At 37.6% G+C, this 144,179-nt stretch overlaps 1 protein-coding gene across 1 annotated transcript; it reads left to right on the forward strand.

The window, feature by feature from the left end:
• The first annotated feature begins 37,408 nt into the window (after positions 1–37,408).
• On the forward strand, positions 37,409–96,741 carry LRRC63 (leucine rich repeat containing 63). Its single transcript, XM_063101537.1, has 10 exons — positions 37,409–37,813; positions 38,688–38,814; positions 55,562–56,251; positions 56,715–56,783; positions 59,580–59,737; positions 68,596–68,694; positions 71,213–71,349; positions 85,620–85,703; positions 89,270–89,509; positions 96,531–96,741. The coding sequence occupies exons 1-10, from the start codon at positions 37,409–37,411 to the stop codon at positions 96,739–96,741; spliced, it is 2,220 nt and encodes a 739-aa protein (XP_062957607.1).
• Positions 96,742–144,179: the final 47,438 nt, after the last annotated feature.

Raw genomic sequence — 144,179 nt, forward strand, 5'->3', positions numbered from 1 at the left:
TATGGGATTATTAATCCATAGTCTCTCTATAGAAAGCCCATCTGTTTGGGTCAGAGAAAACTACAGCTAAAGGACAAATGAGAAGACCAGCTGGGCAATAATAATAGCAGCTAATGTTTACTGAGGGTGACTCAGTGCTAAATGTTCTACATGCATTATCACATTTAATCTTTGCCACGATCCTATGGAGTATCATCACAATTCCCACATTATACATGAGGGAGCTGAGGTTTAACTAAACAGCCCTGGGTCACATAGCTGTGAACAGGGGCAGCCTCCTGGCTTTCCTGGCACCTCTGGTCATTGGATTCCACTATCTTAAGGTTCTCTGCCCTCCTTTGGGGTTACTTAAAAGGAAAACCCAAAAGGTCAAAGCTCTGAACTCATATTGGTTAAGGGTACACGCATTTCTGCAGGATTTTACTCAGGACTAGGACCCTTCCTGGGCGCTTCTGGAAAGTTCTAAACGTCTCTTCTCTTCAGTTCCTCGGCATCTTAAAGTGTCAAGAAGGGTAAGAACACCATCAGCCTTGGTCCTTCCTGCCTGTGTCCCCCTGCCTTGGGTGGAGAAAGCGGTCCTCTCCACCGGCAGCCTCCACACCTCCCAGAGAGAGATTTTACTCTTGAGGGACACACAGTCTAATGAAGGAACACGGTCACGGTCACGCAAAAGAAAGATTACGCTAATATGAACACTTTAAAGACACTATCACGGTGCTACGGGAGCAGAGAGGGAAGCACTTAGCTCTGCCAAGAAGGGAAAGAATGGTTTTTAGAGAAGGAGATATTGACCACTGAGCTAAGTCTTGGCAACCAGTAGGAGTTTTACAAATAGACAAAATGAGACAGGGCGTCCCAAGCAGAGAAAACAGCCCTGCAAAGTGAGGAGAAAATCAAAGACATACGGAGGGAGCTGTTACAGGTTTGGTGGGTCTGAAGCTGGGGATGCAGGAGGCGGCCCCAGGAGCAGAGGCTGGGGAGGCGCCGGCCTGGGTCTCTTCCTTGCTAGCTCTTGTTCCTGGGAGGAAAAACTCAGTGATCTAGGCTGTACTTCTGGCTATCTCCAGTCCCAATGCTGACTGTACCCATTGCAGCAGTAAGAATGCAAGCGGAGTGATTCTGCCTAGAAGCCGTTTTGGCTGTATGGACATAGCTCCCTCTTTGCATCACCATCTCCCAGCAGGAAAATACTGCAAAGATAGGAGGGAACTGGCAATGTTAGAAATGCAAAAATAGGGGCCCTGGAGTGTAAAGCTACTACCCAAAGTCTCAAACAGAGATAGTGACAAGTCTGAAAAGAGAAGTAGAACCTCTGAAATCTTAGTTTGGTCTAGCCAAGGTATGGGAAAAACGTAAGTCGATTAGCATTTTAAGAACATAAAGTTAAAAAAACCCTTGAGACGCACAGTCCAGGAAATGTATTTTACATCTTGGACGCATGGGTCTAAAATGTAAATCTGAGCTACCCATGCTAGAACACAACCTGCCTCCCTCCCAGCCTCCCTCCCAGTCTAAACCAGCACAAAGGCATATCAGGCATCCCACAAAACTCATCCAAAAGCTAATGATCCTGTCTTCCTTTATGAGATTAGGATCACTACGCATTAAAAAACGAATGAGCTAGGAAACAAGGAATGGCGAAAAGATGCTGTATTTTCCGACTCCACTACTTCTTGCTGTGTCTTTGTACATATTACTTAAATTTTCAGAGCCTCAATTTCTTCATCTGCAAAGACGAGGTATTAATAATGCAACCACAGTGCTCACTTCATAGGGTTGCGTTAGGATTAAATGAGACAAAGTATTTAAAGTGTATACAACAGTGCCTGGCAAAGGTAGAAAGGAAGGGGAGCAGGGAAGGAAGGAAGGAAGTTAGAAGAACTAGAACTTTTATAAAATTATCTTGTAGAGCAAAGCCTAATTTCCACTACAAATTGCTTGAAATATTATATAGTCACCAAATCTGTCTGTACATTTGCTCCACTTTCTTTATACCATGTCTGCCTCATTTGCGCACAGAACTGCAGACGCATATATAATATTGGAGAATTAATAATAATTATAATTAATAATAATTAATATAATAAATAATAATTATAATAATTCTGCATATATAATATTGTAGAAAACTGAGGCACTAAGAGTACAGAGAACAGCAAGGTAGGTGTGGGCTGAGAAGAAAGCTGTGTGATCATCACTAGACACATGAAGCATCACAACTGTCATTCTCAGTGGTCATGGGTAAGAAACAGAGAATTAGTGATATTTTGATATTAAGCATCAACCTGAAAGATAATGAGGGAAGAGAAAAATCCAAAAAGGTCCTTCAAGGTACCAACCATATTCCATCTTTCCAAAGGGGAAACTTTTAAGATGTTCATAAAGCATTAGAAATGGCAGGAAAAGTTCAATTCACATTTTTAAGATGAAGAAAGGGTGCTCAATAATGCAAAACTACATACATGTTCTGCATTTTTTATTTTCTTACACTCACTTTGCACCTATTACCTAGCTTTCTCCAGTAGGACCTTCTATCCCAGTCTTCTTCAAGCTGGCCCTTCTGGTGATGGTAATATGAGCTGATGACATCAAGGAGGTAAAAAGGACTTAAATTTTAAAATGTTCCACCTGAAGTTAACAAAGATGCACTTCTAATTTTAAATTATGCCTGAGGAATGGCGAACAGGGAAAATATGCAAATTTTATACAAATACATTTGTGTACTTCTTTACTTCATACATTTGGATACATAGTTGGATGAATTTTAGTGACTATCAGACTGAGGAATCAAAATGCAGGGTATTATTTAAATGCAAGGTAATTATTCCATTAATTCACTTCCCTCTTGAAACTGCAACCAGAGAAAAAAGGAAAACAAATTATCTGGGAGACTGTAATTCACATGCATAATTAATTTGTCTGCAGAATTTGGTGTCTTGGCTTTTCTGCTGTGGAGAACATACTCTCTTTTCCACTTTAGCTCAGCAGTCAAGATGTGTGTGTGTGTGTGTGTGTGTGTGTGTGTGTGTGTGCGCGTGTGTGAGAGAGAGAGAGAGAGAGAGAGAGAGCGCGAGAGCGAGAGAGACAGATAGACTCTACCCATCTGTCCATGTAACTGGTGCTGGACTAAAACAAGAATCAATGCTGCAACCACAGAACTGTGGCTTTGTTAGTTCCTCAATTTAACATCTTAGCTTTTCCTTCCGCTAGAAAAAACAACTGTCCATATTTGAGAAACAGCCTCCTTGTAATTTGTAAGTGGGGCTGACACAGCCTCAGCTCTGAAGTTGAGCAAAACTTACTTTAACTCAGTAAGTGGGTCACTTTTACCTTTATTCTTCCACTCACAATTAAAGAAATTTGTCATTCTTTCACAGTTTTTAGGACACCTATATTTGGCCATTACTACACAATTATAGACATGTGTGCTTGGGTATAAACACTGAATTGTTTAATTTATTTGTGTCTATCAGTCCCAACAGACTAGAAAATATGAATGCCACTTGACTAAAATTATTCTAAACTTCTAAGACTAAGAATATTTTAAAGATTTTGAGGGAGGAGCTCCTATTTTGTGACCCATGCGGAGGTCTGTAAGTTGATAAGAACCAAATACTCAGTCAAGTCTAGAGATACTGATGTTGATGATGATGACACAGAATAGTCTATTTAATAAAACCAGTTACACTGTAGATGCATTTATTTGGGGGGAAATGTGATTACTGGAGCTCAACTGGAGGGCTTATGTACAAATAAGCATCATAGTTTGCTACCTATTTATTCCAGGAGGTTGCCCTGGAATATGATAGTTAATACAAAATTGATCCAATTGTAGAAAATAAAAAAAAATACATAAATGAATAAACCCATCTTCAAATATGAAGATGACACCCATAACTACCTCACATGTTTGTTGCGATGACTAAATGCTTTAATATGGTTAAAGCACTTAGCAAAACACTCAATTCAGAGTAAGTAGTATCAAGTATTAGCTGTTAGTGTTAGGCTAATAAATTACAGCTCTTTCCCCTGCCCCTGCTGCTTGAAATATCTTTACAAGCTGGAGTGGTTATGCAACTGCTGGGAAGACTGATGTAATGACAGAAATTGACAAATCAAAACAACGGGAACAATCAATAGGATAAGACAGGAAGCTGAATCAGAAGGGTACTGAGGGGAACACCAGGGAGATGCCATCTGGGGAGCACCGTGACTACAGTTGTTGGGAGATGCCCCCTAGGAGACCGACGTCTAATCAGGAGGTAACTCAGAACTTCAAAATGAAAACAATGTGAAACATGAACCCTTTTGATTTAAGAAGTACCTTGCCATCTGGGAAAATAAGGACACTTGAAACTCTTCAAATCTGCTGACACTGATTAGCTTCATATTTTGACGGGCTCTAAGTCTAATTATTATTTCTGCGGTGTTCAACATGCAGATGGAACGGTATCATTTCATTTGATACCTGTGAGTTGAGAAACTAGCAGACAAAAAAACCTGAGGAAGAAAGTTACATTAATCTAAATAATGTTGCTCTGCTATAAAACGTGCTATTAGTCATAAAGTACAATGCCTTTATCATCCTACTTTATAACATTTTTACTCTTCACAAATATACTCTTAGGAGCAAATTTCTTAATTTTATTTTACATAACCTGATTTAAAATTTTATTTGTGATCTCTCCTGTACACCCAGAGGTGCCTGTATTCTTTAGTTAAGAAGAAAAAGTTGACTGAAGAATCTTCTGAGAATAATCCAAAGCGACTAAGTAAAAGTTAATGATATTTGTTCTTGTGCTCTTCGTCATCAAAGAAGTCCATTATCAGGTACATAGTTCTAGTAAGGGTAGCTAAGTTTTAGCTCAACAAATATAGTTAGATTAAAATAATGGGATTATAATTTTGTCTGTTTGTTAAGGTCACTGTACAATGTCTTAAATTCCTTGAGGTTAATGTCCATATGGTGCTTTGAGGCTAAATGAAGAACAAGGCTTTGGCAAAGATGAAGCATGGCAGACTACAAAATTTTATATTATTATTGTATATTCCTTCATAGCAATCACTGTGGGAACTCAGTAAATAGTAAGTTAATAAGTGACATCAAATACTTCCATGCATATGTAGGAGACTGAGAAAAAATACATGTAACAAATTTCCAAATCAATAAATATCATTAGCACCTACTATGTGACAGGAGAGAGGCGGAGCTGAGGTCTGCCAGCAAATAAGGACTTGACACTAAAACAGCATGATCAATGCTATACTTACTGTAGGGTCGGTCAAAGCATTAAGCAAATACACACATTGGAAACAGTCAGTGGGGCAGGACAAGTAGGGAAGGCCTCTGAAAAAGCATGTTTCTTGAAGTGAACCTTGAAAAACGATCAGAAGTTTGACAAAGAAAAAAGCAATTAAAGAAACAGTTGGAGTGAAAAGGAGTGAAAGAGCATGGAACTTTCTGGTGGCTTGTGGTCTGGTGCACACAGAATGTGGGTAAGCAACGTTGGGGGGAGGGGGAGGCTGGAGGAGAAGGAAGTGACAAGAAATAAGGTTGGGGAAGTGGGTTGAAGCAAGTTTGTGAAGGCATAAAATTCTTTCGTAAAATTACTCATCAAAATACTTCTTCATTCTATTATTATATAAAACCTGCAATGATATCTCTTAGTTATAAAAAAACAAAATTTTTCTGGATTTATTGCAAATTTCTTTCTTCTCTCTCTCTCTTTTAATACTGTGAGTGCCAAGATCTCTTTTTACTCAGCTTCAGTAATAAAAAGCCTGCACCACCTACATCTGAGAGAAGCATGGCACAGAAGTGAGGATCTGGTGACAGACATAGGCAGGAGGGAGCCTGAAGTCCTGGCTACATACTGTCCCCTATCCAACTGCCCAGTGACCTTGGGCCAGCTCCTTCAAAGGTCTAAGCCCACTCCTCATCTCTAAAGGTAGCTGAGAGAATTAAATGAGGTAATGCAGCAGGAGTGGCTACACATACTAAGTGCTTATAAATCCTAAGCGTTATTACTGCTTTTCCTGTCCTCTCTAATTTAAATGAGTATGTTTGAATGAGACTACTTGCTGGCCTTCCCTCCCCCAAAGGGTTCGGAGATAAAATTATAAATGAAGTTAAAACACTGAATTTGTTTCCCAAATTGCCAATTGTTTCAAGGCATAATTTACAAAAGAGACAAAATTTTAAATGCTACAAAAAAACAAAAGCATCCCACTCCATGTCACCACCACAGTACTTGGACAGAGGGCGAGACCCAGAAGATTCTTCTCGGATGTTACTGGCGGTGAGCTAGAATGAAGAAGAATACTGACATTTCTTCACCTCCTAATTTATTTTGTTCTCATTAATGTTTTTTCTTAAACAAAGACAGCATATTTTTTAGTCTGTTCTTTTCTAGGGTTCAAGCCTTTCCTTCCCTGAGTCCACATTTTTTCTGCTAATTTAAAGCTATTCAGGGGAGATGTGCAAAACAATTTTTATGATCATATTTTGCAGCTTCCAGAAATTCACATTTATAGGTAAATGGTTAATTTCACTCAAATTTGCCTACACAGATGTTCTTTAAACAATTTTATTTAATAGAAACCAATTATGATAAACTTATGTAAATTGAAATTCAACATGTCTGTGGATAAGCCACCTTTATTTGTTTACTGATAGTTTTTTAAAAAGTTGTCCTGAGGGAATAACTTTAGAAAACAAATTGCTATTCTTGATTAAGAAAAAGTAGGTTTTGTTAAGTATGCTGATTAATGTACCCATAGCCAGTCTAAATGGCTTTTATATTTATCATCTCTCCATAGTTCTTAGTATTGTTTGACAGTGATAAATAAAAGCTGACACTACAAGATTCAAAGTTTCAATGTTTTGGCAAAGTTTCTGGAACAAATATCCCATATCAACTTTATAAGAATTTCCATTGTAGACAGAAGCCTGTCCCCCGGAATTTAACTGAGTATTCATTTGTACGGTCATAAACATAACAAATAATTCAGACAATCCTACAAAAGCAGTACGATTAAGCAACAGAAATTGCTTTTATTTTTAGAGCATAGATGGAGAAGAGGAGTCTTCTAATTCCATGTGGTTATTAAGCACACCCATTAAAAACCCTTGGCGCCAAAAAAATCACTCAAAAATCCAGTACCACATTGAGTAACATATGACTCAAGATGTTAATATATCCACTAAAGTACGGTAAAGAAGATTTTCAGAAAAACAGAACGACACGAGCTAAAATTAAACTACCCCATTAGGCCAATGAGCAGAACAATCTAAATGATCAATATGCACTTTCCTGAACACATTTTAAAGCAGATAAAATCACAGTAAATAGCCTTCTGGAAATAAAGCAATAGAAATAAATCAGAACATGGTTTGATTCAAAAAGGGAAAAAATCATAGCTTTCAGCGGGTGATAACTGGAGATAACTTAAGAAGAACCCATCCCAGAGAGCAGAGGGGCTCCATCCAGGAAGCCACACAAGGTGGCTGCAGCTTTCCTGGGCAGTTAGATGGTGGCAGGGCTCACAGAAGGCTCAGGTGGCATTTGCTCAGATCTCAGTCTCCTGAAGGCAAGCAAAAATCCACAGTCCACAGAAAGAGCCAAACAGCATCCCAAGCACTTAGAAACAACAAAAAGACATGAAGAGAATTTACCTTGTAGAGAAATGGTCCTTGGTAGTACTGGTGTGTGACCAGAATCCCCTTCTTTCTGATCTGCAGAACAGCTTTGTCAAGCCCGGGTCTGTGGTCACAAGGCAGGAAGTGACTAGAATGACAAATCATCAGCCAGGAAAGAAATAGATTTTGTCTTTATAAGGACATTTTACTTAACTTTTTTTCCTTGTCCCCTCCCCTTCAAAAATCACCTGACAGAACAGGTCACACTGAAATTCAGTCGCCTCTTACCGCTTCCTCTTTATAAGCATTTTTCTTTCTCCTTCCCTTTCTTTCTCCTTCAGGGGTGTTCAAGTAGGCCCTGGGCTACTTAAATCTTTCTGATTGCAGATAGCAAGGCAAGGTCAGCCTGCTACCTTGACCTCTTTGTCTGACCCTACTAGCAAAAACAAGGCCCGGGTGCCTACCTACTTACAGCAAAGATAAACAAATTACTCATTTTTAGTGAAAGAGGCAAGGAAAAAGGTAGCAATACATCTGAAACAAACTAAAAGGGACTTACTTGGGAAAGCCCCGCCCTGCTGAAACCCAGCCTCTCTTGAGTCCCCTAACAGTAATCTCATTGGTGCAAACAAAACAAAATGATCTCTTTAAGAGAAGGCCGTGAAAAGGAAGGTGACTATATTATTTACTCATTCTTTTATTTATAGAACACCTATGTGTTAAGGATCTCCTTAACCCAATTAAAGATTTCAATTATTTAAATGTTTCCTATAAAAAGCAGTAGATCACACAGGCAGCTGCTATAGTTAAAGTGGTTAGCTTAATCTCTCTTCATATAAACCAGATTTTTGTTTTGCATGCACATTTTATAATATTAATGGTGTGGGGGGGGGGGGGGGCAGGGGTTCTATTCTATGCCCAAACCCCAGATGCTTGTCTTGAGGGCAAATTCCTGTTTCCAAAAGGAACATCCTCAAGTACTCAGAACGGTTGTGAAGAATGTGTAGAATCCTGAGCCATGTTGATGAAATATCCAGCAAAGTTTACATGTTGCCCAAAGACTGTGTGTGGCTCCAGGAGTTAATCTGCTGTTTAGGAACAAGGACATATCGCTGTGCCCCCAGGTCAGAAGGTGAGTTGGAGATGTCTGGTTATTCTATATGCATCTGAGTTTGCAAGGAGCCACAGACCCTGTCGGGGGTAGCAGTATTCTGAACAGTTGGGGGCTGCCCTTATACTTCTTTTGCTTCTTTGATTTGTTGGTTCCACTTCAGATGTTAAACCACACTGTTTTTGTTTATCTGCTCCATTAGACAGTAGGTGTGGTGACTTAGTCAGATGCCCACAGGGGGCAACTTGGGGAAGACTGTGGGCAGAAGAGTGGTAGGGATTCAGTCCATTCTAGAAATAGTGCACCTCACAGGGAGCTGTCAGACTTCTTGTGATTCCCCAGCAAACTCTGAGGGGGTGAATGGGATCCTTTTTTCTCCATTGCATAATTGCTTCCAATTAATAAGTTGCAGAGAAACACCTAAATTCTTTCAGGACGCCGTGGGAATATCCATGCATTGCTGTAAGAGTACTGATCACGCTACAAAGCAGCAGAATATGGTGATTTCCACCCTGATGTAAAGAGTCATTGTTTGGGTCCCTGCAGCAGGACTCTACAGATAATATCTTGATGGTATCACAGATGAAATGTACGGTGACTGTAGACCTCCCTAATCTGCTTCCACATCCTAGTGGTTTCAGGATGGAATGAAGGTCCAACAATAATGCTTCATAAAGGGGAACAGATACTCATTGCATGTACCTGGGAGAAGGAAAGCAGCAGCATTCTGTGTCTACTGGTGCCTGGTCATCTGAGACTTGAGGAATCTATAAAGAAGATCAAAATCTGTTTGTGCATTGGTTCAACAAGTGTTTCAGTGCCTGTCTGAACTGGCAATTCAGAGATAAAAAGACATAATCAGTGTTCTCAAGGAGTACAAAGTCTAGAGGGGAGAAAAACATGGAAGTAAATAAATGCCATCTACAACAGAGGGTGAAAAAGGCAGTGTGATATCAAAGCAGATGCAGATTTGAGCAGATGTTTGAAGGCAGCGAAACATGAGTAGTTACGACTATAGCAGTTGGCTCAAGTCAGAAAGGTGTTGTTAGCATAGCAGACAACGTCTAGATTATAGAAGATGAAAACTATTGCACTGGGTGCTGCTTACAACCACCCAATTGGCAGAGTCCTCTTGTACCCCTGAACCAACTCGGCTCTGCCTCCACGTAAGCCACCCACCACCCCTCAGCCACATCCTGGACTTCACCATTTCAAGCCCTGCCTTCCTTCCTCTGTCTTAATCTCTCGATCTGCCTCTCGGTGGCCTAAATCTACCCAGGTGTAGGCAACTGTTGAGGTATTAGACCAAGACTTTTTCGGAGCGTAGTATTTTATCACTGTCACTGTTTGCAATTGCTTGTGCATCGTGATAATAACCAGAAGACTGACTTTGGTTTTATTACTGTTTTTACTTTCTTACAGACGTGCACCCCTGTGTCCTGCACCCAGACTGGATCTCTCCCACTCCCTCCTCCCCACGCCCCTACCGCATCTCTCTCACTTCTTCACTGGCCTGTGCCTTGTCTGCCCTCCAGCCCTGCTGCCTTTCTGGCTTCTTGCCATCTCTGGGTTTGCTCTGAGGCCCACAGCCTTGGTCCCTAATACCAGATCACTTGCCACTCCTGGGTCTCTGAGTGCTGCTGAGGAAAGTCAGAAACACAGACCTGGAACGTTATAAATTCAAGCTTCTTGACTTCAAATTATTTCTCAGAAATACTTATATTCAATTTCATTAATTCCCAAGAGAGGGCATTCTCAATCTGAAGTCCATAGTCCACTAAAATTATATGCATGGTTTTGTGTATATGTAGTTTTTTTCTGGGAAAAGCATTCCTCATATTATGTATCATATTATAAAAGAAATCTTCTCTTTCAGTCTTAAAGGAGGAGATGTTCTTCCTTCTTTCCAAGGTCAACAGTTCCTCATCATAATCTTAATCTCATCTTCTGCTTCCTTAGATACTTTGCTCCGTCAATTATCTCATGTCTCTCTGGCATCTTTAATCTCTTTTACCCTCCCCACTTCCTCTACATGCACTCATGGGATTTGTACAAAAGGAAAAACACCTTTGCTTCAATCTACTGCCCACCACCCCATATGATGGGCAGGGAATGAAGACGCATTGAAATAGGCACAGTCTCTGCCTCTGTAGAATGTCCATTACAGTTAAGGACACAGACAAATAAAAAGGCAAGGGAAGAATATTCTGCTCGGAACTATGATAGCTGAAAAGCAGAGTGCGCATGTGAACACACAACACTAGCCCGGACTTGGGGCCCAGCACGTGCTCCAGGAGTACACAGGGCAGTGTTAAGAGTAAAGATGCTGGGCCAATGCCTGGGGTCAAGCCCCAGCTCCACTGCTGTTCTAGTTATGTGACCTTGGGCAAATTAATTCATTTCACTGGCCTCAGTTTCCTCAACTAGAAAACAGGGCTAAGAATATTGTTTATTTTATACTGTTGTTGCGAGGGTTAAGTGAATTGATATACGTACAGAACTCAGAAGACTGCCTGACACATAGTAAATGCTATGTAAGTGTCATCTTTTAATATTTATTATTTAATACACTAGGCTCTGGACTAGACACTTCAAATACATTATTTCATTTATTTCTCACAACAACCCTATAAATTAGATATTATTATTTTGGGAATTTTCTTCAATTTTTAAATAACAGCTTTATTGAGATATGATTCACACACCAAAAAATTCACCCTTTAAAAGTATACGATTTAGTGGTTTTTAGACTATTAACAGAGTTGGCAACCATTACACTATATAATTCCAGGACATTTTCATCACCCCCCAAAAAACGCTGAACTGATTAGCAGAGTTACTCTCCATTTACCCCTATCTCCCAAATCCCCAGCCATAGGCAATCACTGGTCTATTTTCTCTATATATAGTTTTACCTATTCTAGATACTTCATATAAATGGAATCATACAATATATGGTCTTTTGTGACTAGCATCTTTCACTTAACATGTTTTCAAGGTCCATCTATATTTTAGCATGAATAAGGGTACTTCAAAAAATTTGTGAAAAAATGGAACTAAAAGATAATACAAATCTTTCCATGAGCTTTTTGAAGACCCCTTCCTTTCAGTACTTCATTGCTTTTTAGAGAAGAATGATATTTCATTGTATGGACATACCACACTTTACCCGTATATCAGTTGACAGACATTTGAATTGTTTCTACTTTTTTGATATTATGAATAATGCTGCTATGAACATTTGTGTACATGTTTTTGTATGGATACATGTTTTATTTTTTAATCAAAGTCATCCATATATATTGTAGAAGTCAAATATTACCTCAAGGCTTACCATGAAACACCAGTCTCCTGACACACTCCTTCTCCACCCGATTGCCATTCCCCTCAGACAAGTATTTTCAACAGTTTTAGCTATTTTTTCTGCTATTTAGTGCCATATTTCTAGATGCTATATCTTGATTGTTCTAGTTCAGATTTTTACTTCCTACTTGGGAGATGAAGATTTGACCCTTTCACCGCCTCCCCCCAATACGTACACACTAACCCACCTACCATCCTCTAAAACTGTTTATAACACCTATTATAAACTGTTGAATCAATATTCAGTTTTTACCATGCCTATCAAAGTATTCATAACTGAGTTATGTCATGCACTATGTTTTTGAGTCTTTTTTTTTATTTGCTAGGTTTCTATGTACTTATTATTAATTCTTTTCTAAACCCTCCAACAGAGTTAAAATGCAATTAAAACATCAAGGAATGAATCCACTTCTCTTTTTCCCCCTTGGAGAGGTCCTTCCTGGAGTCCTTTGTCCTCCTGTCTTGCCCTGCTGCCCAGCCACCACCTAGAAGCTTCCCTGAAGCATCACCCCGGGGAGCCCCTTCTTCCTCCTCTGGGATGGATCTTCTGTTTCTGGACCACATACCTTCCACTTTTTGGGGTCTACTTCCTTGTTTTAATAAGCACATCCTCTATTAGATTCCTGAGAAAGACTGCACAGGACATAAATTTCTTGAGACATTTTGAAACATGAAAGCATATTTGGTCTACCCCCATTTCTTGAGACATTTTGAAATGAGATGAGATCTTGAAGATGAGAAGGAAAGGAAAGGTGGAAATCATTTTCTCTCAGAAGTTTCAAGGAATTGTTCCAGCATGTTCTAGGTTTCAGTGTCGCTGTTGAAAATTCTGATAACAATCTGACTCATGGTCCCTTGCATGTCATTTTTGTTTTCCCTCTGGAAATTTTTAGGATTTTTCTCTTTATGCCTGTTATTCTGAAACTTTTTGATGATGTGTCTTGGTGTAGGTCTGCTTTCATCCACCATGCTAAGTACTCACTGGTCTTTTTTAATCTGGAAATTCAAGTCTTTCAGTTCTGGGGAATTCTCTCTCTCTCTCTCTTTTCCTTTCCTCTGTTTTCTATATTCTCTCTCTCTAGGATTACATTTATTTGCATGTCATGTCTCTTGGGTTGACCTTATAATTTCCTTTTATTTTTTCTCCTATTTTCTGTCTCATGGCCTTCCTGTTCTACTGTCAGAGAGAATTATTCAACATTTTCGTCAAAATTCCTATTGAATGTTTCAATTCTGCTATCACTATTTAAATTTCTGCCTTAGTATCTTTTGTGCTACTATAACAGAATACCACAGACTGTGTCATTTATAAAGAACATAAAGTTACCAGCTCACAGTTCTGGAGGCTGAGAAGTGCAACATCAAGGTGCCAGCATCTGCTGAGGGCCTTCTTGCTGTGCCATCACATGGCAGGAGGCGGGAGGGCAAGAGAGCAAGAGGGGTAAACGTGCCCTCTCATGATGCCGTTAATCTCACCCGTGAAGACAGAGCCTGCACGGCTTAATCATTCCTTAAAAATCCCACCTCTTTATACTTCTATAATGACAATTAAATTTCAATGTGCATTTTGGAGAGGACAAACATTCAAACCATAACAACAGCCAAAAACTTTTTATTTTTCTCTGAATGTTGCTTTTTTTAAATAGTGAGATGGGGGTCAGGATGGGGTGGGAATGTCTTACTGCTCCTTATATAAACTTTCTACAAATCTTCCTGGTTTTCAGCTCCATCTTCTATCCTTGCCTTCAAAGGTATCAGTCCGGAGATTTGCTGAGTGTCCGTGGTGTTATGGGAATGCTTCTTGTTGGCTTCTGTCAATACAGCTTAGGGTTCAGCTTTGTCAGGTGTGCTATTTTATGGCCTCCAACATTTTGCTGGCTTTTTTTGTGTACTATTACCTCATTTGGTATCAGTCTCTCCTGCTAGACTTGGAATTCCATGAAGCCAAGGGCTGTGTTTGTTTTGTTAGCTTCTAAACATTGGACCCAGCAGTTCAAAATCATTTGTTGAATAGATTAATGAAGGAGCCTAGGCTAGGACTTGAAGGATGAGATGGAAAGGAAAGGTGGAAATGTACTCTAAGCACAAGAGACTGGCATGTGTGAAATAAGGCAGAAGGAGGAGTCAAGGACGACCCCCATTTCTGGATGGGAAACTGGGTGGTGGAGAGTGGTACCACTCGATGAGACAGGGCGCTCAGGAGGCGCGGTCTGGAGAAGAGGATTGTGGGTCAATTTCCACACAGTCTTTACCGGGCTCCTCTTTTCACCACTCTCCTGAAACTGGACTCTACTCCGTCTTCAATGTCCTTGCCTTTATGCAACATTTGATACTGTTAACTATCCTTTCCTTTTCCAAACTCTCTTCTCCGTGAACAATTACTGATATTTAAGTGCAAAATGAACAGCTGTATTTTGAAATTTCACTATCATCTCAAATATTTAGAACTGAACACATCATTCCTCTGACATATAAACTGCCCCGACCCCGATCTCTTCCTTCATCAGCTGGGAGGGTCTCGCCGTCCCAGGATGGGTCAGAGTACTCCTTGAGTCCAATTTTTTCTCAAGTCCCATATTTTTTCTAAATTCATGTGGTCAGAGTTGCATTTATTCTTCCCTCATAGTCTTTTCCAATCTTATTCTTTCTTCGCAACTTCTGCCTTATTACCTTCATACCACATTTGGATTAGCTTCCTGATTTTCCTATTTCCTGTCTCACTGAGCCTCAGTCTATCCTGCACATCACCACCATGTTACTCTTCATAAAGCTACCCTTTCCTCCCACCACTCTCCTGTTCTCTGTGCATCTGAAATTACCCATCACTTCCAGGATAGGGTCCAAACTCTGTCTCAATCCATCCTCATGACATAAGCCCTCTGGTGACTTGAAGCTGGTCTGTCGTTAACCTTCTGACATGCTTGGCCCATTTCTCATAATGACTATGAGATTCCTGCCTGCTCTCCCTACTCCCCATTTCTAGAAATCTGAATCATCCTCCTAGAATTAAGAACAGGCTGGCTACATAATTTGTGGGCCCAATGCAAAGTGCAAATGTGGAATCCTTTGTTTAAAAATTAATAATTTTTAGATGGTGGTAGCAGAGCATCAAACCGCATATGCAGCCCTCTGGGCACAGGGCCCAGTGAGACCGCATGGGATGCAAACCTGCAAAGCTGACCAGACCAAGAATCCCTCCTTGGCCACCCATCTATTTTTTCTTCTCCTCCTAAAACCTATAGTACTTGTATATTCTTTCTTTGTCAATTAATCTTTATGAGTGTATTATCTGTATGCATTTGTAGCATCTTTATTCATATTCATACATCAAGCTTTTATTATGAACACACTATGTGCCAGGCAGTCAGAAAACAAAGCTAAAAGACTCAGTCTCATAAACTCAAGGAATTTGCAATCCAAGAGGTTACCAAACATACTAACAATTATACTACCCTGTGATAAACACTGTGATAGAAAGATGTGATAGGGTATTAAAACGATATGGGGAGGGGTGTGTGGAGAGGAAAACATCTTAGAAGAAGCATAGCTGTAAACACAATGAGATACCACCTCACTCCTGTTCTGAAGGCTATTAACAAAAGACAAAAGATAACAGGTGTTGGAAAGAATGTGGAGAAAAGGAAATCCTTGTATGATGTTGGTGGGAATGTAAATTAGTACAGCCATTATGGAAAACAGTATGGAGATTCCTCAAAAAATTAAAAATACAACTGCCACATGATTCAGCAATCCCACTTCTGTGTATATATTAAAAGGAAATGAAATCAGTATGTTGAAGAGATGTCTGCATTTCCACATTTATTGCAGCATTTATTCACAATAACCCAGATATCAACCTAAGTGTCCATCGACAGACAAATGAATAAAGAAATTGTAGTATATACCTGTAATGGAATACTATTCAGCCTTAAAAAAGAAGGAAATCCTGTCATTTGTAACAACATGGAAGAACCCTGAGGACATTATGCTAGGTGAAATAAGCCAGGAGCAGAAAGACAAATACTGCATAATCTCACTTACATGTGGAATCTAAAAAAGTCAACTCATAGAAGCAAAGAGTAGCCAGGAACTGGGGAAATGTTTGTCATAAGATGCAAAATTTCAGTAAGACACGAGGAATACATTCCAGAGATCTATTGAACAGGCTGGTGACTACAGTTAATAATAATGTACAGTATACTTGAAAGTTGCTATGAGAGTAGATTTTAAATGTTCTCACCAAAAAAAAAAAAAAAAAAAGTATGTGAGGTGATGGCTATGTTAATTAGCTTGATTTAATCATTCCACAATGTATACATATATCAAAACATAACTTTGTATACCATAAATATATACAATTTTTATTTGTCAATTAAAAAAAAAAGATGATGATGGAGTGTAGCTGGGCCTTGAGAAATATATAGAAACTGGCCAAGCAAAGGAGGAGAAAGAGAGTGATGAAGGACATTTCAGACAGAGGGACCAGCACACATAAGCAGGATCTTATGTACATCTCCCAACAGAAACGTCAGCCTCTGGAGTACAGAAATTGCACCCTCCTGCAGCACCTAACATTCACAGAGAATAAATTCAATACCTATTTGATTCGTTGAGAAGACAAATTGATTCTATGAACAAAATGGCACTGGAAAGTTAAACCAAAGAGCAAAAGTAATTAAATATTTTAAATATAAATCTAAAATTCACTTTCTAAGCATGATAGGTCTTCCAAAGAATCTATATATGCAGCTTTTACATAAAAGTTGACTTTACATCCATTTAACTCTAATTTTACTAGCCCTTTCTGATAATGGTGAAATACAAGCTAATTATAGTTATTGTCAAGTAGATTATAAAAGAAAGAGGGCTGATATACCTGTAAATTCTATTTTCACAAAATGTCAAGCACATATAAATGCTATCTCTGCAGTGTTCCTAATTATTAAAAAGTGGAATTTAGCAAACAATGCAAGCTCCGGCAATTTTCAAAAGTAACAAATTTGCATACCTGAGCTTATAACAACTTCCTAGACACCCACTGACATCTTACAACCCATTTGCACTAACAGGGTCATCAAAACAGATGCAGGCTGAAATAAGCACACGCCACTTACCCCCAGCTTCCCACACTACAAATACAATATTTCCTCAACTTTTGTAAACAGATATGCTGCTGCTGCTGCTGAGACAATGTCTGAGACTCTCCCAACCCTCAAGAATACAAATATAGAGACAAAGGTTTTAAAATAAGTATACAGAAAATAAAAGTAAGAGAGTGTAAATCCAGTATTTCAATGGAAGACTAAAAATGTAAAGTCATGAGCCTTTTAACAATGCTAACTTAAAAAATATATATATATAAAAACTGATAAGAAAAATATTTGAAGGGCATGGTACATGGGAAAAGAAAAAGTTGTGGAATTAGAAGACAAATCCTGGTTCCAGTGTATACTAACTGTAATCTGGAGAAAGGATTTTCCTTTTACTCAGCTAAACTTATATGTATACTGAAGAAAATACCACTTGTATTACAGGGTTACTTAGAACAATAAATGAGATAATGTCAACACACCTAATACAGGGGTCCTAATTAGTGCCAAATTTTGGTTGAATCTGAATTTTGTAAATTGTGATTTATATAAAATATTTTTCATCAAATTCATTCATTCAATCTTTTCATATTAAGACTCAAGTAGAATTTACTTTGTATGTACTAGATGTCACATGCTGGGTGCCTTTACACGTCAAATTTAATCCTTCCAGAAAATCTAGGATGTAGGTAGCATTTTATCTATTTTAAGGTGAAAAAACTGAGGTCCAGATTTCAAATCTTTGTCTTTACTGTTTATCTGCAGTTGCACTATTAAAATATTTCTAGTCAAGTTCTCCATTCTTTAAGTAGAGATATGAATCATCTGCTAATTCTCTACACAGTAGGCCACAGGATAGTAGATGTGGCTTCAGTGAATTCATATGACACAGCTTCCTTATTTCAATCACTCTTAGTAATTACTTATTATGCAAGTATTTATTATGCATGATGAAGTTTAAAGAAGACACAAAACAAACATAAATAAAAAAAGAATCAAAGAGAATTTGACCAGTAGAGAGTGAAACGATGAAATTGACCATTTTAGAAGATTAGTCTGGTGGCAGAAAAATGGAATGGACGGGAAGGGGCTCGAAACAAGCAGGCTTAGGAAATGTGGCTACGGACAAGATATGAGGTGAGAACTGCCACGCATGGCATGTCAGCATCGGGCAATGGGAGCAAGAGTCACACGTAAGGGATATTTCCAAGGCTGTTTATTGAGGATGAATAAGAAGGATGCGTCAAGGATAACTTTGAGGTTAATATCTAAGGTATTCAGGGAGTGGTGATCCCCTGGACAGAATGGTGGTGTTCAGTGAAGATAAAGATAAAATTCACTGGCCCATACTGAGGTTGAGGCAAAACTGAAGATAGCTCAGGAGAGCTGGCCTGTGGACAATGCAAGGTATGTAACCAGAGCTGAAGGGCTAGGTCAGGGCACAAGACGTGGATTTGAGCTTCCACAAACCAGGGGACAGAGTTAACTCTCTGGGAGGAAGCGCTCAGAAGCAAATGAGCAGAAGTTTAAGGACTGATATCTAAAATTAAGAGAGGGAGAAAGAAGGCCGATTTAATCAATTTTGGCATGTACTGAAATGGAATGTATTTCAGTACTAAAGGACTTTATTTTATCCTTGTTTTTCTGTGCCCATTAACCGATAAGTATCATTAAAGGAGTACTTATTAAAGAAGTTAATTATTGTGAAAGGAATACTTAGATTTTGTTCATTTTGAAATGAATCATATTCAGGAAAAGGGAACCATGGCTAAAAACAAAGTCCCTTGAGCAAAACAGAAACATTAATAATCCACTTCCAATTCACCAATGGGTAAGATCTCCGTCCATCAAGAAAACCCTGGAAGTGCCCAGCAAATCTGAAGACTTGCTTCTACCTGCAATGACACATCTAAATTCATTCACTCTTTCCCTCATTTATTCTACTCGCTGTAAGCTACTCGGCTAGACACTGAGAATATAGCAGTGGGTAAGGCAGACCCACTCTTTGCTCTTACGGAGGTCACAGTTTCGCTGTGACCATCTGCATGCCCCTTCCCTGCTTCTAATGCAAAATAATCAGGATTGACCCTTGGCAGCATTTAACTAGTTCTACTTGTCTTTCTTCTTGTGTTTTGGCTGTGTACTTTTCATAGATGAAGTCAGGATGCTTGTTAACCAGCAGAGAAAGGTCCTTTAGATGAATTATGTAGCAGCCATAAAATATGATAAATTTATGCCCAAGTGGTCACACAATTTAACCGGAGTGGTTGAGTGGTTCCCGTGACCATTCCAGAGCACTGTGTCAGTAGCCTACACAGCAGAGGGTTTCAGCCTTATGAAGGCTTCCTAGTGCCTTGTGAACTCCAGTCAAAGGAATGACTGGAGATCACGGGAGAGAAAAGGATCCTTTTCACCTCATCTCCCTTCTCACTGCTATTTTTCCATCTAAATCAAGAGAAATGGAGGCAAGCTACAGAGCACCCTGGGGTCCTGAGAAGGGGACTGTGGGACACCCTGCCCCCACCCACATCCAGGCAAGCCATGGAGCACACCCAGGGTCCTGAGACACGGCTGTGGGCTGCCACCCCTGCCTGTAAGAACATCTTAGGATGTATTTATTAGCCACATGTGTTTCTTTGGGGTGTGTGATTTGTCTGCTCATGTCCTTCACCAAATTTCTAAGATTTTTCTAACTCATTTTTAAGAGGTCTTTATACATTAAGGATGTCAGAAAAAAAAAAATGAAATCTTTCTAGTTTACCCACTCGTTAAAATGTGAATGCTCCTGGAGAAAATGTTATATTAAAAAATCAGTATTTTCCCCTTAAAAAAAAATCAAGATATGAGGTTAGAACTGCCTTATCTTCAAGAAATGAAAGGTAGATAAAAGAGTAACAAAATATATTTTTAAATTAAAACTAAACAAAACACAAGCACAAGAGTGAATGAAACATGGACTCTCCAAAACTGCTTTTGCTAGCAGATTTACTGAACCTACTGAACTTACAAACTTTCATTTTATAATGTTCACATGTAGAACATTGCTTCAGAATAAACAATGCTTCAGAATAAGTGTGATAATAACTCTGCCTGCCCAGTACGTGCCATTAGTGGGCACACAGGGTTATTTTAATCTCTAAGTCATTTCCTGCCTGTGGTTTCAGTCAATCTCAAAAACCTGCAGTGGCCAGACAGGTAACTAAACTGAGCGAAATGGGTCAAGTGTAAGTGGCAGGGACTGCCACACACTGGAAAATATATTATCTTATCTAAAGGTAGCAGCGGAAAGAATGTAAACTTGTTCAAGAGAAACCAGACATCTGGATATTTATGTGAAAAATTATCTGACTTTTTAAAATATTAGCAAAGAATTAAAAACAATCGAATGTCATGTTGGCTAATCTACAACTGATTCATTCAGAGTTCACTAATTTAGAATCCCTGGTCTATGGCAAATTTGCTGAAAGTTGTTGCAAGGCATAGATGATTCCATTGCTTCAAGGCCTTTTTCACTAAAGTTTGTGCAGGTTCCAGTGCAGATTCATCCATCTATCCATTCATTCAACAGATATTTATTGAGTACTTACTACATCTCAGGTACTATCAGAGGCACTGGAGATTTAATAGTGCATGAATCACACAAAAATTCCTGGCCTTATGGAATTAACATTCCAGTTGGGAGAGACCGACAATATATAAGATAATTAAGTATATTAATATACTAGATGGTGATAAGTCTTAGGGAGAAAAAAATTAAAGCAGGGAAAGGAAATAGAAGTCTGCATGTGTGTGTGATAGATGTGTCTATAGTGAATGTGTATTCAGGGGCAGAGGGAAGGGTGATGTGGAATTAAAATTCTAAACAGGGTTACCAGGAAAGGTCTCTCTGAGAAAGTGACATTGGAGCAGGAAAACGAGGGAAGTGAGGGCTGACAGTGAGGGAGTGGAAGTGGAGCAAGCCCTGCAGACATCCGGGGTAAGAGAATTCCAGGCAGAAGGAACAACAGCAAAGGCCCTGTCATTTTCAAGGCTGGGGGTAGAACAGTAGCAGGTGTAGTCAGAAAGGCCTGGCCACACAGGATGTTGGCCTTTATAACAGGTGATATAGGAAGCAACTGAGGGGAGGGTGGTCTAATCAAAGGAGTTCCAAGACCTGATATATGTTTTAAAAGGATCCTTCTGACTGCTGTGGCATGCTTAAACCAAAGAAGAGCAAAGTCCGGCACAGTAAGAGAAGCTGGAGGCTGCTGCAGTAATCGAGGGGAGAAACGATGGCGGCTTAGACCAAAGTCTTAGCTGAAGAGATGGCAAGAAGTCAGCAGGTGAGGTGTATATTTGGACAGTGGAGCTGATAGGATTTGCTGACAGATTCTTCGTGGCATACGAGAAAGTGAAGAGTCAAGCATGAATCCAAGGCCTTTGTCCTAAGCCACTAGAAGGATGGAGTTGCCGTTAACTGACATAGAGACAACTGGATGAAGAGCAGGGCTGGGGGTGGAGCACAGCAGCTCAGTTTTAGACCCGGTAAGCCTGTTAGGGATCCAGTTAGGAGATGCTGGGTAGGCAGTTGGATATAGGTGTGTGGAGGTCCATGCTGTAGGTATAAATGTGAAGTCATCAGCAAGTAGATGGTATTAAAGCTGTGAGGTTGGATGATGGGATGGTTTTCCCAAAAGAATGGGAGGGGAGAAATCATAGGCAGCAATTGTAAACAATCTAGGGTGAGGGAGAGAGGGAAAGAGGGGGAGAGAGAAGGAGAGAGAGAGAGAGAGAGAGAGAGAGAGAGAGAGGGGGGCACCAAAAGACAAAGGAAAGATCTGCTGGAGCAATTTTCTTGAATAAATAAAAGAGGATAAGATCTAGCACACAAGAGCAGGGATTGGCTGTGTGACCAAGTACAATTTATCCACAATAACAGGAAAGAAAGCAGTGTAACCGGTCATGGGAGCTGGGAGGTGGGCCTGGGGAAATTCTTCTGATTGCCTCTATTTTCACAATAAATTAGGTTTGGGAAAGGAACTATGGAAGGGCTGGGAAAATGAACGCTTTAGGGAACTATAGTATGGATGGCTGAGCAATATTCAAGGCTAGTGACTACAGTTTAAAAAATATTTTTCTTTTAATTTTAATTTTGAAATAATTTCAGAATCACAATAAACGTGGAAAAATAGTTAAAAGAATTCCCATATACTCTTCACCTAACTTGGCCAAATGTTAATATCTTACATAACCATAGTATAACTGTCAATTTCAGGTAATTATCATTGATCCACCACTATTAACTAAACTACAGACCTTTTACAACTGTAGTAGATTGTCCTATTAATGTCCCTTTTCTGGAATGGAATCCAACTGATGACCCATATTCCATTTAAGGTGTTTCTTTAGTTTCCTTTAATCTGGGACAGTTCTCCAATCTTTCATCACCTTGACACTTTACAAAAGGCCAGTCATAGAATGTCCCTCAGTTGGGGCTTGTCTGTTACCTCACAATTTAATTCAGGCATGCATTTTTGGCAAGAATACCACACAAATAATGACGTATCTCCCTCAACACATCATATCACCAGGCACATGATGCTGCAGGGGTTCTCTACTGCCAAGTTACTATTCTTCACCTTGTAATTAACAAGTACATGATTGTGGATTTAAAATAAGAGCATTCTGCATGGGTTTTCCCCTGCCCTGTTCAGCTCCACTGGTACAGGTACTGAGTAGGTGAAGAGTTGATTTAAATATTGTGGCTTATCAAGTGAGTATCTTAGATAAAGCGTGACCTAAAACAGTTGCAGTTATCATCAAAGAAGAGGGTTAATGGCTTCTATAGATTGTCGAGGTAGACCAAAACAATCAATTATAGAAAGGATGTCGGACAGATTGTATATGATCTCAAAGGAGAAAAACAGACCTGACTTTAAAGGTTCACAGGATGGATTTACACCCATCTTTAGTGGCAATGCTTCTGGGGACTTCCAAGAAATACTTCTTAAAGTCATTTTAGTCACTGTGGACTTTTAAAACATCCCAGAGACTTTATGAGAAGTCAAAAGGTTTTCCCAAATGAAAATAGAAATATAATTAAATACTCTGAACTTCTGATATAGTAGATGTGCCTAATTAAACATGTTTCTTACAATAGGATCTTGAACTCCTCTGTGGCTTCAGCTGTATACTTTCAAAGAAATGTAGAGAATGGAGGCCCAAAGTGAGTGGGAAATATGCTGGACCACAAGTCAAGAGATCCTGAATCTAAATTTGACCGGGTTGCAACTTGTGTGGCCGGGTCAAACCAGTATAGCAAAGTGGTTAAGAGCACATGCTCTGGGGTTACAAAAGCCTGGGTTCCAAAACTGACCCCTGGGTTTATGGTCTTTGTGACTGTGGACAAGCTTCTTAATCCCTTTAAGTCTCAGTTTCCTCATTAGCAAAATAGAAAAAGTCAATAGCACTTACAGCACAGCACAGTTTCAAGGCATAAATGAGAAAATGCATGGAGAGTACTGAGTAGAATGAATACCATAGCTTGGGTTCTAAAACTGCTAGTATTGATATTTAATAATTTTTATTATAATTATTAGTCACCTTTCTGTGCTTCATTTTTCATAACTATAGAATGAGGAGAATTAACCAGTCTACAGTTTTTCTAACATTAATAAACATGTGGAAAAAACTATCCCACACTTCCAGAGTTGTCTTCATCAATTTCTAATGCATAAGCAAGCACAAAACTTGCTACAAGCTGCTAATGCAGTTAGACCGTAACTATAGATCCAAAATAAGCTTAAAAATTCAAAGCAAAAAAAAATCAAGTAAGTATTCAAAGGAGGATAGTGGCAATTTTCTGGAATTACATCACGCTTTGCCTTGTGAGCATGATGCTGACCCCATGGCCAGGTTCCTCTGTGCACCCTGACGCTGCTGCCTACCGTGCACTCTGCAGTAGCTCACTTTTCCCACTGTGCTTTCTCTGAACCACTGTTACCTCCAGTGATATCATTTGGCCTTCCCTTTGCACAAACTCATGATTTAATCAGAGCTGAGTCTTTTCTTATTAGCCCTTGAAAATTAAGGGAGTAATTTGGCCTCAATTCCTGATTCCTCTCTTAATGCAGATCTTGTAGCTTCCCTCCTCCAAATATTTCAGTGGCTGTCTACTGCTTGTCAATATCCTAATAATTAAGTTTCTCCCAAACTTACATTTTTAGCCTTACCTACCCAACTTCTTCTCTAGTCAAACTGGGATGACTGCTAAGCATCCATTTGGAATTTTTTGAGATTTCCTATGTGGCCAAGTACCCATCAATCTTGGTAAATATCTTGGGTATACTGAAGAGAATGTGTGTTCTCTCTTTATTGGATACAGGTATCTATATATGTCTATCAGATCAATCTTATTAATTGGATTATTCAAATCTTCCATATACTTAGTAATCTTCTGTTGCTCAATCTTTTATTTTCTGAGAGACGTGTTTTTTTAAAATCCCCATTTTAGAAGCAGATTTATCAATATCTCCTTGTAATTTTATCAATTTTTATTTTGTATATTTAGAAGTTTTGCTGTTAGGTACAGTTTCATGTTAGCAAATCATCTTGAATTATTTCCTGTATCCTTAAAAAACAAGTCTATCAGTGTCTACTTCTTCCAGTATTAATGTATTGTTTGCCCAGCCTAATGGTCAGCTTCCCTGACACTTCGCTGGCCAGGGTATAGATTCATCAGAGAAAGGGTCTCAATTCTGAGGCTCTCAGCTTTATGCAGGGTGTTTCATTTCAATTCTCTGCCTGCTGTAGACTAGAGAGCTCATCTCACTTCCCATGAAGGTGGGACAATACCAGCACCTGCCCCTAAATGTCCACGTCCAAATCCTTGAGGACTTCCACTATTTTACCTCCAGTTCACTTCACTGGCATTAAGCTCTTTTTGGTTTCAACACCTGGGATTTCCTTTTCTGTCCATCTTAGCTACATGTTTTATCCAGCATTTCTATGTATTTGGGGTTGGCAGGAAGACATCCACATCAGCACTGGTGGCCACAGAGACAGAAAGTCCTCACATCAATTTCTAAAGAAACAGAGAAGCTACACATGCTCAAATGTAGAATAACTTTTGACTGTTCACAGGGATGTATATATATACCTTTAAAGGGCACAAGTGCCACTTCAGTGTAATTTACCAACAAAGTCAGTTACATGTAATAATAACAACAGTAATGAGTATGGCACTTCCTTTATACTATCAGCTTTTGAATTATCATTGAGAAAAAAATAATAGTTGAAATTTATTGAGCATTTTCAATGCTCCAGGCACTGTGTTAAAGCCCTTTGAGAATACTCTCATTGAAAACTCTATATAGTGTAGGTGCCACGATTGTCCCAATTTTACAGATGTGAAAATCAAGGCATAAAGAATTGAGTAACTTGACCTACGTTATACAATTAGTAAATTGTGGCATTAGTATTCAAAGGTCTGACTGACTTTAGGGCTTACAGATGGGACCACTTTATATCTCCTCTCAAATAGTCCAGGTAGGCAAACTAGGGGACACAATAACTACTACAATGTAAAATTGGGCAAGGAACTAGGATAAGTCATTCACAACAGAATACACTCAGTAATAAACACAGAAAAAGATGTTTAAACTCATTAATAATTACTAATTAAAATAAGATGCTAATAGAACTGGTGGATATCTTCACTATGTTGGTGGACAGAATATGAAAAATTATCTCAGCCCCACCCAAACAGAAGGCAAGAGCACATCCTCTGGCTGGACACCAAGGTGGGAGCCCCAGGCAGCCTTTGCCCCACCCAAACAGAAGGCAAGAATGCATCCTGTGACTGGGGACCCAGGCAGGAGCCCCAGGCAGTCCTCCTCCCTGCCCAACAAGAGGTGAGACAGCCTCTTGCAACTGGGGACCCAGGCAGGAGCCCCAGGCCGTCCTCCCACCACCCAAGCAGAAGGCGAGAGAGGCTTCCACAACCCAGGACGCAAGTAAAAGCCCTGGGCAGCCTCCTACCACCTGAACAGAAGGCAAGAGTGCGCCACAAAAACTGCCTCCATGTAGGTGGTCCATACAAATACAGCCTCCACATACAAATACATGGAAATTAAACAACAGGCTCCTGAATGACCTATGGGTTCAAGAAAAAATTAAACAGGAAATAAAAAATTTCTTGATACTAACAAAAATGAAGACTCATCATACCAAAACCTGTGGGATTCTGCAAAAGCAGTACTAAGAGGGAAGTCTATTGTACTAAATGCTTGCATCAAGAGAATAGAAAGACTTCAAATAAATGAAATGCTACACCTCAAAGAACTACAAAAACAAGAACAATCCAATCCTAAAAGTAGTAGATGGAAAGAAATAATTAAGATCTGAGCAAAACTAAATGAAATATAGAACAAAAAAAAAATGATACAAAAGATCAATGAAACAAATAGTTGGTTTTCTTAGAAGATAAATAAAATAGACAAACTATTAGCTAGGTTAACAAAAAAGTAAATAAATACATAAGAGAGAAGACCCAAATAAACAAAAATCAGAAAGGAAAAAGCAGACATTACAACCAATACCACAGAAATACAAAGAATCACTACAGACTATTATAAACAACTATATGCCAACAAATATGAAAACTTGTAGGAAATGGATAAATTTCTAGGCACATGCAAACTACCAGGACTGAACCAAGAAGAAAGAGAAAAAACAAACAGACCAATAACAAGAAACGAGATTGAAGCAGTAGTCAGCAGTCTCCCAACATAGAAAAGTCCAGGACCATATGGCTTTACTGCTGAATTCTACCAAAACTTTAGAGAGGAATTAATACCAATTCTCTTCAAACTATTCCAAAATATTGAAACAGAGGTCACTCTCCCAAACTCATTCTATGTGCCTTGCATCATCCTGATACCCAGACCAGACAAAGATACAACAACAACAAAGAAAACTACAGATCATTATCTCTGATGAACACAGATGCAAGAATCCTCAACAAAATATCAGCAATCAGAATATAGCAACACATCAAAAAAATTTTACACCATGATCAAGTGAAATTCATCCCAGAGAGGTCTGGCTCAACATACACCAGTCAATAAATGTGATACACCACATTAACTAAGTCAAGGACAAAAACCATAAGATTATCTCAATAGATGCAGAAAAAAAATTTGACAAAATTCAACATCTCTTCACGATAAAGACTCTTAGCCAATTATGTATAGAAGGAAAGTATGTCAATACAATAAAAATCATATACAACAAACCCACTGCCAATACCCCCCTGAATGGGGCAAAGCTAAAAGCATTTCCTTTAAGAACCGGAACAAGACAAGGATGCCCACTCTCACCACTCCTATTTAATATAGTAATGGAGGTACTAGCCAGAGCAATCAGGTAAGAGAAAGAAAGAAAGGGCATCCTGATTGGAAAAGACAAGGTCAAACTATCCTCGTTTGCAGATGACATGATCCTACATTTAGAAAAACCTAAGACCATCAAAAACTTCTTAGAGCTGATATACAATTTCAGTAAAGTTTCAGTATACAAAATCAACACACAAAAATTAGTAGTGTTTTTATACTTTAATAACAAACTAGCAGAAAAAGAAATCAAGAAAGCAAGCTCGTTTATAATAGTCGCCATAAAAATAAAATACTGAGGAATCAATTTAACCAAGGAGGTGAAAGAGCTCTACAATGAGAACAACGAAACACCACTGAAAGAAATTAAAGAGGACATAAAAAGGTGGGAGGACATTCCATGCTCTTAGATTGGAAGAATTAACGTGAAAATGTCCGTAATACCCAAAGCCATCTACAGATTCAATGTAATCCCCATCAAAATACCAATGACATTCTTCACAGAAATAGAAAAAACAATCCTAACATTAATATGGAACAACAAAAGACCTCAAATAGCCAAAGCAATCCTGAGCAAAAGTAAAAATAAAGCTGGAGGCATAAATCTACCTGACTTCAAAATGTATAACAAAGCTATAGAAACCAAAACACATAGTACTGGTATAAAAACAGACATTCAGACCAACGGAACAGAATAGAGAACCCGGAAATCAACCCACATAGTTACAGCCAACTGATCTTTGACAAAGGTAACAAGAACACACATTGGGGAAAAGACTGCCTCTTCAATAAATGGTGCTCGGAAAATTGGACATCAATATGCAGAAGAATGAAACTAGACCTGCACCTTCACCATAAATCAAAATCAACTCAAAATGGATTAAAGACTTACGTATAAGAGCAGAAACCATAAAACTACTGGAAGAAACATAGGGGAAACACTTCAGAAAGTAGGACAGGGCAAAGACTTTATGAATAAGACCCCAAAAGCAAAAATAAACAAATGGCATTATATCAAACTAAAAAGCTTCTGCATAGCAAAAGAATCAATCAACAGAGTGGAAAGACAACCTACAGAATGGTAGAAAATATTTGCAAACTATAATCTGACAAGGGATTAATATCCAGAATATACAAGGGACTCAAACAACTTTACAGTAAAAAAACCCAAATGATCCAATTTAAAAATAGGCCAAGGAGTTGAATAGACAGTTTTCAAAGACATACAAATGGCCAACAGGTACATGAAAAAATGCTCAGCATCACTAATCATCAGGGAAGTGCAAATCAAAACCACACTGAGATATCATCTCACTCCAGTTACACTGGCCATTATTAGAAAGACTGAGAATGACAAATGCTGGTGAGGATGTGGAGAAAGGGGAACTCTTCCACACTGTTGGTGGGAGTGTAGGAAAGTACAGCCATATGGAAAACAGCATGGCAGTTTCTCAAACTACAGACTGAACTGCCATACAATCCATCAATCCCACTTCTGGGTTTATACCCATAGGAATGGAAATCATCATATCAAAGGGATACCTGCACTCCCATGTTCACTGCAGCTCTATTTACAATAGCCAAAGTTATTGAGCCAACCTAAATGTCCATCGACAGATGACTGGATAAGGAAAATGTAGTACATAGACAATGCAATACTACTTGGCAATAAAAATTAATGATACTCTGCCATTTGCAGCAATATGGATGAGCTTGGAGAAAATTATGTTAAGTGAAATAAGCCAAGCACAGAAAGAAAAATACTGCATGTCCTCACTCACAAGTGGGAGGGAGGGAGGGAGGAAGGAAGGAAAGGAAAAAAGAAAGAAAGAAAGGCAGGCCATAATAATACATTGAACTTTCAGAAGGAGAGTACAGACCTGGGGTTACTAGAGGTGGGAAAGGGAGAAGAGGGGGAAGGGGGTTAGGGAGATTTGCATAAGGGACTCAAAAGAATGATTACAATTTGTAATAATGGATATCCTAATAATATTGATTTCATCATCACATATTGTGCACAAATAATGACAGTCATTACCATACCCCAAAACTACGTATAATCAGTTATGCTTCAATAAAAAAATAAAAAATTATCTCAGATATTCCTAAAAAAAATAAATAATGATGCTATTAGGTGAGGTCTTTGGGAGGTGATTAGGTCATGTGGGTGGGGCCCTCATCAGTGGAATCTGTGCTCTTATAAAAGAGACATAGAGAGCTTCTAGTCCTTTCTCCACAACATGAGGATACAATAAGTCAATTATCTGCAACCCAATCATGCTGGCACCCTGATCTCAAACTTCTAGCCTCCAGGATTGTGAGAAATAAATTTCTGTTGTTTATAAAACAAATAAATAAGATGTTATTTTCTACCTATCAGAGTAAATAAGATTAAAAAATTGGTTAATTCCCAGGATCAGTTAGAGTGAATGAAAATTAACTGTTATATACAGCTGGTGGGTGCTTAAATCAGGATTTCTGGAAGACAAACAGGAAATATTCTATCAAAAAGCCTTAAAATATTTATGCCGTATGGAAAAAGTTATAGTTTTGAGAGGAGGAATAGGTTATAAAACGGCACTGTAACACCTAGTTCAGTGTTTTTAAATAATACCTAAACAGACTAAAAATCAAAGTGCTAAGCCTGTAAAATCACAGACTGCTATTGGAAAGAGTAAGGTGGATCTATACCTAGTGTCCCGTAGGACATCTGAGATATACTGTCAAGAGACAAAAATTAAGTTGCCAAATAATTTAATGTCATCTCTTTACATAAAATTAAATATGTATATATGTACATATATAAAATTCAGAAAGTTACACTGCAAACATTTGGGATTGGGGAGAAGACAGACAAGACTTACTTTCTATACTTCTGTATCATTTTTTCCTCTAACAAGCAGAAATTACTTTGTAATTAAAACATTCAATTAAAAATATGAAGGTAGGAGAAGGAGCTGATCAAAATCCGTAAAGCATACCATGACTTTGTTTATTAAATCACGGAAATACCAATCTTAGTGCTTCCATCCACCGAAGCTTGATATATATTATTTAATGGAAAATAAAATCATCCAGTCTAGTATTTGAAAATCAAATAGATCTATAGACATTTGTACTTCAAGATTGGTATATGTGGAAAATATCAACATATTCAATCATTACTTAGCTACACTTATGGGTAATTGATCAATAATAGCTTATAAATGGAAATTAGTAATAGGATCATAGAACATGAATAAGGAAAGAGACTTACAAAGGTGAGGAAACTGAGGTTCCCAGAGGTTAACCAACAGACGCTATACAGTGTCAGAACTAGAAGTCAGGTTTCCTCTCTTCCCATTCTGTTTTAGAAGCTTTTTAGATTGATGATGCAGATGACAATTCCCACCAATTCCCTTGGATTTTCTTTTGGAGACTTAGGATAGAGCTATGTTGGTGCTGCCTCAGTACTGATAATTCTTACGTAAATTTCATGATCATAAGTTTGAGAACTACACCCACTGTTTAAAAAGAAACAGTATAAAACCACTTGGGCATTTTACCAGTTTCACAACACAAGATCTTGACCTTATCTCTAAGGTCGTGTGACCTCCCTAAAGGGTACCAACTTCCTGTGCTTCACCCTGCCCCCACCAAAAGTCTTTCCCTTCTATCCAGACAGGTACTATGAGGTACCTGGAAGAAAGGTGTCTGTTAATTTTTGTGCAGCTGTCTCCAAAGGGCAGAGGTCATTGGGGAAAGGCCTAGAGGTCAAGCAGGAGATAAGGGCCTCTCCTCCATTTTGGCTAGAGCCTTGCCTCCGTAGTTCCTAATCCTTCAGCCAGAACATGTCAATAACTCATTCGGAAAGTTCTGACCTCTTAAAATGTTCACCTCCACGCTGTAGGAAGCTCTTAAAGCATTCATTCATTGCTCTAATACTTCTACATCTTACAGAAAACACTTCTCTTTGAAAATGACTCTTTTTCCCATGAAAATAGGGATAAATAAGTGAAATACACTTATTAAGAAACGCACTGGAACAAATCTAGTTCTCAGGTCTGGGTCTAAGAATCACAGCTGCTCTAGTTCATCAGGGCTCATTTTCCAGTTACACTACAAGGTTAGCCAAACCGGCCCTGCTGGTTCCTAACTAAATGGTTTCTACTAAGCAAATGGTGCCAAACCAGATCTACTATACTCATCGCTCCACTTTCAATCACTGTGGTCTATCACTTTAGCTCCTTTCAGAATGCTGGTATTCTCACTGACCCCGTTGGTGCTCTCTTCCTTTTACGTTCACGGGGACATCAAATGTCTCACAACTGTGCTGTGAATATCCATGGTGAGCGACTGTGTAGGAGGAGATGCTTTTTCTTCTCCTGAGTAGGAACGCCTGGGTAAAGTGATACACTGAGTTACAAATCCTCTCTCAACAGCGACTTAGAGGTGTCTCCTAATGGGTCTGATTCTGGATAGAGTTAGAAGTGACAGTGTGTGTGGAATTTCTGTGCACAAGGAGGGTACCCCACCAGCAACGGCCATGCCAGGTTTCCATGACTCAGGGCAAGGAACCAACTAATGGGAAGCAGGAGCACAAAGACTCAAGGTTGAAAATACCTAAAAACATCTAGTTTGGTGGTTTGCATGCACATATCTTGTAGCTACAGAAGCTTTTCTTCAAGTCCTCAGCAGAGCCTAATATAAGCCCAAACTTATGAAAGCATAATTGGAATTGCAGTGGAGGGAAGAATAAAGCCTCACGACCTGCCTTCCTCGTGGTTCCTGAACAGAGCCAGATACTATATTTTCTTGCTTTGTTGGGTATCACCTCACCTAGAATAACCCGCAGAGGAAATAAAGAATTTCCACCATATCACCAAGGCAGGGAACTACCTGGGCAGTGTGGAGAGAATAGCAATGTCCTAGAACTTTTATTAATTTCAACCCTGATAAAGTTTCTGGCATTAAAACATAGTAGGGAGACCAGAGACCAAGCCGGAGCAAAAGCCCCCGGGGTCCAAAAGATGGCAGGCAGTGAGCCTCAGCCCCTTCCATCGACGGCTGCAACAAGGCCGGAGACAGAGCCAGAAGCCCGAAACCCCTGGAGTCCTGACACAAGGGGCCAAGTGCTTCAGCCATCCCCCCCCCCCACCCTGCCCCCCAACCAGGCCAGCAACGCAGCCAGCCATGGGCCAGCCCCTTCCCCTTCTCCCCTACCCCCCCCCCACCACAGCAACATCTTAGTATGTACTTAATAAAAACAACAACGACAAAATCATAGTAGGGTAGTAGGGTAGGGATTGCAATTGTTGGAAATGTAGCAGAACTGCTGAAAGCATCCTAATGTGTGTGACACCAAAATAATTTACGGTTCTAGTTGTCCAGTTGTGGTGTAAGAAATGCAAGCTCTTCAGCAACACAGAGACGATAACGATCATTACATGTCCAGGCAATCTGCGCGCCTCCTCACCATTATTCCACATGCACGGTTTTTAGCCTCACTCTGCTCATGAATGAAACATATACTCTATCGGGATGGTGAGCATAAAGTATAACAATAGGATGGAAGAGCAACTCATCCTATCTACTGTTTAAAGTCATAAATTGCTATTGACACTACGATGAAGAATAAATCCTTAAAAAGCATTTCTGCTCACCTGTGGCTCTACGTACTACAGCTATTTGTTGAGGGCTGAACAGAGGGCATGCATGGTACATGTTTCTCTTAAGTTTAGGACTAAACCTCAGCTGGTCCCAAGGACTCAGTAGACTCATTTCCCAAAGTCTGGTGTGCACATTAGAAAACATTTGAGAAAGATTTTGTGCTTCTGAAACACCTTTCTTGCTAGACATTCAAAGGAGCTTCACACTGCAGCCCTTTCACCTTTCCCACCTTTGTTAGGTCACCCGCTGGCCTGGAGGATGCTGAGAACAAAGTGGCTTTCATACCTGGTTTACCAGTTGAAATTCATCGTGGATTCAGCTCCTTTCAGTCAATGCTGACAACAGCTTGCAGACCCAACTCAATGAGGGAAGAATCAAGGCCTCCTAGTATTTAAAGTCTTTCAGGCACCAGCTGTCCCACAGCTCCTCTGCAGCCCAGAGGAGTGTAAGGACCTCTGGGACAAACAGGGACAGAATGTAGGTTGCTGCCCAGAGCACAGCAATTGTTTCACAGTCTGAAAGCTGCAAACTTGATTCTCTAACATTAAGAGACATTAGAAAAGGAAGTGTGAAACTTTATGGATAGATGTCCAGGATTCACCCTCTAGCCCTTCATATTTCAATGAACATAAACTGTCATCACATAAAGAGGGGACCATAGAGGTAGGAAACAAGGGCCATTTGTTTTCTTATTTTAGTTTTCTAACAACTAACAGCTAGTGAGCACTCATTCTGTGGCTGGCACAGAACAAAGCCCTTGACACACTATTTCTTTAAATCCTCATAAGAGCTTGAGTTACATACCATATTTAACCCAATTTTACAGGTGAGGAAACCACTGGGACATAGAGAGTTTAAGCATCTGGAACAGGGGCACAGAGCTAATGAGTGGCAGCTGGAGGATGCTACTCTGCATTCCTTTAAAACTGGATGCAGATACTAGAATTCTCAATCAATGTGATAATTGTGGAGTAAAACATAAAATCAACCCTTAGAACAGTGCCTGCCACATCATAAGTAACGAACCTTGCTTATGCTTAAAGACGAGACATTTCATAACTCACAGTACTGAGGGCAATGTTGCTTAGTCAACCTAACATTAAGGAAACAAACAACTTTTTTGTGTGTGTGTGAAGGACATAATCCTACAATATAAACAAATATCTAATATTGGCTGTCTGCAAAGAGTCTAAAATGATCACTTCAGCTAAGAAAATACAAAATTTTTCTGAGTACTTGGGATAGTGCGTATAAGTAACACTATGAGTATTTTTACCCAAGTAACATAATAAAAAATTGAAATAAAAAAACCCCACAAGTAGTTATAATTATAGATAAGTGAAGCCTTTAGAAACAGTTTAAAACTTCATTTCAGTGTCTAAAATTGTAAAGCCTAAAATTAATCATTATAAATTATTTTAATAAAGTTTAAAGTTTAACACCTAGCAAAGTGCCTTATGCATAGTAGGTTTTCAATAAATCATTCTGGAGTGAATGACTGAATTCATGAACACACTTTTAAAAACAGTTAGACACTGTCTATTATGTTTGGAATTTTTTTTTTAATTCCATGATGCAGGTTGCATGACATTCCTTATTAGTAATTTTTTTTTAATTTTTAAAGAATCCTAAGATGTGGAGTTCAAGCAAAGGAAAGAAAATAACATCATCTTGAAAGACAAAAAGAAATAACTGGCCAATTATAATTAAGAACAGAAATAAAGTTTTTGTCTTTGCAGTGAGATATAAGGGGTAAAAGAAAAGCACCTTCTTCAAAATATCTTTATTAACATTTAAGAAAATATAAAACTATTCTAGAGGCAACAGCATGAAAACACATGAAATAAATGTACACGTTTAAGCCACTGTGACTGGTGAAGAGTCATGACATTTCCCAGAATATGTAATTAACATAAAAAGTCATGTAAATTCAGACCAAGAAAACACCTCTTTCTCAAAAGCATTTTAGTGCCCTCAGTTACCTTGGGAACTCAACAGCCGAACCAATATGCACTCAAAAATAACTATTCATTCTTTAAAAGAACTTTTAAAAACTAATATGAGCATAAAAACACAAATTACTTCTTCAGTTATTTCCATAAGGTAAAATGCCATATTAAATTTACACTGGCCAAACTGTATAGTAAACCTCTTTCTTATTTAAAAGGAAAATAAATAAATATATAAATAAATGGAGCGAAGTCTATGATAAAATGATGAAGATTTCTGGCAACACTTTGTACGTCATTTCAAGATGTGTCCTTTCACCAACAGTAAATCTGAGGTTCCCCAAGCATTCCCTATACATTAGGGAAATCAATAGCATTACCTGATGGGTAGGTAAAGTTGCTTTTGCATAAGGCTTTTATCCTATTTTTAACAACATAAAAAAAACAGAGGATGGCTGTAATCTTGGCACTCACCATTACCCTGGCCTCCTTAATACAATCTGCTAATAGAGTGGAAACTTCGAGGTTCAGTTTGACAAGCTTCTTCACATGCTTCTGCCAAACTGCAAAGCTGATGGGACAAATAAATAGGCTGATTGTACTGTACATCAGATAATGTAGACCCGTAAAATCAAAAAGGGAGCTACATTATTTAAGCGACATAATGATTAAAAAAAAAAGAAAACTGAAGTAGTAATATTTTCAATAATAGAAATTAAACAAATCTAAAAAATAGTAAAGTAATCCAAATCAAATGTGATTTGTGCTTTCTAAATCTATCCTGCATTTGTATATTATTTCCATAGATTGAAGCATGTAAAATGTGTTAGAATAACTCATACGTACATATAGTCACAGAAAGCCATGCATTAAATTTTCATAGTAATTATCTCATTTGTCTAAATGTTTGGTGCTAAGTGGCTGAAATAGTTAAGTAGTAGAAGAAATAAATAATCACACCCAAGGAGGTTACATATGAAACAACAGCCCTAGGTTTTGGCCTGGTAGTTGATGGAAGAAATCTGCACGGAATGAAGCCTGATTCCTGCTCAGTCTGTGTGTGACAAAGCATTTTTAAAAAAAATATTGAGAAGTGCCTTGATTTTGACTATATAATACTAAGCATAAATTTTAAAGTACAGGCACCAGTCTGTAAAACTGAATTCCAGTACTTCTCAAGGTTCAAAGGCCTTTTAAGAACATAGGAACCTGACTCAATTTATATATTGGCACACACATACACACACATCTTTTATGCTTAATTACATAAAATTTTTTTTCACGTTTACAAAATATGCACAATATATTACTTGAGACAAACCCTAGTCATCAGATCTGCCTTTTGTTGTCAGTTTTCTTGTCTTTCTGAGAAGTTAATCAATTTATAATGTAGGCACAGGCAAAAGTGGAATAATGCACGGTCTGGGGCAGCAGTCTAATTGGGACACAGTAATCTTACAAGGAAAAGAAACCACAGGCTAATACTCTAAAGGAAAACAAGTTGCATAATATTTCCCAGAGTCTAGAGAAAAACTTTTTTACTTTTCCACTTTTTTCATTGATTGTTTTTAAATACATGTTAGCACCTAGGGAGAAAAAGGAAGACTTGGTCAGGGTGTGAATCTTGAAAGATCCCCCAGGCTAGAAAGATATCTATAAAGAAGTCTCTCATTTTCCAACATGCTACTAAAATTCCTGTACCCGTACTTTTAAAAAAATTTTTAAAAATTCTGGAAGGAAGCGCCATCTACTTTACTTTCTGAGTTGGGATTTCCACATTTACCTCATGAGTTCTCTCTAGTGCTTTCTCCCTCAAATCTCCAGAGAAACATACACACACATGCAAACACACACAATATATCTATCACTGTACATACAGGTTCACCAACACCTTGACAGAGGAGACAAGTCACAATGCGACAACCGACAACAGACAATCAGAACGAATGGCTAAGACAATGAGACATGGGTTTCTTTTAAAGCCTGCCTGGATCCTAATGCCCTATTCCTACACAGTTCCTCTTCGACCTGGAACTTTAAAGGATCAGAAAGACAAAACAGGGTGCATTAGAGAAAGAGAAAGAAAACAGAATGTTCGCTTTTCTGGGGCACTGCGAAGCTAGCCACGGGACCTGGCTGCGCAAAGTGCAGCTTTAAAGAACGCAGCCCAGCCTCTAGATACCCGAGTTAAGCATCGTGCAATCGAGAAAAGTAAACCAACAGCAGTGGTCACCGTCATGAAGAGTAAGAATAGTAATAACAATTGTCACCACGGCGTTCCGCACGGCAGCTGCACGCGGAGCGAGCTTCTCCTCTTGCCCACCGCCCGCAGCCTCCCCGCAAGCCCCACACCGAGGCGGAGGGAGACGAGTGGGCGCAGCGCGCGCCGCGCCGTGGGCCGGGCCCTCCCCGCGCACCTCCCGGCCCCGCCCAGCCCCGCCCCGGGGCGCCTGCGTGTCCCGCCAGGCGGGCTCAGCGGCCTCTGGTTGCTAGGGACTAGAGGCCGCACGTTGCTACGGGGTGGGGATGGCCTGGGTGCTTCTTTGGGAACAGCATCCGGCGGGAAGAACCTGAGACCTCCCTGCCCTTCATCTTGCTGCCTAGATTCCGAGGAAAAGGAGATGAAGACGAAAAGCCGGTTGGTGTGAGGAGCTGCTGATTGTCCTAAAAGGCTTTGTAGGAGTGCAACGCTTCCAGGCATCACTTCGGACATTACGGAAGGAAAATTACCGGCATCAAGTGCGACGTACTAACGGGGGGGCAGATCTTGAGCACTTGTTTGTAGAGTTATCTTCTGTGGGTAAACGGCCCATTTGTGCAGCTCCAGAGTGTTCCTTTATAGGCTATCGACGTGATAGTGGCGTGCCAGGCACTTTAGATGTTGCCCTGCAAACTAAGCCACGCATTTTGGGGGGTGCATTTTTTTTGCATCATTTCTAAACAGGACTAGTTGGCATTCTGAGAGATCCTGGGATATCTTTTTATACTGAAGCCCATCTAATTTTATGGCCCAACTATAGTAGTTAAAATTTAAAAGAAGTCATTATTATAGAAAGAAACTTTATTTGTGAATGTTTAGATATTGTGGGTTTTCAGAGGCTTATATAAGGATCTTCCACGTTTTTTTTTTTTTTTTTTCTTTGACCAAAAAATTCTTTCTAAATTTATAGTGATAACATTTTGGATGTAGAGAAAAAAAATGTCATTTTTACAGTTCTGAAAAAATCAGTATTTACTAGCTGGAATAGCATTGGCAGATTGAACTTTGCACTAATATGTGAAATTTTAGAATGATCCTGATTAATATACATATTTTAAAATTATGTATTATAAACCTAGATTTTATCTGAATTCTTACTAGAAGTTTTAAAGGATTATTTTCTTACCCTCGTTTTCTTATATAGGGATTCTTCTTTGCTATAGTATTAGCAAAGAATGATTTTCACTAAGATGTAATCTAGATTCTAATTATTTTTCAACAACAATTGAAACATTCAAAAAATTTTCAATTTTCAGTTAACCAATAGTAGTGAAAAACAGCGCTTGTTATTCCTTAAAATGCAAAAGCACCCACAACTTCTTCGAAGACCCTTACCTCCAAAACTCCTTAAGCTGTCTTTAGATAAGAAGAAAATACGTACAGGTATGTGTATTAATCAGATGTGTATTAATGTTTATTTATAGAAATTCCTTGACTTGCACAGCTCAGAATCACAATAAAGACACTCACTAATAACCATAATTTACAAATGTTGTAAGATGATAACATCCTGTTCAGGTCTACAAATAATTTACTGATCCTCATTTGTGGATTTGGTAGGTGCGAATATACCTCATTGATAAAATTTATTTGTGTTTCCCCCCAAATCAGTACTTGTATCACTTTCCCAGTCATTTGAGGCTATGCGCAGTACAGTGAAGAATTTGAGTCACCCAACACGTATGTTCCCAACTGAGGTGGAACAAGGCTACGTCTGCTTTCTTGTTTCAGCTGTCATACTGTGAACAAGTACCCTTTTCCTGGTCTCTTTAGTTTTTGAATTTTTGTATTTTTTGTTGGTGATTTCACTGTTTAATGGGCCCCAAGCATAGTGCTGAACTGCTGTCCAGTGTTTCTAAGCACAAGGAGACTGTGATATGCCTTACAGAGAACAATAGATGTATTAGATAAGCTTCTTTCAGGCCTGAGTACTGTGCTGTTGGCTGTGACTTCAATGTTTATGAATCAACTGTATATATTAAATAAGGTATCTTTAAATAGAAACACACATAAAACAAGATTATGTGTTGACTGGGTGTATTAGTCCATTTCTGTTGCTTATAACAAAATACATGGAACTGGGTGATTTATAAGGAAACAAAATTTATTGCTCACAGTTTCTGAGGCTGGCGACAGTGACTCGGGGGTCCCACATTGCGAGATGGTGGAAGCAGAGAGAGCAGAGAGAGACAGTTCCTCATGCACTGTCCTTTTTAAGGCCCTCAGAAACATGCCCGTGACCACCATTTGTAATCCATTCACTACGGCATGGTCCTACAATTCAGTCACCGCTTCAAGGCCCCACCTTTCAATTACCGTAATAGAATTTCTCATCCTCTTAGCAGTCCCAGTGAGGGCTAAGTTTCTAATACATAAAACTTGGAGGACACAATTCAAGCTTCAGTGAGTTTTGGGGGGACATAATTCAGTCCACTACACTGGGGACAGAAATGTTGAGACCAGAGATTCACAGTAACCTAACGCTGTATTTTCCATAGGAACAATGGCTCAGTATTGGATAATCCAGTGTTTTCTGAGACTTTGTACAACAGGACTACTGCAAATAATGAGGACTGACTGTATTCATTAAGCACAGTGCTAGGAATTGGAGATATGATAGTGAACAACAACAGACCCTACCAGTCCCCTTTATTAGTTACCCTCTGTTGGGATAGAGATAGTAAACAATTGATCATATAAATAAATGTAAAATTACCCTGTGATAAGTGGTGTGAAGTAAAGGTAAGTCACTCTTATAAGTATAAATTTATATAACACACTTAATCCTCTATTTCTATATACGTTAATTAACTCCTTACTATAAGCAATGATAAAGTCAGCATATTTCCTCTTCTTCCCCTTCTCAGTCTCCTCTACCATCTGATTTTAGTTGGTTGTATTAATTGTTTTAGTGTCAACATTTATACCATTATAATATACCTAATCTATAATTTGATTTATAATGTTAAATTATTATCTTTTGGTCCATTGGCTATTAAAGGTGTATAAATCAACATATCTGTACTACCTCCAATTTCCTCTCCCACTTCCCCTCCCAACTTTTGTTATATCATTTCTACATTGTTATTTCTACATTTCTATAATATGTAACAATTTTACATTTACAGTCTGTTCTGTAATAATATTATCCACAGTTATGTAGATTTACTGCTCACTATCAGTTCTTTGGTTGTAGTTTATCCATTCATCTTTTGGTTGAAGTTTCATCTCTAGTACAGAGTTTCTCAGCATTGACCTTATTGACATTTTGGGTTCGATAATTCTTTTTTTGTGGGTGGTTGTCCTGCTTTTGGCATTTTGGAGATTCTATAACCTTTACTATTATCAATCCTATATTTCCCAAGGCTTTGGCAGAGTGCTTTGCACATAGTAGGTGTTCAAAATATTTGTTGAATGAATGAATGAGCACTTAAAATGACTCAAGTACTATTTATGAAAGTGAATATGAAAACATTGAAATAAAACCCTGGAATAAATACCTACAACTTGCACCTACTATATTCCATTAGAGAATTAATAACATGAACTATCTGGTCCCTGCCCTTCATGACCTTTCAAGTAACCACTAAAGATGAAATATGCACAAAATAAAAAACTTAAATAACAGTACGGAGCAGCATAGGATTTATGTCCAATTAATGGTACAGATAGAGATGTGAGAAGGCACTGGGGCAGGAATGGGACTTGAACGAAGACTTGAGGAATTAGTAAAAGTGGTATAAAATATGTTTAATTATAGAGGAGAACTGTGTACTTTTTGATGGTAGAGTAGAAGTAAAAGTAGAAATTTAATATACTAGAAAAAAAAAAAAAGACCATGGGGAAATGCATCAAATATAGGGAAGTATGGAATTGAAAAAAAGATATTATCTTCATTGGGAAGATTTCTGTAAGCACCTCTTCTGTCTTTACCCAGTAAGAGTGCACTGCTGTCTTCTCCCACAACCTCCCACACTTGTCCCTACCAAGCACTTATCATTATTATTCTCTATGATAACTGTTTACCTGCCAAGTTTCTGTACTAAATTGTGAGATTTTTGATGGTAGTAAGATTTGTTTTTTATCATTGTATGCCCAGCACCATGTGTACAGCTGGCACGTGGTAGATGTTAAATGTTTGTTGAATGAATTAATGAGAACAGTAAGTGTGGGTTGCATTGAACAAGGAAGGATAGATTGCATAGGGTTTAAGGTAGACTTTAAAAGAACAAAACTGAATTTGTTAGTAAGAGAAGCTATTGCACACAGTGTGATTGTCATAAGAAATGAAGTTACAAATGAGCAGTACTGCCTTTGTGGTTGTCAGTGATAATCACAGCAACTAAGCGTTATCATTGGAAAGTAGCGAGTCATCATACAGCAAGGTAGGGGTGAAGTAGATCCAGTTCACATAGATTCTTAGATGCCAAAGCAGGAAATCTGAATTATCACTGGTAAGATTCTGATAATTCAATGAAAACATTGTAAGACAGTATTAGAAAACCAAGGGGAAAGTTAAGTGAATGAAGACTAAGATGGAGGTAGTGAGAATCAGAAGGGAAAAACTGTTTTTTTTTTATATATATATATTACTATGAAAGAAGTAGGTTCAAATGCAATAGGCCATGTGAAAGCGCTTTCTAAACTATAAAGCCACTGTATAGTTGTAAGATGTTATAATACTTGTAATACTTCTCACTTGGCCCACAATTGTTTACTGCTTTGTAGCAACCTGGAACAGTACAAAATGCCCTAGAATGGGAGTCTAGGAATCGGAATTCTGGTCTCATCTCCAACATTAATGTAATGGATTTATAGCTTTAGCAAGTCACTTAGTCTTGCTTGGGTTTTATCTTTCTATTCTGAAACACAGTATTTAATTAGATCACTGGTTTTCAATCTTTTTCTCCACTCTAACGCAAACAAGGATAGGACACAAATCCATCAGAACAATAGCTCTCTTCTTCAGTGCTTCTCAGGGTGTAAAAGAAAGAGAGCATGCCCTCTTAAGGTTGAGATGGGAAGAGATTGGGAATTAGAAGCTCTAGAATTGACATATATCATTTGAATAAAGTCCTGAGGTGACTGATTGTATGTGTTAAATATGAGATATGAGGGATGAGAAATGGAGTAGGTTGACAAGTGAACCCCCCAAAAGGTCAACATTCTAATCCTTGGAACCTGTGAATGTTATCTTATATGGAAAAAAAAAAAGTTTGTTGGGGGTATGGATATGATCATGTCAAGGATTTTGAGATGAAGAGATTATTCTGGATTATCTGGATGGGCCCTAAATGCAAGCACATTTATCCTTCTAAGAGGGAGGCAGAAGGATATTACATACACACAGAGAGGAAGGTATTATGAAGGTGGAGCAAAGAGAGATTTAAAGGTGATGGCCTTGAAGATTGGAGTGATGTGGTTGCAAGCCATGAAATGCTGGCGGTCACCAGAAACTGTAAGAGGCAAGGAACTGATTCTCCACAAAAGATTCTAGAGGGAGCATGGCCCTGCTGATACCTCGATTTCTGCTCAGTGATACTGAGTTTAGACTTCTGGCTTCCGGAACCATGAGAGAATAAATCTCTTTTGTTTTAAGCCACCAAGTTTGTGGTAATTTGTTACAGCAGCCATAGGAAATTAATACAGAAGGAACTAAGGATTTCAATTTGGGGTTTTTGTTTTTGCAGCTAGATGGAAGATGTACCTCCATGAGATAAAGGAAAACAGAAACTACTGATAAATTTAATTTAGACTTGATAAGTTAGAGGTACTTGGGCTTCCAGACCCAGATTTTAGAATTACTATTGTATGTGGAAAATGAGTTAGACTGAGGAGAGGGAGGGGTGATGATAGAACCCTTAGGAATATTAAGTGATGGATTAAGAAAGAGATTTACCTAGAATGGAGAAATAAATGGTCAGAGTAGTAGGAGTGGAAAAATGATTGAGTATGAGCATCAAAGCCCAGGGGAGAGTGTACTTCATGGAGAAGAGAGGGATTAAGATATCAAATGCATCAAATGCTAAAAAGAAGTCAAATAAAGATAAATAATAATGTGTATCCATTGGGTTTAGCAACAAGATAGCAATAATAATTTTGTGATAACAGTTTTGATAGTAGATGTGGCAAATCACAGGTCATAATGATTTGAAAAATAAACATGAAGAGACTTCTGGTTTCAGCTTTAAAATGTAAAGAGAATGGAAGTAATCACTCTCATCCTCACAACAAGGAAAAAAGCAAACAAACTGATAATCAGTGACTTTTCTTAGATCCATCAGAGAATTCAGGTCACAGGAAAAACCAACATCCCAAAATATGGAGAGAGGCAAGTACAGAGAATGACAGCTGAGATCAGCTTACTGGAAGCAGAAGATGCTTGAGCCAGTAACTGGTAGGAACACTTAAATGCCAGTTTTGACAAATTGTTGGAAGTTGAATATGGATTAGCTTGAGAGTTAAAACTCCTATTACCTCAGTCTTGGGGGGGGTTCTATAATGTCATAGGTTTTACCTCCATAAGCCAGGTACTTGTGAAGATCAGAGAAAAGTTTGTTTTTGTTTCCTCCAGGATGAGGGGAAAACTCACAATTTGATAATACTCCCAGAGCATTCTCCATAACTAAGACATGCCCTCTAAGAGAAACTAGATTTCCAGAGCCTTGTCTGACATGGTAGAAAAGCACATTAGACAACTCTAGCACCCGTTAGCCTTCTTGTCTCATGTAAAAGGGAAAAAAAGTCTAAGAAACACCTTTGAAAACTATAGCCTAGGGATTCAGGCCCACTAAAAAGCTGCGACTTAATAAGATTATAGAATACTCTCCCTGTCCCCAGCACATTACACCACATCAACAGGGTTCCAATGTAATAACAGTGGATTACAACTGAAAAAGATATAAAATGCAGGCTCTATTTAAGAAGTCTGTAGGGAATCCCAAAGGCAGCAGAGGAGAAAAAAACAAAACAAAACAAAAAAGAAACCAGAGGAAACTAAAGCCTATGGCACCTACAGATAAAACTACCTCAGTTCCTGTTACCTGATGCATGATGTCCAACTTTCAACAAAAAATTTACAAAGGATGCTTAAAAACTCAGTCTGAAGACATAAAACAAGCATTATAACCATACTCAGTAATGAACAGATCTCAAAATTATCAGAGATTGAAAATAACTATGATTGATATGTTAATAGCCATGATGGAAGAAGTAGACAACATACAAGAACAGATAGGTAATGTAAGCAGAGATATGAAAACTCTAAGAAAAGATCAGAAGGAAATGGAAGAAATAAAAAACACTAACAGAAATGAAAAATATTTTTGATGGGCTCATCAGTAGCCTAGACATGACTGAGGAAAGAATCTGTGCACTTGAAGAGAGGTCAGTAGAAATTCTCAAACTGAAATGCAAAGTAATAAAAAGAATGAAAGCAAACAAGAAGAACAGAATATCCAAGACCTGTGGGGCAATTACAAAATTTATAGCATATGTGTAATGGCATTCCAGGAGATGAAAGAAGAGTGAAGGGAGCAGAAGGAATATTTGATGTAATAATGGTCGAGAATTTCTCAAAATTAATGACAGAAGCCAAAACACAGATCCAGGAAACTTAGGGAACACCTACCAGGATAAATACAGAAAAAAAAGCACATAAGCATATGAAGTTTAAACTACAGAAAACTAAAGAAAAAGGGAAAATCTTGACAGAAGCCAGAGGGGAAAAATACCTTGCCTACAGAGGAACAAAAATAAGAATTACTTTTGATTTCTTGTCAAAAATGATGCAAACAAAAGAGTAGAGTGAAATATTTGAAGTGTTGAAATAAAAAAAAAAAACCTCAAAATTAGAATCTTTATCCAGTGAAAGTATCCTTCAAAAGTGAAGGAGAAATACATATTTCCTCAGATAAACAAAAACCATGGGAATTTTTTGTCAGTACACCTGCCTTGAAAGAAATGCTAAAAGAAGTTTTCCAATGAGAAGGAAAATTGTATAGGTCAGAAATTCAGATCTATATGAAGAAATCAAACATGTCAGAGAAGGAATAAATGAAGATTAAAAAAACTTTTTTTGAAAAAAATTATTACTTAGTCTAATAGGTATTTGTTTAAGCAAAAATTGCAAAATGTATTGGGTGACAGTAGTATAGGAATAAATTAAATAAATGATGTTATTCATTCAGCAATCTTATAAGAGATGGGAGGAAGGAATTGGGAATACTATTTTCAAAGGTACTTTCAATACCCATGAAGTAGTATAGTGTTATTTGAAAGTAGAGTTGAATTAGATGTAAATGTATATGGCAAATTCTAGGACAACCACTAAAGAATTTTTAAAAATAAAATATAATTGGTATGCTCACAGAAGAGAGAAAATGGAATAATAAAATGCTCATTTAAAACCAGAAAGGTAGAAAAAGAGTAGAAGATTTTTAAAAAGGAAGTGAAACAATAGCAGTGAACAGAAAATTTTACAGACATGGCAGATATTAAGCTCACAATGTCAATAATTCATTACAATGTGAATGGTCTAAGTACGCCAATTAAAAGACAGGAACTGTCAGAGTGGATAAAAAATTAGATCCAACTATATGTTGTCTATAAGAAATTAACTTTAAATATAAAAACTCAGATAGATTAAAAGTAATGGAACAGAGAAAGATATACTAACACTAAAGAAAGAAAGCTAAAGTAGCTATATTAACTTCAGATAGAGCCACCTTCAGAACAGGAATAATGTATCAGGGATAAACAATGACAATACTTAATGATAAAGGGGACAATTTTCCAAGAAAACATAACAGTCCTTACCTTGAATGTACCTAAAGGGGTTTAAAATATGCAAGGAAAAAATCTGATGGAATTGTGAGGAGAAATAAATCCATTATTGTAGTTGGAGACTTGAACACACTCTTTCAGTAACTGAAAGATGCAGTAAGCAGATAATCAGTAAGAATACAGTTGAACCAATAGCACCCTCAACCAACTGGATTTAATTGACATTTATAGACTACTTTATCCAACAACTGCAGAAAACATATTCTTCTCAAACTCTGTGGGACATACGCCAGATAGACCACATTCTGGGACATAAAACAAATATTAACAAATCTAAAAGAATAGATGTCAAAGTATGCTCTCAGAACACAATTAAATTGAACTAAAAATTAATAATAGAAAGATAGCTGGAAATCCCACAATATTTGGTTATTAAACATCCTTAAATAACACATAGGTCAAAGAAGAAGTCACAAGAGCTGTTTAAAAATATTTTTAATTGAATGAAAGTGAAAATAACAACTTACCAAAATTCGTGGCAAGCAGCAAAAGCAGGGCTTAGAGGGTATGTATAGCATTACACGCATATATTAGAAAGGAAAGAATGATCTTCTTTTACATTAAGAAACTACAAAAAAAGCAATATAAATCTAAAGCAAGCAGAAAAAAAGAAATAGTAAAAATTAGATCAGAAATTATTGAAAATGAAAAAAGGAAATCAATTGTGAAAATCAATAAAACCAAAAGCTGGTTCTTTGAAAAGATTAATAAAATTGAAAAACCTCTAACTGAGCTAATCAAGAAAAAAAGACAAGAAACAAATTATTAATGTCATAAATGAAAGAGGGGTCATCACTTTTGATCCCATGGACGTTAAAAAGAGAATAAAGGAATATTATGAAGAACTTGAGGCCCACATGTTTAGTTACTTAGATAAAATGGACAAATTCCTTGAAAGACAAAAACTACCAAAGTTCATATAAGTAGAAATGATCTGAATAGGGATATATCCTTTAAAGAAATTGAATTAACAATTAACCCTACAAAACCAAATAAACCTTACAAATTCACTGGTGTATTGTACCAAATATTTAAGGAAGAAATTGTACCAACTCTCTTCCAGAAAATAAAAGCAGATGGACCACTTCCTAAGTCATTCTGTGAGGGAAGCATATCCTAATAGCAAAACTAGGCAAAGGCATTATAAGAAAAGAAAACTATAGACCAATATCTCTCATGAATATAGATACAAAAGTCCACAACAAAACATCAGTGAACTGAATCCAACAATATATAAAAATAATTATATACCATGACCAAATGGGATTTATTATAGATATGCAAGGCTGGGTCAACATTCAAAAATTAATGTAATCCATCACATTCATCAGCTAAAGAAGAAGAAAAATCACATGATTTTATCAATAGATGTAGAAAAGCATTTGTCAAAATCCAATACAAAGTCATAAAGAAACTCAGAAAGCTAGGAATACAGGGAAACTTCTCAACTTGGTGATGAATATCTGCAAAAATCTACAGCTAGCGTCATCCTTGATGGTGAGTAACTAGAAACCTTTTCACTAACATCAAGAACAATAAAGTGATGTTCCCTCTCACCACTGCTGTTCAACATTGTACTGAAAACTTCCAGTAATGCAATAAGATGAGAAAATAAAATAAAACCTATAAAGATTGGGAAGAAAGAAATAAAACTGTCTTTGTTCAGAGATAACATGATTGCGTATGTAGAAAATCCCAAAGAATCAACAAGAGAACTCTTTGAAGTAGTAAGCAATTATAGCAAGACTACAGGGTACAAGGTTAATATACAAAAGTCAATTGCTTTCCTACATACCAGCAATAAATAATTAGAATTTAAAATTTAAAACACAATTTACATTAGTAACAAGAAATGAAATACTTAGACATAAATCTAGAATATATGTACTGGATTTATATGAGTAAAAATACAAAATTGTGAAGAAAGAAAAAGAAGATCTACATAAGTGGAGAGATATTCCATGTTCATGAATAGGAAAAATCAATACTGTTAACACGTCAATTATTTTCAACTTGGTCCATAGATTCAATGCAATTTCAGTCAAAATCCCAGCAAGTTGTTTTGTGTGTATTACAAAATGATTCTAAAGTTTATATGGAAAGGCAAAGACCTAGAATAGCCAACACAATTCTGAAGAATAAGATGGGAGTAGGAGGATTGTACTACCTAACTTAAAGACTTTATAGAAATAAAGTTATGGTAATCAAGACATATTGGATTGGCAAAAGAATTGACAAATAGATCAGTAGATGACAATAGAGAGCCTAGAAGTAGAACCATGTAAATATAGTCAACTGATCTTTGACAAAGGAGCAAAGACAATTCAATGAAAAAAAGATAGTCTTTTCAACAAATGGTGCTGGAACAACTGGCCATCCACACGCAAAAAAAAAAAAAAAAAAAAAAAAAAATGAATCTAGACTAGACCTTACACCTTTCACAAAAATTAACCTGAAATGAATTATAGACCAAAAGGTACAAGTGCAAAACTATAAAAGTTCTAGAATATAACATGGGAGGGAAATGTAGGTGACCTTTGATTTGACAATGACTTTTTAGTTATGACACCAAAAGAACAATTTATGAAAAGAAAATATTGATATGTTGGACTTCACTAAAATTAAAACTTCTGTTGTGTGAAAGACATCATTAAAATAATAAGACAAGCCACAGACTAGGAGAAAATATTTGTAAAGCACATCTGATAAAGGACTTGTATTCAAAAATAGACAACCCTTAAGCTCTACAATAAGAAAACAAACAACCCAATTAAAAAATGAGCAAAAGATCTGAACAGATAGGTCACCAGAGAAGATAGTTAGATGGCACATAAGCATATGACAAGATGCTTAACTTCAGATGTCATTAGAGAATTGCAAATTAAAACAACAATGAGATACCACTGCAGATCTACTAGAATGGCTAAAATTAAAAACACTGACCACACCAGATGCTGAAAAGGAGCAGCAGGTATTCTTATTTGTTGCTGGTGGAAATGCAAAATGGTATACTCAGTTTTGAACATGGTTTGGCAGTTCTGTAAAAAGCTAACCACACTCTTACCATACAGTACAGCAGTGCAATAATTGCACTCTTAGGTATTTACCCAGTTGAGATGAAAACTTATGTCCACACAAAAACCTGCATATGCACGTTTATATCAGTTTTATTTATAATCTCCCCAAACTGAAAGCAATTCAATAGGCAAACGGATAAGCAAACTGTTATTCATTCAGACAATGGAATATTATTCATCACTAAAAAGAAATTCACTATCAAGCAATGTAAAGATGTGGAAGAACTTAGCTACATATTGCTAAGTGAAAGAAGCTAATCTGAAAAAGCTACGTATTTTATGATTTCAACAATATGACATTTTGGAAAAGACAAAACTATAGAGACAGGAAAATGATCAGTGATTGCCAGGATTTCAGTGATAGAGGAAAAGATAAATAGGGGTGAAGCATGGGCTTTTCAGGGTGGTGAAATTACTTTGTATGATACCATAATGGTGGCTACCTAACAGTATGCATTTATCAAAACCCGTAGAATTGTACAACACAGAGAGTGAACCCTAATGTAAACTATGGATTTTAATTAGTAAGGAATCCACATTGGACTTTTAATTGTAATAAATGTACCACACTAATGTAAGATGTTAATAATAGGTGAAACTGTGTACAGGAGGGGATCTATGGCGACCCTGTACTATCTTGCTTAATTTTCCTGTATATTTAAAACTGTTCTATAAATAGTTTATTAGTTTAATTAAAAAGTTGCAGAATAAAATAAAGCAACAAACAACAAAATGTGAGAAGAAGTCAAAATAATAAGTGTAAATTGCTTCCGTATGTCATTGAAGGGAAGGATAAATATGGTGGGATGATGGTAGCTGAAAGGAGTTCTGGAGTCTATTGAAGTTTGCTGTGTCTTGTTTCAATAGGAAAGAGAGAGAAAATGAACTTGAGGATGTTGGTGTAACCATTTTATTGAATGAGCTAGTTTTGATTAGTTCCGTATAAGCAGAAAGCAAACATTCTTCTACTACTACTGCCCTTTAAACTTACATGGCACACCTCTTTCTCCCAAGGCTTTACCAGTAACTTTTGCCTAATAGCTTTGTCTCATTTTAAGATATTAAACAGCTACTCCAATGTAAACCAATACTTTCCTTTAGCATATAGTCAAAGCTTGTCTTCTCCCAGCTCAAGCTAGGCCTGCTAATTTTTATACAAGCTGAGGGAAAGATGGGGCTCGATCAGTTCTTCTACCTTGTTCTTTTACTTCTCTTTCCCAACACATTATAGTTTCTAGCTCCTCCATAGGTGGAGATAGGAGTGGGGAAGAGTTTATGTGTTAAAGAGTTATGAGTTAAGGTGATGATTAGGCATTAGTCTTATAACCCGTGAAGTGCTAGGAGATACAAATCAAGTTTCAAGGGTTCTCTTACCTTTCTTGAGTGAGTAAGCAACACTAGGTGGGCTAATAAATTTTAGCTGCTCTGCAAGTGTCAGTAGGGGAGGTGAGTTAGGGGAGCGGTTAGATGTTATTTTCTCCTTGTGGAATACATTCCTGTTCTCTATAAATGGTTCTCTGAGAGTCTCCCTCACTTGGTTTGAGGTAGAGAAAATCATCTCCCTTCCATCCACCATGGGATGGGGAAGATCAGAGAAATGCATAGCACTCTAAATTCATTTATTCTGAAGAAATCTATCTAAACCCAGATCAATCTCTAGCCACTTCTTTTTTTTAGCATTTTAGACCCTTATAAGGAGCTCAGTTTTGTTTTGGTTTTTTTCGATTCCATTATCTGGCTCCCACCTATTCAACTTAAAAAAAATTTTTTTTATTAGCATATTCATCATTACAAATCATAATCCTTCCCCATGCCCTCCACCCAATCTATCACTCCCCAGTGCCCATCCCTCAACCCCCCCCCCCATCATTAGTATCCTTAAGTTTGTTCTTTCCTTCTGAAAGTTCAACACACTACTGTGGTCTTTTCTTTCTTTTCTTTTCTTTTCTTTTCTCCTTCCTTCCTTTCTTCTTTCATAGCACCCAGTTATGAGTGAGCACATGCATTATTTCACTTTCTGTGTCTGCCTTATTTCATGTAACATAATTTTCTCCAGGCTCATCCATGTTGCTGCAGATGGCAAAATTTCATTCTTTTTATGGCTGAATAATATTCTGTTGTGTATATATACCTCATTTTTCTTATCTGGTCATTTGTTGATGGACACTTAGGTTCATTTCATATCTCAGCTATTGTAAATAGAGTTGCAATGAACATAGAAGTGCGGGTATCCCTTTGACATGATAATTTCCATTCCTTTGGATATATACCCAGGAGTGGGATTGCTGAGTCATATGGTACTTCTACCTGTAATTATTTCAGAAACCTCTATACTGTTTTGCATAATGGCTGTGCTAATTTACAATCTCACCAACTTTGTAGAAGGGTTTCCCTTTCTCTGCATCCTCACCAGCATTTGTTATTTTCTGTCTTTTTAATAATGGCCAGTCTAACTGGGATGAGATGATATCTCAATGTGATTTTGATTTGTATTTCCCTGATAATCAGTGATGCTGAGCATTTTTTCATGTACTGTTGGCCATTTGTATGTCTTCCTTTGAAAAATGTCTACTCATCTCCTTTGCCCATTTTTAAATTGGGTTATTTGTTTTTTTATTGTATAGTTGTTTGAATTCCTTATATATTCTGGATAATAATCCCTTGTGGGATGTATAGTTTGCACATATTTTCTCACACTCTGTAGGTTGTCTTTCCACTCTGTTGATTGTTTCCTTTGCTGTGCAGAAGCTTTTTAGTTTGATATAATCCCATTTGTTTATTTTTTCTTTTGTTGCCTGTGCTTTTGTAGTCTTATTCATTAGGTATAGAAGGAAATTATCTCAACACAATAAAGGCCATATATGACAAACAGATCAACAATATCATACTGATATTGTTCTTGACTGGTCAGGAATGTAGAACTGCAGGGGGTGCAGTTTGCTGAAAAGACGCAGGCCCAGACCAGAGATTCCACACAAACCAGGTGCACCAGACCTCACAAGACCCAGAAGTACATACAAGGTCAACCTTTAAAACGTGAGCTGCGCAAAAAGTCTTCCCCAGGGAATCAGCAGCAATGAAGCAATTTAGCTTATCTCAGCGTCAGGGCTCAAATGCTGGTCCCTACAGGAAGTTCCACAATTTTAGAAGTAAGCAAAGGAAAACAAATTAGTTCCAGTGCAGAGTTTAAGTGGTGGGAACAGTGAATAATCCAACACAGAACTGAAAGAAAAACAAAATAGCCACAGGTCAGAGACAAAGTTTGATATTAACTAGTAAAGGTCTAATACCATCAAAGAACACCTATAACCTAGAAGGACTGGAAAGCCCCTGGGCTTCCAAGCCACGGAGTGGAGAGGGCCTCGGGCCTCAGCCATGCCCCTCCTGCTGACCACACCCAGCCCAGCGATGACCACCAAGCCACTACAGGAAATGCCCCAGGCTCCTGAGCTGGAGAGGTGGGGGTCTGAGGGCCTCAGCCTCACCAACCTGACATCTACAACTAGCCCACCAATGACCACTGAGCTGCCACAGGAAGTGTCCCAGGCTCCCAAACTGGAGTGGTGGGGAGCTGAGGGCTTCAGCCACAACCCCCTGACATCTGCATCCAGCCCAGCAATGACCAAGCTGCCACTGGAATCCACCTGGTCTCTCATGCAGGAATGAGGGGAATGCCATGGGCCTAAACCATGCTCCCCCTTTCTCCTTCTCCACCCTATTTCCTTACCCTTTCCCCTCTCCCCACCCCCCAACTGCTCTGCAACATCTTAGAATGTAAAAAATAATATCAATAAATAATTAAAAAATTAAAAAACCCAAGAAATCAAGAAAGCAAGCACATTTAGAGTAGTCACCAAAAAAATAAAATACTTACTAATCAATTTAACCAAGGAGGTGAAAGAGCTCTACAATGAAAACTACAACACACTACCAAAAGAAATTAAAGAAGACACAAAATGGTGAAAGACATAGCACACTCTTGGATTGGAAGAATTAACATTGTGAAAATATCTATACTACCCAAAGTGATCTACAGATTCAGTGCAATCCCCATCAAAATATCAATGATATTCTTCACTGAAATTGGAAAAGCAATCCAAACACTCATATGAAACAACGAAAGATCCCAAATAGCCAAAGCAATCCTGAGCAAAACAATAAAGCTGGGGGCATAACTCTACCCAACTCAAATTGTATTACAAAACTATTGTAACCAAAACAGCATGGTACTGGCATAAAAACAGGTGCTGGGAGCCATGGAACAGAATAGAGAATGTGGGAATCAACCCATATATTTACAGCCAACTGAGCTTTGATAAAGGCAGCAAGAACATACATTGGGGAGAAGACTGCCTCTTCAATAAATAGTGCTGGGAGAGTTGGACATCCATATGCAGAAGAATGAAACTGCACCTGCACCTCTCACCATATGCCAAAATCAACTCAAAATGGATTAAAGACTTAAATATAAGACCCCAAACCATAAAATTACTAAAAGAAAACCCAGGGGAACACTCCAGGAAGCAGTGACACTCCAGGACTGGACAAAGACTTTATGAATAAGACCCCTCTAGCCATTTCTTATATATAGGTGGGTGAGGGGTTAAGGGTTGAAGGACTTGTTTTGGCCCTCTCTTTGCAAATTTTGCCTTAATCTGTTGTTTCCTCATCAGAATACAAAGGTCCTTACCATGTATTGTACTCATCTGAGACAACAGAAAAATGTCATTTAACATTCTGTTGCATAGGAAAGAAAAGGCATATTTGATGTAGTGAGGTGTCTGAGAACACAAGCTCAGTGCAATTTCTGGACCTAAAAGAGAAAAGAACACTTATTGTTATAACCTAAATAAACTTGTGGCACCTTGTAGCCCCATCAAAATGTTAATCATATTCAAAAGACACATGGGTCTGACATCTGGCATCAAAAAGAAATGTAAAACTTTATTAGAGTAAGCTCAACGAAAGTTCTGTAACTGAGCAATTATATATACTAACATTTTTAGAAGATGACAGAGGAGTGGGTAAAAAACTTACGAATACTAAGACATTAATAGTTTTGCCTCTGACATCATTTATTTATCTATTATTGAAACATAATTGATTATACATATTTGTGAGGTTCAGAATTGAATATCAATACCTGTATGCAATACATGATGATCAAATCAGAATAGTTCGTATACTCATCTTTACAAAACATAATTGTTCTTTTTTTTTTTTTTTTTTTTTTGTCTCTTACGTGACCGTGACCGGCACTCAGCCAGTGAGTGCACCGGCCATTCCTATATAGGATCCGAACCCGCGGCGGGAGCGTCGCCGCACTCCCAGTGCCGCACTCTCCCGAGTGCGCCACGGGCTCGGCCTTAAAACATAATTGTTCTTTGTGCTCCTTAATCAATTTCTCACCACCCCCCACCCCTCTCCCTTTCCCACCTCTAATAACCAGTGTTATGTTCTCTCCTTTTGAAAGTTCAACCTATTATTGTGGTTGTTGTTTCTTCCTTCCTTCCTTCCTTCCTTCTTTCATTTGTTCCTTCCTTCTTTCCTTTCTCTATCTCTTTTTTTTTTTTTTTTAGTTCCTACTTATGTATGAGGACATGCAGTATTTCTCTTTCTGTGCCTGGCTTATTTCACTTAACATAATTTTCTCCAAGTTCATCCATGTTTCTGTGAATGGCAGAATTTCTTTTTCTTTTTTTTTTAATGGCTGAGTAATATTCCATGTTGTATATATACCACATTTTCCTTATCCAGTCATCTGTCGATGGACATTTAGGTTGGCTCCATATGTTGGCTATTGTAAATAGAGCTGTGATAAACATGGGAGTGCAGGTATCCCTTCAACATGATGATTTACATTCCTTCAGGTATATACCCAGTAATGGGATTGATGGATCATATGGCGGTTCTACCTGTAACTGTTTGAGAAACCTCCATACTGTTTTCCGTAATGGCTACACTAATTTACAGTCCCGCCTACCAGTGTAGAAGGGGTCCCCTTTCTCCTCATCCTCGCCAGTATTTGTTATTCTCTGTCCTTTTGATAGTAGCCAGTCTAGCTGGCATGAGGTGATATCTCGGTGTGGTTTTGATTTGCATTTCCCTGATGCTTAGTGATGTTGAACATTTTTTTCATGATTCTGTTGGCCATTTGAATCTGACATCTTGATAAATATAATTTTTCTGTTTTTGTGTTTCTGGTTTAGCCAAGACTGGTGAAACTGAGTCACCCCATACAGAGTTCACTCAAGATGAAACCACTTCAGTTGAAAAAGACAAAGCTAATTTTCTTGCTATTTCAAGAAAACAAGCACAAACAGTTGTCAGTACCCAAACTCTCTTTTTTGATCATCAGGTAGAAGAAAGAGTGTCTACTATTTCAAAACCCAAAAAGTCTACTAAGAATGTCTGTTGGTGCATTCCACAGACTGCTACCAGCTCCAGATTTTTTCCAAGTTTTCATTCAGCTTCTACACAAGTTTTTGGGAAAGTCACAAGCCAAAAGGAAAGTTCAAGAAAGTCCAAGAAAGAGAAACACAAAATAAAAAAGATTTATATTAATAAAAATCTGGAAGACATTTTAATTCTTTCTTCAGAGTTCTCCAAACCTTTACATGCTACTTGCCCGATTGCCACTACCAAACTCAAAACAGTGCACCTTGGGTATCGGCCCCTACCAAAGACTCCAGACCATCCCTATCAGCAGCCCTTGAATGACTTAAGTGCAATGGTGACAAGACCTCTACTTACTACCGAATCGATTATACTAGAAAGTCAGGAGTCTGCACGTGTACAACAAGGTGCTACAGTGGTGCTAAGTATTAGTCACTTTCCAGGTATCACGTTTATACCGACACCAATTTTACCAAGAAAACCTCGAAGACAGTCTATGTTAGGTAAATACAATGTGAACATGGGCTATAATAATGGGGTTAAGAAGAGCAAAAGAAGAGAAGGCATGCAAGAAAATGGTGCCCTTCCCCCTTGGGTTTTCAGGGTGGGAAAATGGACTCATCTTTTGCCTGTACATTTAATACCTGGGTCAGAGGGCAGTAGCAGACCTTCCAAGTCCAAACTGGGTACTCCATCCATATGGTGGTGACGGGAACTGACAAGGAAATTCACAGGACCTAAGAAAACTAATATAAAAAAAAGAGCACTGAGCATGAAAAACCATTCAGAAGGTAATCTAGATCAGCTCCAGAAGTAGAATGCCAATGCTAATGGTTGACTTCATGGATACATTTCCATGGATAATCCCAGTTTCCTAAATGATGAACAATTATAATGAAGCCATAATACCCTCAAATGAATTTTTACAAGTATCCAAAAGTTGTTCCATCTTTTTCTTTCTTCTAGAAACTCTTGGAACAGAAAATGAAAATGTAGAAAATGTCCCAAAGCAAATCACACCAAGATCTCCTGAAGGTAAGTGCTAGGTTTATACTATTCTTTTAGAAACTGTATATAAGATTATCTCCCTATAAAAGTATTTGGATTGTGTGTGTTTGTGTATGTGTGCATGATTCATCGATATGTCTTACCTTAGTTTCAGTTTCTTGAGCCATTTACTCACCAGCTATTTTTCAAGTATTGACTATGAACTAGATGTACTGATGTTGGGAATATAAAAGTTGACGTACGCTTAATCTGGGTGAGGTAGACCGACCTGCAATAATATGAGTTAACTAGTTACCATGTGTCAAACTATTTACCACTGTTCTAAGTGCTTTGACCTTAGTTACCTAGTAGAAAAAAATAAAAAATTATCTTTAAAGAAAGATTACAACATCCTAGACCTCACATTATTTCTACAATCTCACAAATATAGAGTGTGGTAAACAATGCACAATCGCCAAGCACACAAAGAGAAAGATCAAATGAATGAAAACTAGCAGAAACAATACGTGGTAAAAACATGCAGGTGTATTAGGTGTTAGGATTATCGGATGCAGATTTTAAAATAACCTGATGACTTCTGATTCTGTCCATTATTAAATAGCATGTATTGGACTAACCTTCCTACCAAAATCAACTATTAAAGCTGCCAAAAATATATAAAATAGCTATTAAAGGAATTGGAGAGTAACCAGTACAGACATGACCTGACTGGCTACAATCCCGGAATAAAGGGAAGTTCATGAATTAGCTCTACTTTTACCCTGGCTTTTGCTGTTGTGGGAGAATAGAGCACAAGTAGAAAATGGTAGTTTTAGTGGGTTGAGGAGATAGCAGTTGGATTTCAGAGCTGCCAATAGCTGGAACTTGAGGGGTAAAATTTAGAGAGGAGACAATGAAAGGGAAGTGAACTCAAAAATCTGCATACAGATTTCCTTAAGGGTGTTGGATGATTTCTAAGCTGTTCATGTCCAGGATAAGACTCTAAGAAACACAGCAGAAAACGTCAGCTGAGAAGCTAAGAAATTCAGCGTAAGTTTTTACAGTTGCACAAGAAACAGATTATGGAGTTCAAGCTCTGCCAAAGTGCAGGGGCCTTTGTAACACACCAGGCTTTCAGCTGAAGAGCCAGAGGACCCATGCATTAGGAACAGGGATGATGTTTTAGGAGAAAGGACGAAACTAAAATAGACTAGCCCTGACAGTGCTCAAAACCAATCCTTGATAAATCAAGTGATACTTTCTGCCTAATCAAAGAAAAACTAACACTTGTTAGACAGATAGCGTTATCCAGACACTTAAAATTATTTATCCACGAAGTTCAGATTAAATTAAAAAATCACAAAGCATCTAAGAAAACAAGAAATATGTCTGAAAACCAGTAGAAGAAAATGGGTAATAGAAATAGCCCCAAAGTTGATTCAGATATTAGAGTTTCAAACAGGGATTTTAAATAACCATGATTACTATGTTTAAGAAAATAAAGAAAAAGTTGGGGAATTTCACCAGAGAACTGGTATTTTTTTTGAAAAATCAGAGTCAAATAAATTCTCGGACAAAAAAATAATATGTCAAATGAATGATTCAAAAACTGTATTTAATGGAAAATTATACATAGCAAAACCTTCCAACCATAGGACTTTGAGCCCACTATTCCTCCCAGCAGTTCTGTGACATAAATTAACTTCTGGGTCTCCTCCATGTCATGAGCCTAAGCATTTCATGTTGCCATTTCTGCTTTGTTGAGTTTCTTCTGCTCTACTGGTTCCCTTCTGGAAAGTTTCTGTTGAGCTTAAGGGTTCTCAGATCCTTCAGAGATCTATCAGGGAATTTCTAACCACCTCTATCTCTATCTCCCTCTTTTCCACTCAAAAACCTACTTTTTTTGGCTTAGACCCTGAGGGTGTGTGAGTAGGGAGCAGGCCACAGATTTATGTCTTAATTTACTCTCCTTTTTTTCTTACTCCATTCTCTCTGCCAAGACAAAAAATCTTCATGCCACATCTTTCTGTATTCTGTGGATAACTTTCACACCTATTGATTTAAAATAGGCACAGAGGGTCTGTTTTAGAAATTAAAAACTGAATAGTTTTCTTTGTTCTAGGATGCATTATTTCCTTTCATTGAAGCAATGGCATTAGAATTACTGAGACTATAAAATATGTTTCTACAAGTAATGCAGAAAGAATGACTGGGAATGTAAAATGCATTTTATAAAATTCCAAAATATTTTCCTGCCACACTTTGGTGTATACTTGCATAGGCCACTTTTGATGGAAGATGAAACCCACAAAAGTCATGATAAAGTAAATTTAAATTTAGATGGTCTCTGTTTGGCAAAATCCTGAATTGTTTGTTTTTGCGGGGGTGGAGGGGTGGAATTGACAACCTGAGGGAAGAGCTAAATTACATAGGACGTTTGAATCGTACATTCAGAGGACATTAGAGGAAAAGTGAGGCTGCCCCTTGGGAGGTGATGTGTATCTGAGTTATGCCTATGTGATGTCTTGTATTAATTTTGTGATCCAAGAAGTTGTTTATGCAATACATAGTAAAATTTTGAGAAACATTTCTCATATTGTACAAAAAGACTGAAATTGATAAAATCTGAATTATCTGATATTAAAAACCAAAACAAAACAACATCCAGTTTGGCAAACAGAATCAACTGAGATTGGGTGGATGAAGGTTATGGGAGATCCCTGCCAGAGGATGTGTACAGCTGATCCCTAATGGCAAGTCAATCTTATAATAACACATATACCTTTTAATTCCCACTCTAAATGATAACACATTGAAGTTTCATGTTTTGTCTTCGTTATTTAGGTCTTGTTATAACTAGAAGAAAAGAGTCACCGCTAAGTGTTTTACGTGGTGAAGGTTTTAAGACTATTAGGGCAACACGATATGAAACAGTAATAGCCATGACCAACATGGCCATAGTAAACTGTCAAATAAATGGAAGAAATGCACTTAATCTTAAGGTATGCTAGATCCTTTTAATGACAATGTTCTCCTGTATTATTAATTATTTTTTTGTTTTAATTTTTTATAGAAACATAATTGATTATACTTATTTGTGGGGTGCAGAGTTGATTGTCAGTATTTGTGTACAGTCTGTGATGATCAATCAGAATAGTTGGCATACTCATCATTACAAAATGTACTCCTTCTTTGTGTCCATTGAACAATTTCTCCCCAACCCCTCTTCCCCTCCCCCTTACTCCTTTCTAATAATCACAGTTCTGTTCTCTCTTTCTGAAAGTTCAGCGTATTATTATTATTATTTTTTTCTTCCTTCCTTCCTTCCTTCCTTCTTGTCTTTATTTATTTTTTAGTTCCCACTTATGAGTGAGAACATGTGGTATTTCTCTTTCTGTGCCTGGCTTACTTAACATAATTTACTTCAAGTTCATCCATATTGCTGCAAATGGCAGAATTTCATTTTTTTTTTTGGTATGGCTGAATAGTATTCCATTGTGTGTGTGTGTGTGTGTGTGTGTGTGTATCTGACATTTTCCTTCTCTAGTTGCCTGTTGATGGACATTTAGGTAAGTTTATCTTGGCTATTGTAAATAGAGCTGCCATAAACATCCCTTCGACATGATATTTCCATTCCTTTGGGTTTATATCCAGTAGAGGGATTGCTGGATCATATAGTAGTTCTATCCGTAGTTGTTTGAGAAACCTCCGTACTGTTTTTCATAAAGGCTGTGCTAATTTACAGTCCCACCGAAAGTGTAGAAGGATTCGCCTTTCTTTGCATCCTCACCAGCTTTCATTATTTTCTGTCTTTTTAGTAATAGCCAGTCTAATTGGGGTGAGATGATATCTCAATGTGGTTTTGATTTGCATTTCCCTGATGCTTAGTGATGTTGAGCATTTTTCATATACCTGTTGGCCATTTGTATGTCTTCCTTTGAAAAATGTCTATTTGGCTCCTTTGCCCATTTTTAAATTGGGTTATTTGTTTTTTTTTCAGTTAAGTTATTTAAGTTCCTTGTATATTCTGGATATTAATCCCTTGTCAGATACACAGTTTGCAAATATTTTCTCCTATTTTGTAGGTTGTTTTTTTCACTCAGTTGATTGTTTTCTTTGCTATGCAAAGGCTTTTTAGTTTGATATAATCCCATTCGTTTATTTTTGTTGTTGTTGCCTGTGCTTTTGGGATATTATTCTTAAAGTCTTTGCCCAGTCCTACATCCTGAGTGATTTCCATGTGTTTTCTTCTATGAGTTTTATACTTTTAGACCTTCTATTTTGAGTTGATTTTAGTATATGGTGAGAGATATGTCTAATTTCATTTTTCTATATATGGATATCCAGTTTTCCCATCATCATTTATTGAAGAGGCTGTCCTTTCCCCAATGTATGTTTTTGGTGACTTTGTCAAGGATCAGTTGGCTGTAAGTACCTGGATTGATTTCTGGGTTCTCCGTTCTGTGCCATTGGTCCACATGTCTGTTTTTATGCTAGTACCATGCTCTTTTGGTTACTGTAGCTTTGCTTTGGAGTATAATTTGAAGCCAGGTAGTGTAGTGCTTCAGTCTTTATTTTTTTTGCTCAAGATTGCTTTGGCTGTTTGGGGTCTTGCTCAGGCCATTCTCACCATGTGATACCCTGAGTTGCTGTAGAGAGACACCTCACAGGAAGAAGGACCTCACCAGATAGGTTCCCTGGACTTTGAAAACTTCTCAGCCTCCCAAACTTTAAGAAACAAATTTCATTTCTTTATAAATTACCCAGTTGCAGATGTTCTGTTATAAGCAACAGAAATGGACTAATATAATTTCCTTATACATTTTTCAAAATCCATAGACCATACAACACAAAACATGAACTCTAATGTAAACTATGGGCTTGGGTTGATAATGATGTGGTAATGTTGGTTCATTGATTGTAACAAATATACTCTACTGCTATGCAAGATATTGATATTGTGGGTATGAGTATGTGGAGAAGCAAGATCTCAAGTTAATAACCTAACGTTACACCTTAAGGAACATGAACAAAAGAGCAAACTAAACCCAAAGCTAGAAGAAGGAAAAAAAAAAGAAAAAAAAAAAAACAATTAGAGCAGAGATAAATGAAATAGAGGATAGAAAAACAGTAGAGAGAATCAATGAAATCAGTAATAAGTTTTCTTAAAAGATTGACAAAATCAATAAATCTTCATCTAGACTAAGAAAAAGAGAGATACTACACAAATAACTAAATTAGGCATGCAAATGGAGGCATTACTGCTGGCCTCACAGAAATAAAGAGAGAATGTTATGAACAAGTGTATGTCAATGAATTATATAACCCAGATGAAATGAGAAAATTTCTAGAAAATGCAAATTACTAAAACTGACTCAAGAACAAATAGAAATTTGAGCAGAACTCTTAACAAGTAATGAAATTAAATCAGTAATCAAAAACTTCCTAACAAAGTAAAGTTTAGGAACAAATGGCTTCCAGGGTGAATTCTGTTGAACATTTAAGGAAAGATTAACACTAATACTTCTCGAACTCTTCCAGAAAACAAAAGTGGAGTAGACACTTTCTAGCACATGCTGTGCTGTCAGTGTAACTCAGATACCAAGGCAAGACAAAAACACCACAAGAAAAATGCAACTCAGTGTCCCTTATGGATATAGATGAAAAATGCTCATCAAAATAGTAGGAAGCTGCATCCAAAATGAACATATTAAAATGATTATATATGATGACCCAATGAGATTTATTTCTGAAATGTAAGGATGGTTCAATATAAGAAAAATCAATAAATGTAATATGCCACATTAGCAAATGAAGGAAAAAGACCACACGATCATCTCAATTTGATGCAGAAAAGACATTGACAAAATCCAATACCATTTCATGATTAAAAAAAAATTCAGAAAACTAACAATAGAAGGGTACTTCTTCATTATGAAGGATGTTTAGAAAAACCTACAGCTCAATGCTGAAAGACTAAAAACCTTCCCTCTAAGATCAGCAACAAGACAAGGAAAGACACTTTCATCATTGCTGTACAGTAATGTACTGGAAGTTCTAGCCAGAGAAATTAGGCAAAGAAAAATTAAATAAATAAATAAGTAAAGAAATAAATATTAATAATAATAACAGCCATCCAAATTGGGGGAAAAAAAAACTCAACAAAGTTACAGGGTACAAGATCAAACACAAAAATCAGTTGTGTTTCTGTACACCAGCAATAAACAATTAAAAGGTTGTATTTCTGTACATTGTCAAAGGAAATTAAGAATATAATTCCATTTACAATTTCACCCAACAGAAAAAATGAACAAAATATATGAACAGTTAATTCACTGGAACAGGAATACAGATTACCCTTATAGATATGAAAAGATGCTCAACCTTACTCAAAATAAGAGCAATGCAATTCAAAACTGCACAGAGGTACAATTTCTCCCTTAACAGATTGGAAAAAATTTAACAGCATATCTTATTGCTGCAGTTGTAGAATTGCTGGTAGAAATTTAAAATGGTGCATCATTATAGAGAGAATTTAAGATATTTATCAAATTTACATGTGCATTTACCCTTTCGCCTTGCCATGCCACTTTTAGGAATCCATCCCAAGGAGAAGCTGGCAAAGTTCAAAATGATGTATGCATAGACTATTTATTGCAGCATTATTTGTAATAGGAAAAGACTGAAAACACCCCAAATGGTCATCAATAAGGAAATGGCTGAATAAACAGTGGTGCACATTTGTACACAAAAGAGAGCTATAAGAGAGAAAAGTATGAAAAGAGTGAGAAAGAGCTCTATGTACTGCTGTGAGGTGTTCTTCATGATATATTTAGTTAAAAAAAAAGAACAAGATACAGCACAATGTTTATGGTAGGCAACAATGTGTTTAAGAAAAGGGGAGGAAATTTTTTAAAAAGCACTTGTTTATAGCTGTTATGGCTATATTATCAGACAAAGCAGAAGATGACACTAAAGCAAAAGTGTTACCAAATATAAAGAGAGACATTTCAAAAATGTTGAAAGAGTCAATTCATCAAGACAGAACAATCTAAACGTGTGCAGATGTGATTAGATTGCTTCAAAATTCATAAGGCAAAATTTGGAGAAACTAAAGTGAGAAATAGACCAATTCAGAATCATAATTGGAGATTAGAAACTTTAACATCTCTTGCTCAAGAATTGATACAAATATTTGCTCAGTTGGTTAGAGTGCGGCCTTATTATACCAAGGTCATGGGTTTGGATACCCATACCAGCCACACATGAAAACAAACAAACAAACAAACAAACAAAGAATTGCTATGAGTTGTCAATAATAATTCAATAAAACTATAGAAAAGCTGAAGTTACTCTATTGATCAACTTGACCCAATTAACATTTATAGAACACTACACCCAACAACTGCAGAATATACATCACTTTTTAGGTGTGCATGGAACGATTTCAAGATATAACATACGTTGGGGCCATAAAACATGTCTCAGTAAATTTTTAAAAAATGAAATATTGCAGTTATGCTCTGACCACAGCAGAATTAAGATAGAAGTCAATAACAGTAAGATATTTAGAAAAGCACTAAATATCTGTGCTAAATATCAATGTAAGTATTAATATTAATAACACTGAATATTTGGAAATTAAACAACCTACTAATAAAAAGTAGGTCAAAAGAGGAAAGCAGAAATATTTTGTACTGTGTGATAATGAAGACACAGAGATCAGAATTTTAGGAGGCAGCTGAAGGAAACTTCACAGGGGAATTTATAGATTTACATGCATATAGAAAAAAAGAAAGGTATAAAATCAGTGATTATGCTTACATCTTAAGAAGGCAGAGAAAAAGAGCAAATCAAATCCCAAGTAAGTAGGAGAATGGAAATAAAAGTATATGTGGAAATCAGTGAACTAGAAAATGGACAAACATCATAGAAAAATCAACAAAATCAAAACTTGGTTCTGTAAAAAGTTTAGTAAAATTGCCAAATCCATACTATGATTAAGGAAAGTAGAAAGAAAACCCTAAATACCAAATTCAAAATAAAAAAGAAGAGATCACTGCTTTTCCTACAGACATTAAAATAGAAAAAAGAAAGGAAATATTAAGAACAACATATTTTTCAACAACTTTGAAAAAATGGAAATTCCTTGAAAAACAAAACTTGCCAAAATGGACACAACAAGAAATAAAATTTTAAATAGTCCTGTGTCTGTAAAAATTCTAATTAAAAGTTTGAGTCTTTGCACAAAGAAAGCTGCAGACACATAGAACTTCACTGGTGATTCTATCAAACATTTAAGGGAGAAAAAATACCAATTTATTTTCAGAAAATAGAGGAGAGGAACTCTTGCTAACTCATTTTATGACACCTGTGTAATTCTCATACCGAAACTGGAGGAGGATTACAAGATAGAAAAAGTACACACCGGCATTTTTCATAAATACAAGTGTAAAAACCTCAGTGAAATATTAGCAAATCAAACCCAACAATATAAAATGTTAAAAATAATAAATAATGTATCATGATCAAGTGGAGCTTTCTCAAGTAATTCAAAGTGGTTTTGATGTTTAAAAATCAAAGTTTTTTTCTCAATGATATTATCTCAGTAGATGTAAAAAAACACTTGACAAAATACAACACCCATTTAAAAAAAATTTTAAAAGCTCTAGGTAAGCTAGAGTTAAAAGAAAACTTTCACAGTCCAATTAAGGGTGTACGTGAAATGTCTGTAGCAAACATCAGACATTCATCAATCCTGGAAAATTTTGTTAGTATATCTTTAAACATTTCTTCTGCCTCATTCTTCATGTCCTCTTCTTATTGGAATTGAGTTTCATGTATCTTAGACTTTTGCATCCTGCCCATCTTTCCCTTTACAGAAAAAGCTTGCCAACCTCTGATTTAAAGTAATCTTTTTCCTATATTTTCCATCCCTTTTACTCTCTGGGCTTTATTGTAAGTATTTTTTTCTTATCTAAATTCTAGTTCAATAACTCTCCCTTCATCTTTGTGAAACCTGCCGTTAAACTCTTTGCCAAGTCCTTAATTTTGGTTATTTTATTTTATAATCTAAAATTTTAAGAAACATATTTTTATTGTTTACATTTTTACTTTAAATTCTTTATCTTGTCATTTAATTTCTTAAACATATTAATCACAGTTATTTTTCTTAAACATGTGTGATACATCTACTATGTGGATTCTATGGGTCTGTTTCTATGGTCTGTCATTTCTCTTGATTTTTATCCAATTATTGTCTTTTTCCATGCCTTTTTTACTTTTGGTTGCATAATAGATGTTGTGTAGAGATAATTTGATGCTCTGGATGATGTTATCTTCTTCCAGAGAATTTTTATTTTATTCTCTGGCAGGCAGAAAAACTAAGGAAGATTCCCCTTAATCTCATCAGAGAATAAACTGGTTTAATGGTGGGCTTCAAACCTGATAAGAGCTTTCCTGTTAATCTTTTCCCCTAGAAACATAGTCTTCAGCCATCTCATAGATAGTCTGAGCATCCTTCTCCTCAGTAAACTCTGAATTCCAATTTTTGTTTCCCCAGCCCTGTGAGACTGGCTATAGTTCTACTCAGCTTCTCAACCACAGCTTTGGATTAGGCTTTAGGAGAAAAATAGTGTCAAGTATCGTGTTTACTACTCTTGGATTCCTTTCTCTCTAGCATTTTCGCCCATTAAGTTATTGAAACCTTGGTGAGTCCCCAAGTCTTTGTTGTTGTTGTCTGTCTGTTTTCCTTTTTGTTTTTAGGGGGAGGATTAGTTTAAAACAAGCTTGTTGACCATTAGTAGAAGAGAAAAAAATCAGATTATCTGGTTTTGAAGTGAATTACTTTAAATCAGAGGTTGGCAAGCTTTTTCTGTAAAGGGCAAGATAGTAAAAATTTTAGGCTTTGAGGCCACATAGTCTCTGTCACAACTACTCAACTCTGTCATGTAGTGTTCCAATAAAACCTTATTTAGAAAAACAAGTGGCAGACAGTAGTTTGCTGTTCCCTGCTTTAAATGGAGGAGGAATACAGCTTGTAGAGAGTTTGGTGAAGCTAGTCAAGAAAAAAGCTATTTTCTCAGTCATTAGTATTATTTTTTAAAATACTTGACTCCAGAATAGAATCCCGAGCTCTGTGTGGGTGATATGAAAGAATTAAAAATCACAAATCCTGATCTATCTCAGAGGCTACTGAAGGAACAGATATTATATGAACAGATATTATTTGAATTTACACAAAACAAATGTACTGATTAATATATTACAGACTCGGTGCATAAGTGCTTAAAGGTTGCTAGTACAATTCAAGAGACTAAGAAAGCCTCCACATTTTTTGTGCTATTTAGTTCTTTACATCCCTTCCATGAAAACCACGTTAAACAGGTCTTATGATGGGATGGGAAAAGAGAGATCCAAATTACTTGTGGTGGGAAGGCCTCATGGGGGTCTATCCACAGTGAAGGTTCCTGGGATTCCATGAAGCAATCAGAAAGTCCTAGATATTCACTTATTTAACCCATAGATATTAAGAACCCACTATGTACCAGTGGTAAACTGTACATCTCACTATGCATCAGTGAGCAAAACAGACAAAATGCCTATTTCATGGAGCTTATACTTCAGTGGGGTGAGATCATACATACATACATGCATTTATGTGTAGTGTGTTCTGTAGTGATAAGAGCTATGAAGAAGAATAAAGCAAGTGAATGGGACAGGGAGCCGTAGATCAGGCACTGGTCTGGGAGGTTGCTATTTATGATGTGTCGGTCATAGGCCTCTCTGGTCAGCTGACTTATGAGCAGGCAAATGATGATAGGCAGTAAATGAACTGAGAATGAAGTAATTCATGGGAATAGATGGGGAAAGAACTTTCCAGGCAGAAGGAAATGTAAAGCCACTAGTTATCTGAACACACTAAATAGAGTGATTAGAGACAGTGACAGACATCATTTCTGCCACATCATTTAGTGTGCCACTAGTTCTTTAGAGAAGAAAAAATGTTTAATGACAGGAAAAAAGGACACCTGCTTTTGTCTACTACCAATGTATAGACTTTGGCAAATATTAATACTTTAATAGTACGTCAGTCTTGAACCCAGTGCTGCCAATTCTGAGGTTCTTTGGCCATGAACCTGTGTATTTTTATCTAGTACATGACACAGCATCATGCACTGGCAGTAGAGCCTCCCATTGCTACAGGCTGAGGTTTGATCCTCTTGCATTAGAGTTCCTTGAATCATTCAGTTGATCACTACTGATTCTCTGATCCCTAAAAAACAAATATTCCAACTTTCCTGGAGCATTAAAGGAGGGCACCAGACGTATCTTAGTCAGTTTGGGCTGCTATAACAAAATGCTGTGGATGGGTAGCTTAAATAACAGTTATTTCTCACAGTTCTGGAGCCTGGGAAATCCAAGATAATTTATCTGACTTGGTTCCTAGTGAGAGCTTTCTTGCAGATGGCTGCCTTCTTGCTATATCCTCACACAGCAGAGACCTAGTGCTCTGGCCCCTCCTCTTTTCATGGGGGCACTAATCCTACCAGAGGGGTCCCTCATGACCTCATCTAAACCTAATTACCTCCCAAAGGCCTCATTTCCTAATACCATCATACAGCTTCAATATATGATTTTGGGGGAGGACATAAACATTCAGTCCATAGCAAGGCATAAGTTTTCTTCAGTCCGAGATTGGTGTATTTAACAAGAAATTTTGGGAAGTGAGTGTAGACTTGTTAGCATATTGTGTCAAATATTGTCATTCAGATAACATGCTCATTTTTTTTTACTATTGTATAAAATATTTTGTGCATTGCTAAAAATTAACATTTTATCTCCTGTCACATTCTTTTAGGGCTTTTTTCTTCTGAAATGTCCAGACTTAACACCTTTGGCTTTTCAATTAATATATCTTGATTTATCATTTAATGATCTTCGTGACTTTCCCATGGAAGTGAGTCCATTTTTATTACTGTACATATTGCTGTGATTTATAATTGTGAATAATAATCATAATAAATAAAATAATACCCTCCAGTTACTATAAAGTAAGTATATTTTGGATTGCATCCAAAAAACTGATGCTTATTTTCAAAAGTACAAAAAGTACAGTACATCTTTTTTAGGAAGTCCCATTGCCATAGTCCTCAAAGACTATGTTATAATCAGGCTCTCAAATATGTTCTCATAATTATACAATGTATATTAAATAATTTACTTATTCTTCTAAGTTTGAATGAAACCTAAAAGAAACCTTATCCATGTGCTAGTCAGAAGCTTTAAAAACTAAGTTAGTGACCAGGTAACATAACAAGTTTTAATTACCATAGACTGAAATAGGATATTATGCTTAATAAAATGTATCAAGGATAACCAGATATGGGGTGAGTTAATTTAATGTCACTTTAAATAAATGAGCCATTACGAGTAGAGAAGATTGTGTTTTCAGTGTCTTTAGTCATTGTTTCATTGGTCCCTGTGTGATTGGTTGTTTTGTGAATTGACTTCCAGAGTAGTGGCATTTAGTGAATTGATTTTTAGCAATTCTTCTATTTCAAATATATAGTATAGAAAACATATTTTCTATACTTACTTTATAATACTGCATTTTTATTCACACTAAGAAGACATTTTTTCTTTTCTAATACATAAGACCAGTTTTGTTAATTTGACTAGGACAAATTGACAAGAATTCCCAAGGAATATAGGAATCTTAGTTCTTCATGTTAATTTAAACTTTCTTATAAGTAGACACAGATAAGGCTTGTGTATCTGCCAAAGAATACTCCATCTGCTAAAAAGTAATGTACAAATACAAGGGAGCTATTCATATGTAAGGTTTAAAATGCTCGTTTTTAAAGTGACAGAAAACAATAGAACTTGCATTAAGATGCAAATCTGTGTTGTATCACCATAGATAAAATATTCCAGTGAGGATGGAATATCCAGGCTTAGACCGGCTGTACTGGGGGGAGGCTACTGATGCCCAGTTATTAACATGGAGTAAAGACAATTAATAGAAGACTGGGGACTGGGGTGAGTGAGGTAATTGAAGTTATTACAGGTTTCATAGAAAATTCAAGATGGTGAAATCAGGCAGAGCACAGGGTCTGCTAACATAGTTTAGGACAGGAGAAGGTAAAAGAAGAAATGTTAAATGAGAAGGTTACTGTAACGAACCCTGTAAACATATGCTTGGTCTCTGTTCTTCTCTCAGCTCCTTTAACAGACTTAAAATCATAAACAGTAATAATTATAATGAGGTATTGTTAGGTCCATAACATATGGACATAATATGCACAAAAATTATAACACAAGAAAAGGAAAATGGAATAGAATATATAGGAAGAACATTTTTATATCTCCCTGGAATTAAGTTAGTGTAAATCTGGAGTAGATTCTAACAAGTTAAGGTGTATATTATAACCTCTAAAGCAACCACTAATAAAATAACTCCAGAGAATATACTGAAACAATCACTGAAGTAATTAAAATGTTACATTAGAAAATATTCGTTTGATGCAAAAGAAAGCAGTAAAGGAGGAAAAAATGGACAAGACATAGAGAAAAATAAAAGTAAAATGGCAGATGGAAACCCAGTCATGTCAATAGTAGCATTAAATGTTAATACATCGAACAATCCAGTCAAAAGGTACAGATTGTTAGAATGGATTAAAAATCAAAGTCCAATGATGTATGAGTACTGTCTATGGGTGACACATTTAAGATTGAAAGATACAAAGAGGTTAAAAGTAAAAGCATGAGAAAAGGTATATCATGTAAACTGCAACCACAAGAAAGCTAGAGTGACTATACTAGTATCAAACAAAATAGATTTTAAAACAAAATATGTTACCAGAAATAAAGAGGAACATTTTGTCAATCTATCAGGATAATATAACATTGTAAACATACATGTATTTAACAACAAAGGCCCAAAGTACATGAGGCAAAAACTGAAAGAATTAGATGAAAAAATAGAAAATTCAACAATAATAGCTGGACACTTCAAAATACCCCACTTTCAATAAAGCGTGGAACAAGTAAGTAGGCGGAAGATTAGCAGGGAAGTAAAAGATTTCAACAACACTATGAACTAATCTTTCTGGTTCTGCAGATACCCCCTTCCTCCCTCATCTCTACATGGTTGCCTTCTATGAAACTATGAATTTCATCAAAAAGGATGACTTGCCCATTTAGAAAATATTATTTCCCATTTAGAATATCCCATATTCTTATGCCAAGGGTATATGAGTGCAGTAGTTGCACTGTGTCACCATATCATTCAAATTAATGCTGGTCACTTATTTTGAAGGTTTACTGAGAGTATTTATTGAGATATGTGATATAGCCAATTAACATTGCTACACTGATTCTACTACATCAGTTCAAAGAGTTTACAAAAAGTAACAAATAGGGATTTGCATACTTCATTATTCCACTTATGTTTGTTTCTCTTTTCTGTTCTCCAGATATTGTGTCTCAAAAATTTACAGATACTGAAACTGAGAAATAATCCTATCAAAGTAATTCCCTTTGAAATTCAACAACTTAAGTTCCTTAGAATTTTCATCATTGCCTTTAATTTGATTACTGATCTTCCACATGGGTAAGGTTGTTAGTCTGAGATTATAAACACAGCAAATAAAGACTATATCATTTAGGAAAGGATTGATTTTTCTTTTGAAAGCAGCTAGCAGTTTTTTTGCTATTCAGTACAGTAATTCTTATTCTGTTCTAATTAGCTGATTTGCTTCTTATTATGGTGTTAAAAATAATCCTACCAGCTACATAGATGGCAATTAATATGAGTCTAGTGAATGTATATCTAGGGATCTGTCATCTAAATATGTATTAAATTAACACAAATCATCGAAGGCAGTTCAGGTGAGAACCTTGCACCTATCCCTTGTCAGCCTTTTTGAATATGGAAAAAGTACTGCACTTGGAATTAGGAAACCTAGAGTTTTGACTTTAAAGTTGATGATAATTATTTATTTGATCTGGAAAAGATAACTTAACCATTTTGGCCCTCAGTTTTCTAATCTATGAACTAAGAAAAGAGACTGGCCTTTATGATATCTAATATCCTTTGAACTCCAGTAAGAATGTTGTTATTTAGGCACAGAAGAGATGAATTTCTTTCCACATATGAACTGGTAATTATTTAACACCTAATGAAAGTTTTAACCCTAAACCTTAACCAAATGCCAAAAAACGGTACTTCTTCTAATTAGAGTTTAACAAACTGAATGTAGGTTGAGGGCAAAGAGACAAGGACTCATAAATAGCTGAACAACATTTTGCAGAAGAAGATTCTTACAGTAATTAAGGAAGTGCATCAAAATTCATTTATAAAGATGTTCATCCAGCATTGTTTGTAATTAATGATCCAACAAATTGTACATTCTCATGCTATATATTCCGTCACTAAAAGAAGTAAAAACTTATGTAAAAATTATACCATTTCTGTGTAAAATGTATATATATATTTGTATGTCACACATCACATACATAAAAAGAAAGAGTAAACACTAGGGAAACAAGACTACTTCATTATGGGTATTTTATTTCTAATTGACTCATTTGTACTTTTCCACAGTAATGTAAATTGTGTTTTTCCTGCTCTAATACTAGAATCAGAAGTTTCTCTAAGGAAACCCTGTTTCCTTTTCTTGAAAATTGGTGTTTAAAAACCATGATTTGTTTGCTGGGTGTCCTCATTGCTATTGGGATGTCTGTCATTGGTTCTATGCTCTCTCAGTTGACAGAGCTAAGTAAAATATATATGCATACTAATCTGTGTATGCACACATCTATAATTGTTTATGTATATATGCACATACACATAAATACATATATATCTACACATAACTACACATGTACCTATACAGCTACATAAACAGCATCTAATCATAAATTCATACTGAATGATCTATAATAATTACATACTTTAAATTATCATAACTGTCATTTAAAGAAAATGTAAAAATTCCTAAAATTTGATCATAACTGAAGGATCAACAGTTTGTTCATAGCTTAGAGATTGTGCAAATTAGTATAAACTATTGGTTATAATCAAAAAGTTTTAAAGAGCTGGTCTTCAAAAATATTAGTTTTTCTAAAATAAAGCATTATATTTTTGATTAAATAACATAGGATATGTATGCATATCAAGGGAAAATGAACAGCATATTGAAGCCAAGATTGAAAAGCATTATGGGAAAACTTAATTGACCTCAGAGAAGACTTAAAGCAAGCTCTGACATAAATGAAAATGTTCACTTGCAGAGCTTGTTAAATGAAAACTCACCTAGTGGGCACTTATACAGTGAGAAATGAGGGTGCTGAATTCTTTGTATTTAAGGATTGTTATCAGAACTCTAGCTTGCTGAGCAAGGAAGACCTGACATAGAAGGCTGGACTTAGGGAGCAGCAACTGAATGAAATTGGGTGAAATGCGGTGAACCAAACAATTAGTTAATGCATTTGAGATAGTTCTGGCTCCTTGTAATTTCTGTAGTTTGGCTGCTTTTACTGTCACAAGCAATTGCACTAATGTACTTTGAATTTTATACTTTCATGCTTGTAATTAATTTGGTAGATGTTTGTGAAGTATTTACTGTGTGCTCCTAGGAGCTCACCACCAAGTGGGAAAGCAGAACATTGAATACAACTGAGTAAAATAAAATAATGGAGATGCAAGTTGTAAAATTTGTGAGTTCCAAAGAGCAGCATGTGATATTTGATCCAAGTATGGTGGACTATGAATTAGCTAGGTTAAAGGGGAGAGAGAGCAAGGGATAGTTGAGCCAATGATGGGGTGGATATTTCTTCACCACCAGGAAAGCTACAACATAAATGCAAAGAATAGAGATACGAAGCAGCATGTATAACATGGGATGGGAAATAAGAGCAGTTTGCTGTTTCTGGAGCTTAGAGAGCAAGGCCAAGTGTTGAGAAATTCACCTGGTGAAGTAAACAGGGACTAGATTATCAGGGGCCTTGTGAGCTAAGGTAAAGTATTTATACTTTATGTTGTATGCAATGAAAAGTCATTAAAGCATTTTCCATAGGGGAAATGGTGGAGTCAGACTCACGTTTTAGGTCATGCTGGTGGCAATGGAGAATATGGATATGAGGGGATAAATCAGAGTTTAAGATGACCAGTTGAGGGGCTGTCAGAGTAGTTCAAGCAAGAGATGAGGAGAACTAGGAGGAGGGCAGTGGTAACAAGCACAGATAAGAAAGAACAAATTGTTAAGAAATTAAAGTGAAATATGCAAGATCTGGTATTAATGAGACAGAGGGTGGAGGGAATGGAAGGGTCAAGGTAAAAAAAAAAAATCAAGGTTATTCCCAGATTTCTAGTTAAAGTGAAATAAATCAATCATGTAAAATATATTTATTGGGTATTTACTAAATACTAAGCTCTGTCCTAAGAGCTGGGTTTAGATTGGAAAATGAAAGGGGCATGACACTTTCCCATACGGAGTTAGAATCCAGGGAGAGATACAGGAATTTTAACAAACACCAGGATGGGTAAAAGGATTTTGATGCAATGGGAATAAGGAGAGGCAGGTAAAAGCTTGGACTCTTCAGAGGCTGAGAGAAGACCAGCATGGGTGTAATGAAAGGGTGGCCCCAGGTGAGGGCCAAGAGTTTGACAGGGGCTACACCCATGAAGTTTGGGAGATCATGTGAAGAAATTTTTGTTTTATTTTAAGTGCAGTGAGAAGCATTGGCTGGTTTTATGCTGAAGTGTAATAAGATTAAAGTCGAGGAGGTTTGAAGAAAAAAAATAAGCTTGGTTTTAGATTAACATGTTGGTTTGGGGTTGGATTGTGTTTTCCATCACAGAGTTGGACTTAGACATATTAAACCCACAGGAGAGTTTTGTGCTAGAGATAAAGATTTTGAATTACCAGTGTATACTAACTGAAACCAGAGAGAATGTGTAGAGCAATCTTCTGAGGAGGTATTCCTAGAGAAACATTGGTGTTTCAGCTACAGACAGATGAAAAGGAAATGATAATTGCATAGAGAGATCCAAATGTATTACGGAAGCCAAGTGAGTAAGTTATTTTGAAAAAGAAGGATGGTCAAAATTGTCAAATACAAGAGAAAAACTCAGTAGCATTAAAGCCGAGAACAGTTTCAGTGGAATTGTAAGAACAAAAGCCAATTTGCAATGGGGTGAGATGGAATAGGAGGAAGGAAATTGGTAATAATAATTGTAGACCTCTCTTTGGAGAAATTTAGATGCAATGGGAGGAGAGAGATTAGATAAAAGCTAAAAGGGATGTGGAATCTTAAAAACGTTGTTGTTAGTTTTTCAAGGACTCAAGAGTATTCACAGAATGATGGACAGGAACCAGTAGAGAAGAGATGGCTGACATGGAAGGATGACTGATGGTGCAGAGTTTCACAGGGGATGGGAGGAGAAGGAGTCCTGGGCACACGTGGAGATTCTGGTCTTGAACGGGAGAAGTGAACCTTATCTCCTAGAACTGGAGGTACATTCTAACATTGAATATGAAAAATATACAGTTACATGGATTGAAAAATAAAAACAAAGCAGAAAATTTGTTCAACAAAGATTTTTTTTTAACTCCTATTATGTATCAGTTTGAGGAGATTACTCTGAGGTGACATAAATTAAGATTATCTTTGAGAGCAAGAAGAGTGCAGATTGAAAAGGAGCTTTTAAGAAAGTTGTGGTGGTTTGGAACAGGCACACTTCATTTTATTGTGCTTCACATATATTGTGTTTTTTAAAATTGAAGGTTTGTGGCAACTCTGCATAGAGCAAGTGTATTGGTGCCATTTTTCCAACAGCATGTGCTCCGTTTGTGTCTCTGTGTCACGTTTTGGTAATTCTCACAATATTTCAGTCTTTTTTCATTATTATCATATGTTATGGTGATCTGTGATCGGTGATCTTTGGTGTTGTTATTGTAATCATTTTGGGTCACCACAAACCATGACCATATAATTAGCGAGCTTAATCAATAAATGTATGTGTTCTGACAGGGCCACCAACCAGTCGTTCTCCCATCTCTCTTCCTTTCCTTGGGCCTCTTTATTCCGAGACACAGCAATATTGAAATTAGGCCAACTAATAACCCTACAATGTCCTCTAAGTGTTGAAGTGGAAAGGAAGAGTCACAAGTCTCTCACTTTAAGTCAAAAGACAGAAATCAAAAGCTTTGTCATGAAGGCATGTTGAAAGCAGAGACAGGCTGAAAGCTAGGCCACTTGAGCCAAATAGTTAACTAAGATGTGAATGCAAAGGAAAAGTTCTTGAAGGAAATAAAAAGTGCACTCCAGTGAACTCATGAATGATAAAAAAGCAAAACAGCCCTATTGCTGATATGGAAAAAGTTTAAGTGGTCTGGGTAGAAGATCAAGCCAGTCACAACATTCCCTTAAGCTAAAGCCTAATCCAGAGCAACTCCTTAACTGTCTTCAATTCTATGAAGGCTGACAGAAGTGAGGAAGCTGCAGAAGAAAAGTTTGAAGCTAGCAGAGGTTGATTCATGAGGTTTAAGACAAGGGTGAAGCAGTAAGTGCTGGTGTAGAAGCTGCAGCAAGTTATCCAGAAGATCTAGTTAAGGTAATTCAACAGATTTTCAATGTATTGGAAGAAGATGCCATCTAGGAACTTTCACAGCTAGAGAGAAGTCATTGCCTTGCTTCAAAGCTTTGAAGGACAGGCTGACTCTTGTTAGGGGCTAAGGCAGCTGGTGACTAAGTTAGAGCCAATGCTCATTTACCATTCTGATTTCATAGGCCCTTAAGAATTATGCTAAATCTACTCTGCCTGTGCTCTATATATGGAACAACAAAGCCTGGGTGAGAGCACATTTATTTACGCATGGTTTACTGAATACTTTAAACCCACTGTTGAAACCTACTGCTTAGGAAAATTTTTTTTAAAAGATTCCTTTCAAAGTATTACTGTTCATTGACAATATACCTAGTCGTCCAAGAGCTCTGATGGAGATGTACAGGGAGATTAAGTTGTTTCCAAGCCTGCTAACACAACACTCATTCTGCAGCACATGGATCAAGGATTAATTTTGACTTTCAAATCTTATTTAAGAAATACATTTCTTAAGGCTATAGCTGCCATAGCTAGTGATTCCTGTGGTGGATCTGGGCAAAGTCAACTGAAAATCTTCTGGAAAGGATTCACCATTCTAGATGCCGTTAAGAACATTGGTGATTCAAGGGAGGATGTCAAAACATCAACATTAACAGGAGTTTGGAAGAAGATGATTCCAATCCTCATGGATGATTTTGAGTTCAAGACTTCCGTGGAGGAAGTAACTGTAGATGTGGTGGAGATAGCAGGAGAACTAGAATTAGAAGTGGAGCCTGAAGATGAGACTGAATTGCTACAATCTTATGATAAAACTTTAATGGATAAGGGCTTGCTTCTTATGGATGAGCTAAGAAAGTAGTTTCTTAAGGCGGAATCTACTTCTGGTGAAGATGCTGTGAATATTGTTGAAATAACAACAAAAGATTTAGAATATTACATAAACTTAGTTGATAAAGCAGCAGCAGGGTTTGGGAGGATTAACTCCAATTTAGAAAAAAGTTCAAGTGTGATTAAAATGCTTTCAACAGCATAGCATGCTCATTAAAGGAAAAGTCAATCAATGTGGAAAACTTCACTGCTGTTCTATTTTGAGGAATTGCCACAACCACCCGAACCTTCAATAGCCACTGTCCTGATCAGTCAGTATTCATCAACATGGAGACAAGACCTTCCACCAGCAAAAATTATGACTCACTGAAGGCACAGGTAATTATTAGCATTTTTTAGCAATAAAGTATTTTTTAATGAAGGTACATACATTTTTTTTAGACATAATGCTATTGCACACTTAGACTACAAAATAGTGTAAACGTAACTTTTATATGCACTGGGAAATCAAAAAATTCTTGTGACTTGTTTTATTGTGATTTTCACTTTATTGCAGTGTTCTGGAAACTAACCCACAACATCTCCGAGGTATGCCTATTATTTATATTGAGAAGAAGGGAAAAGAAAACAAAGCACAGAAAAGTGAACATTTAAGAGACAGTGCTGTGGGTTTAGCTGAGATTGGAAACCATGAATTGTAGGGAAACTAATTTGCATTCCTATGTGATTTTATTTAGTAGCTTTAGTCACTCATGTATAGGAGGGAGATTTTAGCCTCCATAAAAAGACTGATAGCAGTGTTTAAAATATTTATAAAAATATTTATGGCAGCTTTATTCACAATAGCCTGAAAAAGTCAGCAATTCAAATGTCCATCAACAGGAGAATGAAGAAACTAATTGTTTTTATTCACTGTAGCCAAAAGTTGGTAACAACCCAAATGTTCATTAAAAGATTATCCATTAAAAAGGAAGGAAATGTTGATATGTGCTAAAACAAGGATGATGCTTGAAAACATTATGCTAAGTAAAATAAGTCAAAAACAAAAATACAGATATTCTGTGATTCCACTTATATGAGATAGCCTGAATAGGCAAATTCATAAAGACAGAAAGTAAAACAATGGTTACCAGGAACTGGGGTAGGGCGGGGGGGGGGAGGGATGGGGAGTTATTGTTTAGAGTTGCTATTTGGGATGATGAAAGAGTTCTGGAAATGGATAGTGCTGATGGGTGCTCAATATTGTGATTGTAATTAATTCACTAATTGGTACACTTAAAATGGCAAATTTTATGTTATATATATTTTACCCCAATTAAAAAAAAAGTTATTAGCACTAGTGGAGACTTTTCAGGGCTATAGAACTGCAAGGGGCACAGTTTTCTGGAAAGATTCAGTCCCAGGACAGAATTTCCCCACAGCCCGGGTATATCTGACCTCACAACACATGGAAGTGACTAAAAGGCCAACAAATAAAACCTCAGCAGAATGAAAAGCCTTGCCCAGAGAATCAGCAGCAAAGCAACAATTTAGCTCATCCACAGAGCTCAAGAGCAGATCCCCACAGGAAGTTCCCACGGTTTTGGAATTAACCAAAGGACAATACGTTAGTTCCAGTGCAGAGTTAAAGTGGTGGTGGCAGATAATAATCCAACACAGAACTGAAACAAAAACATAAACAAAAACAAAAAACCACAGATCAGAGACAAAGCTCTGATATTTACCAGTAGAGGTCTAATACCACCAAAGAACATCTATAAAACCTAGAAGAGGTAGCAGTATCCTCAAATGCCCAGGCATCAATGTAAAGACACCAGGATGGAGAAAGAACAGAGAAGTATGACACCATTAAAGGAAACAAACCAAGCACCAGCAATGCACCTTGAGGAACAGTGGATTTATAAAATGTCTGAGAGAATTCAGAAAACCCTATTAAGGATGTTCAGGGAGTCACAAGAAAATATAGGTAGAAAGGTAAATATCTGAAAAATGATCCAGGAGCAGAAGGAGAAACTTGACAAAGGAATTAAATCAGTTAAAAAAAATTAGAAATTCTAGAAATAAAGAATACATAATATGAAATTAAAAACTTCATGGTAAGCTTCAACAGCAGGCTTTATCAATCCCAGGAAAGGATCTGTGAGCTTAAAGATAAAGCATACAAAATTATCAAACCAGAGGAGCAAAAAGAAAAAAAATGAAACAGAAATACAGCAAATATGGGACTCTCTCAAACTAAACAAACTCTGCATAATTGGCATACCCAAAGGAGAAGAAAAAGGAAGAGATGTAGAAAGCATATTCAAGGAAATAATGACTGAAAAATTCCCAAGTATGGAGAAAGATGACAGTGTCCAGGTACAGGAAACTCAGAGGTTGCCAATTAAATGCAGTCCAAAGAGGAACACCCCAAGGCACATCACAATCAAATTATCAAAAACTAAAGACAAAGAAAGGAACTGAAAGCAGCTAGAGAAAAGAAACACATAACATTCAACAGAGCCCCAATACATCTCTTAGCAGATACCTCAATAGGAACCCTACAGGCTAGAAGAGACCAGGATGATATATTCAGGGTGCTGAAGGAAAAAGACTGTCAGCCAAGAATTCGGTATTTGGCAAAACTAATCTTCAAATATAAAGGAGAAATAAAGTCTTTCCTAGACAAACAAGAGCTAAGGGAATTCACCAACACTAGACCTGCCTTACGAGAAATGCTAAAGGGAGTTCTTCAATCTGAAAGAACACGACGCAAAGGAGCAGCAAGAAAAAATCTGAAGGTATATAACTCACTAGTACAGTGAGTCCACAGGCAACCTCAGAAACTCCAGTGTTGTGAGGGGGTGTGTGTGAACAAACCGCTTGCAGCCTTAGTGTGAAGACTAAAAGACAAGCCTCACAAGACAACAAACGCAACAACCGTAAGAGAGACAGGCAGTGTTAAAAGATGTAACTTGGGACTAGAAAATGTCAAGAAGTAAAGGGAATGAAGCCAAAGCCTAGAGCTAGCCTTGTTTTTTTCCTTTTTCTTAGATATCAAAGTTAAGTTGCTTTTAGACTAAAAGAATCAGTTATAACATGTTTTTTTGTAAGCCTCAAGATAACCACAATACAAAAATTTATGAGATGTACTAAAAATGAATAGCGAATCAAAGTAAGTCAGACAGTAAGACAAATACTGCATGGTCTCTCATAGAAATAGAGGACAGAATAATGGTTAACAGAGGCTGGGAGGGGACGGGGGAAGAGAAGAGTGGACTAATGTGCACACAACTATGCTCTTTACCCTAAGTGAATCATTGTGCAGTGTATGCATGTATTGAACAACACGCTGTACGCCACAAAAATAAATATAAGTAAAATTGAAAAAAGTATTTAAAAAATTAAAAACAGAAGAGGGATTCAGAAGTTTTTGTCAAAGAGATGCAATTTGAGGACATGACTTGCTGTTGCTGGTTTTGAAGGTGGAGGAAGAGGGCCATGAGTCAAGGAATGTGGCAGCTTGTAAAACCTTCAGCTTACAGCAAGCAGGAAAACAAGGGCCTCAGTTACAGTTAGAGGACACATTGGATCCTGCCAACAACCTGGATAAGCAAGGAAATGGATTCTCCCTAGAGCCTCCAGATAGGAATGCAGCCCTGCTGATGCCTTTTAGTACGGTGAGACCCATGCCAGTCTTCTGACCTATATAACTATAAAATAATAAATCTGTGGTGTTGTAAGCCACTAACTTTGTGTTGCAATTTGTTATGGCAGTGATAAAAAACTAGTATAAAATCAGTCAAGATTTCTACCCTTGTGGGATCCCATTCTCATAGGGAGAGGCAGTCAATAACAGTATGTGTAATAAGTAAATTATATAGTATGTTAGAGGGTAATAGATGGTATGAAAAATTAAAAAACAGAACAGTAAAAGAGAACGAGAGTACAATTTTAAATAGAGAAGTTAGGGTGGGCCATACTGAAAAAGGAACATTTGAACAAAGTGGGGGTTAGCCGTATAGATTTATCAGTTCAAGTAAAATTTAGCAGTATTTTATTAAATAAAACAATCGGTTACCCAATTTTTTTAAAACCATGGTATTAGAATTTAAAGTAAGATATGTACTTTTTCTAGATTTATCTAACATAGAAAAAAATGGTTGTTTGTTTTAGTGGCTAAGCATTGTATTTTCTATTTTTTCTCTTTTCCTATTCTCATTATTAGTCTGAATTTTTCCTAGGTTTTTTATATATGTGTGTGTGTGTGTATCTATATATATATACACACATACTCATATATGTGAGAAGAAATTTTGGTGCCTTCTCAAAGTTTTTCTAAAAATATGATGGAGTTCTTTCACTATTATTTTTCCATTCCTAACTAGATCTTTCTACCTTAATGACACTCAGACTGACATAGTAGAAAAACAAGGTACTTTCAGAGACAAGCTCTGCACTTAGATGCTATAACTTTGGCAAACCGCTGACCCAATCGTAACTTCAGTTTCTATCTGAAAGCTTAGAAAACTTGCACTTGTTTTCAAGGTATTACAAAAATTAAATAAGGAAATCCTGTAAATTATTTTTAAAAATTTTTCAATTATTTTTACAGATTTTTCTTTTTCCTTTGAACTAAATTTCTAAAACAAAATAAAGTATGCAATGTTTTTGAATTTATGTAACAGCTGATTGTTTCAAGGTAGGTCAAATTAGAAGCTAAGAGAAAAAGTCCATTTTGTTAAAGTATAAATTCGCTAAGAACTGCGTTTTTGTTCCTTATATTTAGCTTTAACCTGCTTAGGGCATATAGTATGAAACACATGGAGGTAGGGGAGCCCAGGCTTTGGAGGCAGAAAGACCTGGGCTCTCATGCTCACTATGACCCTTACAGACTATCCACGTATAGTCAACTCACTCATGTTATGTTTGGAGTTTTGTAACCATGAAAAGCTCTTTGATTTGTCTTTTTAACTCTCTTATAAAATAAAGATAACAAATCATTTAAAAAATCAAAAAGTTTATTTCTTTTCCCAAAGCTTTTAGATAGAAAAGACAAGAAAAGGAAAGGAAAGGAAAGGAAAAAAAAAAAAAAAAAGGTAAGGAAAGAGATTTGTTTTGGTGATGTCACTGCCCCTTAAGTGAACAAAGAAAAGCACATATTGCGTGAAAAAATACTATTGGCTACAAAAACATTTTTTTTAGACTCAAACCCTGAGGTTACTCAGAAATAACTGTCACAAAGGTTAGGAAAAAAAAATCCCTTATCTTTTTCTCAGTGGATAGCAGGAGAAAAATGACAGGAAATTGCTACTTTTAACTAACAGAATCACATTGTTTGCCTTACTTGTTTGAATCAATTTGCTTGAATTGGCAGGCAGTTTCTTTAGAAAAGAGAAGGTACTTAGGACAAAGAACCTAACAACCTACTTGAGAGCCCTTATTTAGAGCTGATTCTAAAATTGCACATATTTATTTTCCATACTGTTATTAAGGAGGGGAATTAAATTACTTTGTCTCAACATATCTGAAGAAAAGGGATAACTATGTTTAATTTCATACTGACTTGGAAAAGTAACTTAACCTCTTGCAGCTTTCATTTTTTAAAAGTGTAAAAAATAATAATCTTGAAGTGGTATGGTGAGAGGTTATTCTAAAGTGCCTTGAACATATAGAAGGCTATTTATAAATGACATTTATATTGTTGTGGTGGTCATCATTGTTAACACATGTAATTATTAATGCTAGCCTAATCTTCCAAGCTATCAGCAGGGCTCTAGTTTAAGCAGCTCATTGCCCAATAATGTGCTAATAAATAAAACAATGATATAAATGTAAAGAATTCTATTCATCCTAAAAAAATGTGATAGATTTGGTGCTAGTGGAATCTATCAGACCAAACTGAGGCTGTCTAAACTGATTTGCTTTCTAAAATCATAAATAGATTAGATAAATTTCAACTCTAGAACCTATGCAGCTTCTTAATTAGCTTCCTTAATGCTGTCTATAAACTCTATTAAACCTCACAATCAACAAAAATATATCATCCAGATGAAAGGCTGGAGCCAGACTGTTTTGACAGTACTGAAGAGATAAGGGAAGACAAAATGATTCTACAAACTGCCTGAGGCAAGAAAATAACATGATTTTGAATTGAAAAATAGAGCAAATGGTATTAACATTTTTTTTATAGAGTTGATAAGAAGTCAGAGATAAACACTGAATTGAAAAGGCATTTCTGTTTGTTTGTTTTCCTTTTCAATCTCATTAATTTTTCATAGCGAATAATTTTAAATTAACTGAGTCACCTTTCCTTTAGTCAGTTGTGAATTCCTCAGCACTTATGATGTATTAAGCACTATGCAAGCCATTGAATATATAGAAATACAAAATTGAATCCTTGGCCCCCAGAACCTCATAAATTTAGGAGGCAGATATTTATTGCACAATGTGATAGGTGCTGTGATAGAGGTAAGCAGAGAAGTACAGAAGAGGCACCTCACCCAGCCTGATAGATTCAAGAAGAGTTCCTTGGAAGAGGTGATATCTGAACCAAGTCTTAAAAAATGAAAAGACAATGATCAAAGAATCAAATTTAGGGGAATTTCATATGGTATTTGGAGCTAGTGAGAACTGGTTAATTCAGGGAATTTTAGCAAATCAGTGCTGGGCCATAGGGGAATATGGGGTAATGTGAGGCGGTCACTGAATCAGGCCCTTGGGTTCCAAAGTTATAGAAATGAACAACATACCAGCAGTAAAGCAAGTAATGATTTATTAAAAGAGGAGATAGACTTATGCATAAGGGGGGTAGGTACAGGAAAGCTAGCTCTCTGAAGGGAGCTGTTCAGGGTTCTTTACAGGGCAAAGAGTTAAGGAGTGCAAGCCAGCATCATCATTCTGCACCTCTGCAGGTGGTCCTGATTGTGTCATGGGTGCATGCTCAGTTAGGTCTTTGGTCCTTGTGCCTGCTCAGTTGGTTCAAGATGGCGATGGTAGTCATTATTATCACCCCAGGATGGTTATTGCAGCAGTCACCTTGAAGCTTTGTGCACATGTTGGAACTCCTAAAGGGGTCTTGAGGTTAATCTGTAACTTAATTTGTACAATTATGCAAAAAGAAAGAATGGGTACATAATAAGATTTAAATGAAGCTTACAGTTATATTTTTAAAAGCCTTGGGGAAGGGGTTTTGCAACTCAGCGAATATCTGTTTTCCTCTTAGCTTATTTTATCAGGGCAGTCCATGAAGCAATCATGCACCCTGGGTGGGTCTTATGACTGAGGAGTGGAAAAGTAACAAAATGTTCTCTGCAGGGATAATGGAGTCAGTTTGATTCACAGGCCTAGCCCTATTCTGTCTCAAGAGGTGAGCTGGGCAAGTAGTCTTGGGGCCAGATCATGAGGACCTTTATATGCCACGCTAAGAGAATAGGAAGTTAATGAAATATTGTGCTCATGATGCCTTAGTTAATAATTATGCAAGTAATTTTTCATCTTATATTTATGTGGAAAACAGGAAGGTATTTGAGAACAGCACACACAAAGAAGGGAATGTTTACTAGGGATTATAACGAATATCATACTTAGCCCTTCAATTCCAGTGTTTGAGAGGCAATTCCCACTGCCATACCCCAGGAGACAGGGCTTGAGGCAGCCTAACTGCGTTACAGAGTCTTTTTATTCTTTGGTTCTTACTTTTAAGATGGAAAGAAATATCAAAAGTATTTCACTAGGAAAACTTTAATGCAATTGTACTGGGTTGCATAATGTTTCTCAAAAATTCATGTCCATAGGCAACCTCAGAATATGACCTTATTTGGAAATAGAGTCTTTGCAGATGTGATTAGTTAAGTTAATATGTGCTCATACTACATTAGCATGGTCCCTAAATCCAGTGACTGGTGTCCTTATAAGAAGGCCATGTGAAGACAGAGAAGTTAGAGTTATGTTGCCACAAGCTGAGGAATGCCAAGGATTGCAGGGAACTACCAGAATCTAGGAGAGGAGCAAGGGATGATTTCTCCCTCAGAGTCTCCAGAAGAAACCAGCTCTACTGACACCTTGCTTTTGGACATCTGGCCTTCTGAACTGTGGAAGAATAAGTTTCTGTTATTTTAAGCCACTCAGATTGTGCTGGTTTGTTATGTCAGTACTAGGAAACTAATATAGCAACCAAGAAAAAGATATATCTAAATGATGTTAAAATATCTTGGGGTACCTTTTTCTAAATGGGGCTTTATCCACTTCAAACATTTCAAACCGGTCTTAATGGGTCGATAAATAATTTTTTAAAAATTTCATGGCAATTTCACCACCTATAATGAAATCTATATAAATCTGAAGATCTTAGAAAAGCATAGTTTCTCTGTATTACTACCTTTGTACTCAAGTATTTAATTCTTTATTCCCAGTGGTGGCAAATATGTAATCATTATTACAATTAATTTCCTCTTTTATTTAAGGTTATTTTTACTGACCCATCTTGAGGAACTTGATATTTCCTACAATGATATTACTTCTATTCCAAGTGAAATCCAGAAACTCAGGTATTTTGGAAGTAGTTAAGTACACAGAAAGTCATATGCCCCTTAAGGACGTCTTTGTGATGGAGAAAATTGAATCCTTTCATTTATTTAATAGCCATATAATGTAATATGCAAAGCACAAAGTTTGCCAAAAATCTAATTTGAATGATTAGTGTACAGTATTTTTAAGACATAACATTTTCAGTAATTATTTAAAGTACAGTACAGATGAAGACTTAATAGAATAACAAGCTACTTATGTTCGTTTGTGTGTACCTGTGGCTTGTATCAGTTTTACTCATTTTTTGTAAGGAAATTCATATACACAAAATGCTAAAAATACTTGCACAAAATGTAATTTTAATTCTAAGCTTCGATTATTTCTCACATTAATAAAAAGAAGTCTGAAGTTCATCTGTGTCCTTCTAGGTCAGTACCATACTATTTTGATTATGACTCTGGAGTAATTTTTAACAACTAGTAGGAAGGTTATTTTTCCATAATAATCTCTTAGCTACTCTTCTGAGATCATAATCTTTGACATCATTTAATATAATTCTCAGCCCCTACCCAATAACAAAGTTGGGATTTCAATTGCAATTGCCTTGAATGTACACACAAATGTTGAAAAATTTATGTTTTCAGATCTTATTTTATGTACTTCATCAGAATTTTTGATTCATTTCATAGCTTTCTTAATGACTTTTTCTAAATATTTTATAATTATGTTGCTACTGTGAATGTAATGTTTCTGTTATTTACATTTCTAGCTGACTATTGCTAGTGCAGAACAAAGCTATGTACTTCTTTACATTAATTTAAAATCAAGCCATGTAACCAAATTCTACCAAATTAGTTTTGATTGAGCTTACTGTATTTTCATTGGTTTTCTAGACATGTAATCTTACCTTCAACAAAATGCGATAACTTTATTTCTGCTTTTCTAATATTTATACCAATTATTTAATTTCCCATGTGACCATCTCTATTTTAACAGGATATTAACAGGAGAATTCAGCCTGTTTGTATTTATTATTATTGATACATTTAAAATTTTGCCTTCCAGTTTTCCTTGTATTTATTATTTAATTTATTTACTTTCCTCTTTTTCTGTTCCCTTTTTTTTGATGATTTTTCAGGATGCTATTTGTTCTTTTTTCCTCCCTTGTTAATTTTGAAGCGTCACCGTACTTTCCTAATCTGTTAATGGCTATCATTCCTTTTCCACAACTCATAATCAAACACGTTTTTCTTTAATAATACATAAAGGCCACTTGCCTCACTGTGAATCAGGTCTGTCTCCCCACTGCTGCTTTCCACTGGTAGTTGAGACCTTCAGAAAACTATTATTTTTCTGACTTTCCTTCTGAACGCATCTGCTCCTTCTCTAACTCTAGATTTTGCTGAGATGGTTTATAAACTTTCATTAGATTCTCATTAGTATTTTCCTTTACATTATGTCTCTTTTGTTAAGGAATATTTATTTAGCACTTGCATCCTCACAAGCACTTTCAGTCATTCTCCATTTATATTTAAATGAGCGTATTTCAAGATTCATTGCTTAGTGCTCTTTTCTCTCCTCTTTCCTCTCATCCTGAACCTGGAGATGTCCCTTTTGATGCATTGTGCTGTTTAGAGTTTCCGTAAGTGTTTTCCTGAGATGGAGTACACGGGTGATTTCTTTCTCAATCTTTGGGCCTAGCAGATAAATGACGTCTGGAATGGGTGGGCAGGCTTGCACTGCAGCCTTTTCACAAGTGACCTCCACGTCTCCTCCTCCTCTCGCCTCCTGTGTTGCAGATGAGGCCCCTGATGCCAGTTTGATTGTCTATTTTAAATAAGTGGCTCTTATTTTTATCTGGAAAGACTAAAATTCTCTCATAATCTTTGATATTTAGGAATTTTATTATATTATGCTTAACGGTGTCTTTTTTTTCCCTTTTTTTTTAAACCTGTCTTCTTGTAATTCAGTGAGCTCTTTTAATCAGCCAGCTCAAACTTTTATTTTTAATTAAGGAAATATGTTCAATTATTGCCTCTTCTTCGTCTGTTTCATTTTCTCTTCCCAAAACGCCTATTATTTTTATGTTAGGTCTTCTGGATCTGTCTTACATTGCACCTATGTTTTCCCTCCTTATTATTCTTTCTATTTTTGCTCTGTTTTGAGTTATTTCTTCTACTTTGTCTTTGACTTTAATCTGGATCTCCATGAAGACCATATACTTCCATTCATCCACTTAATTTTTTAGTTTTACAATCGTGCATTTTGGTTCATGGAAGAGAGAGAGAGAGAGAGAGAGAGAGAGAGAGTGTGTGTGTGTGTGTGTGTGTGTGTGTGTGTGTGTGTGTGCGCGCGCGCGCTGTGTTAGAATCTTATTGTTTCTTCTGCCCCTCACCCCAACTCCTTATCTGTCTCTCCACAGAGTGTGTTTGCCTCAGGGCCACTGTGCTATGTGTTAGGTGTGTTTTTCTCTTCTGGCTGCTTTTTCTTTTATGCAGGTCTGGTGGTGGTCACAGAACACCACTCAGGGCATCAAGAATGTCAGTGTTGTACCAGCAGGAAGTTTCTCTGCTCCCCAGAATGCTCGGCTGTCTAAATGTGGAGCTCTTGCAACTTTAGAGATTGTTTAGCTTGCCTGCTCACCTTTCTAGACCATGAGAGGAGAATTAATGAAACTGTGATTGAGGGATGAAGGCAACTGAGATGGCTTCTTCCTAGCCTCATTGTTTTAAATATCCCTCTGTCCATATTTTAATATTGTCAGCAGAAGTCATAAAGAATTTAGATTGTGTGGATATGAGATATGAGACTAGACTATAAATGAGAGTCTAGAGGCCCCAGGTACTCATGACCTAAAGTCCACATATCAATCTCGTCACCTCTAATGCATTTGACGAGTTGGACCAGCCTTTGATTTGATTTTTATATGTCCCTCATGAACACATATTTTTCTGTCCACTTCTAGTACTAATTTAGAAAGGAGATAAGTGCCTGTACAGAACATCATTGAGACATACGAAAATAAGAAAATGAGAAAGTCAGTGATGTTGGTTCTTTTTTAAGAAAAGAATAAGGATTATTAGAAGCAATTGAGACCATAAAAACCGAAGGGATCCAGGTGATGAAAAGTCAAAACACGACACAGCACAAAATATGTTTTGATAGCATAAATTTCACTGTTTTGGTTAGGCTTGAGTGAAAAAATATGTGTTGATGTTAAATTTCTCTATGAAAACATATTCTTTCTATGTATCATTTTATTATGTTTTATATGATATAACATGATTAGTCTTTCTGCATTTGTGGATATTATTTTTTTTCCATAGTGAAGACATGTTGCAAAGCCCAAAATAAATGCTTTAACTGTGTATTCACACAAATGCACTTATTTGCATAATAATGCGTTGTTTTAATTGCTCTGCCTGTGTAAGTAAATTCTCCTGATTCTAAGGAAATACTAAATGCACACTTGTATTTTGTTGCTACTAAGTTTGATACCAGTTTTCCAAAACACTGAGGCAGAATTTTACTTCAATATTATAAATTGCATGAATATCTTTTAAAATACGGTTGTCTTCATATACAGATCACTTGAAAAACTGAACATCGATGGAAATGAACTGACTTCTTTACCATCTGCAATTCTGAAGCTTAACCTGACAAAAATCTCCTGTGAGAATAATTTCATTCATCCTAGTTTTTGGAAAGAGAATTCTTTGAATAGTCCACAGCGACTTACTCAAATTACGTCTTGGTTCATTGTCAGAAATAATCTGCATAAATTTTATGATGCAATCCCTGCAAAAGTTCAGAAGTTACTAAAATGGTGAGCAAATGCTGAAGTCTTTTTAACCAAAGCACACTTTAAGCATTTAAAATGTTCTCCATGACAGTTTTACAAAACACACACACACACACTACACACAAAACCATACACACAATTATTCAATTGCCCCTTCTAGCTCTTCAGGTGTAATAATTTAGTCTGAGTGCAGCCCATTTTCTAATATTCTCAAGTTATTACTTAAATCCAATGTGAAATTCGAGTTGCTGAGGTATAGCCAGCAATCTCTATACAGCTATCACATAAATTCTTTCTATGAATTATTAAGTTCATAGAAGTGGATTTTTTCAAAAAAATTTGTTTAGTCTTGGGCTCACTATACAGAGAAATGTTATACTCCACTCTGACTTCATAAAGGCCACAAGTAGAGCAGACATACATGGAGTGGCTTTTCTCCCTGGGAGGTATCCAATAATGACAGTGTTGTGCTAGAATAATTGTCTAATCTCAGGACTAGGGTTCTTAAACTCCACACACTCAAAATCCATTCAGGCTGTCTCTTATTTCTTTCAGATGGTATAAAACCATTTTTACTGAAGTACTAGTTATCAGTGCTTAGGTTATTGGTTTAACAAATATTTGTTGTATGCCTAAGTAAATGGCTTCTCAGGAACATATAAATTACTAATACTGACTCAGTAAAAGGTAGAAAACCTAGAGTAGTAACTATTGGAGAAATTAAAAATGGTGATTAAAGATCAACCAATAAAAAAGAAATTGGGCCCAGAAATTTTTAATTTTAGTATTTTGAGATGTCAATGCTTATGAAATTTGATCACATATGAGAAAGTAAGAAAAATCTTCAAGGGAAAAAATTTTTTTAAAGAATTAAAACCTGATGCATGAGTGGTAAACAGATATGGCACCATGGGTTTTGGATTTATCACAAGATAGGGAAGATCGACCTGAGATTTCTGAATTAAATGTGGACCCAAAAATGGGCTAAGTGGTTCCAGAACAGTGAATTACCTTCCTCCCAGCAGGACAAATATTTTTAACAGAAACATTCTCAACTTAGACTGTAAAGATTCCAGAAAATTAAGTTCAAATGAATATTACCTCATGATTTAAAGAAACTTCCAAAAACTTGTTGGTGAGGAAACAAGCCACCAAGAATAAAAGTCAGCAAAAACAGTCAACAGATACTAATCTCCAAGGATCTAAGAAATTAGAATTGTTTACAGACTATGAAATACCTTCTTTAAATGTTTAAAGAAATAAAATATAATGTAAGAAATTAAGAAATAAGTTATTATCAAATATAGCCAGGAAAATACAAAAAAGAAATTTTAAATAAAACAAAATTCTAGAAACTAAAAATGTCATAGTTGAAATTAATTTGATGCATGGGTTAAACAGCAGATTATATGCACGTGAAGAGAGATTTGAAGAAATTGCAGTGAATATGCAGACAGGAGGTAAAGAGATATGTACAAAGAAGGAGAAAATTTGACATACACTTAGAAACACAGAAAGTAAGAACAGAGGATGGCGGGAGTCATTGTTCAATCAGGTAATGGCTACAGATTCTCAGAAGTAATGAAAGATGTGAATCGACAGACACTGAAATCTCTACACAAACTAAGTAAAACACCTTGCAGCGAAACTGAACACCAAAGACAAAGATAAGTGCTTAAAGTCAGCCAGGAGAAAAAAATCACTTAAAAAGAATGAGAAATAAACTTCCAGGAACAGTAAAACAAAGGCTAAAAAAATATTACTTTGCCCAGCAAAACTCACTTTCCAGAATAAGAGAGAGAATGTCTCCCGATAGATTTTCCACTAAAGGAACTTGCAAAGAATGAGCATCAGAAATAAGGAAAATGACTCCAGAAGCAAGTTCTGAGGTGTAAGAAGAAATACTAAGAAAAGAAATGGGAAAATATATTGGTAAACAAACATGATCTCTATGAAGTAACAGTAATAGCAATATCTATGATATGGGGCTAAAAAGAAGATAAAACCAGAAATCAAGCAGTTAGAAAAGAAACATTTTATGATAGCAAGATAAAACAGTGTGTCTAGAAATATATCAAGTGAAATATGTGCAAGATATTTGTGGAGAAAAAATTAAAACTTTATAAAAAAGTAAAGAAGACTGAATTGAATGGGAGAGATAATACATATTCAGGGATAATAAAGTTCAATACTAAAAATATATCAGTTCTCTTCAAATAAGAGGTATAAATCGAATGTGATTCTGTTACTCACCGCTCAATAGCCAATAATTGAGAGAAATGTTGGTGTAAGGAAAGGTGGCCTTTAATCAGGAAGCTGGCAGCCTGGGAAATGGTGGACTTATGTCTCAAAGACCATCTCTCCACTTTTCCCAGACTTGCCAAAGGGGTTTATAGGGACAGGTGGTAGGGGGCTGATTCATGGTGACCTAAGCAGGGACATGCAGGCATAATCATAAAATTGCAGATAAACATCAAAGAACTTCTCGGGTGGGAGCTGATTCATGGTGACCATCCTCCATGAAGTCAAGTCATGGATTCAGTTCCTGCTAATCTCAAAAAGATCCAGTTAGTAAACTAGTAAAGACTGGCCACCTCGGTTAATAGTTTCTTCTATAATTATTCTGTGTACAATGTGAGCAAAAGTCATTATGTCCTAGCAATCATGTGGACAAGAATCATTGTATTCTAATGTCCAGCTGCAAGCTGTGTGGTTCGGGTCACAAGAGTAAGAAACAACCAGACAAACAAACAAAACACTTTTTAATTTAGAAGTTTAACAGAATGGCGTCACTTCTTTTCAGGCTGTTACGGTTCTGTTCAAAATTGCTTTCCGTGAAGCTTTCACCAATTTACAGAACCACCTGTACATGACAGTCCTGTTTACAGGCATTCAAAATCAACACCATATCAATCTTTTTAATTTTGATAAACAGGTAGGTAGAAAACCTATTGTTGCTATTTTACATTGCAATTCCTTCGTTACTAGTGAGATTTAACATTCTTCATGTTCATCACCTATCTGCATATTGCCTTCCATCTGCTATTTCTAGGGTCTGTGAGTTCACAGGATTTCTGGTTTGACTCATTTACAGAGCAAGTCTCATGTCTCTTTCCAAGGACTGAGAGGGGAATTTTGGAGAATGTCCAAGGTTAGGAGAGAAATAGGGAGTCTAATTGCTCCATATACTGACTTACAGTGATGTCTTCTTCCTTGTACATATTCTCAGCCGCACACTCATTCCTGACTACCAAAATATCTATGCCCCCAACTGCTGAGCTTTTCTTTAGTTCCAAGGCACAAATTGGATTGCTTCCTGTTGGATTCCCCTTCTGCAGTCACTTAATTTTTAGCTTTCTTGGCTCCACTCAATCAGTTAATACTCTTTCATTGCTTTTCCACCTTCCAAAAAATGTGTTGGAATATCTTACCTAGTGTTATCTCACATTCTCTTTGCCTGTGTGGGTTTATATCTTTTTTATTTCTTTATTATCTTTTTAGTGGGTTTCAGGAGGAAAACTAAATAAGTACATGTTATCAATTCATTGTATTTAACTAGAAGCCGTCCAAGAAGAGAGTATTTGAGTCTCCAACATTACACTATGGTTTATATAACAAAAATTTTACATTATCAATGATATTGCTCATGCAGAAGTCGAGCCTTGTTTTATATGGTGTCATATCCTAACCTCCTCTTTCACTCTAGCTGCAGTCACTGAAGCCTTTCTCTGACAAGCTTACACCCAAACGTGTCCTTTGCCAATTGTGATGAAAGCAGGGAGAATGTTTGCAGCCTCAGACAAATCCTTACTGACTCCTTTTCCAGCTGGTATGTTTATAGTGAGCCCTGATTAGCCACATCCCATCTTTAACCCTCATCCACTTTCTCACTGGGCTTGAAAGCCTCCCTGAACCCCAGTTTACACAGCTAGAGTGTGAACATACTGTGGTCCTGCCAGCCGTGTTCACAGCATAGGCCCTTCTCATACACTGATGAGTTAAACCAAGCCTGACCTTGCCGGTCTTTGTGGATCTTACTCAAGGCAGCCTGCTTTCCATTTTCAAGGGCAGCATTGTTTTCTCCTGATCCTGGATTCCCTCTAGCACACTATTTATTCTGAAGTGTACCAGAATATAATACCCGAAAATATGCCTTTTTGGTACCCGGATTATTTTGAGCTAAAGGCAATTGAGAACCAGCAGATGCAGGAAAAGCTCTTTACCTTCACCCAACTGCCTAAAAATAGGCAGTTTTTGTAAAGAAAATTTACATTTATAAAGGAATTTCTATTTGTAAAATAAAAAGAAAAGAGGCAAAGAGCTACTCTTATAATCTGAGAGACACTTATCTGTATAACAAGGCAACTCTAATCTACTGTACATTTCCTCCCCTCACCGTTCCATAACTAGCCTTTCCTACCCAGAAGCCCCAAACCCTTTTTTCTTTGTTTGGCCTAAGATGATATGGAAACCTCAATCATCTGGCCTCCTGGAGTCTTATTTCTTCTCAAAAGGACTATGCATATGTATGTTATTAAGCTGCTTTTTCTCCTGTTAATCTGTCTCTTGTCAGTTTAACTCACAGAGCCCCTGCCAATGAACCTAAGGTGGGTAGAGGAAAGAGATTTTTTTCCTCCCCTCTAATTTCCAGCCAGAAGAGGCTTGTTTCAGTAAGCCTACTTTAGTTATGGCATGTACTATAACTAGACAATTATTTCCTTTACAGAGCATTCATTTATTAATTTAGCATACATTGTTTTTCGTTAAATATTTGCTAGCATTCTAATATACATAGAATGAATATAGTTAAAACTGAATGGTTCATATCTTCATCAAATCTTATTTTGTTATATTTGCTTCAGATTTTTTTAAGTAAAACATTTAACAAATAATGACATTCATTGTTAAATAAAACATTTAAAAATATGGCTAAAGCTGCCTTTGGCCCTTCTCTAATCTCATTCACTTCCTCCCAAAAGAAGACCATTCTCTTTACGTGGACAGTTGTGATTCCCCATGTTTTAAACTTTTACTACATCTGCATATTTCTGTAAGTGATATTGTAGTTATAAGAAAAAGTATTTGGTCCTTATTTCCAATTGCTGGCACGGAACTCCTAAAACCCTTGGAATCTTCTGACTGAATGAGCTCCTTTCAACTGTCGTTGAGTTTATGATAATTTGGTGACTCTTGTGGTGCCCCTAGGTTGCTTCAGGATGGAGGCCGGCAGCTGAAAGTCTCAGCCTTCATTAGGAGCTTGAAACTTTCAGCCTCATCTTTCTCCACTTCTAAGGAGAAGAGAGGGTGTGGAGATTGAGTTTAATTATAATTTAATAAATCATGACTGTGTAATAAAAGAACCCTCCATAAAAGAACCCTAAATGACAGGGTTCAGAGAGCCTCCAAGCTGTTGCACACACCCGTGTCCTGAGAGAGTGTCACACCCCAACTCCACCCAGGGACAGAGGCTCCTGTGCTCAGGACCCTTGCAGACCTCACTTCATCTGGCTGTTCATCTGGCAGAGGAGGAGTCATGGGAATCCCCAGTTTGTCAAGCCAGACAGAAGTGTGGGTAACCTGAAGACCCCGTACTTACTTGCAAATGGTGTCTAAAGTTAGGGCAGTTTTGTGGCACTAAGCCCTTAACTTGTGGAGACTGATGCCAATTCCAAGTAAATAGTATCAGAATTGGATTCAATTTTAGGATACCCCGGTAGAGTCCACAGGGAATTGGAAAACTGGTTGTGTTAGAAAAACTAAGAAAAATATGTAGTTTTGTTTTTTGTGTTTTAAACTTTACACAAATACACAAGTATGTCCTACAACATGTTTTTTATGCTCAACATTATTTTTTTAGACTTATCCATATTGATTTATATTGCCCTAGTTCCTTTAACTCCTGAACGGTTTTCCTTGAAATGAATATTTTATAATCTATTTATCCTTTCTCTTGCTGGTGGACATTTGGGTTGTTTCCTATTTCACTATTACCAAGAAATCTACAATGTACATTTTTAAGCATGTCTCCTTATGCAAATATGCAAGTTTCTCTAGGTCATAGATTATGTGCATCTTAAATTTAAATAGAAATTGCTAAATTATTATCCAAAATAATTACACCAGTTTATGCTCCACCAAGAAAGTATGAGAGTCCTTGATGGTTCTCATCTTCACTAAACACTCCTTTGTCAGACCTTTACATTTTGTCCATCTGATTTTTGTGAAATGGTATTTGTTTGCTCTTTTATTTTGTATTCCCTGATTACTAATGAGATTGAGAAGCTTTACCTTTATTCTCTTGGCATTCATTTTCTTCTGTGAATAGTCTATTCATGTACTAATGTTAATTTACTAATGGCTTGATTTTTTTTTTAATTGGTTGATTTGTGACCATTTAAAAATATATTATGAGGCTGGCTGGCTAGCTCAGTTGATTAGAAGGTCCAGGGTTCTATCCTTGTACTGTCCAGCTTCCAAAAATAAATAAATTAAAAAATTTAAAATATATGTATCTATAGTGGACACTAATCCTATGCTAGGTTATGATCATCCCTTTAGTTTTAAAATGATTTTGCTTTGATAAAACTAATGCATATTTATTATAAAAACCTTGGAAAATAGGAGGCTGGCTGTTTAGCTCACTTGAGAGAGTGTGGTGCTAGTCACATCAAGGTCATGGGTTTAGATCCCCATACAGGCCAACCACCAAAAAAAAAAAAAGAAAAATAAATAAAAACATTATAAAGAAACTTAAAATTTCCAAGGATAATAACTGTTTTTAGTTTGGGATCTACCCTTAGAGTCTTTTCTTGCTATGCATATATGCTTACTTGTTTGAGAAAACTAGGATTGTATTATCCATATATCTGCTTTATTGTTTGGCTCTTTTAGCATTTAATTTTTCACTTGATGGTAAGTGCCTCATCTGGATAGTAAGCTCAGTGAAGGTAAAGGCAATATTTTATATTACTTTGAGTCTTGCATAGCATCAAGCACAGTGTCTTTAAGTTTATTAAATATTGACTTGATATTTCCTTCATTTCAGCACATCCAAGTGTGAATGGTGTCATGGTCCCAAGTTTGGGAAAGGTTTTCGTGTCATCCGATCTTGTGATATTTTCGGAGCATCACAGCTTCCTGTTATGTTTCATGTTTGTTCCTCTTCTTGCTATAGAAATGTAAAGAAAAGCACTTATATTTCTGATGTTATTCCTGATAAAAGAATACCTCTAAATTTGGAGTTGAGAGAAGGATGATAGTACAACGATTTATCGTTCCCACTGTAAAAGCCAATAAAGTTTATATTGTAGTAATTTATCTATTTGAGAGTATAGGTTCTGTATGGAAGATATGTGTCTTCTCATACGAATTCTCTTTGTAATCCTAGTTCCTTATGAAAGTTTGTGATTGTTAAGAAATTATTGCAGAATAATTGCTCAAAAAGGATTACTGAAGAACTTCGGATTTTAATGACGATCTAGAAAACTTCTTTCAGAGCCTGTTAACTATAAAAAGAAAAATGTTAGAATCCTCTGCAAAAAGGATTATGTCTTACAACTCGTCTTTTCATGCAGCCACAGTAAGTGGCAAGATAGCATTTCAGTCATCAGTAAGGTTTGCACCACGTACAGCTTCCAAGTCATGCATCTAGGTACTCAATGTTTGTGCGTTTCTGTGGACATCTGTCCAGTGCCAACCATCTCAATTGTGGGTTGCTCTGAGGAATAAAAAATTAATTCCAGCCCCATTTTTCATTGTTTGAATTTGTTTCCCAGGCTCTTAAAAAACTTGTATAATCTCTAACAGTTACTGTGATCTTCATCTCATAATGCTGAGGTACTGGGCATTAGACTGATTTCATAGGCTAATGCCAGCATTTACCAAGGCCTTCAGTTATAGCTCAACAAGAAAATAGAGTAGTACTACAAAATTATATTGCAAAGCTACATGCACATACAGTAGAACTTGAGGATTTAAGAATTAATGTTTGGTAAGAAGGTAAAAAAGCATTTTGATATAAAATTTTAGAAGGGCATAGAATTGTTTCATGTATGGCATATCTTTTACAAGTATGTGCAGTTAACTTAAATCTAAAATATCATTGCTAGTGAAACTTAATGAAATGATTTAAATATATACAGCTGTTTTGTCATCAGAGAATGTCAGAAAATACACATTATGACAGGTTTGTATCATTTAATGATATTATTTAAATTAAAGATAAAATATATCAGGCAAAATATTTTTACCTGACTATTAATTTCAGTAAATTGGAATGCCTACATTCTTTTTCTTTGAGACTTAGTTTGATTTTAACCAGAAACTGGCAAACTTTGCTTGAGAAGTATATACTATATTCTCCAGCAAAAGCATAAAATTATTTGTCATAGGAGAAGTAACTATCACATCACACATGTAATTCAGAAGGGGATACTTGTAGTATGATAACAAACTAATTTATTAAAAATGTAATATTAGAAAACAAGATAACAAAATAAGATTAAGTTCTGGTGGCATTTGGCTTATTATACTCACTCTTGTCCCTGAAGTATTTCTTGGGGGAAAAATATGTTTATTTATTCATTCAAAAAACTGCTTAGATTTTGGTTTGAGTAATTGGGTGATGTTACATTGGAATAGGGAATAAACAAGAAAGAATAGGTTTCAAGAAAAATGAAAATATCTGAGAGACATTTCAGAGAAACAGATATACCCAGACATTTGGACAAATACGAAACAGGCTTAGAGCCCAATCTCATTAGTGGTTAATATAAACCTTGAATCTGAATGATCTCCTATAGATCTTCAAAAAAAAAAAAAAAAAAAACTTATAGTATGTTTTTAAATATAAATTTAAGACATATTATTATAGAAATATTGGAAAATACAACTAAGCCTAAAAAGAAAACAAAATCCCCCTTGTGATGCCACCACCCAATGAGAGCCAGAGATAATCATTTTGACATGTGTATGCGTATATACCCACATTTATACAATGTATTACTCTTTTTAAAAATGGGATTTTCCACCTCTCACCACACCAAAAATTAATTTCCAGTTTAGGCCTGAAGGTCTAAATTAAAATATAAATATAAGGAAATAAATAAGGTCTTTAAAAAGTTAGAATGAGAAGAATCTAAGCAGGAAATGAAACCCCAAGGAAAAGATGAACAGAGTTTCTATGTTAAAAAAATTTTAAATGTCTGTACAGCTAAAACCACCATAAATAAAGCCAAACAATACATTGGGTAAAATATCTACTCTCTCTCTATATATATATTGATTATACATATTCATGGGGCACAGAGCTGACCATCAACACCTGTGCCAAGATTTGGTGATCAGATCAATCTTATCAGCTGCCCACCACCTCAAATTGCAATTATTCCCTTTGTCCCCCACCCAATCTCTCCCCAACCTTCCCTCTCCCTTTCTCCCACCCCCACCCCCACCCCCAGCAACCCTAGGTCTGTTCTCTCCCTCTGCAAGTTCAACACACCACTATGGTCTTTCTTTCTTTCCTTCTTTCTCTCTTAGCTCCCACAATATCTGCAATATATATGACTAACAAAGAGTTGGCTATTAACCAAGAAATCCTGATTGTAAACAACAGAAACCAGTTAAAGCAACAAAAGGAAATATATTGGTTTGTGCATATGTCTTTAGGCACAGTTGATTCAGGAGCTCAAACTGTCTTTAAGGTATTATCTATTTCTGTAATTTAGCTCACTTACTCCATCAATCTATCTAGCTATCTATCAATCATTTATCATCTATCTCTTAGCAACACTTTTCTTTGAGTTTGCTTCATATCCAGGTAGCAAGGATGGCCACTGATAATTCCAGGTTTATAGGCTGGAATCTCAGGAAACTCAGAGAAAAGCACAGCATCCATCCCAACCCTTACCATAAAACATATTAGGGATGGTTTTCATTGGCTCAGCTTGGGCCACGTGTCTATATAGCCTCATGGATAAAATAATTGGCCAGGCCCAAGTCACATGCCCATTTCTTGGTAGCTAAAATCTAGAACGCTCAGAGGCCTCTAAACTTCCTAATATACAATAAACTTTTGCAAGTAACAATAACACCAAAAAGATGAACTAAATATTTAAATAGCCCTAATGATCAAAATTAAATGTATGTATTTTTACAATAATTCTCAGAATTTTCTGCTCCAAAATATTTAAACTCGTTTGCAAAAATATATTCAGGGATATTTACTGTAAGAATATTTACAATAGTGAAAAATTGGAGACATTCTAAGGTTTCATCAGTAGAGAATTAGTTAAATAGGGTAAATTCATACAAGGCAATGCCATCCCAGCCATTTAAAAAATTAGATAGCTCTGTCTTTCCTGACATGGAAAGATATCTACCAAATATTTTTTGAAAAATATTTCCTAGGTCATATAATTACATAATTCAAAATTCAAAAGATAGAAAAAGTATACCATAAAAAGTCCTTTTTTTAAAAAAAAAAAACTTTTTACTCTCGAACAATTCAAACATACACAAAATTAGAATGTTATAATAAACCCCAAGTACACAGCCAAAAATTCCATTTTTAACCCCAATGCCTTCTCAGAGGCAAACATGGTATCAATTCTTTTGTGTTCTTCAAGGAGAATTTATGTGTATGTAAGCTAATATATATATATATATATATATGTTTCCTCCCTATTTATATAATACTAGCATAATATACTTTGTTCTGCATCTTTCCATTCAACATTATGACATAGAGGTAGTCCCACATCAATACATCATTAGCCTATATTCTTTTTTACGATTGCATGTTATTCCATTGATCAACATATGAGTATAAAGTCTACTTTTTTTTCATCAGTTCACTGCTAATGAACTATTAACATTTTGTAACCTCTTGCTATAAAAAAAAATATTGTAGTGAATAACTTTGTCCTTTGCACATATTTAGATATATCTGTGGTATAAATCTCTAGAAGTAAAATTTCTGGGTTGAAAAGTATGTGCATTTACATTTAACTGATAATCAGGGGAAATATATAATCTATTTATTTTATTCACTTTTTGAGTAGGTAATACTAACATACTGTACCCAGTTCAAGAAAGATTTGTAATGAAAAGTAAATCGAACTCATATTAATTTCCTTCAGATGCCCACTTCTCAGAGGCAAATATTGTTAACTAGCTTTCTGCATTTGCCCAAGCACTAAGTACCTATTAGCATGCAGCTGTGTGTAGAAGAATCTCCCTTATTACAGTATGTTTTTTTTTTTCAGTATATAATTTAGGAGCAACATTATCATCATTTGTAAGCTTATTGGAAATGCAAATTCCTAAACCCACCCCAAACCTACTAAATCACAATCTCTGGGGATGTTATCCAGGAATCTTCTTAATTACTAGCTCTTCAGGTGATGCTAGTGCTCACTGAAGTTAAGACTCACTGGTCTACAGAGGTCAGAATGCTCACACCAAGATGTTGGTTAAATAAGAGATGCAGGTTTCGGTGTAACATACTTTATTTTATTGTCTGCCATACACTGTCATCATTGAGGATCTCATCTATAAAAATCATCCCAGGAATGCAGGACTGGTTTAACATTCAAAAATCAACCAGCCTAAGCCACTGTGCACCCATTGTAAATCCTACATCCACTATAATGTCCAGAGCTCCAGGAGCACCAGAGGTGGCAGAATAGAGATGGGTGAGTGTTTCTATTTCTAGGTTTTCATGATCTTTGTCCACAACACCTCAATAAGTAGGCTCTTTATTTCCTTCCTTTCCTTGACTCACCTTGCCTTTTATTCCTCCTCCTTCCATCCTTCCTCCTCTCCCCTTTTTCATTGTTTCCTTTCATCCTTTATTTTTTCCTATCTTTCTCTCATTCCTGGTGCAGAGAATGCTTAATTCAATTAAAACATGTAAGGGGATTAGGGATAATTGAAATCATCTGTCTATAAAATACTCAAGACAATCCCAAAGTTGTCATGTGACAGTGAGTTTGTGTGTGTGTACATTGATCTGCACATACACAGAAGAAGGTTGGAAGAAAACATCTGAATGATAAACAACAGAGTCATAGTTACTCTGGGAAATGGAATCTAGGGACTAGGAATGGGTTTTTCGCTTTTAACTAGATGTACTTCTGATCATTTGAATTTTTAATATAATTATGTGTTACTCTTACAAAAATTAAAAATGTTTTAACTTTTAATGGGATCATATGATGATGACACAGTTGCTTGCTCTCCACAACTATATGTCACAAATCTTTCTATGTTGTGATATTTCAGTACTGGTATGTCATTATGGAAGTGCCCTGATATATTTATTTACCATTCTATTGTTAAATAAATTATCTTTGATTTTTGCTATTATCAACAACAATTTAATTAAAAATCCTTTGCCAAAATCAATATTGTTAGTCCTTCATATCTGCAGGTTCTACATCTGCAGAGTCCTCCAACCACAGATTGAAAATATTTTTTTAAAAAGTATTAAAAAAAACAATACAACAATAAAAAATAATACAAATCAAGAAATACAGTATAAGAACTACATGCATTTACATTGTATTGTGTATTATAAGTAATCTGGAGAGAATTTAGAATGTACGGGAGGATGTGCATGGGTTATATACAAATATTACACTATTTTATACAGGGACTTGAGCATCTGTGTATTTTGGTATCTGCAGGGGGAAGGGGGGAGTGAAACGGTAGACCCAATTCCCAGTAGATACTGAGGGACAACTGTATTTGTTTTTATTTGATTTTAATATAAATTTCTGACAATAAGATTGCTAGGTCAGACGTCATGCAGAGGTTTAAGACCTTTTATTCTTATGATGAAATTGTTCCTCATATCAGTTTACCTTTTCACCAGCAGTGTATGAAATGCCCTTTTCCCCAAACTCACGACATGGTTGATTTTAGTTAATTAATTAACTAATATATTCATTGCCAATTAGACAGAAAGTCTATATGATTAATTTCTTTTATTGCTTTAAATTCTTTTATTAATGAAGTTGTTCGGGTTCTATGTTAAATAATCCTGATTCTATCGCCCTTTCTGATTTTTCCCTTTGCATCTTTTTTCTTTTTTTGACATTTCCATTGGTAAGCTCATTCATCTTACTGATTTGTAGCAGTTTATATACATAGAGAGAGAATACTAACCTTCTGTCATGTAAAATAATTTTTGTTTTCAGTTTACTGCCTGACTTTTATTTTTATTTGAAGTGGGATTTTTTAAAAAAAATTTATTGAGTCATAATTGATTATACATATTTTGGGGGTTAACGTTGACATATGTTGATCAAATCAATATTACTAGCATATATGTTGTTACAAATCATACTAATTCTTTATACCCCTTGTCCAACCTCTTCCTGTCTCCCTCTCCACTCCCACCTCTGATAACCCCAGATTTCTTCTCTCCTTCTGAAACAGTAATGGTTACTCTGTTGATTTGTTGCCTAGATGATCTGTCCAATGCTGAGAGGTGTGTTCAGGTCCCCCAATATTATCGTAGAGCAGGTGCTTCTTCTGTCACTCTGGAATGGGCTTTGTGGAGAGAGACATCCTCTTCTTTTCTTTGGTCTCTGCTGGTGACTCTCCTTGTGTCAATGTACTCCAGTGGCTAGAAGAACATCTGTGTGGTGGTTGTGGCATCTAGCCACTTTCGCAGCAGCCGTAGTAATTGTGATGGCTGTGGTGGGCCACCCACATGGAGGTGATGTTTTGGCATGCTCCTTGGTGCTGGTGGTGTGCCTGGTTGTGGGGGGGGGTCCAGACCCCACTCCATGCCTCAGAGGTCCCCAGGTGGGCCCTGAGGCACTGGCAGTGTGCCTGGGCAGGAACTAATTTTTTGTTCTTTGCTTACTTCTAAAAAGGGGGAACTTCCTGTGGGGACCAGTACTTGAGCTGTGTGGTTGAGCTAAATTGCTGCTTTGCTGCTGTTTCCCTCGGGAAGGCTTTTTGTGCAGCTCAGGGTTTAATGGTTGACTTTATAGGTACTTCCTGCTCTCCAGAGACCCGGTGCACCTGGGTTGTGTTGAAACTCTGATCTGGGCCGGTACCCCATGCAATTCTGTATTCCTGACGAGTCTCCTCTGGGTGGTCCCTTGCTGATTGGTGTGCCAGTCAGCTGTCCTTGCTGTGCCTCAGTGTTCCCCTGGTGGGCCCCTCTCCCCCACCACCCGTGCTGTAAACACTTCGCATCAGACGGGCTGTGTGCTGGTCCTCTGCAATGACTCACTAGCCTCTGAGTGGATCTTTTTTTCAGTTGTTGTGGTTCCTCACTGCTATATGGGTCCATGGGAACCCTATTAGTGGTCTTGCTGGCCTGGGGTCCACCAAGACACTCTTCTCCCCTGCTGCCTCCAAGCAACCCCATCTGAAGGGCACAGCTCTGGCTTTTGCTGGCTCCTGCTCCATGTGCTCAGCAGCTCCAGCCTTAAAGTGGCCATGGCATGAAATGGTCAGAGTGGTTTTTTTCTCTCATCATGGCTTCTCCTGCCTTCATGCACTCAGTAGGTCTTTCCTTCTCTTCCCCTGAGCTCTAGCAGACCCAGTTTGGCTGCTGTTGCTTTTTTATAGTTGTAAATTGGTTGATTTGTGGGACAGAGTGATGCTGGGGACCATCTATTCTGCCATCTTGACTGGAAGCTGAAGTGGGATTTTTTAGCATAGAGAAGATATTATATTTTAGGTTATAAAATCTATCAGTCTATTCTTTTATGTTTTTGTTCTTTACTGCTATGCTTAATAAGTTCTTCCTCATTCCCTAAATTACATGAACACTAACCTATATCTTGCTTATTTTACACTTTAATCTTTGATTCATCTCAGAATTACTTTAGTGTGGTAAGTGACATACGGTTCCAAAGTTCCAAAATTCAAGTCTTTCTGGAAGGCCGGGAAGTTGTGCTCTCAGTCATCTGCTCAATATCTACCCCACCAAGTTGAAATGCCATCTTTATGATACACTAAATCCTTATAAATTTAGACTTTTTTTCACTCATTGTTCTGTTCCATTATCTTGTCTATTCAATGCCAAAACCACACCATTTAAATTATTTTAACCAAAACCACATCTCAATATATCTGGTTTATCAAGTTCCAACTCATCACTATGGTTATGTGAAACTTTTTAGCTATTCCTGTGCCTTTATTTTTCCACAATAATTTTCATCATCTTTAGAATTATTATGTTTATCTCCTTTTTCCATACCAAGTAAACTCTTGGATTTGGGGTAGAATTGCTTTATTTAGAAGAGAACTAATATCCACACAATATAGTCTCCCCATCCAGGAACATACTGTGTAACTTCATTACATAATAATGATAATAATAATTCAGTCATTGGGAGATTTACTTCTGCATGCTCCATATTGTATGGTGAAAACAACGTGGTCTGCCGTTTTTAGTCTGCATTTTATTGGGAGTTGTAATTATGCACTTACTCAAAAAAGCATAATTACCAAGCTCAGAATTTTGCCTAATATGGTTCCATGGAATTCCCTGCCTTGCTCTGAAAGACTGGATGTCATCTCTGCTTGCTCTCTGCTTTGTTCTCTCAGCCACCATTAGAGTTCTGGCTGGGATCTGCATTCCTGGCAACTGTGGTGAAAAACAAGGAGTGGGGATGTGAGGGCAGAGTACTCTAAACTCCCTTTGCTAGGGATTGTCATTCCAAGCTTGGAATCTAAGAGGGAAGAACTGTGTGATACTCCTTGCACCTCACAAGGGATATTAAATATCCTCTGGGCAGCAGGCACTCTCCAAAGTAGCTCGCTGGTATGGCTATTTAACTACAACATGCCCATCGAGGCAGCGCTTTACTTTCATGTATTTGGCATCATGCATCCTGAGCCTTCACTCCGGTGATCTGACTCCCTACTGCACACCACGATTTGAAGATATTATGTGGTGTCATTGTCTGCCAGAGATAGCAGGGGGTGGGGGTGGGAAAAGACCAATCCTCAACCAAGGCAGCCCAGAACGTTCTCCAGCCCAGGCTGGCACAGCAGCAACGAGGGATTCGCGGTGGTACCACCCATGGGCTTCTGCTTCCTACAGGAGTGGAGGGCAGGTGCTGAAGCCCTGGAGTGTGCTTGCTCAGGATGACCAGGTGAGTGTCCCATTCTGTCATGGCAATTATGCCCTCTCCAAGCCAAACACCCTCTTCTACCAATGCTCAATCCCTTCCAAATTTCTCTCTCCTCCCACTTCCCAGCAGTGTGGGTTAACCACCAATTGGAAAGTCTCAACGAGGGTCACATACATATGGGGAGGTTTTCTAGCAAGTGGTCAATTCAGCCTGGGCAGCCACCATGGGGTGTGAAGGTGGGGGGATGGGTGCTGATTCTTTTTCCCCCAAGAACCCAGACTCAGGGTCCTCACTTCCAATAAGGTGAAAATCAGATGTAAGTGACTTGGTCAAGGATCCTCAGCTCATTGCAGGACTGATAACATACCTGGTGCGGGACCTGGCACAGAGTAGGGACTCAGAAAAGGGTAGCTCTTATTTTTAATGTCAGAACTAATATCTGCTCAGGCCCAACTCAATTCTCCCTTTTCCTATACCATAATGGCTGACTTCAAGGGCGTTAAGGTTTGTTTGTTTGTTTAAAGAGACTTTAAACGTGTATTTCTCCAATTTCTTCTATTTTTAAATTATAAACACAATGACCTTCCCAAATAATTTTATGTCAATTGAGAATCTCTATTTTTTTTCCTTTGTTGCTTTCATTACATTTAGGGGAAGGGGACGATGTAGACTAATGACAAAAATTGATTCTTCTTTCCATTTTCTCCAAGTTTTGCTTAGTTAAGCACTTCTAGTCTTTAAATAGGATTCCGTTGGCCAGCGAGCAATGCAAATGTCCCAAATGCAATTAATCTCAGACATCCATACGTCCACAAATCAAGAGTGCCAAACCATTTGGACTACCTAACCACTCCTTTCTAACATTTTATTTTTCACCAGAAAGAGATGCTGTACATTTGATCAGCAAATGGTTGTCAGAGTACTTACGTATAATGGGACCAAGGGGTCCAGAGTGTTCTTTTGCTGCACACCTCTGGGGAGACCTGGAGATTAGTTGCTTTGTAGTGGGAGAAAGAAAATAAATAACAATCATATTAACTATTATTTGAGTCAAACTTTCCAACTAGTGTTACTGGAGATCACATTTTTTTCAGTTTAGTTCAATTCACCAGTGATTTATGGAGCACTTACTAGATGCCCGGCACATGCTACGCCCTTTGGATAAAGTGGAATGTGGATTATTTTATGACAGAGGTGTGACCAGCATTTCATAGGAGCACAGTGAAGCGGCACAGAGCCACTCGGGGGATTCGAGGAAGACTTTCTGAGGGTGTGTTAGTCAAACTAAATGAACAGAGTTGCTGCTGTAAAATGCACATCAGAGAATTACAGGAGAGGACACTAGAGACATAAGGGGACTGGGTTGTAAAGCTCTCATTTGCCATGCTAAGGAATGTCAGTAGCTGTTAAAGAGTCAAAGAAAGGTGTGAGCAGAAGAATCACATAGCCAAACATGTATTCCACACAGAGTAGCCTGGTAGATGTACAGAGGAAATTCAGAGAAGATGCTAAGGTTTTCAATGAGGCATGACAACAGCAGTAAGGAGATTTTCCAAGAAATATTTAGAATATAAAATTGGCAGATTGGATGTTGAACATGAGGGAGAGAGGGATGATTTTCTTGATTTGTATCTTATGGGAGGAAGAAATATGAAAAAAAGACTATTTTACTCATCAACTTACCAAGCCCATAACTTTGTCATTGAGAAAATTAGTTTTATAGGACCGATATTGCACAACTGCATGCTGGTTTTAATTCATATTCTGTTTTCTTCTGGGTACTAAAGTGTAGTCAAAGCCACTTTATGCACATGTGACCTGTAAAAAAAATCCAGATTTGTCAAAGAAACAAAATAAAGGTGATTATTCTCTTTATAAAAGAATCCTTCCTATTTTATAAATAGATTTTTATATGACACCTTTAAATTGTCAGCTCTGAAAAGGATTTGATACATTGCTCCTGAGAAACATATCTTTTAAAAACAGACATACACATACTTTCAAATTAATCTATGTTTTTTCCCCCAAGATATGTTTTTTTTAGAGTAAGTGGCAGTTCAGTATTTTCCAGGATTAATTCACTCATTCCTTTAACAAATGTTTACTGGATTCTTATTCTATGCCAGACACTGCTTTATACACTTTGGTTACAGCAGTGAATGAAACAGACTAAAGTTTCTATCCTCATGGAATTTACATTCTAATGAATTGTTCCTTTTTTTTTTTCTTTTTAAAGGTAAAGTATGCAGAAGAACTCAAAAAACTTAACAGTAAAAAAACCAAGTAATCCCATTAAAAAATGGGCAAAGGACCTGAATAGACATTTCTCAAAGGAAAACATACCAATGGCCAATGGCACATGAAAAAATGCTCGACATCACTAATTATCAGGGAAATGCAAATCAAAACCATACTGAGATATCATCTCACCCCAGTTAGACTGGCTATTATCAAAAAAAGAATAACAAATGCTGGCAAGGTCGCAGAGAAAGGGGAACACTTCTACACAGTTGGTGTGACTGTAAATTAGTGCAACCATCATGTAAAATAGTATGGAGGTTTCTGAAACAACTACAGATAGAACTACCATATGATCCGGCAATCCCACTACTAGGTATATAATCAAAGGAATGGAAATCATCATGTTGAAGAGATACCTGCACTCCTATGTTCATGGCAGCTCTATTTACAATAGCCAAGATTTGGAACCAACCTAAATGCCCATCCGTGGATGCCTGGATAAGAAAAATGAGGTATGTATACACCATGGAATACTACTCTGCTGTAAAAAGAATGAAATTCTGCCATTTGCAGCAACATGGATGAGATTGGAGAAAATTATGTTAAGTGAAATAAGTCAGGCACAGACAGAGGAATACCACGTCCTCACTAAGGGTGGGGGGGGGAGAGAGAGAAACACAATAATACATTCAACTTTCAGTAGAGAACAGAACTGTGGTTCTAGAGGTAAGAAAGGGGGAGGGGGGGCTAGAAAGAAATTGGTTAAGGGAGACATAGAATGATTACATTTTGTAATGATGAATATGCTAATTATCCTCATTTGATCATTGCATATTGTACCCAATTGATATTGATAGTCAACTTTGTACCCCACAAATATGTGTAATCAATTGTGTTTCAATGAAAAAAAATAGGACATGGTATTTTCCATTCTGCTAGTTTTTAAGGTATTTTCTAGCACAGTGCTTGGCATACAGCAGGCACCAGAAGGTGCTTATATTTATTCAAGTGAATAAATTCTCAAAACAACAGAGGGTGACTCTAATAATATATTGCATAAATTACTTCACAATTTGAAATATTCTGATCTATTTTCTGACTCAGATTAAGTGGCAGACTATATATTTTCTTTTTTAAAAAATAGATTTAGGTATACCATCATGATGTTTAAGTTGTTTATTAGGAGAAAAAGACGCTATAATTTGAATACTCCTAATTTGCTCACTTAATCTCTCATCAAACAGTACACTACCTTTGCATCACTTTAAACTCTTACATTCCAGTATAAACAAGATTACATTGCCTATACATTTTATAATTTTGCAAAGCACTTTCATATACCACAGGAAGGGAAGGCTTTAAACTCAAGGCTTTTCTAGTATTACTTGTGTGGCACAGAAGCCTGATTACTGATGCCATTTTCTTTCTCTCTGCTCCTTAGGAGCAGAATCCTTGTTTTTTTAATACTTGGAGACACAATTGCCTCCCAGTATAAGACACTACTTTTCCCAGGTTCCCTTGAAGCTACACCTGGCCAATAAATCATGGCTGGTGAGACGTGAGCGAAAGAGTTCTCTTTGGGAGAGGGTGGGGCGAAATGGCTGCAGAGGGATCTACTGCTGGAAGTGCAGGGCTTAAGGGAGAGGACGGAAAGTGGCAACTGATGGAAGCATCACCTAAATGGTGGGAACTGTAGTGGGAGAAAAACCGCACAAAATTGCCCAGAGAGAGTCAGCCTTGAGCATCCAAATGGTACAACGCCAGATCATGACAGTGCCGGGGACACAAGACTATGCCAGTTTCCCCTAATATCTCCTTTGCACCTGGGGCACCACTCTGAAGGGGTCAGAAACTGCATTTTCTGTAAAGAAACAATATTACTTATAAAGACAATGGAAAAACCACGTGGAACTGGAGGGCTAGGGGGTGGGGTGGGGTGGGGTGACAGATGGGTCAGACTTGTAGGTTTCACGCCTGACCCAATACTGTCCTCACTTGGTTAAGAGCTTGGGGTGTAATTGTTACAGTGGACTGGACACTCTGTTACTGCAATGATATTACTCTTATGACACAAAAGGTTGGGAAAGGCTTTGGGGTCTGCCAGAGATTTCAGGCAGGGGCAGGGAAAGAAACAGCCTGTGGAAGAGGTATAAAAGAACCAAGTTGCTCCACGCTGCCCCCACTGCATCCACCCCTCACAGGGCCCTACGTGTTCAAAAATGCAGCCACAGCATGCTCGCCCTCAGGACCAGTGTGGCCATAGACAACGTGTGAGCCCAGGCACTGGAACCACTTGTCTCTTTTAAGAGAATTCCACCCAGCCACATCTGAAAATTGGAAAGACTATTTCCTGACACCTGGAGCATGAGAAGAGTAAGGATGAGTCTACTCAGAGGGTCACATCGATTTTGAAATGTCTGATCCTTTTTAATATTTCAAAAGCATCTGAATTTGTTTGACCAGTGGGAAAATCTGCACAAGTGAAATTTTCCCTAGGTTTCAGATAAAGAGTGCTGATGTTAGGAAATTCTGCAGAAGCCAGGGGTATCTCCAGAATACTATCATGACTAGATGTCCCTTAGGCTGCAACCTTATGGGGCCAATTGGCATATTTTTCAGGGGCTCAGACAAGCCACTTACCATAATTTTAAAAAATTTAGTAAGAAACACGGGCTTGCCCGACCCTGTACAAATAATAGTCAGTTTGATTTTCTTCTTTTACTTTTCTGTAGCTCAATTTCATATAGCTTATGAATTGTATAAATTTTTTCTACCAAAAAAGAAATGCACGCTAATTGTACTTTTGGATCCCAGGGTCACTCTTGCTTTTGCCATACCCTTTTAATTTAAGGAGTGAGATACTAAAATGTAAGCACTACCCAAGTAATTTATAGTAATGCAAAATTTGGCTCAGCAAGCAGATCAATAGTCTCCATAAGATCTAAGCCAGATACAGAGGCAGTTACAAAAAGTCATTATCTAATTGGAAATATCTGCTGGGACACCAGATTTCCAATTGACCTCAACTGAACATTCTCTTAGCCCAGCAAGCATAGAGTCCTTGAAACAGCTTTCAGACAAGGACATTTCTCTGTAACATTATGCATCATGGAAAGAATTGTCTAATTGGAACTCTCCAATTTCATTTTCCCTTTCTGTTTGGCAGTACACCAAGAAAAAGACCCAAAAGGATCTACAATATTTCTTTTGGCAAAGCTCAAAGAACCCTTAGATGTCCCTGTATTTAGATCTAACTCAATTTATTCTATTCTGATGATAGAGGTGTCTGTTATCGTAACTATTAGATCTATCTTCCTTGCCTCCCACTTTATATAGAGCAAATGGAATTATAGCTATTTGTAGTCTTCAGTGTGTATGTCCTATATAAAAGACAAATAAGTTTAAGTAGGAAAACAATATTACTTATAAAGACAATGGGTTGCCGTTAAGCATGTGAGACCTTGCACTAGGCCTCCTGTGAATCTATCCCTCCTGATCTCACCCCACCCCACCACCCCTGCACTGCATTGACAGCCTCTCTCCAAGTTCTGATGATTCCCTCTTGCTCAAGTCCCAGGTAACTGGGTCTCCATCCCATCAACACAGTGCATCTCCCTCCTCTTTATTCTCTTTGGGTTCCCTCTTCACGGCGTGTTCTCCTCTTTTGTTTACAACAGGCCTTGAGCTGCCCATCTAAACCACAGCCTGGTCATTGCCAGCCAAACACAATCTGGCTCCTCTTTCTTCAAGAACCAGGAAAGCTCCATCTTCAAAGCCCTTTGAAAACTTTCAAATAGACCTAAATCCTAGTCCCACAAGAGTGCCCTCTGGGGAAGGCAATGAGCCGGCACTAAACACGCAATCCAGAGAGAACAGTGTTTGCCCCCAAAGCAATCCATAAAAATCTCATGTGTAGTTTTCTTATATCAAAGTCCTTTACTTTTTTTTTAATCTGTGAATTAAATTATGACCTCCAATTTACATAACTTTCAGACGTCTTAAGAGACCTACTCAAGCATAGGAAATGGGTGGGCGAAGGCTCACAAGCTCAGCCCAAGCTCTCCTCTGAAAATGGCTTTTAGGTTCGCTGCAGCACAATGCCCTGAATGTCTATGCTACCGTGCTGTAATAATTTTAGTCTGGAAAGATTTTTATTTTTTCATCGGTAATTATGCCTCACAATTGTTGAGCACACGATATGCCAGTTATCCGTGATCAACTTCTCACATCACTCTGTGAAATAGTTCCTACTAATATCTCAACTTTATAGGTAAGGAGATGGAAGCAAATAGAGTTAAGAAAGGATGGATTCCAAGCCATATAATTTCAGGGTTATGAATATAAACGTGTTTAAGGCTTTTGATACAGAAAGCCAATCTACTTTCTGAAAACTTTGTGCCCCACTAGCATGCAAACCCAGCAAGCTACACGATCACCCTTTTATCACAGGTTCACCAAAGCACCGAGGACTGTCTTTCAAGACACTTCATAATTCTATATGGGAACATGGTGTATCATTGCAGTTGTTTTAAATTCCTTGTTTTCTGGTAGTTCAATTTAGTAATCCTTCTGAGTTTTGTAGGGAGTAATCATGGCATAATTCCTAAATAAGTAGATTAAATGCTTCACTCTTTTACCTGGAACTGGCTGTAGCTATTTTATTTTTAAAAGAAGAGAAGAAATTAGAAAAGGGAAAAGCTAAAAGTATTAGCTGTTCCCATGCTTCGACAGCTGGTTCCAAAAAAAGGAACAGCTTCTCTCCTCTGAGGAACCAGAAATAAGTTTGCTCAGTTCCTCTTAACAGTCGGAGCTTCAGCACCAGCATCCACGTTTTCAAGGGAAGCTGCATGTGACAGCTGCACGTGATGGGAAGCCGGTGGGTATGCATGTGTCAAAACTAGTTTCAGTCTCACTCTGTGCTTTTTCTCCTCTTCTCACTTAAACTCATCATGGTCATGTTATTGGGTGCTGCATGCTGAGAATGTTATGCAATTTAGTGAATGTGTGGATGTCAGACATTCAAATCCCAGTGCCTGTGCTTGAGTGTAAGGAAGTAGGTCAGAGGATCCTACCACTGCTTCAGTGCCTGTCACAGGGCATTAAAGAGTTGCATCAAGCAGGATGATGGGTGTTGCAAAGTGCAGAGACCACAAACCGTCTGCCACCACCATCTAGCACCATGGAACCTCATTCTTGCCTCTCCCTCAACCCTTTTCTGGCAAATAGTGTCTGACACAGTGCAAAAGGGCAGTGTTGTCTGGAAAGACTGCAGCTCTAACTAAAATCAATGATCAGGCAAGAGAACAAAAGTGAGATGACCAGCTATTTTATATTTGAATTCCCAGGGCAATAACCCACAAATGCAAACCATTGTTTTCAACTCAGCTATATCCAAAAAACCTGAAAGGAATTAAAAAACAGTGAAGAGAAACTACACCCTCAAAAAAAGCTACCCTCCTCCTACTTTGTGTTTAGTTTGTGTCTAGTTTGTGTTAGAGCAGATTCTACCCAAGAATACCACTACAAAATGTGTCCTTAAAACGCTTTGTCTTCCAAAAAATGATGTAAGAACCACTCTAGGGAAGCAGTAACAATGTTTAAATGAGAGGTGTATTTGTTTCTTACTGCTGCTGGAACAAATGACCACAAATCAGTAGCTTAAAACAACACAACTTTATCATCACCCAATTCTGAAGGTCTGAAGTCTGAAATGAGTCTCACTGGGTCAAAGTCAAAGTGTCAGCAGGGATGTGTTGCAGCTTCTGGAAGCTCTACAGGAGAATCTGTTTTCTTGCTTTTTCCAGCTCGTAGAACCTGCCTGCATTCCTTGGCTCACTGCCCCGTTCCTATATCTTCAAAGCCAGCAATGTCAGGCTGAGTCTTTCACATACCACTGTCTCTGAGTCTTCTCCCCAACCTCCCTCTTAGAAGGACCCTTGTGATTACATTGGCCCCACCCAGATAAACCAGGATAATCTCCCCATTTCAAGGTCACCTGATTAGCAACTTTAATTCCATCTGGAAACTCAACTCCCCCCATGGCCATGTAACGTAACATAGTCACAGGCGCTGGGGATTAGGATGTAGGCATCTTTGAGGGGCAGTTATTATGTCTACAACTAGAGGTAACACCGGAGACTGGTTTTGTGTCCCTTGTACTCACAGTAACCTTGGAGGTAGAACATTTACAAAGTAAGAAACTCAGGCTTTGAGAATTTAAGTAATTTTCCCAAAGACATTCTGTGAGTAAGTGATAGTGCTGGAAGGTGACCCACATCTGTCTGTTATGAAATCCCATGAGCATCCTCTATACCATACTCCCAGCCAGGAGTCTCTCTGGCCCTTTCTATTGAGTCTATACCAGATGGAGCCTGAAGACTACTTAGCAGGAACCTCAGAGGAAATTCATCTTCCTTCAGGAATTTCAGAGCATGCTGGTGATGAGAAAGTGTCAGGACAAGTCACCTCTACTCAGATTGCATCACAACCACTGTGTGACTCTGGACAATTTGCTAAAACTTTCAGGTTCTCAGGATCCTCCACTGGGAAACCAGGGATGTGGATTAGATGATATCTAAGACACCTTTCAGAATTAAAATTCTATAATTTGATGATCTTATGAGTGAAACCACTGTTCTGCAGAGCAGGTGCCAATCAAAGAATGGTTTGTCAATCACTGTCAGTCCACAAACTATTTAGAACCTGTCCATGACAAGATAAGGAGCTTAAGCCAAGATGTGAACCAACTACATCAATAAGCAAACTGTTCAGCTTTGCTGTCATTTTATGTTTCATAGCAAGACTTTCACGATGAAGGAAGCAGTGTGCTGATTTACTTTTTGGCATAGTCTTCTCATCTCATTGCAGATAGTTAACACATAGTTTCTGGATCAGATTGTGAGTAGGGCTAAGGTAGAAAGACTCCACAGTTCCAAGGGTTAATATCAGAAAAATTTTAGAGCATAACAGCTAGGGTTTTTTGCATGACAGGAGAGGAATTATACTTAACAACTATTTGTAAAAATATAAATCAGAAAAATACCTTTGGGATGTGAGGTAGACTGCAGTATTTTTTTTCCAAATTATTTACACCCTCCCTGTAAGTGAATTTATACATTCATGCCTATTGCCATGTGACTTACTGTACCTTTCCATGGAATATATTTCCTCATGCTATTGACAGGCTTGGCCAAAGACTTGCTTTGGTTAATGTCATGTGAGCAGATGATTTATACTATGTCTCCACAGATGCTTTAAAAGCTGTTTTGCATTGTTCAGCCATGTTTTTTTCCCTTCTCTTACAAAAATGACATGTCCTAGGTAGGGGTGAATCTTTTGGCCTATAAACCAGAATGAAGAAAATATGTAGAACAGAGCTATGGCCGACACCAGCCAACATGTATCGTAAGCAAGAAATAAACCTTTGTTTTTATAAGTACCGGAGATTTTGGAGCTGTTTGTTACTGCAGCATAACCTAACAAATGCTAACTAATCCAAGTTGTGTATCTTTGATAAAAGAAAAAAGGCCTTTCTTATCTTTTTACATCTTGTGGTTCAGAAAGAAACAATTCAAGGGTTTTTGTCCTCTACTTACTTGGTAAACTTGGGAAAGTTGGTGTTTTTTCATCTCAGCTTTTATTTTTTCAGAAAATTGAATCAACAGTTGTAATGTTTGCAAAGGGTATTATGGGAACGTATTAATTTTTAAAGGCAAATATATTTTAAATACAGGCAGGAGTTTTATTATGTGATAGGCATTTATGCACAAAATGCTTTTATTTCACCTCATTCTAAAATAATAATTGAGCTGAGAGTAGAATTCTAGGCTGATGGCTATTTCACTTCAGTACTCTGACATTTATCTTCTGGATCTATTATTGTTAATAACAAGTCTTTTCTCTGTATATGATTAATATTCTTTTGTTGGTAACCTGTATCTTCTCATCATTTAATATTTCCTCTTTGTCTTTGATGGTCTGAAGTTTCACCATGATATGCTTAGTGAGGATTTGGTTTTATTCATTATGCTTGGGAATTTGGCATACTTCCTCAAGTTGAGGCTGTGTACTGTTCCTTCCTAGAAAATTCTTAAACATTGGCTCTTTAATAGCCTCTCCATTCTCTCTGTGCTCCCTTTCTATAATTCCTGTTAGATTTAGAAGTAATTGTAACCTCTTATTTAGTCCTTCATGTCTTTTACCTTCTCTTATATTTCCATCTATTTATTTTGCATTCAAGGTGATTTTCTCACACGTTTCTACAGTTTTCTAGCTGTTTCTAGTTTTTTTTTTTTTTTTTTTTTTTTGACCGGTAAGGGAATCGCAACCCTTGGCGTGGTGCAGTCTGCACCACGCTCAGCCAGTGAGCACACCGGCCATCCCTATATAGGATCCAAACCCGCGGCCTTGGTGCTCCCAGCACTGCACTCTCCCGAGTGAGCCTGTTTCTAGTTTCTAATATGCTGTTTAAGTCATACACTGAGTTTTTGTTTTCAGTATCTTTTTTATTTCTAGAAATTCCATTTGATTCTTTCTCAACTCTGTCTTTTTCACAGTATCTATCCTTTTGTTATGATTTCTAGTCCTATTAAAATTATTTAGTCATTATAAATATGCTTATTTTATAGTTTCTTTCAGATTGTCCTGTTATTTCAAATTCTCAACATGCTGATCTCCTGTTTGTTATGTGTGCTGACTCTCCTTTGTAGTGGATGGTTTCCTCTTTTGGCTAGCAATTTTTTTTTTACTATATTCATCTTTAGTAAGAGTTCTTTTTTCTTTTTTAATTTTTTGATTGACACATAATAATTGTACATATTTCTGGGGTACTTGTGATATTTTAATACATGTACACAATGTGTAATGATCAAATTTGGTTAATTAACATATCCATTACCTCAAACATTTATCATTTCTTTGGTTTAGGAACATTCACAATCTTCTGTTGTAGCTAATTGAAAGTACACAATAAATTGTTAAATTATAGTCACCCTACAGTGCTATGGAATACTAGATGTTATTCCTCCTATCCAGCAGTAATTTTGTAGCCATTAACCAACCTGTCATTACCGCCCCCCCCCCCAACCTTTTCCAGCCTCTGGTAACCACTATTCTACTCCCTACTTCTATGCTATCAACATTTTTAGCTTCCACAATGAGTGAGAACATGTGGTATTTCTCCCTCTACTCTAGGCTTATTTCACTTAACATAATGCTCTCTAGGCTCATCCATGTTGCTGTAAATGATAGTATTCTGTTCTTTTTTTATGGCTGAATAGTATTCTGTTGTGTATATATACTGCATTTTCTTTATCTATTCATCTGTTATGGACAGTTAGGTTGATTCCATATCTGGGCTATTAGGAATTTATTTTTCCACGGGAATCTCATGAAACCTCAGCTATGAAAGTCTTTCATTTGTTTTGTCAGAACTCTAGGGGTTTCAGTGGCTCTGGCTCAGTGTGCATCCTTACTTCTTGATTTGAGTTTCCCAAGCTATGCAAGTAGGATACACTCTGACATCAAGTGCAGCATTTTTATTTTTCATGGGTGACTTTTCCTCCATGTGCCCACAGATATGGTAAATTTTTTCACACTTTCCTTAAGGAAGTAGACAAAATTTTTCAAATATGTATTGAATTTTTCTCTATTTTTACTGTCTTAAGGTAAAATCCAGATTCAACTCTGTTGGGGGCTTGAAAAGTTGTCATCCCCTGAGCTTTCTCACCAGAGCTGGCACCTCTAGTTACTCCCTTCATAGTTTGAAGGTTTTCATAAAACCAAACATTTTCTTAACCATAATTCATCATCTTAGTTTAGTGTCTTAGAAATATCATGAGGAAACTTAGAAAGAATAATAGAGGCATTCCTGTGGTGGTCTTATGGTCAACTTGCCTAGGCTGAGCTACATTTTCCCAGTACGTTTCTAGTTAGGGTTGGCCACAAGAGAAATGAGCCTGAGGCACTAGCCATATTTCCCCTCTGAAGACTGATGCAGGTCAGACCCTGTTGCAGCTCATGCACACTTTCATGGACGTGCTGACTCATCTTGTTGGTGTGGGGCAGCAGCTGGGTCCGTAGCTCCTCCAGTTCCCATGGGATCTCTTCCTTTGGCTTCCCCACATCCCGCACCAGGAATGATCGCAGCTCCACAGCAGGAGCCCTGCTTCTCTGCAAGACTTCCACAGCAGCGATGTTGGAGACTTGGGGGTGGGGAGGCAGACACAAATGGTGTATGCTCACAATGGTATGGGCAGGGTACAGTTGAACAGGAACCTGGTCTAGCAGCAACAGAGCTTCAACCACTTCCTGGCCTGAAGGGTTCAGGGAGATAGAAGTTTTCAGAGCCAGAAAGGAGAGAGCTAGGTAGAATCGCCACCTTTGGTCAAAGAATGTGGCCAATTCAAGGCAGCCCCACAGGAAGAAACTGGGGGAACAGACGCCCTGATCTTATTCTCCTTTCTTTCTCAGGCCTCCTTTGGGGGGTTCTAATTGTCCAAACTCACCTGGAAGCCATAACGCTAGAGAGCCCCTGACCCAGGGCGCACAGATTGGCCTCTGGGGCAGATAGCAGAGTAGAGAAGGGCAGGCAGTGGATCTGGAGGAGAAAACGGAGCACATCTGGCACAGGCTCTAAGTTTTGTCATTCGCATTGTATTGACAAGTACAACAAAGTTTTTAGCTCAGTAACCTTATGCTCCAACCAGGACTACTTCACCTCAGGCAGCAGACACTACTGCTATTATTAAGTCAGTGAAAATAGCATTGTTTACCCCTGAGTGAATAGACTTGTAATTGCTGGGATCTTTCTCTCTCTCTCTCTCTCTCTCTCTCTCTCACACACACACACACACACACACAGAGTAGGGATTCAGTTGAATGATTCAAGTGTTTTATGTTTTCACGACCAAACTTCAATTCCAAATAACTTGCTAACTCCTGTCAAGTCTACCTGCACCTCCTATGTGTCTCTTCAACAGCTCCGCCTAACGCCAGCTCCACTGCCCCATCCACTCCAGGCTGCCATCATTCCTTGCCACTGCTTCCTAATTGGTCTGGCCATGCCCACTCTTCTGCCACTCCAGCCAGCTTCCCACACAGCTCACCAAAAGTGAGCTTCCAAGATGTAATGTTGACTACATCATTGTTCTGCTTAAAATTATTCAATGGTTTTCTAATACTTTTTCCCAGCATGAATAACCTGCTCCCAGCTTATCTATCCTCATCTCATGTGACTCACATCTCACAGTCCACAATTAGGTCATTCTGGACTTTTTTTCAGTTCCTCACATGGGCCATGCTTTTCCAGCTTCAGGGCATTTGCACATGCTGGCATCATTACTCAGTTAACTTATTTTCTTGATTCAACTTAAACATCACTTCCTCAAGGAAAAATTCCCTAATCTCCAGACTGAGTTAGAGCTCCTCCTTTTAATGCTCTGGTGGCACCTTGCCCGTTCTTTTATCAACTCAGAGCCCATGTAATTATTTATTCAATTTCTGTGATACCCATTGGTTATAAGCTCCCTGAGGACAGTGCCACGCCTGCCTTCCTAGCTCTATAATCCCAGCCTCGAACACAGTGCCTGGCACAAGGTGCTTCACTAATAACCAGTGAATTAATGAGCAACTGTTGCAATATCTCCTGCCAAACGCCCATTTTTACTTTATGTTGGTTTCTTTCTTTTCAACAAGTAAAATATTACTGCATCTGCCTTTCAGTAAAATCCAATAATTAGTCCTTGTTTAGGACACACCAGAATTCATTCATTTCACATATATTTATTGAGCAACTAGTGTATGCAAGACACTGTGCTAGGTACCTGGAATCAAGAGTGAAAGAGAGCATATATCCCTCAGCCTAGAAGGGAGACAAGACATTAATGTGATTTACTGTAATACAGAAAAAGAATACCTACCATTTACTTGCCTGGCGAAACCAATACTTTCAGTACTGACTACCTTCTTTGTACCAAACTATTCTTTGCATATTCGTATGTATTTGCTATATCCTCTCCTATTTGTATGAAACCCATAAAACAACTTTGTCAACATCAAAACAACAAAGTCTTAATAAAGTATTCCATATTTCTTCTGGTGAAACTAATTTGATTGCAACTAATACAGACACTTCAAACTAGCTCAAATAAAGGGAATTTATATAAAGATACAAATAAAATCATAGGGAAGATGAACTGCCTCTAAAATAGTAAAACAAAAGCTGTTATAGGGACTGGATCTGGAGAAGGTTTCTGGATCCATGACCACTCTGGGACCTGAGCTGCTCTATGCTCTTGACATTCTACCCTCTAGGAGATTGTGGTATGACTTTATTTACACTGTGGGTCCCTTTATTCTCATCCTACTACCAACCGGCTTCTTCTAGTTACTCAGTTTTTGCTTCTTTGTAACTTTGGCTAGAACATGGATATTGCTTATCGTGGCCCCCACAAGGGATGGTTGTCAGTAGCACCACCTGACTCCATCTCTCCATTTTCCAAGACAGAGCATTTGATTGGCCACTTTATTTTATTTTATTTTGGTGGTTGGCGAGTACAGGGATTAAACCCTGGACCTTGGTGTTATCAGCACCACACTAAGCAACTGAGCTAACTGGCCAGCCCTGCCCAGTTCATTTTAATGTATCAGGGGTTGTTGGCCGGCCAGTGGATTGACTTCCCTCAGGTCAGGTGCCCTTTCTGGTCAAATCAGCAGAGACCAGAAAATAAGCATGGCTTACCGCATGTGGTTAGTACTCCATTGACTGAGTAGGGACTAACATTTGCGCAGAGCTGTGGAGGGTGCAGTCTCCTGTAGCAGGGAACTTAGACGATACACATACCAAAAGAAGCCAGCCTTGTTTCAGGCAGACTTTAAGGACTGACAAGTTAGTGGTTTATTTATTATAACCTTTAAAATATAAAATTATTCATTTAATTGGCAAAAATCAGACCTGCATTAATATCAGAAGTGTGGACTTCACTTTGATGCATTTGTTAAGAGCCTGATGAAATCAGAATGCCAAGAGAGGAGGAACTTCCAGTTAAATGACTTTCTTGGTCAATAACTAGCATTTACCAGATAGAATTTATTGAGTAATTACTATGCACCAGGCATAGTTTTCAGCCTGGGATTATAGAAACAGATAAGATAGATGTGTCCCCTGCCCTTTTGTATGTCAACTATTGATGTTTTAAAAGTCTTAAAATATATTGGTCTATTCTCCAAGTAGATTGCTCATAATTGGATTTTTCTTTGATCACTAAAAATGTTAAAGATGATCTTACTAAATGACATAGATTTAATACAATGGAGAAGAAAATAGGGAAGTTGGACTGACAGTATACTGCCTGTAAGATTCTTCAGGAATTTGCTGTTTAAAAATATAATTTCTTGGGTTTGCTTTCTTTGTTTTGATTTGTGTCATTCTCCCATATTTCACATACAGAGATAAGAAGAACACTTATTGAGGTTTCAGTGAAAATTAATTTTGAGTAATTAAAGTTTTACCTTATTTTAATGTTAAGTAATTTTAATTTTTACTCCTTTTAATTACACATGATACTTAAAGTTTTGGTAATATTGTCCTTATTAATTTTTTATTTTATTATTATTATTATTATTTTTAAGATGACCGGTAAGGGGACTTAACCCTTGACTTGGTGTTGTCAGCACCACGCTCTCCCAAGTGACCTAACCGGCCATCCCTATATAGGGATCCTTACCTGTGGCCTCGGTGTTATCAGCACCACACTCTCTCGAGTGAGCCATGGGTCGGCCCTTAATTTTTTAATACTTATATATGTACATAGTTTTCAAACTTAAAAGTTGCTAAAGGCTTATAAGGAAATCGACAGCCCTGTGCCCCATCTCCTCAAGTCCTGTTCCCATTGATGACCATTCTCAACTTTTCTAGCTCTTTCTGCTGGTATTTACCTCCATATTTCCAAACAGTATGCTCAACCTGCAATTTTTTTGTTCTACCTATTTTAGTTAGTATTTTACTTTCTGCCATGTTGGAAAAAATATCCAGCCTATTCCATTTCCCATTCCCATTTCTCTCCCGAACATTCCCCTGTTGTAGTTACAGCACAACTTTTGGTGAAGTCAAATATAGTTGCCCCCTTTAGTAACTTGCACACTATTACTAGGCCCCTTTATTATATAATGCTTCACTTTTCTTAGAATAAGTGTGTATTTTGTTTTCATCTGAGATATTTTATATACCAATGGCTAATTTTTCCTAATGCTTCTTCATTATCATCATGTGCCCATCTGTAATATCTTTCAGATGCTCAGATACATCAGTAACTTTCTGTGTTTTTTTCTGCAGGCCTCTGTCCTCCTGCTCCAGGCTGGACTGTTTTCTTCCCGGGCCTGCTGTCTTTTACCTTGTCTCTGTTCTTCACCGTCATCTCAAGACTTTGGTCATTCTTCTGTGTTAGATCCTCTGTTTTCTGGACCGCATGTCTTCCTGTTTCCTGGCTTACTCCTTTGATTTGGTGGAGCAAATCCTCCAGTAGTTTCCTAAGAAAGTGGAGAAAGGACAACATCGTTCTGGGGGCGTCTGAAAGTGCCTTTTTTCTAATCTCCGTGTGCAGCATATAGAATTCTGGATTGAAGATCATCATCACAGGGAATTTGAAGGCATTGCTCCATTGTCTCCTGACTTCTGACGTTGCTGCTTGGCAGCCTGCTGCTGGTCTCATCAGGCTCCTTTGTGGGTTGTTGTTATTTTCCAGAAGCTTTTAGAATCTTTATCTCTTTGTTTTGCAGTTTCATAATGATGAACTTTGAGGTGGGCCTTTTCTCACTTGTGCTGGGCACTCAGTGAGCCCTGTCACCTGGGACCCAAGCCCTTCAGTTCTGGGCAATGATCTCATTTTATTGCCTTGATGGTTTCCCTTCCTGTTTTGTCTCTCCTTATGAAACTCCTATTATTTCATACTGGGCTTCCTAGACTGATCCTCTAATTTTCTTATTTTTCTCCCGTATTTTCCTTTGCTTTAATTTCACCTTCCTCTTATGTGAGATTTCTTCCATATTATCTTTCAACCCTTTCATTTTTTTTTGGAAGTGTCTCATTTTTAACCTCAATGAAATTTTTCTTCCTTTATTGTTTATAGTATCCCTTTTTGTTCTGAATGCAACAGCTTCTCTGAACTCACTGGGGATATTAACTGTTTTAACTTTTTATCTTTAAATAATTATAAATTTGCAGAAACTTACAAAAATAGTACAAGGAGATTCCCAAGTACTTTTCACCCAGTTTCTCCCAATGGTTACATCTTACATTCTGTAATGTAAACCAGGAAACTGACATTGGTGTAATGTGTGTGTATACTTCTATGCCAATTGTGTCACATGAGATGCACCACCATAAAGATCTCTCTCATGTTATCCCTTTATAGGCACAATCTCCCTCCCCAACCATAGAACATTAATTTAAAAATCTTTTTTTTTTCTGTTTTCAGCAATGATATGTTTCCTCTATGTTACGTTTTTTCCTGTTTTTTTTTAATACTATCTTTATTTTTGAAGCTGCTCATGAATGTTTGGTGAACTTGCCTATTCATTCATATTTAAGAATAAAGATAATCACAAGCTCAGCATGTGCACAGCTGTAGAGCCCACCATAGGGAGATCAGTTGGTAAGTCCATTTCTGCATTGGAGAGCCCTCCAAATGTTGGTGCCTGGGAAAATTTCTCCAGATTCACTCACATGCTCCAGACAAGATGCCTCCCATCTTCTCCCCAGAGATGGGAAGTATTGTGAGCATGGCTGCCAGCTTCCTGAAAGTAGAGTGTGGGGAAGAGGATCGAGAGACTGCTCTTCAATGTGTCATTCTCACTTAATGCCTTCTCTTTTTAACTTGAATGAGTCCCTCCCCACTCCCCTTCACCATGATTCTCCTGTATTTCTCAAGTTCTGTTTCTCTAGAGAATAAACCTTCAGTCTGGGAGGGTAGTTTCCTAACTTGATGAGGACTGCACAGTGGAGGAGAAGAGGATGTCTAAGCCCTCTGTATATGTTCTTCCAGAAAATGCCCCATGCCCCCCTTTGCCTCGTGGCACCTCACACCTGTGCTGAGCCTTTCTGTGGGTCTGAAGATAAATCACCTGCTTCCCATTAAGCTCCCGCTCTGCAGACACTAACAGCCAAAATTTTTTTGAAATCTTTCTCATCTGATGCTGTTCTTATTTAATTTGCTTTGTCCTCCTGAACTTTTTTTTCTTTTCTTTTTTTTTTTTTGGCTGCTGGCCAGTATGGGGATCTGAACCCTTGACCTTGGTGTTACAACACCATGCTCTAACCAACTGAGCTAACCAGCCAGCCCAACATCTATATTTTTAAAAATTTCCTTTGCAGTCAATTTAATAGGATTTTAGGAGGGAGAAGGGAAAGCACATGTTGTTAATCTACCAGGTTTATGTAGCACACAACAATCTTTTTTAAAAACAGTATTTGAAATATATGATGAAAACAGGATTTTCATCTTACATGATTTTAAATATAGAGCTAACACAAAAGCATATTTCAGAAAAGATATCACAGAAGATTATGTTCCCTGCTTCAGAAAACAAGAAATTTTTTTTCCTCATTTGTTTTTACAACTTTGTCGGGTGATATGTGGTTAAATCTGCATGTTTTTAACCTCCATTTACTGCTATTGTAATATCAAAGTTGTGAAATTTGACAGGAAATGTGAGGGAAGGCTAAGTTGAAATGAACTGTAGACAAGATGTTCTTTGCCTCTAGAGTTAATCACCTCTAATGAAAGATGGGGATGCCTAAGGCTCTTTCTTTTCAGGTCTTTGGCAGGTGACTTGAATGGATGATTTTTGTCTGCTCTTAGTTTTCTTGTCTTCTAGAGTCCAGATTGCTTCTGACTGATTATGGACCAAGTGGGTGTCAAATGGGTTGGGAGGGGAATGGATTCAGGGGTTTTTGAGTTGAAAGATCAGTTTTGAAAGACTGAGTAAGTTTTCATGACTGAAGATTGGAAACAAGCATGGAAGTAAGAGAGAGACCTCTCCAAGAAGAAAGGAGTTGGCAAAATTAGGACAAAAAGAAAAGTGGACACGAATGGAGAGAGAGACGATGAAGAATGTATAAGAGGAAACTGAAAGCAAGATGAAAGAACATAAACCAAACAAGAAGAAAGATAAGACTAGCTAATCACTGATCTGAACAAAATTGGAATTAATTGCACATTCATTCATTTAACAAATATTCAGTAATTATCTATTGAGCAGCTACTATGTACAAGCCCTGCATAGGAAGGAATAAAATGGACCAATGAATATATTTATTTAAAAGAAAGGAAAATATCAGCTAGTGATAATTAAGATAGAGTGACATAGTTAAGAGTGGCAAGGTAACACAAGATGTTTAAGCACAAATTTGAATGACAAGAAGGAGCCAGCCCTACAGAGATCAGGGCAAGTAATCAGCAAAATGCAAATGAGAAGCTGAAGGAGATATCATTCACAACTACCAGATTGACAAAAGTTAAAAAGTTAGGCGATACCAAATATCAGCTAAGCTAGTATATGTAGCAATGGGAATCTCATTCACTGCTATGGGAGTACAAATAGGTACAACCACTTTGAAAAAATTTTGTGTTACCTAGAAAAGTGAAACCTACTTATATCCTGGAACCTACAAGTCCACACTTAGCTATATACCCTAGAGAAACTTTTGCACATGTGTATTAGGAGATATGTTCCAGAGAGTTGTTTTTTGTGATAGCAAAAAGCTGGAAAACCTCAAATGTCCATCAACAATAGAACAGATCATTGCATTTTGGTACTTCAGTATAATGAAATGCTACATAACAGTGAAAAGGAATGAATTATAGCTTCACTCGACAACATAGGAACCTCAGGAACATAAAGCAGAGTAAAAAAAAAAGTGGCAGATACAGTGTGATTCCATTAACATTCAATCTAAACCATGCATTGTTTAGAGATACAAACAAAAGTGGTTAAACTATAAAGAAAAGCAAGAGAAAGCTCAATGCAGAAATCAGGCTAATGTTGATCTCAGGCAGGGCAGGAGAGGGACTAGGTTATGGAGGAACTCATGGAGCCAATGGTAAATGGTTGAAATCACTAGAGGGTCCATCAGTGTAAGATATGTTGTTTTTCTTTAAACATGATATATATCTTATAATTATTGCATTAGTTAATTAATTATTAATGTGTTAATAAATAATTCATTTATTATTAATCATTAAAAATTGTTTTTAACCCTAAACAAAACAAATACAGGGAGAACATTTCACGTAGAGAAAACAGCAAGTATGAAGACCTTAAAGTGGGAAGAACTAGATGCTTCCCAGAATATGAGAGAGGCTGGTGTGGCTGGAGCCTAGTGAGCAGGTGCAGGGTAGAGAAAAATGAGGCTGGAGGGGCTGGAATACACAGAGTGACTGTTGATGAGAAAGCCTTCAAGTTCAAAAATGTGGAAGAATTACTGGAGTTAGGAGGGGAAAGCAAGTGAGCTGGAGGTCATGGGATGTGCTCAGACAGCGAGAGGCGTGGAGCTGAGGTTTCAGAAGTGATGAAATTATTGGCGATGACCATGTCATGGGTGTGATTTCAGGAGTGGGTAAATAGAGTATGGTGGAGAAACAAAATACTGTAGGCAAGGAGGCTGAGAAAAATTGAAGGTAGGGTGTATGTTGGGGAGGTGGAGGGTCACCCAGGTGATTCAGGGCCTGGACAAACAGGCTGCTTGCCTGGCAGTCATGCTGGCTGATTGTGGGCCAACTTCCCCACCAAGCTCCATACCTGGGGCCTGGGAATCCAGCTCTGACTCCTAGTCTTCAGTTTCCATGGGAAGGTAGAACTCGGGACAGAAGAGTAAGCCTGACTGGCAGCACGCATGGGCTTCAGGAGAGTGTTATGTGAGTGGACGGGCAGACTGGCCCAAGTGATAGGAGGTCAGGCAATGGGCCACGTGGTAGCTCCTCACAGGCCCTCAAATCTGCATTGAGCTTCCTAAACTCAAAAACAGTGTGCACTTGAATACCCCTTGAAAACGGTGAAAGGGAAGACTTCTGATCAAGACGGCAGAATAGGTGGTACACAGCATCAACTTCTCCTACAATCAACCAATTTACAACTATTAAAAAGCAATGGCAGCCAAGCTGGGGCCACAAGAGCTCAGGGGAAGAGGAGGAGAGACCTACAGAGTTCATGAAAGTAGGAGAAGCCATGATGAGAAAAAGAAAAAACTGCTCTGACCATTTTGAGCACTGGCCACTTCCAGGCTGGAGCTGCACGAAGCGGAAGCTGACAAAAGCCATAGCTGTGCCCTTCGTATGAAGTTGCTTGGAGGCTGCAAGTGAGAAGGGGACCTTGGTAGCCCCCAGGCCATCAAGACCACTAGTAGGGTTCCTGTGGACCCACATAGGAGTGAGGGGCCATAGACAACTGAAAAGAGGAGCCACTCAGAGTCTGGAAAGTCATCGCAAGGGACCAGTGCATGGCCTGTCCCATGGGAAGTGTTTTGAGTGCAGGGGGTGGGGAAGATTGGCCCACTGGTGGAACACTGGGGCACAGCATGGACAGCTGATTTGCCCTCCAATTACCACAGGACAAAACAGTGGAGTCTGTTCAGGAACACAGAACTGCAGGGGGTACAGTCCACTGAAAAGACTCAGGCCCAGACCAGAGTTTCCATGCAACCCAGGTGTACTGGATCTCACAAGACCCAGAAGTACTTACAAGGTCAACAATTAAAACCTGAGCTGCACAAAAAGCCTTCCCCAGAGAATCAGCAGCAAAGCAGCAATTTAGGTCAACTAGAGGACTCAAGTGCTGGTTCCCACAGGAATTTCCCCCATTTTAGAAGTAAGCAAAGGACACAAATTAGTTCCAGTGCAGAGTTCAAGTGGTAAGAATAGTGAATAATCCAACACAGGACTGAAAGAAAAAAAAAACAAAAAACCCACAGATCAGAGACAAAGTTCTGATATTCCAGTAAAGGTCTAACACCACCAAAGAACACCTATAACACCTAGAAGGACTGGAAGCCCCCCAGGCTCCCAAGCTGGGATTGGGGAAGGGCTGAGGGCCTCAGCCACATCCCCCTGACATTTGCATCCAGCCCAGCCATGACCAAGCTGCTGCCTGAAGCACCCCAGGCCCATGAGCTGGGGGATGGGGGGCCAAGGGCCTTAGCCACGCCCCCCTAAAGTCTGCATCCAGCCCAGAAATGACAGAGCCACTGGCAGAAGCACCCCAGACCCCCTGGCTGGAGTGGAGGGGGACCAAGGGCCTCAACCACGCCCACCTGAAGTCTACATGCAGCCTAGCCATGACCAAGCCACCGCCAGAAGCCCCATGGACTCCCCTGCTGGAACGAGGGGGATGTCGCGGACCTCCACCATGCCTCCCTCTCTTTCTTCCTCCTCCCACCCTCTCTCCCTCCCCTTTCCCTTCCCCCCTCCCCCCAACTGCTCTGCAACATCTTAAAATGTAAAAATAATTAATAATAATAAATTAATTAATTTATAAAAAAGAAAATGGTGAAAGGGATTAACCTCATGCCTATATTTGATGTACAGCCAAATCATGATGGCACACACAGGTATGGAAACCTGGAAAAGAAAAACATGAGAAGTCAGGCCTAGAAACTCTTAGAATTCATGGGGACCACTTGAGGGATTGTAGATCCTGGAAGTAAGGTACCTGTCCAAAGTTACCATGCCTATGACAGGCAAAGAGGGCGTCTTAGTAATTTCACACTGCCATAACATAGTACCGTAGAGTAAGTGGCTTATAAAGAAGAAACGTTCATTTCTCACAGTTCTGGAGGCTGGAAATCCAAAATCAAGATGCTGGCAGATTCAGTGTCACACAACATGAGCCCACTTCCTCGTTCATAGATGGCACCTTCTAGATGTGTCCTCACATGGTGAAAGAAAGGGGCAAGGCAGCTGTCTGGGACCTCTTCTAAGGGCACTAACCCCATAATCATCTCCCAATGGCCCTACTTCCTAATACCATTGCCTTTGGGGTAAAAATTTCCACATATGAATTTTGGAGAGGACACAGCATTCAGATCATAGCAAAGGGCATTGGACATAACCCCTCATTTGCCCAATAAGGGAACTGGGTTTCAGAGAAGCTAAATAATTTGCCCAAGATTGTTCACTTTCTAAAGAGGCAGGGGCAGGATTTGAACCAAGACCCACTGGATTCCAAACATGTGCTCTTTACCATTTTCTGGCAACCAGGGAAGGAAATACTTCCAATGGGTTCTGAAGGCTACGTGGAATTATCCAGGAAAGGGAGGAGAAGGTGAGAGATGGAGGAAGCGGTACCAGGCAGAGGGAGCACATGGAATGGGCAGAGCCCAGAAGGTGAGAGAGCATGATGTGCCCAGCCATTGGCAGAGGTCGTTTTGCACCAGTGGGTCCCCAACACAACACACTTTTCTCACCTCCAAGCTAGTGAGCTGTTTCTTCCTTCCAGAATTCCTTTCCGTCAGTCTTTATCTCAATAACTTTTCCTTGTTCTTTCAAATTTATTTCATGTCAATTCTTCCAGAAAGCCCTGCTCTTCTGCAAGGCCTGGGTACTGGCTGGGAGCTCCTTACAGTCCAGCCAAGTGCTAGGCTGAATTTTCCCTGCAGGAGAGAGATGAGCAATTTCTCCCTGCACAGAGGACACAACTTCATTTCTGTGAGACTCCTGCCAAAAATGCGTGAGGAAACATCAGAAAAACCTAGACTGAGAGAACTTCTACAAAATAACTAATCTGCCAATGGCATGAAAGAAAGAAAAATGGAGGTATTGACCCAGATTAAAGGGATTAAATGGGCATGAGAAATAAACGTGATTCTGAATTAGAGCACGAGTGGAAAATTCTGAATAACGTCTGCAGATTTTTAAAAAGATAATACTATTGTATTAATGTTAATTTCCTGATTTTGGTCACTGAACTCTATGTAAAAGAAAGTTCTTATTTTTCAGAAATACCTACTGAAATATTTGGAAGTAAAAGGGCTTCATTTCTGCAATCTACTCTCAGACGTCTCAGAAGCAGAAATACACACACACACAAGTTTTGGTAAAATGTCAACATTTGGGGAATCTAAGCAAAGGGGTATGAGAATTCTTTGTACTATTTTTGCAATTTTCTGTAATTCTGAAATGATTTTAAAAGAAAAAAATTTTAATTACTGTTAGAGCTGAAGAGAAGGAGGAAGAGGAAGAGGAGGAGGGGGAGGGGGAGGAGGGGGAGGAGGAGGAGGGGGAGGGAGAGGGGGAGGAGGAGGAAGAGGAGAAGGAGGAAGAGGAGGAGGAGGAGGAGGAGGAGAGGGAGGAGGGGGAGGAGGAGAGGGAGGAGGGGGAGGAGGAGAGGGAGGAGGAGGAGGAGGAGGGGGAGGAGGGGGAGGAGGGGGAGAGGGAGAGGGAGGGGGGAGAGGGAGGGGGAGATTCCATCTGCACACACACACACACACACACACACACACACACGCACGCACGCACACACACACACACACACACACAAACCAGGGCCTTCCTTTCATTTCAGCCTGGCACTGCTGTTAACACTTCTGATGTCTTTTTTTCCCCAGAAAGGTGGTGCTTCTTGTCTTACCTTCCAACTCTTCAGAGAATGTATTTGACGTTGTTTTTCCTGCTACTCTGTTGGTTGTGTAAGTCACACTCACCAGGTTCCCTTTAACCTCCAGTAGCTTGTAATTGTGAGATCCGATGATTGGATTAGGTCATTTGCAGGGTCTCTTCCGGCTCTAAAATCTGCGGTTTAGCCGTTCAAGAGAAATTGGACTAAGGACGTGGCACAAAGCTGCCCAGGCTTCTGAAGAAATTTGGAAAGATTCTGTGGCAAGACTGTGTCACCAGTGCCCTCTTGTGGACGGATGTGACACCTAAAGCAGCCATGGCACCTTGAGAAAATGACAGAATCAAAACAGCACTTAGATACCAATGATTAGTGTTTACTTGAGGGTTTGCTAAGTATCACGTGCTGTTGGATAATATGGTCAGCCCTCACAACATCCCTATGTGACAGGAGATGCCATTAACACCACTTTACCTCACAACATCCCTATGTGACAGGAGATGCCATTAACACCATTTTAGAACTGAGGAGCCAGAGGCCGAAGTGACTTGTCTGCAGTCATCCAGCTAACAGGAGTGACTGAACTCAATCAGTGTGATTTGGATCTATATTCAGAACTGATGTTATACTGCCTTATCTGAGGAAGACAGCTTCATGCAATTTTTAAAATGGAAAGCAACGTTAGATAGTTAGCCAGCATTTTTCCAAATGTCTCACCATTAAGAGGCAGTTCTGCGTAATGATAATAAAGCTATGGGTATGTGTTGGTGGGGATGAGGTGCTATGATCAAAGAAGTCTGAGAAAAACTGGGTAAAGAAAATTGACTGTGATAAATTTCCATGTCTTCATTATTCTTTCTTAAAATATTTAACTGGCAAATAAAGATTATATATATTCAAGGTGTACAACGTGATGATTTGATATACATGTACATTGTGTAATGATTAACACAATCAAATTAATGAATACATCCACTGCCACAAATGCCGTACATTAGATCCCCAGAACTTGTTCGTCTCATAACTGGAACTTTATTCCCTTGGATCAACGTCTTTCTACTTTCCCCACCCTCAGCCCTGGCAACCAACTTTCTACACTCTGAGTTCAACTTTTTTAGACTTCACATATATGCGAGATCATGCACTATTTGTATGTCTGTGTCTGACTTATTTGGCCCTTGGCATAATGTTCTCCTGGTTCGTCTATGTTGTCCCAAATAGCAGGATATACTTCTTTTTTATGGCTAAATAATATTCCAGTGTGTTTGTGTGTATGTGTGTGTATCACAATTTCTTTATCCATTTGTCTGTTAATGAAGTCGACATATAGGTATTTCCATATTTTGGCTAATGTGAATAATGCCACAATGAACATGAGGGTGCAGATGCCTCTTCAAGATATTGATTTTCCTTCTTTTGTAAATATAGCCAGAAGTAGAATTGCAAGACCATTTGGTTCTATGTTTAATTTTTTAAGGAAGCTTCATACTGTTTTTCATAATGGCTGTACCAATTTACATTCCTCCCAACAGTGGACAAAAGTTCTCACTTCTCCCCACCCTTGCCAACACTTGCCATCTTTTGTCTTTTTGATAATAGCCATCCTAATAGGTTTGAGGTGATATCTCTTGTGGTTTTGATTTGTATTTTCCTGACGATTAGTAATGTTGAGCATCTTTTCATATACCTGTTGGCCATTTGCATGTCTTCTTTTGAGAAATGTCTATTTAGATGTTTTGCCTATTTTTTAACAGAGCTATTTGTTTTTGTTTTCCTACTGAGTTGTGTGAGTTCCTTACATATTTTGCATATTAACCCCTTATCAGATGGATGGTTTACAAGTATTTTATCCCATTCCATAGGGTTAACTTTTCACTTGGTTGATTGTTTTCTTTGCTGTGCAGAAGGCTTTTAGTTTGATATAATCCCACTTATTTAGTTTTGCTTTTGTTGCCTGTGCCTTTGGTGTCATATCCAAAAAGTCATTGCCAAGACCAATGTCAAGGAGATTCTCTGCTGTTTTCCTCTAGAAGTTTTACAGTTTTAGATCTTACACATAATTATTTAATTCATTTCAAGTTAACTTTTGTAGATGGTGCGAGACAAGGGCCCAATTTTATTCTTTTGCCTATGGACATGCAGTTTTCCCACCACTAAGGAAAAAGAATTTCCTTCTGCTATTGTATATTTTTAGCTCCCTTGAAAAAGATTGGTTGACTATATGTGTGTGGGTTTATTTCTGGGCTCTCTGTTCTGTTTCATTGGTCAATCTGATTGTTTTTATGCCAGTATCATGCTGTTTTGAGTACTATGGATGTGTAATACATTTGAAATCAGAGAGTGTGAGACCTCCAGATCCATTCTTCTTTCTCAAGATTGTTTTGGCTATTTGGGTTCTTCTGTGGTTCCCAAGACAAATTGTAGGATTGTTTTTCTATTTCTTTAAAAATTGTCATTGGAATTTTGATAGGGATTGCATTGAATCTGTAGATCCCTTTAGGTAGTATGGCCATTTTAACAATATTAATTCTTCCAATCCACGAACATGGAATATATTTCCATTTATTTGTATCTTCTTCAATTTCTTTCATCAATGTCTTATAGTGTTCAGCGTACAGATCTTTCACCTTCTTGGTTAAGTTAACTGCTGAGTATTCTATATTTCAGTTATTTCATTGTTAATGTAATGAAACACAACTAATTTTTGTATGTTGATTTTGTATCTTGCAACTTTACTAAATTTATTTATTAGCTATAACAGTTTTTTGGTGAACTCTTTAGGGTTTTCTATATATCACATTATGTTGTCTGCAAACAGGAGAAATTTGACTTCTTCCTTTCTGATTTGGATCTCTTTTATTTCTTTTTCTTGCCTAACCACTCTGGCTAGGACTTCCAGTACTATGTTGAATAGAAATGGTGAGAGTGAGCACCCTTGTCTTGTTCTCAGAGAAAAAACTTTCAACTTTTGACGATTCAGTATGTCAGCTGTGGGCTTGTCATACATAGTCTTTATATGTTGAGGTATGTTCCTTCTACACCTAACTTGTTGAAAGTTTTTATTATAAAATGGTGTTGTATTTTGTCAGATGATTTTCCTGCATTTTTGAGATGATCATATAATTTTTATCCTCTATTCTTTTAATGTGGTGTATCACACTTATTGATTTGCGTACGTTGAACCATCCTTGCATCCCAGGGATAAATCTCACTTGATCATGGTGTATGATGCTTTTAATGTGCTGTTGGATTTAGTTTGCTAGTATTTTGATGAGGATTTTTGAATTTATATTCATCAGGGATATTGGCTTATAATTTTCTTTTCTGGTAGTGTCCTTGTCTGGCTTTGGTATCAGAATAATGCTGGCCTCATAAAATGAGTTTGGGAGAGTTTCCTCCTTCAATATTTTGGAAGAGTTATGAAAAATTGGCATTAATTCTTCAAATGCTTGACAGAATTTGTTTGTGAAGCCATCTGGTCCTGGGCTTTTCAATGTTGGAAGATTTTTGATTATTTATTCAGTCGTCTTACTCGTTATTGCTTTGCTCAGATTTTGTCTCTTCATGATTCTGTCTTGATAGGTTGTATATTTCTAAGAATTTATTCTTTTCTTCTAAGTTATCCAATTTGTTGACACATAATTGTTTATAGTAGACTCTTATGATTCTTTTTATTTCTGTGGTATAAGTTGTAATGTCTTCCCTTTAATTTATAATTTTATTTACTTAAGCTATCTTTCTTTTTATTGGTTAGTCTAACTAAAGGTTCTTCAATTTTGTTTAACTTCTTAAAAAACCAACTCTTAGTTTTGTTGATCTTTTCTATTATTTTTCTCATCTCTATTTTATTTCTGCTTTAATATTTATTATTTCTTTCCTCTGCTGACTTTGGGCTTAGTTTGTTCATATTTAGGTCCTTGAGGTATGAAGTTAGGTTTTTTATTTGAGATCTATTTTTTCTTAATATAGGCATTTATTGCTATAAACTTTCCTCTTAGCACTGCTTTTCCTGCATTCCAAATGTTTTGATATATTGTGTTTCCAGTTTAATTTGTCTAAAAATACATTTTGGTTTTCTTTTTGATTTCTTCTTTGACCCATTGATTCTTCAGGAGAGTACGGTTTAATTTCCACATATTTGTAAATTTTCCAGAATTTTTTCAATTATTTATAGTAAACTTGAAGACAGGTCTTTTGAAATTAGCCAATTAGAGAAACAAAAAATAAAAAAGATTGAAAAAGAGTAATTAAAGCATAAGAGACCATGGGACACCATCAAGCATACAAATGTAAAAATTATGGGAGTTTCAGAAGGAAAATAAAAAGAGAAAGAGGCAGAAAACTTATTTAAAGAAATACTGGCTGAAAACTTCCCCAAAATTTGGAAGAATATGGACATTCAGATTTATGAAACTCAAAGGATCCCAAGCAAGATTAACCCAAAGAAGAATGTTCCAAGACACATTATAATCAAATTGTCAAGAGTAAGGGACAAAGAATCTTCAAAGCAGCAAGAGAAAAGAGATTCATTGCATGTAAGGAAACCCCCATAATGCTATCAGCAGTCTTCTCAACAGTTCTTTCCAAGCAAGGAGGAAGTGTGGTGATATATTCAAAGTGTTGGGAAAAAACCTACTGATCAAGAATTTGCTGGGTATACCAGCAAAGCTGTTATTTTAGAAAAGAAGGAGAGATAAAAAACATTCCCAAAAAGACAAGAGTTCAGGGAGTTCATCACCATGAGACCTGCCATACAAGAAAGGCTAATGGGAGTTTTTCAAGTGGAAACAAAAGAATGCTAAGTAACAACATAAAAACATATAAAACTCACTGGTAGAGATTAATACATAGTCAAATTTAGAATACTCTAAGCTGTGATAGTGGTGACTAAATCACTTTTAACTCTAGTATAAAAGTGAAAAGACAAAAGTATTAAAAATAAATATAGCTACAATAATTTAATGCATACACAAAATAAAAATGTAAAGTGTGACATCAATAACATAAAATATGGGTGGAGGAAGTAAAAGTGTAGAGTTTTTGTATGCAGTTGAAATTTAGTTGTAATTAGCTTAAATTAGAATATCATAACTATAAGATGTTTTATGTGAGTTCAATAGTTACTACAAGGAAAAAAAACTAGTAGGTATACAAAAGATAAAGAGAAAGGACTTAAAGCATACTACTACAAAAAATTCAAGAAATCACAAAGAAATGCAGCAAGCTTGGAAGAAAGGAACAATAAGACAGTCAGTAATCAATGAACAAACTTGTAATAGAAATCAATAAATTATTTTAAATGTAAATGGACTAAATTCTCCAACCAAAAGACACCAAGTGGCTGAATGGATTAAAAAATAAACCAAAACCAGATCCAGTAATATGCTGCCTATAAGAGATTCACTTTAGCATTAAGGAGACACATAGATTGAAAGTGGAGGGATGGAAAAAAATATTCCATACACATGGCACCTAAAAGAGAATAGGGGTGTCTGTAAGACACAAGTGGACTTTCATTCAAAATTTGTCACAAGAGACATATGTTGATAAAGGGATCAGTTCATCAAAAGGATATAACAATTGTAAATATATATATGCACTTAACATTGGAGCACCTAAATATTTAAAGCAAATATTAACAGAACTAAAGGGAGAAGCAGACAGCAATACTATAACAGTAGGGGATTTCAAATCCCATTTTCAGCAATGGACAAATCATCCAGACAGGAAATAATAAGGAGACAGTGGACTTGAATAACATTACAGACCAAATAGACCTAACAGATATACACAGAACATTCCATCTAGCAGCAGCAAAATACATATTTTTCTCAAGTGCGTGCAAAAAAATTCTCCAGGATAGATCATATGCTGAGCCACAAAACATGTCTTAACGTATTTAAGAAGACTGAAACCATCTTAAATATCTTTTCTGAACACAATGACATAAAACTAGAAGTCAATAGCAGGAAGATTTTGAAAAATTCATTATTTCAATATTGATAAATTGTGAGTTGAGAAAGTGATAAGACTATGCTCCAATATCCCAATCTCATTAGACCAGGGTTTCTCATTGGATCTTAGTTCCTTGGCACTGTAACACTTTGGGCCAGATAATTATTTGCTGTGGGGGACTGTCCTGTGCATTGTGGGATGTTTAGCAGCCTCCCTATCCTCTGCACACTAGATGGTAGTAGCAGCTTCCCCTCCCCAAGTTGTGACAATCAGAAATGTCTCCAGACATTGCCAAATGTCCTCTGAAGGGTAAAATTGACCTTGGTTGAAAACTACTGCTTTAGACCATAGAACTCTCTCTCTCTCTCTCTTTTTTCATGGAGCAACTCAAAGGGCTAATGTCTGCAGGGAATTCACTTCTGGACATACTGATTTAGTTCATTTGTCCTCATCTTACAGGGGAGAAAAGGAAAACCTAGGGAGGGGAGGTGACTTGTTTACATCAGTCAAATAACTTTAAGGAGGTATGTAAGAGCCATGCTGTCCAAATAAAACCTTGTGTTTTGGCCTTCTACCCTATCCTATCCTAGCTTTTTGGGGGGTCAAACAAACAATATATGTTGGGGTAATATCTGGAGACACCCCTCACTCGTCTCTGTGAAGCCCTACCTTCACCGCTTGTGCTCTTCAGATATTCAAATTCTCTCCCTCTTCTCTCTCTCTCTCTCTCTCTCCCCCCCCCCCTATTGATGCAGTTCACTCAAGGCACTTGGACATTTACTGAAGGAAAGACCAGCTCATGGCTGACCTTGTGGTCAAGGTCCTACTCTAATGAATTTCTGTTTTTCAACCAAAATTGAGGTAGAGGCTAAGTTCAGAAAGAGGGCCCTTTCCTTATGGATTTTCCAACAGTGTGACTGTCTGGGGCCAAAGTTGGAATCTCACATCTCTTTCTACTGAAGAGCTTTTGAAATGAGGCCATATTTCCATTTACTGAGGCTGATCTGAATGTGGAATTAGGATCTGAGGTGTAAATGACAGGAGATCAGATAAAGTTGTTAGAGGGCATGTGCTGCACGTTCCGGAGTATTCAAGCAGAGGCTGAATCCTGAAGTTGTGATCCTCCTAGGAGTGGGAGGTTGGACTAGGTACAGATTCAGGTCCTACACTGTCTCTCCACGTGCCTTCTGTAGAGTACATTCGAGAGGCAGGGATATTCCTTATGCCTTTCTCAGTCCACTCCAACTTGGGGTTTCTACCTCCTAGATACTACCCTTGGGACAATAAGGAGGTATCCGTGGCCAGTTGTTCTTGGTGATGAGCACTTGGGGCTCGGCAGTGCTGTTCTCCGCAGTGAAGCACACACGATGATGATGATATTAGCTGACACTCCCCCTGTGCTTGTTACATGCACAGCATGAATGTGAAAACATTTTCAACTTGTAAACTGCCATTTAAATTTTACCATCTATCAGACACCCCATAGACCTGTATAGATTTCTCTAATGAGGAAATTAGGAAAGTGATTTAAAATTCATAAAGTGTCATATTTTTGTGGCTCGATCCTTCTCTCTGACTTTTAGCCTGAGAATAAAGAGCTGAGATATCTGACAGTGTTTGGTTTCATGAATGTTTATTTGTGAGTAGAAGTGAGGGGTCCAGGGTGTGGGTAACTAAAGGCCAGTGTAAGAGGAGGGGAGGGCGCTGTGGATGAACCCTTCAGCCTTCCTTTTAGTTTACTTAGCACAATCTCTCCCACAAGATCCTCTGGGGTTCCAGTTAGAACTTCTTTGCATGCTGGATGATGGAAATGTCCTATATCTTGATTGGGGTGTACACATATATGTATATACTTGTCAAAACTTCCTCAAACAATACATTTAAAATGGTTATATTTTATTGCATACAAGTTATACTTCACTAGAGGTATTTTTTTTAAAGTTCTTTGTGTGAGTCCTGAAAAAAAAACCACTCAGGAATCTTACATAAACATCATGAAAACTCGTTGGAGAATAAATTGTACATAATCACAGCGTCCAATTTTAGAGTTCGGAGTGTGATTACTACCAGGTTTCCTCGTTGCCTTTGCAGTCAAACCCTTCCCTCAAATCCTGGCCCAGGCAGCCACGGATGTGCTTTCCGTCACTATTGGTTTGCTTATTACAGAATTTCATGTAAACAGATTCACATGGCATGTTTCTTTCTTGCATCTGGGTTTTGTATTTGTTGGTAGTTTGTTCTTTTTATTGTTGAGAAGTATTCTGTTGTACAAATATGACAGAATTTGTTTATTCTTTCTCCCTGTTAATAGACTTCTGGGTTATTTCCAGTTCTGGATAAATATCTTGGAGTGAAATTTCTGAGTCATATGGTAAGTGTATGTTTACCTTTGTAAAGAACTGCCAAACTGTTTGCCAAAGTGGATGTACCATGTTGTATTTCCACCAGCAATGCATGAGCGCTCTTGTTCTCAACATCATTTCCAGCATTTGGAGTTGTTGGTTTTTTAAATTGTGGACATTTTAGTGGGTGTGTAGTGGTATCTCATTGCAGTACTTGTAGCACTTTTAAACCCAAAAAGTAAAAAGAAAACATGCAAGAAATACAGAAGACAGGTTAAGCTGATAAGCATTACTGTGGTCTGCATTATGCTGAGCTAAAATAATCGATTTCCAACGACTCCTTGGTTGGACCGAAGAGAGAATCGAGGCCCTGTGGTGCCTTCAATGGGCTGCTAGCTCAAAAGATGGCTCATCCAGAATCTGGGGGCAGGTTCAGGAAGGATCCTGATTGGGACCAGGAGGATCTGACCTAATGGGTAGGAGAAAGAGCAAAGATGGAAATTCTTCCCAGAACTCTCTCAATTCCAGGAGCTAACATGCAACTGTTAAAATTAGGTGTCTCTTCCAAGTCTCCAAAGGGTTTAGAATTGCCTTCAGAGATAGCAGTTAAATTACTAAAAATTGTAATTAGACAAAATTTCTGCAACCTATGATCATTTCTTTAATGAGCCACTGCTACACAGATAAAGTCTTTAATAGTTGATTTTTGAGTTCTGGAAAAGGAGTGTTGGAGAGTCATGTTGTTTGGGGGAATGCTTTCTCCTACACCTCAGGTTTTCATACCAAGCAGGGAATCATGACTCCCTGATAGAAAAAAGTAGGAATGATTCTGCCTCTCTTCTCCATGCTGAGCTATGACAGTCAAAATATTTAACAGCCTGTAGAGCGTAGACACCAATCAGCCAGAAAAGATGGCACTTGGTGTGTCTTTGGAGCCCCTGCTGTGCCAGGCGCTGTCATTGGAAGGACTGAGAGGTCTGGGAGCAGGCACTGAAGGCTAAAGGAGATACTCTTTGTCAGATGCAAGTTTTCCAGTATTGTCGCCACAGGTGCAGCTCTACCAGTGTGTAGGGGCTGACATAGGAGGAAGAGCAATTGTTGTGGTGATAAGTTGGGGAGAAAGAACTCGGTGACTGTGGTTGAGCCTGGGCTTTCTCATGACATTGGGCTGCCTGCCTCCCTTGTCCACACACCAGAGGCTACTGGGCAAGCCCTACCATGAGGCAGAGGCAGGCAGGTGCCTGGGACTCAGAGGGTATGGTTAATTCAAGAGTGAAGGTTAGCAAGCCTGCTGAGCAATGTGCTCGGATCCACTTTTCATCAGTAATAACTGTCTGATTCTTGTATCTCTCAATTGTTTCCACATTTGGTGTGGAAAGCAGGACTACAATTAATTTGCACTCCTAAAAACCCAATACTATTGTTAGTGGGTCCCCAGCTCCATTTATGGGAGGTGATCCTTGTTTCTAAACAACCAGTTCCCAATTTTAGACACAAATATCCCTAGCAGAAACAATTGCTCAGGTTTCCATAACTTGATGGATATACTGTAATATCATTCCATTCCTTTTAGTTTATATCCAACGCACCAAGCAATACCCTGATTGACATGTTGGTTTCCTAGGGTACTTGCTCAGCTGAAGGATGTGTCCTGTGCAAGCAACAAAATTGTGAAGTATGGACAGGGGTCTTATTCACTTGTATTATGTTAAAATATCTAAAACATTTTTCGGGGAGCTGGACCGTTTATTTTGAATGAGCTAACAGCCTTAGAGGAATTAACTATGGAGCATATAAATACACCAACAAAGAACATGGTACAAAGAAGACAACTAAAAGAGAAATTACCTACATTTGCATACTTCCTCCTCTTCCACTTTGTGGCTATTTGACATAGGACAGGTGACTTAACCCTCTCTGTGCCTCAGTTGCTCCAACAATAAAATAAAATAATAATAAGATTCAGTCTTATGAGGCTGTTGTGAAAACAAATTAAATGTATATGAAATAAATAAATAAAACATACAATAAAGTGTGCATATGAAAATGTCATGTAAATTTTGAAAATTTCATATAAAATGTATTACTATTATTATTATCTTTTGTAAAAAAAAAAAAAAAAAGTACTACCAGCAGTAGATCAATGATGGAGCATTGTTGATGATGAAGATGGCGATGTTTGTCCTCAAAATCCTGAGTCCACTGGTTTCCTTCTATTTTTTCTAAGGTGCTACCTTGGTTGGAAGATCAACCAGTTATCCATGCAAGAGATTAAACTCTTTAAGAGATAAGACAAAAAGGAAGGAAAGATGGAAAGAAAAAAGGAAGGAGGGAGGTGAGGGAGAGAGAAAAGGGAGGAAGGAAGGAAAAATAAAGTAAATCTGCACTTCAGAAAGGTATAACTTTTTTCCAGTGGCTTGGCACTTCTGCACTACCTAGATGAAAAGTGAATGATTCAGAAAATATCTACCATTAACATCATTATTGGGATTTGCCCAGTGGAGTGCAGATTCAATCACTGTCCCTTGGAATGAGCTGTGGAAACCCAGCAGTCTCCATATATTTTCACACCATTTGGCCCTCACCTCACCCTCCCCCCAGATTCCTGCTCAGCAGAGAAGCCCACACTTCTCAGAAGATGGGTGATGGGCAGCTCTGCTGGTCAGTTTCATGTGTCAGTATGGGTGGGCATTGTACCTCATCATTCAGTGACACTAGTGTAGGTGTTTCTGTGGAGATACCTTGTCAATGTGATTAACATCCTCAATTAGTTGACTTTAAGAAAAGACATCGTCTTTGATAGTCTAGGTGGGCCTGATCCAGTCAATGAAAGGCTTTATAAGAGCAAAATTGGGGTTTCCTTGTGGAAGAAGAAATTCCACCTGTGGACTGCAGCATCAGTTCAATTGTAACCTGCCCTTCCTAAAGGCCTGCTCAGACTTCAGATTTGCCCAGCCAGCCCCACAATTGTGTAAGCCAATCATTGCAATCAATCAATCAACAAACCTGTGTGTGTGTGTGTGTGTGTGTGTGTGTATGTGTGTGTGTGTGTCCTACTGGGTCTGTCCCTCTGGTAGAACTCCAACTGATACAGCAACGAAGAGCAGCTTTCTACCCAGCTGGTGTCACTTTCCCCTGTTGGCCCTCGTTCTTCCTATGATTAGTGATGTCACAGTGTCAGATAGGGTAGACACAGATGTCAGCCGAGCAGCTGGGGAGTCAATTGACATTTTAGCTTTAACTTTGGCTGTAAAGGAAAATCTAAATCTGAGCTTCCTTCAAAGGAGCCATTATAAATCTTTGAGAAAAAGACTAAAAATTAAGTGAGAATGGGCAATGGAACAAGCAACACTCAAAATAATGTTCTATGAACATCTGCTGAGATGTTCAGTCTCATTTGTAATTAAAGACTTGTGAATTAAATCCATGACACATCGTTTTGCATCTGTCAGGCAAAGATTTAAAAGAATAATAGTAAATACATGTGGTTTAGTCTATATCAATTATACCTCAGTAAAGCTGTAAAAAACAATATGAAAAAAGGGTGGTGTTTGGGAGACTCTAAGAAATGGAAATTCTCAAGCACAACCAGAGTGTGTATGGATTGATTCATCATTTTAGGAGGGCAATTTGGCAACATTTACAGAAATGTTAATTATACTCACACTTGGATCTAGCAGTTGTTTTTCCTAGAATTTATCTTACAGTAAATTTTCAAACTGGTGCCAAAGGAGCAGCTAGAAAGACATAAAAGAAGGAAGAAAGGAAGGCAGGAAGGAAGGAAGAAAAAGGAAAGAAAATCACCACCCTAAGGAAATAATTAGGTCAGTGAATAAAGGTATATATATAAGAAAATTGATCCTACGGTATTTGTAACAGCAAAAAATTTAGACAAAAATTGGATTAGTCATATAAGTTATGGTAGAACCATAGAATGGGATGCTATGCAGACATTAAAATAATTATGAAAATCTATGTGAATTGGCATGGAAAAACATCCAAAGATATTATTGAGTGAGAAACTAGGTGACAAAACAGAATTTGTTGTATAATCCCTTTTTTTATAGATGCAGAAGAGTATATAACAAAACAGGTATTCATTGTCATAGTTTTTGAATTTTTAGAGTGAATGTAAATTACTTTTATACTTTTATTTTAGAAATAATAGTAAATTACTTTTTCATTTAGAGAAAATTTAAAAAAAATTTTATCAGCATATTCATTATTATAAATCATATTTATTCTTTAAGCCCCTTATCCAATCTCTCCTCTTCCCCTTTCCCCTTCCCCCCTCTAATAACCATAGATTTGGTGTCTCCATCTGATAGATTAACTGTTCCTCTGTTGATTCATTTCCTGTATGATCTGTCCAGTATTGAGACAGGTGTGATCAAGTCCTCCCCTATTATTGTAAATCAAATGCTTCTTCTATTCTGAGTGTGCTTTGTGGAGAGAGAGGACCTCTTCTTTTTGAGGGGGTCTCCACTGGTGCCTCTTCCTGTGCCAATGCAATTGAGAGTCTGGCATGCCATCTACATGGTGGCTGTGACTGCTGCTAGAGAGACTAGCCACGTTTGTGGCAGCCATGGCAATTGAGGTGGGTATGGTTGACTACCTGCATGGAAACAGTGTTTTCGGTGTGCTGTTCACCTGCTTGCAGCTGGGTTCGGCTTCTCTTGGCTCCATGCCTCAGGACCCCAGCTGGGCTCTGGGGCGGTGGCAGCAGCTTGCCTAGTTGCGGCTGGGTTTGGCTTCTCTTGGCTCCATGCCTCAGGACCTTGGCTGATTTGGAGAAAAATTAAAACAAACAACAACAACAAAATATTGTCCTCCTGCAAGAGGCTTACATGGGAAGCTGTCTTTACAACTAGGCAGAAATTGAACTTAAGCTCTGATTCATTGATTTAGGACTTCCTGAGGCTCTACTGTACCCCAAGAGAAACATCTCTCAGGGGTGAGTACTAGGGACAACTGTCTCTCCTGAAAAGGTCTGATTTTATCTCAGGGGCCTGAATCACATAATTTAGAGTACCACTCTCCACAGTTGCTGTAAAAAGTTCAAGGCCAAATTTGTGATCCCTTTAGCAAATATGAAGCACCTAGCACTTGTATTTTGTAGCCTGACTTCTCTGAATTCATAGTACATTTCCTCTCCTTATTTTATCTTTGCCCTGGTTTTCTCACTTATTTTTACCTTAATAATTTACTCACTCAATATGTATTGAGTGGCTGGTGTGTGCCAGAGTAAGCTAAAATGAGATGAAATATGCATGCTCTCAGGTTAGAGCCTACTGGGGGCAGCCGAAGTGAGCAAATAAGGTAATTATAACTTGCATTAAATGCTACAATGAAAAAGCAATCAGTATTCTGTTGGAAACACGCAGGGTGAAGTCCCACTGAGATGGGGGTGGAGGAGGGGAGCTGCTTCAAGGATTGAGCTGAGATCTGAGG

The sequence above is a fragment of the Cynocephalus volans genome, chromosome 7, assembly GCF_027409185.1.
Source record: "Cynocephalus volans isolate mCynVol1 chromosome 7, mCynVol1.pri, whole genome shotgun sequence".
NCBI lineage: Eukaryota > Metazoa > Chordata > Mammalia > Dermoptera > Cynocephalidae > Cynocephalus > Cynocephalus volans.

What these genes read in the sequence shown, in the direction of transcription:
- LRRC63 (XM_063101537.1), top strand. Translation starts at nt 37,409, where the DNA reads ATGAAGAGTAAGAATAGTAATAACAATTGTCACCACGGCGTTCCGCAC. An exon ending in TAAGAAGAAAATACGTACAG is followed by an intron (nt 38,815 to 55,561) that starts GTATGTGTATTA and finishes TTTCTGGTTTAG; the next exon opens with CCAAGACTGGTGAAACTGAG. An exon ending in ATTACTGATCTTCCACATGG is followed by an intron (nt 71,350 to 85,619) that starts GTAAGGTTGTTA and finishes CTTTTATTTAAG; the next exon opens with GTTATTTTTACTGACCCATC.